The sequence below is a fragment of the Centruroides vittatus genome, unplaced genomic scaffold (assembly GCF_030686945.1).
Source record: "Centruroides vittatus isolate TY-2023 unplaced genomic scaffold, ASM3068694v2 contig_10, whole genome shotgun sequence".
Classification (NCBI taxonomy): domain Eukaryota; kingdom Metazoa; phylum Arthropoda; class Arachnida; order Scorpiones; family Buthidae; genus Centruroides; species Centruroides vittatus.
This window is the reverse complement of record NW_027120658.1, coordinates 4,171,396-4,315,574: the sequence shown is the minus strand read 5'-3', so window position 1 is coordinate 4,315,574 and position 144,179 is coordinate 4,171,396. Positions and strand designations below refer to the sequence as shown.

The following is a 144,179-nucleotide window of genomic DNA, read 5'->3' as shown; positions in this document are numbered from 1 at the left end:
CCTTTCACCTCCTTTTATACTTCACCTTCTTCCCTTAACAACTTTCCCTTCCACATTTCACCCCAGGCAATACCTGAGTGGCCCTGGTTTTCATCCCCTTAAGCTAGTGTCTCTCTCGCCACACCAACTGGAACCTGACTGAACCAGTGATGGATACTGGGATTACCTTGTTCGCAATCATTCATAAATTGAGGTACCAAGGTAGCTCAATTTCTACCACTCGTACTCAGAGTTTGGGAGAGCAACTTTAGGACTTTTTCATGAGCGATTTGTGATGAATATGTCGGGTTCCGTTCCTCACTATTGGACCTGGTCGAATCTGTGATGGACACGTATAAAAGGCCCTGTTGGTGCTCAAAGAGCAGAAAGTAATCATTTTAGCAGTTATCCCTTGTTTTAATCTTCTTCTCAGAGTTACTTGAGTAGGATCATAGGATGACTTGGTGGCACGAGAGAGGACTATCACAAAATATAGGACAAGTTTTTCTCATTAAATAAATCTAATAATTGTTAGCCTATACTGGTATAATTAACACCTTAGGTCAACCCAAGGTATACTGCACATTTTAATTTATGACTATTTTGGAAATCTTAGAAATTCTTAAAATGTAGGGCATGTCCAAAAAAGAAAGGCTGTCTAGTCACCCTATACTTAGTCAGTTTTTTAGTATAGTAAATATTGTACTAAATGTTCAGGACAGTCCTACCAAAGAAGAAAATTTCAAATTCAGGTCAAAACCCATAAGTTTTCATGAATAGTTTGAACTGGATGTAATATAAAGACCTTAGTTAGCATAGAACAAGAATTAAAATAAATAGTACAGTACATTTCAATAAAGGATCATTATGTATACTGTAAAATCACTAAAATGCCACCATATATATTTATATATACAAAATCTTTAAATTTAAAGTATTTAACATTTTTAAAACCTTTAATATTTCATTTAGAATGGTAGGAGTTATGTCAATCTTTGTTTATTCTTTTACAGATAAAGCAGTGTCGAATAAGGAGGAACAACTTCAGGTTATTTTGATGGTAGGGACCCACAATCAGTGTGACATCACCAGACAAACTACTCTAAAGGTTGCATCCACACACTACTAATCATAAACTTCAACAACTTTATTTTCACTGCAAATTCCCATCATCAAAATAATTAATACATTCCTCCTTTCCTAGTATCATATTTCATCTGTAAATGAATAAAGAATTATCAACATAACTCCTATGGTTCTACACTTATGGTCACTGTATATATCAAAACGCTCTCATTATTTTAACAGTTCAACACGCTCTCATTATTTTAACAGTTTCTTGCATTTACTTATGTCAGGATACAATATTTATGTGGCTTTTTCAGATGATTATTGAATTTAATAATGTTAAAGCCAATGTTAACATTAAATATGACCTGCAATATGAAATTTAAAAACTTCATAAGCCTATGAAATTTCAATTTAAAATAAGACCAACATATTCCAGAATAATACGTAAATTTGGCATCAAAATACTTAATGTTTGTATAAATTAATACTAGATAAAAATAAATCTTATTATTATTAGATGTTCCTCAAAATACTGTGTATCTACAGAAATTGTCTGAATATTTGGAATTGTTCTTATATCAGACTGTTCACATTTGTGAAGATGTTTTATATCTGCAAATGATTTACATGATTAAAATAAAACTATAAATATTAAATTAGCAGCTGTAATATGTATTACTTTTGTTGTGTTCTAGAAATTCAATTTTTCCATCATTTTGCATAGGAAATAAAAAGTTTACTTCTTGATATAATAAATTTTCTTTACTAAGTTATAGACATAATAATAAAATCATATTACTTGTGCAAATATTTATATAAGAAGTCAACCAAAGTTCAAAAAGTTCTTTCTAAAATAAATATTAAACTAAAGAACGTTGCAACAAACAGCATGGGCCAAAAGCCAGTCAACTGAGGAATAATTTAACAACTTGGAATAGTCGCACAGCATTATTGGTGATTTGGCCATTTCCAATGGTGCAACCAAACAAATGTGTGATTCCTCTAAAATATTTAATAATAATTAAAAGAAATTTAGAACAGTTGTATTTATTATTTTGTGTACTGATGTTAGTTATTTGATAATCATCAAATCACTAATGTCAGTGCAAAGCTGTTTCAAACTGGGTTTTTAACCATTCTTAAAATTAAAATATATCTCAGTTTATTGGATTTTGAGCAATCTTGTATATTTGTGACTAATTTTGCATTTAATATTCTTTTATATACAATTAAGGAAATCTACATATTTTGAAGAATATTTGAAGTGTTGATTTAGTCCTTTTCAGCAATCTTTATGCAAAATTTCATGAATAATCAAAATTAATTGAACTACTAAGATAAAGTTTAATATTGATCAAATTATCTAAGTGGTTTCAGTATTTCATAGAAATATGTTTAAAGTATATACAGTAGAGCGTCGATAAGTGGAATGGCCGGAAAGTGAAACGATTTTCAGTCGGACTGTGTCGTGCTGAATCGAATGTTTTTGATACTAAATTTACTTCTAAAGTATAATTTTCATGTTTTTTATATTCTTTAATATATTTATTTTGTTTGTACAAAATGCAGAAATAATTTTTAACGATACGATAGCCTCGATGATTATTATAAAAATTTTCGTTAGGCTTAAAATCGACGAAAATTCAACAGGAAGCGACACGCAACGGAGAAAAATTCAACAGGAAGCGATACGCAACGGAGAAAAATTTGAACATCGGACAGGTTAATGTATTTTTTCGTACAAAGTCGGAAACTGGAACAAATCATTAACTGGAAGGACCAGTCCCCAATTGGTTCCACTTATCGACGCTCTACTGTAATTGTATATGACTAACAAATTCAAAATATTGAAAATTTGAAAATAATATGAATAAATCACATAAAAGTTTTGTTATGGAATGTAATAGTTCAAGATTCATTTCAATGGAATTTTATATAAATCAAAACAAGTTCCATGTTCCAAATTTAGACTAAATTTTATTATATGTGGTTTCTGAGCATCAGCATACATTTATCATATTAACTTACTTGTATGTTTGTCATTATTACTATTATTGGTTAATGTTACCTTAGGATCCAAAATGGCGGCCAGGGAAATTTTTTCCCTACGTTGGAGACTGCAACGGGGAAAAAATTTTTCCCTCCATTTAAGATGGCCGCGATTCCGGCCGCCATCTTGAATTTCTCTGCAGACTCCGCGGATTTTTTCACCGAAATAAGCAATAAAAAACAAAAAGAGGAGTTTTTTACTCACTTTTCAATTGTTCGATATTCTGAGTATGATCTACTGTTTGGGGGTCGACGAAATTTTTCGAATCGTTGACAGTTCTATGTCCGACCACTACTCCTTCTATGTCGTCAATATGCATATATCCTTTCCATTCGTCCGTTATTATCGTACTGCCGGAATTCACGTATTTATAAACGATCCAATTCACAGTGTTTTCTGATCTGTCGTTCACCTGACATATGAAGCAATTCTTATCTTCATCGCAATGAATGTAAACGGACTCGGTCGGCTGTATGCCTAATTTTACAGCAAAATTTGTAAACGGCGTTATCGATACGAGGAGGCAAACCTAGCTCCGAAAAGTCGTCTTCCATCAACTTGTAGAAATCACGGGAAGTGTATCTCGACCAAAATTCGTCGTTGCTACTCAAATCGGCAAAACTAGTCATTATCGAACAATTGGCAATAAACAAAACGAGGGGAGGTAAGGATAGGGAAAAAACACGCTTTTTCCTTAATTTCTGATTACTTGGTTCTCTAACTTTTAAGATTAAATTGTTATAAAAGAAATAACAGTACTTAGTAATACTGGAGGAAATAATAATAATAAATATTCAACGATAGCAATTTGTGCGCGAATGAAATATCGTTACGAAAAAAAAACACAGCAATTAATCCAATACGCAATTCGTCGCAACACAGCAGTAAACGATTCCAACTGGAAACTAGTCGATTTGCATAAAACTGCCCAGAAAGGAACAGAAATCACGTCACAGATTATGTATTTGCATATTCGTTCGTAACACACCTACGAATTTCGCGCCGATTTTACTCTTGCACGACGTCACGAAAAGGCTCCCTCTACCTCGCAAATTTACACACTGCCGTCTCCGTTTCGAGGTTACAGGATACTCGGCAACATCCAACACAGGGTAGAAACCGAACGGGGAAAAATTCCCCACGTCGTCGACGTCGCGACTCTAGGGAAAAATTTTTTCCCGTCGCAGTCTCCGAAGTAGGGAAAAATTTCCCTGGCCGCCATTTTGGATCCTAAGGTAACATTAACTCTATTATTCATATATAAAACCTCATTCTCCTAATTACAGGGTAAGCTTGATATTAGACATTTGATACATGGTGTCTGCTTAATAATCTTTGCAGAGTCAATGATCTTTCTGCATTGGAGTATTGTGTGCGCATTGCTATGTGATATTTGAATTTAAGATACTCTTATGTACCAAGTATTTAAAACTGCTGTTTTTCAATTTACAATGTACTGTTCATTACTTTTATTGTAATACCAATTACTGTATTGTGTTTATATAAATGTCTTCATAAAATTCTTACAGAAATTTTCTGTTGTACTGTCATTAAATTTATTCTTTAAAGAATGTCATGACCTCAGCTTTCAGATATATAAATTCCTATTCACAACTGTAAATGTTTTTATCTTGACCATTTGAGTGTTTTAAGATTTCTTATCTAATGAATACAGTTAATGAACAAAAGCAAACAAAAATGAAAAATTTTCAGTTCTTTATTTCATTGCATATTTTAATACTAACTAGTATTTGACAAAGTCAACAACAGAAAAATGTTTGAAGTATGTGCCATTTGGAAAACTGGATCAATGTACATTCCAAAAATAATGAAAATATTGGAGAAATTTATAAATCATCATTCAAGATGTTTATGATTTGGAATAAATTTTTTAAAGTAGGAACTCAATGATTATAATATTAAAAGTGAAAGACAATGACCTGACTTAGTATAAAGATATGGCATTAAAAGAAACATATCACATATACAAGAAATTGTTGATGTTATTAGGACATTATAAACTGTACAAAGGCAGTAATCATATTACTTAAATAATTTTTTTGCTCTTGTATTGCAATAAAAAAATTAAATCATTAAATTAAATAATGCCTGAAAATATTAGAGTCTATTTATGTAAAAAGTAATGCATCTCTCTCTCTCTCTCTCTTTTTCTGTAGGTTTTCTCAGCTGTCTTGAATGATTAAAAGTTGAAACTTAAAAACTGTAAATATTTGCATAAGATAAAATTTTTGTTGAAGCCAAACTGGTAAATTTGTATTTTAGAAAGAAAATTCTGAAACTGTCTTGATTAAGAGAAATACAGTTTTCGATTCAAAATTGAATTTTATAATTTATAATTAACGTGACTATTTGAAGCTTTATCCGGAAAATAATTGAAATATTAAATGTCACAAATCTGTTTGATCAAACTGTTGACTAAAAAAGACTGCAAAATGTATCAATGCATTTCTTGGAAATGAATAATGTTAATAAACAATTATCTATGTTATCATAGGAATCAATTTCCAATGCCACATAATGTTGATGGAATGTTAACACTCCCTAGTAGCGGTGAATATTATCTTCACAAGGTTGATACCAACGGTAAAATGCGATATAATCTCACTACTAGTGATAAACAGTAATACCATAGACTTCGAGCTATCTGTGATTTTATCATAAGGAGTCTCCAGGCAATAACAATAAATAACAAATTAATCAATTGGGAAAATAAATAAGCCCTAGAAAGAAAAAAAATATTTTAATAAGATTATATTAAAAATATAAAATTTATTTATTTAAAATTGCATAAAACTGAAGAAAAAGTTACTCTCATTATAAATAACACAACAAATTACAAAATTTTGCCATACTAAACACATTACACAGAGTCAGAAAGTTCTTAAATACAGACACATACACAACTTTTTCTATAGCTAAGCCTTGACCTTGATCCGTCATAGCACTGAATACAGGTTTTAACTAAGAATACATTCTACCAACATTACAATAATAAATTTTAAATTATTATCATTATTATTAATTCTTTTCCTATCCCTGAAATAGATATGGGAAATTTAAAATAAAATTTCTCCTTTCTATTATTAAAAAATTTAATTCATTAACATATTATTGTACAGGGTAATTAGAAATAAACTGATGGTACTCAGACACATGGGGAACTGGTTCTACTGAATCCAACTGAATGAAAGTTGGTACACATGCAATGTAGATATGCAGGGAGAAAAGATTTATGGGGAAAAAATTAACAGAAATTTTTACCACCTGGGGAAAACGTGGTGCTGTTCATTTAAAAACATATGTTTCTGGTTGTGGGGTTATTTGAAAGATTGTGTGTATTGGGGCATTTGCACTCCATCTCAGAGCTGAAGGCCAGTATAATGGATGTCTCCCAGATTCATCCTGAAATGTTACATGCAACAGTTAACAATTTTACAATTGCAACATGTGGTTGACAGAAAAGGACCCTGCATTGAGTACACACTATAAATGTGTAAAATGTAATTTTATTATTCTAATAAAATTCTGTCCATTTATCTTATAATTTTCATCCTTACATTTCCCCTAGTGGTGAAAATCTTAACTAATCTCCCATGTAAATCTCTTCCTCGTGATCTGCATTGCATGTGTACAGTTTCATTCAATTCTACTCAGTAGAGCCAGCTCCATACATTCGAGTACCATCAGTTTAATTCTAACCACCCTGTATATTACTGAAAGACTACTTGGTTTGTAAATTTTTTCTGGAAGGAACCTTATTTTAGAAAATCTAATCTAAACAAAACACAACTTTTAACAGAAAATTATGATGCTCTCTCAAAAATTCATAATTTTCATCAGATAATTATTATAAATTCACTTCACCAATCAGTAGACAGCTTATTAAATCATCTTCAATAAAGAAAACTTAGTAATGGAAAAAACTAGTCCATCAATAATAGAATTTTCAAATACATTGGCTAGCACATTAGGGTTGATTTCCATTATATGTATTTGTCTATTAGACCATATTCCAGTAAAGTATTGCCATAGTAACAAGTTAAAAGGCAAATCCAAATACCAAATGCACACAGTAATCACATCCTATTTCTATTGCACTAAAAGAGTATTGTGATTCAGTTATCACTAGGATATTTGGAAAATGTCATTGACATAGAAATCAATATGAAATGTGTGCCAAATATATGCAATCAATCCAGTAGTAAATCAGACAGATACTTTGCATGAAGGAAAGCCTTTGAAAATGCTGCAGGCAGCAAGATGTTAATAAAAAACTTAAAAAAAAAGATTTTGAACTGAATTCAATCTTAGTTCCCAGACAACAGGCATTTTACCACATGGCTAGCCAACCAACAAATTTTAATTTTCTTAACACTTCTAGAGTAAAACTTAAGTTTATCATGCTAATTCTAAAATCAGCATCTTAATGATTATTAAAAGGAAAGAATAAATTAGTTCCAAATCATATTTGATGAAATACTGCTGTATTTGTTGAATCATTTACAGCATCCTATAAAAATGAAATGATTAATCAAATTATTGTTGAAATCAACTAAATACAGAGAAATAAACTGTTCTGTGACCTCTACAAGTCTTAGATATGGTAAAATCTAATCAATCAGTTTCTTTAGAAATAAATTAATAATCTTATAAAATTTGCAAATGAAGTTTTTTTATAATTATATCTAATATTAATTATATATTTTTTTGTAATATTAAAATAAAAATATTCTATTCTATTCTAATTTTTAGGTGATATGGTATCTTAATCTGAATTATATTTAAAAAACTAGATTTATTATATCTTTCTTTTCTCTGCAAATTTCAAGTAAATTTGAGAATTTCAATATAGCTCAAACTTACTTGAAATTTAGAGAAAACAAAGATAGAAATTCAGCATCCCTTATCCACATTGTAGTAGATTATTATATTTAATCATCATTCATACTTTCGAAGTTTCTTTCTGGCTATAGGAAGACTAGAGGTTTCTTCTTTTAAGATGAATTGTCGAGCACCAAGAACATAATCTTGCCAATAACTGGACCAGTTTAGCTGCTTTATATCAAAATTAAATATCTGAAACATAAAACATTTGTTTAGTTTTACATTCATATGGACAAATCTTTTGTTTACTACTTAAAAAAATTTCTTATGGCAGATACAAAATAAAATTAAGAATAAAAGAAACAACATTGTATAAAAATAATTACTTCAAAAACACAATTTTGTGTGTTCCCAAAAGGCATAAGAATATTCAATTTTAATATTAATAGTTAAAATGAAAATTAGGTTAGGGACATTGTACAACTTTGTCATATTGCAAAAAAAAATGAGGCAGAGACAGAAGGAGAGAGGCAATCTTTGCACTCTCCACTGCACTCTTATTAAGTGTAAAAATCTTTACACTTAATAAGAGGCAATTTTTACACCTTCCATCAGAGAGGTGATTCAAGAACAAAGCAATTGGTGTTGATTATGTTATTCTTGTGTTTTGTTCATTTTTCACACAAATTTCTGTTAGGCATGCAAAATGCTGTTTTTTTGTTTTCCCCCAAATTCTGTTAGGTGTGCTCAATTGCATCAGAGTACAGACACTGACACAATAACCCCACTATGTCTCATAAACAAGGTCATGGACTACTATTTTTGTAACATTTTGATTCTTCATTGCAATTAATGGAAAATGGCAAAGATTCATCAAAATCAGCCCATTAAATTTTGAGAATGAACTCAATTCTACAGGCCATATAGAAGACAGGCTAACAATCTTGGGACATTGTGCAACTTTGTCAGGTAATTTGTATGGTGTTGCTTTGTCACATGCACTCATACTAGCGACCTTATATCTCAAAGCAAAGTAACAGATCTCCATTTTTTATTAGATTTTTGGATTCTTCATCACGATTAATGGAAAATGGCAAAGTTTTATCAAAACTGATCAATCAAATTTTGAGAAAAAACACAATTCTGTAAGCCATATAGAAGAGGCTTCACTAACGCTCTGCCTCATTATAAGTACTAAATATAACTTTTCCTTCCAGAAATAAATGTACAGGGTAAATAAAAATAAAATACCTGTCTATCTTTTTCTGACATCCTCTCCATCAGCTTAAATTGATTATTACAGTGGAATTTCCATTCATGAGTTGTAAAATAATTCAAACTTTGAATGGCTCTATGCAACTTTTGATACAATTTCACCATCCTATATAATGAAATTATTTTTATAAATTTATTAAACTTGTTTAATAAAATGTTCAATAATGCATTTTATGTTGTACAAATGTATTTAAATAAAAATTTACAATCATATTTAAATTTTGTAATATTCACATTGCCATAATTTAAACAAAAAATGTTAACGATTTATTAGAAATATTTATAAATTTGACAAAACAATGAAAGATAAAAGTTTAAGTTATCAACATTATATAAATTGCAAATACACTTAACTAAAATTAAAGGTAATGAAAATGAGCCTACAGTGAATTAGCATTATACACGATTAATATACCTTATATAGAAAAAAAGTGCAGTTAAAACTTACTTTGGCTTTCGTCCAATAAGCAAGGCAACAATATCAGTTAAATAAGCAGGAACATGATGATAAAAGAAAACACAAATGTTATTTAGAAGACGGCTATTTTTGAATGTTGCTCCGGGATATTGGAAAACTTCTGCACTTGGATTTTGTATGATGTAAGGAAGAGCAATCCTGTCCAATTTTCCCCAAGTAATTTGATTTGTAGTACCAGAGGTACAGTGATAAATCAGATTATTATTTGTCCTGTAAATAAATAAAATATAAGCAATTTTTTAAATCAAAAACTTTGTTTAAGTAGTTATCATAAAATTAAAGTTCTATGTACAGAAGATTTAAAAAATATCATATTGAATTTAATTTTTATAGTAATACAATATCAGAAGTCAATGAGTCTATTCACATTAATGATGTCAATGCAGTAAGGACTATTCTAATGATCATAATTTTCAAAAGTTAAACAATTCCCAACAGTATAATCATTAGGATAATTTGAAAAAATTATAATTAGAAACTTGGTGTGAGAGTAGTTTTAATAAAGAAAATTTTCAGTACAAATTTAGACAAATAACTGTTAAAGAATGGCTATATTTTTACTTCTTCATTGTTTACTAGGCAAGATAACTGCTATATTAAAAAACACTGTTTCTAAGTGCTAAACATTCTAATTTCTATCTCAATTCAAATGTCATATAACAAGAACTTTGCAAAATAGAAAGAAACAATGGGATAACTACAAAATTTCTGTTTAAGTTTACATAATTGATAATTGTTGTCTTGTCTTGCAACAATAGCCTATTAGAATATTTTAATTGTAATACTTATTTTCATTCATCATACAATATACTTTCTACAAGAAAAACTATTTATTTATTAAACTTAAAAACAATGTGGTAAGCTGGAATCACAAGCTAAAAGTAATTTCTTGGCTATTTCCATGAATTTAAAATATTTTTGTTTAAAAAACAGAATAAAAGTAATCATAATCTAAATTTCATCATCTTCAGTGATTATTTTATCTTTGAAAATCAGAAAGGTCATAAGAATAGTCATTATAGATTTGATATACACAATTTACATTCTTATAGTTATTGTTAGATTAATAATAATCAATTTTGGTCACTATATAATAAGTTTCAAGAACACTTTTCATACTATATTATGTGAGAACCCGGAATTTGATGAAAAAAATACACAATGTTGTCAACCTATTTGGATGACTGTTGTCCTTTACTACCTGAGAACATCTCAATTTACATTTTCTTGACAGTGAAAGTGATACTTTCCCATGACCCTTTGACCTCCTGCCGTTCTCTACCATTTTAATATTATAATTAACAGCCAAAGGAGGCAGTCATAGCCAGTTCCTCCCTGATGCAACAAGTCACCACCCTGCCCTATAATGGAAGTCGCTGCCAATTCTTTGACCGATATCATTAACTATGTGTCTCCAAAACAGATATGTGATTGACTCTGACATGGAACATTATCCAGAACTCTTCTAACGTGCCAACCTCCTCGATTATTCAGCCTTCCTAACAGACAGGTTGAATCTCTCCTGCATCAAGTCTACAAACGGATCCTTCAACCTACAGGTATTTATCTTCATGCAAATCACATGTGAGCTCTCTCTTGCGAAAAGTGACAGTATCTATACCTAGTTTAGTTCATTACATTATAACCCATTAACGAAAATGTATACTATGTATTCTCCTTTACAAATAAAAGGTTTTAAGTTGTTAATCTGGTCTCAAAGTGATTCACTTCTGACATGCTGTCTCTCCGACCTCCATCCTGAACCCAAATCGCACATGCACACAGCTGCTCGTGTAACCTCACAACAACAACCCTGACATTAAACAAAAACAGTCCTAGTTGCTGTGAGGTGTCTTCTATCCTGATGTAATCATCGTCGAAGTGATGTTGACCCTTCTGTCAAGTGGTGCCAAAGCATAGGGGCACTTAGTTCAATTAATACAATTGTAACAATGCACGAACAATCTTGAAAAATTATATTATTGATCAACAATCTTTACATTTTTTATTGACAAGACTATGTCTTGTTTATAAAATCATACATCCTGTTGTCTTATCAGCTTAGAGGTATGAAGAAGTACATGTCAGGAGTTGAGATTCGGCACAGAGTATTAGGTGCCCAGATCATGCGCACATAAAAAAAAAACCAGACTTTACTTTATTAGCTATGCATTATATGAGTTTCCCAGAAAGTAATAACATATAATTTAGTTAAGAAAAAATAATATTTCCATTACAAATAACATTGTTTTGTTCATTTATGTTAAGTTTTCCATAGTTTATATCCATTTCTACAGTTTTGTAAGGTTATAGAAATGGAATTAAACTGTATTAAAAAAAAAAAAAAAAAATTGAATAGGCCTGAATGCTAGCAGTCTGCATATCTCTGAAAATAATTTCAAGCAATCTTACACAACACTTTTGCTTTTATAGTACATTTACATTACTTAATTTCTATATGGTTTTTATGGTTTTATATGGTTTTTATCCTGATTACAAATTTTCTGATGAAAGAATGAATGAAGATACTTATTAACAAACTTAAATCTCACACAAACAAACTAAAAAATGAAAAAAAAACTTTAAAGAAAAAATATATTATATTCCTGGTATGAATCTTCAGTGAATTTCATGATAATTTAAATTATAAGTCTTTAATGAATGAATTAATTCAAATAAAATTTCTATACTTGCTTCTAATCTGAAGACTTGTCACTTTTTAGCTTTCTTCTTTCATTAAAAGTAGAACAGCTAAAACAGTCTCTTGGTGTCCAATTGAAAACATTCCCAAAAGGTGTGAGAAGTCCTCAGATTAGAAGCAAATATAGAAGCTTGATAACATTAAAGAATAATTTAGATCAGGGCTTCTTAAACACTTTTCCATTGACAACCCTCTTTTACATCAGAAAATTTTATGCGATCCCCAATATACAGGTATATAAAATAGTTACATAAATAAAATCACTAATAATAAATTATAAAACAATTCTTTAATATATGTATTATCTCACCATTTATTAAAAGCAAAACAAATTTGCATACTACTGACATGGATATGCTTGTTTATTTCTACATAAAAAAGTAAATCTTGGCTGAATATTTGATATTACAAAATGGTAATGATGCTTACCAATTTGATTTTATAATCATTAATACTAAAAATGCTGCTTTACATAAATACATAGTACAAATTTTATAGTTGTCAAATTTTTGTCCTTTGGGATTGCAACCAACAGTTTAAGAAGCTTTGATTTACATTATATGAATAAAGTATTAAATACCTGTGTACTGCAGTGCTCCATGCAACTGTTATCATCAGATTGATAACAACATCAACTGGAATTAAATCTGCAACTCCATTGCAACGACAGTGTAAAGTCTGCAACATACCTTTAGTGGACTATCAAAAAAAATTTACATATTAAGTATCTATTAACACATTGAAAATTTTTATCTAATTTTATTCTGAAAATAATTAAAATCTTTCAAAATTACAATTCTTCAGGAAAAAGTTTTTGCTATAAATTTAATACTTTCTCTCTCTTCAAATAAAAAAAATTGTCAAATTTTTTAAAACCCTGTAGTTTCAATTCTGTTTTTTTTTTTAAATAATTTTACAAAGTTATTATTATTAAAATTATAATCTTTGTATATTTTTACATTAGTTTATCACATATTGCTACAATTTCATTGCAAAAATTCTATTTACCCAATTCTACATATTTTAATAAATTATTCATATCCTAATCATTAAAACTATGATTGTCTCAAATATTTTAAGATTAAAAGTATTCATTCATCTTCAAAGACTTAGTTGTACTTAACATCTTTTGCAGAAAACTAGAATTAAACTGTTCTTACATCACTTTATATAAACAGCCTGAAGTTTTATAAATAAGATAATTTTTATTATGGATATTAAAGAAAATGAATAAAGATCAAAGCAAATACCAAAATAAGTATATCAACATATATATATTGATATTCAGTAAAATCTCAATACTCAGATTGTTCTTGGCTATAAAGTCTGAATGTCAAATTGAGAATTTTGCTCCAAAATTAATAGTAAAATATTAAAATTTAAGTCAAAATAACTTGTTTTAATGTTAAAAAGAAAATATTTTTTTAAACATTGTAAAAAATTGTAAAATTAATAATAATAATTTAATATTCCTTAAATAATTTTAGAATAGTCTGAGAGAAAAGAATCATTCTGGAGTGGTATTTTATTAAAACTGAATATGACTTAATGATTTCTGGGGATTTTACTACTTTGGAGTATCTGAAAGAGGCTTTTGCCATGACATCCATTGACATGTGATGTATGTGATCAATACAACTATTTCATTAAAAAAAATCACAAATTTGTAATTTAGATAAGAGCAATAGAGTAGAAGAAAAAAACTCCAATAAAAAATTCAGAAATAAATTTTGAATAACATCAGAATTGCAGGTTTTATAAAAAACATTGTTATTTTTTATATTATGATTGCTAAACAATTATTTATTGTGACGACATTACAACGCCAGGCTGCAATTTTTAATTATATTTTTAATTTATTTAATTTAAAATATATGCTCTCCACCCCATTAGTAGTGGCTTGCCCCTGTACATCACACTTTTCTTTTAACAACAGAGTTGTACCAGTCATCTATCTAATATCCTTCACAGAAAAATTTTTGAATTGAAATAACACGACTCCTGGTTTGCATCAAAAGTTCTTATATGGTTAATCAGGGCCTCCTGCCCCTAAAGTTTTTATAGCTGACATTTTCTTTCATCTATGCAACTCCATTCTTAGGATTAAGAAAAAACAGATAGATGGATGGACAACAGTGGGAATTTATATGTCCACAATTTTTTCAACCTGCAGCCCAATAAATTTACATCATAAAAAAAGTAAAATGCATGAATATATAAATAGAAAACATATTTACTAATCAAATATGAAATTTAATTTGGATCCTAATTATCCAATAAAGATTCAACAAAGTATGAACTAATAAGGCATTAAAAAACTAGAGTATAATCAGATAATGAACAAAGAAAATTTTCAAGTTTAAAATATAAAACCTTTGAAATTAACTAAGTTTTTTTTACCAGTACATTATAAGAAACACCAAAAGAAAATTTTAATAAAGTATTTATTATAAAAGTAAAACAATTTTAATTATATACACTACAAAAAAAATTTCAATGCAAAACGAATTTAGAATATAAAATATTAAAAGATCAGAAATTTAAATTGTTAATTAGTAGTAGTAAGACTATTTAGCTATTTAATAATTTCAGTGAAGTAAAATAAAATACTTACAGCCACAAGCAAGCCTGTAGGACCATTTAAATTGTCAACCCATCCCTGAAATAAATTTGTATTTATATAAATATTCAGTAAATAATGCAAAATGTTTTAATAAAAATCAAAGGTTTTAAAATATATACAAAGGGTGTGTGTATCTTGTGTATTATATATATATATATATGTTAATCCGTGCCAACTTGTGCATCAATGTGTCAAAAACAAATCTGGACATGCCTGAATTGTCATTACACAAAGAGCACTGTCAGCTTGTGTTCGGATTCCAGCTGTATTAGATATATTTATGTGCACCTTTACACTAACATTATGTTGTACAAATTATGTAGTCCCAAAGATAGTGTGTTTTGATAGGGAATGCAAACCACCAAATAACCTGAGGCAAACTGCCATCAAATAGAAAGTGCCAGCTGTTTTATTTCACAACATACTAGAGGTTAAGCTAACTAGAAAGTGAATGGTTTTTTTAATTTCAGAAATAAAATTAAAATAAACACATTTTTATGATTAACAATAATTATTCCAATATTTTTTTTCCTGAATGTTTTATTGTACTCTCCATTCAAGAGAATTTTCTGAAAATATTTTGTTGTTTTCAAATATAAATTATTAAAACTTCAATGGATTAAATAATTTTAAACATTTTAATCCAACATTTTCTAAGTCTGTAGCAGATTATTATATAAAATTTAAAAACAAACTGGAATAGGCTCTCTCCACGCTGCGGTAACAATTGATGGTCGAACAATAGCGACTGGAAGATTTCCGCATTCTTCTACTAATAAATTTTCAGCTAAAGCTTTTGTAAACGTATATGTATTAGGCCGTCCTTTGATCAAGTGAGGAGTGAGAGCTGTCATTAATTCAGCATTCATCCATCTGTTTAAAATTTAAGAACACTTAATAAATTTAATTAAATTGATAGATTTTTATTAAGTTATTTTAATAAATTTCTTTACTGGAATGTAAAATAAAAGCAACTCACTCTGTGGCATCAATTATCTTTTGTGGTGTTACAGGTGCTGGATAAATTATTTCTTCAATGTCTTCTCTATCACAGTTACAATATGCTGTTGACACATGCACAAGAGCCTGTCGAAGTAAAAATGTTACTATATACAGATAAATATTTTTAGAATTTTAATTCTTAATGCATTTTTTTTATACATTAATATAGTTATCAATGGTTTTGATATAAAATAATCTTAAATATTACAAATAAGAAACTTAAATAAAAAAATACAAACAAATATTTTAAAATATTGATATACAGTGGAACCTTGCTTAACAAGCACCTCGCATAATGAGCAAAATAAATTGTGAAAAAATGACTTGCTTAACGAGCGAATTTTCGCATAACGAGTTGCCAGGAGAGGGGAAGTCCTGGATTGTGCGTATGCTCCATCTAGCATTCGTTCAGCTTGCATCTTAGTGTCGCCTGTGATCACACATTTTTCCAAATTTTTTCCAACACACATTACGTATAAACATCAACAACCATAGCCCATTACATAATAAACCCGCCAAATGATAATGCAAAATTCTAAGGCTACGTAAAGGCTATAATTAAATATTAAAAATTACTTAATTTGACTAGAAGTAGTCAGTTATGCTGCCATCTTGTATTGAATTTAATGACCGATTCCAAATTAAATTTTAGAAATGTCTAAGTTAAAAATTAATTATTCATAATTATTAAATTTAATACAAGATGGCAGCATAACTGTCTACCTCTAGTCAAATTAATTAATTTCTAATATTTAATTATAGCCTTTACATAGTCCAAGAATTCGGCTTGTTTATCAGACATTATCTGTGATTTGTTTTGTTTTCTGCAAATGAAATTTGCATTCCAGGTTGGTTCACTCTGTGCTAGAAGAAATGATGATGATTCATGTTCCTTAACAATGTATATTGTATAATTTTCTTTGAATAAATGTAATACATAAAATATTTGAGTATATTTTTCAGCATGGAACACATTATTGTATTTTACATTAATTTCTACGGGAAAAATTGTTTCGCTTAACGAGTGTTTTGCAATATGAGAAAGACTCTGGAACGAATTATGCTCATTAAGCAAGGTTCCACTGTATATCCCAGTAGCATAGCGAACATAACTGGCATCTGGGGCATGACACTTTATTGGTGCCCCCTCCCTTCTCCAGAAACACACATAGTTTGTCTTGGAGACCATTTGGGCACCCCTCTGCAAGTGGTGCCTGGGGCATGATACACCCCCTTGCACCGCCCACGCTATGCCACTGGTATATCCAAAATTATATTTACAGCTTAGCTTCTTACGAGACTAATTTAAAGGATTAAACTGGAATAAGGAATAAATCTGAAGTAATGCCAAACAATTGCTGCATTACACTGGGTTATAATAATGCTACTATTTAATAATTAAATGTCAAGTAATTTGGCCTAGAGTTACTTGACATTTAATTATTAAATAGTAGCATTATTATAGCCCAATATAATCTAGCAATTTTTGGAATTAATCTAAAAATCAAGTTAATATATTTATTTGTAAACCTAAAGTTTTCTTTAGCACTGGGGATATATAAAATTTGCATAAAGTAATTTTTTCCCTCTTTCTTTCAGATGGATATGCAGTTTATAATGTTCAATAATCTATACTCAGGATGACCAAAAAAATTTAAGTATGATATTACAGCTTCTCTTGCAGAAAATGGTAAAAATGTCCCCTCAGAGATCCCAAAATCTGAGAAACGAAGTCCAGAGATATAGTAGGCCAGATTCCACAAGAGATTATATAAGTAGCAAAAAAGTCTACCAAAAACTGCAGGCCAAGAACCAGAACATTTGTGAGCAAGCAGTCAACTACCACAAAGTGGAAACACAGGACACAACTTACATGTCTTGTAAGCAATGCTGTATAACTAATATCATTACAAATTTTTCAGTGCACAGTAACTTTTCAGACACCTTGTAAATTTGTTTATCGACATTTTTACTATTAAATTATTTTGTAAACAAATGTATCAAAATTTATTGCCAATATTTAATATTTAAAAGTTTATAGATAACTGGGAGACAAAGAAAAATAAAACCGAGTAAAAAAGGTTTAAAATTGATCTAAATCTAAAAAAAAAGTAGTCATATAGATTGATGTAAAATGACAGCAATTGGAAACTCAATTGGACATGTAGTGCACAATGATTTTACAACCAGCAATTGGCCCAAAGACTTTACATGGTGAACTATGACCTCAAATATCTTGCCACAGATTGAATTTCAAAATTCTGGCTTTGTAACAACATTGCCTTGACAATTTGTAATTATTTGTAGAAAAATCACATTCATTGGTCATGTGGTTGTTTCACAAACAAAACACTTTCTGACTTATGCAGAGTTCCATTTAATAAAGATATCTGTGTGTTCAATATTTTTTTATTTTTTATTAAAGAAATTTGTTTTTATCAAATTCAAAGGAAATGGCATAAACGTTAACAATTAAAAAGAATTCAATACAACTACTCAATTGGTATTTTATTTTAAGTATTTTCCAGTGTGTAGAAGATATTGAATTTATATTGAATATGAATTTCTGAACTCATTAGATTAATAACAAGTTCATAAATATCAAAAATAATGCTATTTCATTTATCTCATTTAATAATCTAATAGTAAAAAGTTATAAACTGTAGAATGTTTTTTTTCTTTGAATAAATATGAACAGGTAGGGGAGGATAGCATATTGTTTATATAACAGGAGACTTAACCCCTCATGTATCCAGAAATACATGGTGTTTTTTTTCTATGAATTTCTTAAATGAACTGTGGGCTTTGTATTAGTTCTCAATTGATATGTTCTGAAGTGATTCCTACAGTGGGTTTCAACTGTAGGAATCACTGTAGAAACATTCATTTTCTGTCAAATTGTTATAAAAAAACTGAAACTGCTAATAACAGATTTCAATGTAACTCCAAATATACATAAAATCACTATTAAAATTTAAGTGTACACTTTTATAAATCAAATTTTCAAGAAGAGTTCATTTTTGTTGCATTTTCAGATAACTAAATCACTCTTCCTATCAACTACAAAAGCTACCACCAATCAAAGCTGAAATTATCGAGCTCGAAACGGCTATATTAATTATCTTGTAATTTATAATTAATATAGCCGTTTCCAGCCAGATAATTTCGGCTTTGGTTGGTGGTAGCTTTATATGTTACGGGTCAGCTGTTGTTGATTATTTGCAACTACAAAAGTATGTATCTTGTCATGATGACAGAAAACAAAATTATTACACATCCAAAATCATAATAATAATAATAATAATAATAATAGAGTAGGATAGATAGAAGCTTCAATAAAGGATATTCACAATATTGAAAATTCTCTGAAAACCTATATAAAATCATCAATAAGATCTAATATGTATAATACAAAACTATTTATTCATATTGTACAATGTAATTCAACTCTTATTAGTTAAAAATACAAAGTTTTTGCTAATATATATATATATATATATGTTTGGGTGTTTATGCAGAACAAATAATTGAACTTTGTCCAGATCATAGTTTCAGAGACAAAAGTACTTGATATAAGTCACTTTAGTATATTCTTAGAATTTCTCTACCGTTAATTAAATGTACAGTACATCACAAATGTTTATCATCATATGTAGATATATTATTTCAGTACAAGAGAATAAAATAAAATGATTTATAATTAAAGTTATAAATTATAAAATAATCAAATATTGATTTCATACGAAGCTAGAGTATTTAATTTTTTCTTTTTTAAAAAATTATTATTATTATTATAAATTCAGATGCTTCAATTCCATGAAATTGAATCATATCATAACCATCCAGGAAAATCTAAATATTCAACTTTGTTGAGTATATATCTAACATTTCTGAGATGAAAGATGATATAATCTATCAAGAATGGTTAAAATTAGTATGTGTTTTTAATTTTTCAAATTAATTGGATAAAACGTAACAATCACATAAATAAAAAGTTAAAATAATTAAAATTTAATAAAAAGAAATTTTTATGATAAGTTTTAATTTTTCTGTACATTTTAAAATAAAAAAATACTTACTTCAAGATGAACCATTTTATGACAGAGATTTACAAGTCGTCTTGTTCCTAAAACATTCAGTTCTACTGAAAGTCTAGAAAGAATTTAATAAGATTTACATAAAATCAATAAATTAAATTTTCCATTTTACAGAATATCAAAACTTAATCGACAATGATTCTGGATAAATTTAATTAATGATTAACTTTTAAAATCTTTGTGGCCTTATACAGTACAGATCAGCTGTACTGTATCAGTACACCTTCCTACTCGTATTTATTTAATTATATGATGTAGATTTGATAGTAGAGATGATGGAATCTTAATAAGCAATCAAATCATCCATTTAATCCAATATATCAATGATATTGCAATCATTTCACCATCAAAATTACATCTACAAAAGAAAATTGATTTTTATTTTATTCAATTAAAAATGAAGGGAGAGAAAAATCTATGCATTTCCAGTATGGGGAGATTGGTTAAGATGCACTGAATTAATGAAAATGGTTTACATTAAAAAATTATTCTATCTGAATAATGTAGTATATGGTTATGGTATAAAACATGATGTAAACATATTGAAATTGAAGGCTTTTTTTGATAATTAGAATTATTACTTTTTTTAAAAGAATAAAAAATATCTTTCTCAAAGTTTACATTAATAGGTATAATTTTATCTCAATGTATTGACAAAATAAATTAGAAATAGCATTTTCTTAAATTATATCAATATTTAATGTTTATATAAATATGCTTCTATATCTATATGACCATACAGATCAGGGATCAATAGTCCTTTATGATTATTGTGTCAAACTTCCACTTAGTTGTGGAGACATTAAACAAACAAAAGAGTGCAGAAAACATTTTGTATAAATATACAAAAATGAACACGAAATGCACCATTTTTATTAATGCACTTCTTATGATTTTTACATGCAATATTAAATTTTGATACTAATTATAAACAATAACCCTTTTGTTAAAATGATATATATCTCTACAAAATTTGTACTACTAACAGATCCCAACAAATAAGAGTCCTTACTATAAACACAACAACCTTTTTCTTCCAGCAACTAAATTTTGAGCAGATTCACAACCCACCTTCAGGTCCAAGTTCCAAAAATTTATATACTCACTTATGATGCCAAATATAGCATAAGGAGAAAAAAATGTAGTCTTTCAGCATTAAATTTATTTACTTGATGTATTAAACACATGCAAGTACTTTTGACATTTCAAAATATCATCCTCAAACAAAGAAGGAATATAAAAAATTTGAATAACGATTTTTAAAAACTCTTTACATTATGAAAACTTATGAATCTTTTCTTTTTTTTAACCTAAATGTGTTAGAATTCGAACAAGTGCAATAAATGTTATTGCACACTTTCATTATCTTAGCTATCTATTGTATTTTATTTAATTTCTTTAATCACATTTTATATATCATGAACACACACTGTATTTGTTTTAAATTTAAATCAAAACTTTATTGCACACATTTGAATTTTAAAATATTTCGGTTAAAAAAAATTCTTAAATTTGTTTAATGTAAAGAGTTTCTTAAAAACAATCAGAGTTCAAATTGTGTGTATTCTTTCTTCACTTAAAGATGACATTTTGAAGATGAATGTTAAGTACTTGCATGTATTTCATTCATCAAGTAAATAAATTTAATGCTGAAAGACAGACATTTTCTTCTTTATATGTTCAGGTTCCATCACAACATATTGTAATGAACTTGGACCTAAAGCTGTGAATTTGTTCAAAAAATGTTTTTCTTACTATTAAATAAAGTTGTTGGAAGAAAAAAGTTGCCTTCTTGATAGTTTTGAGCATTTCCAGTTTGAATTTCTGTGTAAGAGTTTTTACAGTTAAAGTTTCTGACAAAATTAATAAATCATTTTATTAAAATTAAATTTTTTGCCAAAAATACAATTACTTTTAATCAATATTTCTTAAGATATATAAATTATATTAGTATTGAAAGAAATTTATAAATATTTTATAGTTAAATAAATTTATAATTATAAATTAACGATCAATACATAATTTATTTACCTTAAAGGTTCATCAAATTTTACTGTGGCTGCAGAATGGAAAACAATTGATACTGTATTGGTTAATAACGTAATGTCCGACTGGCTAATACCTAATTCGGCGGAAGTTAAATCACCATGAACTGGAACAAGTTTTGTGAGCACATGAGGTTGTTCTTTTTTAATTTTGTCGAAAATCTAATAAAGAAAATGTATTAAAAATAATATATAAATTATTCAATCAAATTATAACACATTAAAACATAATTATCTAGAATCATATATTTTATAATGCACTGATTATAAAATATGCAATTTTTTTTTTCATTGTAATGTCATCAAATAATATAAAAGATGTTAATTTTTACAATTTAAAAATTATGTATAATATAAAGAACTCTGAAAGTGAAATATTTATGCACAAAATGAGGACTATACTTTTTATAACTACAGTGTATATAATGTTTATTTTAACATTAATAAAAAAAATTACTCAATTTACAAATATTTGAGGTGAAAGAAAATTTAATTCCACTGGAAATCAATGTTAAAAAAATCCAAGTCAAGTAAATTTATTGATTCAAGAATTTAAATTATTCTAAATCTTGTAAAACAATGATTTCAAATGGAGTTCAAACCCACAATTGTCATCTAATATGTAATTTCATGCTAATTATATCTTATTGTTAGTCTTCCAGAAAATTATCTTTAGATTAAAAAATATCATAATAGCTATTTATCACACAATGCTAACTGGGGATGACATACTGTAATTTAAAAAAAAAGAAAATAAGTATATAAAAGTTCGAACAAATTGTTAATGCTTATTGATGATGACTTTTAAAATTTTTCTGAAATAAATTGCAAATATATATACAATGGAAATACCCTTTATACATTTCATATACTGTATGTCTTAATTATTTAGTCTATCTTAGTTAGTTCCAAAACATTTCTATTCCTACCAATTGCAAAATATTTCATACAGTATTCCATTTATACATTCTCTCTTCTAATAAAGATAATAGATCCTGCAATAAATGCTCTGTTAGGTACTCATCATTTTTAGAATGCTGAGTATCTTCATTCCCATACACATTTTTTCACATTCCCAAAATTAAATGACTTAAAACTGACCTTGGGTGATGTAGTATTTCTCAGAAAAAGAGGGATAATAAAATATTATTTACTAAAATGAATTGGAATCAATTGCAATATAGAAAAAATCTAGATGTTTGTAATATCTGTAACAGCAAGTGTTCATAATGAAAAAATGGTTTCCTTTTAACAAAACAAAGTTTATTTCAGAAACTATTTCAGTGATTCTGTCACAATCACTAACTGATATTCTAAAAAGAAAAGTGTGTAGAGGGAATTATACCATCCATTTGCAATGGCATTGGAGTCTTATATAGACACAAAATCACTTTGGAATTTATTGCTGTTTTTCTATTATAATAATAATAATATTGTGAGGAAATTCCTGAATACAAACACACACTGATACACTTCTTTAATTTTTGTTTCGGTCACTATGCCTTGACTTTGGTCTGGCATAGTACACAGCCACCGGTGTTAACCGAGTATATCTCACTTAACCCAACATAATAATAATAATAAATTTATTTGACATATAAATGAATACATCATCAAAGGGGAAGATAAAACAAAATTTTTTTTAGCTCAAAACATTAATTTCTTTAAAAACTTGTTAAATTTTAACAAATTTTTGGATTTGTTAAAATTTAACACAAATTTAAGTTTGAATATGAATTACCAGATGACATTCTTACGTACTCACCATACATGTTATTTCCACATTTACAGAACATGTGATAACACCAGTCACTATAGCTACATAACTGATTACAAATCATACACACCAAAGATCCACTTCTTGACATAACACAATTCAGCCTCAATGTTGCTATTTGTTTTTTTGCCACAAAAGAGAGTCCACCATCCCTTAGATAGTCTGCCATTCCAAAATCAGGCTTTACCTTACTATAATAGCATAACAACCCAGAATTGTTTAACACATTCCTCATCTCTTGTAGTTCCAATTCTATACATCTCAAAACTATAGACAGTATTCGTTCTTTCCATCTATCAATTTGTTTCTCAATAACCACATCACCAAATCCCAGTTGCTCCAGCCAGTGTTTGAAATTAACCACCATGAATTACTCTTCGCTGCTGTTTTTCTATTAAGATGTTTACATGGCTCTTTAAAAAGGCAATTACATAACTAAATCAGTACATGAATTATATTTATTCAACCATCAACTACTGTAACTCCAATAAAAAGTTGTTACTGTAGTTGGTGATGTAATGAAGTTGAAACATTCATTAAAAGCTGTAATATTGAAAGTTTGTAAAATTAATAGTTTTATGGAAATCTTCTGGTCATGTCATCTTTACTTAAATTTTAAATATATATCTTTCTGGTCCAATCTGTTGAGGAAAACACAAAATGTACACAAGCACACAGTTTTGATCAGTAGTCTAATTCATATTTTACTGTGTCATTAACTCCAAGTCAAACTATTTTAAATTATGATATTATGTGACTTTAGATCTGTTAATAAAAAATTAATTTTTAAAAATATTTAGTTAAAATGCTTTTAATTGCACTTAACATTGATGTAGATGCATTGAACATAGATATAGATCTATGAATAAAAAGTAACAAGAAATTTAAAAAAAAAATAAATCTGTAAGAATATCAAGAAATACTTTTTATATTTACATTACTTATTTCATATATTTGCATTTAATTTACATTTTCATTTCATCAAATTTAAACTAAAAGCAAATATATATTAAAAGATTTAATTGCTGATTAAAACATTACAACTTATACAGGGTGGGCCAACGAAAACGAAACGGCAGAGTGTTTGTGTTCATCCAAGCAAATCGCTCAGACAGGTCGATTTTATTCTCGAGGGGACATCTTACGCAATAAAGTTTTTGCGAATCTGAATATTAACTAAACAAACATTTTTTTCAAAATAAATGTTTGTTTAGTTAATACAAAATAAATGAGTTTTTAAAATTTTTTGTCGTCTGTTGTATTCAGAATCGCAAAAACTTTATTGCAAAAGATGTCCCCTCGAGAATAAAATCGACCTGTCCGAGCGATTTGCTTGGACGAACACGAACACTCTGCCGTTTCGTTTTCGTTGGCCCACCCTGTATACTGTATTTACTCGTGTATAAGATGATCTCGCATAAGGGCAAAGTGTGACTTTAAAGATCAAAATATAGAAAATTAGATTTATTAATACAATTCTAATTTTAGTTTGTTTAATCACAAATAACAAATGCACGTAAATGCACACATTGTCCTGCAAAAATTACTAACATTTTAAACTTCAAGGAAAACTCTTGTAAAACTGACAACAGGTCAGACCACCTAAGAAAAATTCCAGAAGTTGCTTGCCTGGATTTGGTCCCAGGACTCCTAGAGTGATAGACTGATGCTTTAAAACCTTAGTGTGTGGCCCACAGGCACTATTTTAAAATACTAATGAAATTTCAAATATAATTAATATATGAAATCAATATTTTTATGATGAAATGAATTACTTTTAATCAATAAATAAGAAAATTGACTAAAAAAATTACCTTTACATTTAATAATTCGTCAAGCCTCTGCCTTGGGTCTTGTCCTTCTTTTGACCGCAGTAGTAGATAGACAGTTTTAACATTTGGGCAACACCTTAATAGTTTTTCAACCAAGACCTTGAAGCAAAAGATTTATATTTTAAAGTGATGAAAATCTGAAGTAATAGACAGTTATCACAAATCAACATAAAAAATAATTATTAACATAGATTAATTTTGTGATTTCATTGATGAATTCATTAAAAAATCTGTACATCAAAACAAATTAAATCTCAATATATCAAATTAACCAACATAGTGAATAGTTAATAAAATGGCCTAATATTTAATAAAGATTTTCTCCTCAGTTTCTTGTCACTTTTGTGATTTGTTGAAGAGATTGCTGCATCATCTTTGTAAGCATGAAGCTCTTTGTTCTATAGACTTGTCATCTATCCTCAAAAAGGATGAACATCATTGATCATTTATATAAGAGTTTTATTCTTTTTGAGAGCTCAAACTTCTAAGTAATCTTTTATGAGGTACACAAAGGATCTTTTAGGGCAAGAAACACTAAGCTTCTGCTCTATTCACACCATTTATAATCTGCAATCAGTTTGAATAATGATCAAATCATGGCTCACAAGCCATACTTTGTTTCATTATATTTTTGAATCTCAGCCATTTTATTAACAGAAACAAGTGTAATTAATCCTTAAAGTTAAACAAATTTTAGTATTTACCTTTCCCATAAAACCCGTTGCTCCAGTTATAAAAACAGACCTGTCTTTATAGAATTCTGCTATTGCAGATGCATCTGACTGAGCCATTTTGGAAATAAAAATAGCTATTGGAAAAATATATATATATAATATATTAATATAAATTTGCTATTTTAATAAATAATAAATAGCATACATTTTTATCTTTATCTTATCTTATCATAAATTGACAATTATATATATATACAGTAGACCCCCCAATAACACGGGTTCATATAAAATGGATTCGTATAACATGGCGGAAAAATTGAGATCGTGTTCTGGCCAACTCGTGTCTCGACAGGATTGGTCAAATCTGGACCAATAGTGGACTAGCAGTGGACCTACTTGAGAGCTACCAGCATAGTGAGGACAGTGATTGGAAGACCACCATCCAGCAGCACATGTATACATGGACAGTTTAGGTGGGAAAGTTGTGTTTTCTTGTGGAAAAAAAAAAAAAACATTTATTATTCATCAGCTATAAGAATTGTTGTGCCTTAGTGCCTTAAGCCTGATTACTAAAGAAAGTTATTTTAAATATAACAACTAAGTTAATTGCTTTGGACTGTGAACGGCTCATGTATTTGTAAAATCTAAGTGACTCGTACAACATGGATTCATATAATACGGAACGTATCTACCGTGTTATACGGGGATATAATGTAATAACTTTTCCTTGATTAATGTTATTTTCAAGAATATAAAAAAATATAATCCTTAACAATAAAAGAATCCAGAATTTTCTTGAATTAAATACATCTGATGCAAATCAAAATCCAACAAACTGACACATAAATAGTCTAATAGTAAGATAATGTAAATCGGCAGTTCATATTGCAAAAGGATTCAAAGATACATCATGTTTCTGTTGACCTGATATTGGCCATTATCAGTCATATTGATCATCATCTAGCTGCAAGTAACATATCATTTAGTTTCAATTTCTAGGACAAACAAGTGAATAAATTTTTGCTCTGTAAAAATCAAAGAAGGACAAGATGGAGAGAGTAATAATTTGGACACTTTAACCAAGTTTCCTTGTCTCAAGTCTTTTTTTTTCATGTGTGCAGACATACATTTTTTTGTTGTTGTTTTAATTTATCACACAAACAAACAAACAACAAAACTGAATATTGAGAAGTGAAATTGTGCAAATTTTCTGTACAATGAACTGAATATATGCTTACTTCAGATAAACATTTGTTGCATAGAAGTGTAGTGATACCCTTTATCTTTTACTATAAAACAGCTTGTATTTATAAAATTTTGTATATACTTATGTATAAAACTGTTTCAATTATACAGACAAAATTAAATGAAGTTTCATTAGAATGTTTTGAGTGAACAACCCATTTGCCCAGACCCTCAATGCAACTACAATTTCTATATAGATGATAGTGTAGCTTCCAATTTTTCTATCTGGATAGTGTCAGCATTTTAAAAAAATATCAATGATGATGTTTGTGAAATATAATAATAATAAATCTTCATTATCTACTAAATAACTATTAAAACTAGTAGACAACCACTAGTACCTAAGCAAGGACCTAATCTTGCTTAATTCATTCAAATCTACTGAGATAACTAGAAGTTCAGCTAACAAAAATCTTAGTGTATTATTATTAATATTGATTATAGCAAAGAAATCAAATATTCTATCAATTATTAGTATACATTCAGTTTACATATTTATTACTTAAAAAGTTAATAAACCTTAAGATTATTATGTAAACATTTCCATCCTAAATGGAACTTCTCTACTAAATCTAAGTTATCATTTAATCACTATATTATGTATTGTTACTTCTGTTCATCCTTCTGAACAGCAGAGATTATTATTTATATATTTTCAGAAGAAATTAACAATAACAAAGTTTAGAGACACACATAAGTTATCATATAGAAAGAATTTCAACAGACACAAGAAATAAAAATTGAATGAACATTTTCATAATATTTTACTGAAGGTAACAGTTTATTTTATTAAATTACAATATGAAGAATTAATGTTTCTGTACTACTAGATGTATTTTTAGTTTTACATGAATAACAAAAGATATTTTATATTTTTCAATATCTACAAATGTTCTACAAAATTTTAAATCTTGTATTTGATTGATTAAAAATAAACTATGAAAATTCAAAAATATTTCAGGAATATAATTTTGAAACAAGTTTAATAGTAAAAAGTACGGATTCAATTACATTTTTAAATTGGCCTCTCTTAGTCATAAAGTTAAAAGGTCCCATAAATACAGTTATTACAATAAGAAAAGTAATTAGAAATACAAGAAATTATTTATTGTGGCATCATCACAATACTGGGCTGCAATTTATCATCATATTTTTAATTTATTTAATTTAAAATATATGCTCTTTGCCTCAAATTAGTACTATAGTGTCTTGCCTATGTACAGTACATCATACTTTTCCTGTAACAATAGAGTAATGCCAATTATCTATTAACTGCTTTCAGGGGAAAATTTTTGAAACAACATGGCTTCCGGTTTGCATCAGAAGTTCATGTATAGTTAATTGGAGCCTCCTGCCTCTAAGGTTTCCATATCTAATCTCAGATTTCATTTATCTAAGTCCATTCTCAAGATTAAGGAAAGATAGACAACAGTGGAAATTTATAAACCTACAGTTTTTCCAAATTGCAGCCTAATAAATTTTAGCTGCTGGATATTTCTCCAATCATGTGATTACATTTATTGTTCTTTTCAATATTTAGCAGTAACATGACTATTTATATAAATATTTTTTTATCATTATCTGTGCTAATTTATTTAATCAGTGTACATAACTAGATATTGTTAAGTTGATAATGGTGTCCAATTTACTTTTAATTATCTGCTTTGATGTCTATTTTTTATGTGATTATTATATATATGACTATTCAAATTGCTAATAACAAAAATTTGTAAGTCTGTTTTAATTTTGTAATGCACATTTAATATGGCTAATTTAATTTTATTCTTTCTTTTTATACTGTCTATATAAAAAGACATTATACTGGTGTAGTTTCTGATTAGCAAAGAGAGGAAATGACTTCTCTTTGTTAATATATTGGTATAGTTCCTGATTATGTCCTATTTATAAACAAGGACCAAGTGGAAAATATAAAACATTAAGGACATAGATGTAAAAAGAATTAATGGCTAATTTCAATTTTTCCTATTATGGGTTAGAGTCTATTCGTAATTTCAATGTATATGCATTGAAATTGGTCAAAACAGAAATGAATAAATAGGGAATGATGCCTCAATCAGAAATAACTCAAAAACTTATTAATATCTAGAATACTTAATTGATTTATTCATGTGGCACCACTCGTGTTAAGGTTGTCACACAGTACAAACTTGTTCAGCGAGACCGAACAAGTCATATTCAAATATATTCTTAGTTCTACAAGAATAAATTGATACTAAGCACTCAAATTGGAATTTGAATGCCTTATAGTAATACAATGATATCTTGAACCATCTGGCCAAGGGTGAAGGACCTTTTTTCAGTATATGTACCAAAATAGGCACACTTCATTGTAAAAGTGTCCCTGTGCCAAAACTTAAGAGTTAGAGTAACTATTTTAAAGAAATAAAGTAAATATATTTTAATTAGACTAAATTAAAAAGAATAATAAACCAAAGTTAAAATAAAGCCAGAATAAAAAGAACAAATACAGTAGAATCCACTTTTAATGTAACTACTTTGAACTCTTGTATTAATGTTGATATCCTGTTTGTTTTCGGTCAAGTAAATAAGACTACAATCAGTGGTAAACGTAGTTTTATTAACAAACATTGAAAAATCGTAAAACTTGAATTTTTATTAATTTTGTTCATTATTATTATTTGATTGTTTCCATCTTTTTTTGTAATTCGATCTTTAACAGGCAGAGTATAATGCTGACTATTTTAAACTGCAGATTGAGAATCCAGTAATCCCTTTTCCTCCAGTCTGAGAATCCAGTAATCTTCAATCCCTTTTTGTAGGGAGCTCTGTCCACATGATTTTTTCTGCCCTCTGTCGATCCCAATTTTTAATGTGTTTACCAAAATATTCAAAATTTAAACAAATATGCATTCCTTCCAAACAGACCAATTAACACCTCTACGTGATTTTGTCTAAAATTAACATGTCTATGTGAAAGCTTTTAACATTTAAAATTTTGGTGGCGCCATCTGTTATCATATTTTATTAAAAACGTTTTATATTTTTAACCATTACAAAACCGCAAAAAACTTAATTTTTGAGGGTATGGATGGGTTTTATAAAAAATTGTAAATGCTAATAACGAGTAAAATCGTAGTTTGCCGACCTCTTTTCTAGAACATTCGCTGGCTGAAATAAATCTCAATATGCCCAAAAAGTTAATTTTGAAAGAGATAAGTTTTAAATCTGACCTCGATTCGAGATATTGTGAATAAGCTTATGAAGGATAAGCATTTCTAAATCAGTTCTAATTATCATCATCAACGGAATTTAGAATAGGCGAAAACACAAACTTTCTGGCCTTTCTTCTCCAAAAATTACCCACAAAATCCGTAAGGGACGAAGTGATTCGAAAAATCAACGTTATGATCAAAAAAGAATCCTCCTGCCGAAAATCCAACGCCAAAACAGTTCTGGAAAAAGACTAAAGTTCACGTTCAAAAAGAGTCGCACATTGGAAACGTAGACGAACTGCAGCAGCAAGCTTTACGAAAGTCAACTAACAGGAAATAAGTCTGAATTTGCAGTGACCCTGAATAAAGCTTTCTTTTATTTACAAGATTGCAACGGAAGACCGAAAATTTATTATGAAAACGAGGACAAGAAACTCCAAATTTCTTCTGCGATACGTTCACGATCGTTGGTGCAATAAAAGTCGAGGTGTGCAACAATTAATCAACGTTCCGTTTAATGTTGATATTCTCATTATTATAAAGAAAACGTTTTAAAACGTTCTCTTTATAATAATGAGAATTAATCATAACATCACGGCAAGTGAGCCAACGTTTTAAAACGTTGGCTCACTTGCTTTATCCTGGAGAGTAGAATGATGTGTATGCCCGCCATAGTATACTTATAAAAAAGAGATTGGAATACAACTGATTTGAAGAGTAGAACCTGAATAACAGCGATTTCCAACTCTAAAACCGGGTACATGAGTACCGATATTCCTAAAGATATACCGGTACGTGACATTCCTGTAAAAGAGCCCAGCAAATTACGCACGGATTTCTTTGAGTCATTATGCTTAGTGTATTTATTACTTCGAATCAAAAATTATTTATTTATTTACTTGTTTGTTAATAAAGCAATTGAAAAGTCTTGAAAATCTTTTCTAATCCACGTAATAGGAAATTCATAATATTGTCTAAATACTGAACTCACTAAACTACTACACTTCTCTGAAAGACATCCTTATAAATCAACGACCTTTTTCTTGAATACGGTATTATCAGTATGTATCGTGATATCTTAATATTTGATTTGCTGGTTTACGTTTTAATATTATTTAACTTAAACAGCAGCATTTAACTTGAGCTGTACTTCTACAAAGACCTCTCCACCTCAAGATATTTTTTGATGATAAACGGTCAAAAATTCGAGTAATTTGATTATCACCTCTTATTTGCCTAAATAAAAACAATAAATGTTACTCACCTTTTAATTCACTACAAATTTAAAATATTCTATGATCATTAATTTTATTTTTGCCACTTGAACTTCGTTCTCTAGTACAAAGCCCAGTCTAGACAAATTTCAAAACGTAGGTGGAACCTTGAAATATCGTAATTTATCTAACATCGTACGATTGGTTAACACTGATACCAATTATCAGTAAAAATTGAAACTTGCTTTTAACACTAAATCAATCAAAATAATTAAAAAACTATTCTTTAAGTGTAATTTACATAAGTTTTACTCCAAAGTATTATAGTATCCTTTATTAAACAAAAATCTGATAGTATGGTGCATCTGTACTTAATATATTCAGTTTAAATATGGTAGCATCAGGGAGAGTATTGTATTTAAAGTTTAATTCTTCTAATCACTAACCTCTTATTAATAATTTTCGAATTTCGAAAAAGACCATCGTAGATTTGGCCAGGCTCCCATAGGTTGGCCGGATGGTAACGGATAGGGTCCGGACGTATCCGGCAAAAAAAATCCTGAGGATTCTCGATCGCCCAGATTAGATAGAATGGTAGTTCGACGCCTTAACTGCATCGGTCAGAGGTGGCAGCCTATTGTACTGGGGGAAAAAACCTCAGTAATTTTTTCGGGAGTGGTCCGTCCGGATATACACGGGACCCGTCCCTCGCTACCCGGTCGCCCCACTGTGGGCCTGGACGAGCCCATAATGGAAAGATCTTCTTAGTGCTTACAGGGCAAAGAATTAAAAAAACCATCTCGATCATCGGTTTGACAGTATCGACTACTATGTTTTTAAAACTCTTTCCGCCCTGTAGGCACTAAAAGGGCCTCTTTTAGCAAGCCCATTATGGGTTCGGCCAGGCCCACAATGGGGTAGCCGGGTGGTGAGGGGCGGGGCCCAACATATCCGAACGGGCCAACCCCCGAAAAACTCTTGGCGATTTTTCGACCCTTCCGGATTTGAACCTGGGTTCCCAGAGCAGTAGGCTGCCACCTTGACCGCTCGGTCATCCGACCGTAGCATCGACTACTAGTAAAGTTTATCGCAACAGATCATAAATGGCTGATAGATTTATAATGATATCCTAAAGATAAACCGTACAAAAATAACAGATGAAATGCTTTTTATAGGAGGATTAAAATAGAAACAATAGATAAAATTTCAAGAAATAATTACGTCATTGATAAAATTCATTACGAATTAATAAATATATTTTAATCTCCAAAAACATGTAAACCTTACAGGTACAGAAAATGCCGTCAAGCTTGCGTTGATCAGTAGTTTTCAAATTAATACCGTAATATCTTAATGCAAGTACACGAAACACAATAGAGTATGAATCCTTCATTCAATGATTACGTTTTACATTCGTAATTTCGCTATGGAAAGTCGCGATATCAGGGACATCAAGTAATCGTTCCGACGTCAGAAGCAGTAATAGTGATATCAAGAATTTTCATTATATAAAGCATTTGTATCGGTGCCAATGTCATTTGTAATAAAACAATATTTCGGTTTGCAAACACGCTTGGCGTAGATTACAGATTTATTTCATTAGAAATGATTCCAAAGTTTATTACAACATAAACAGCTTTAAGGAATTATCATCGCATTATATACACTTTAAAGCAACAGTGAAAGGCATTGTGATCTGTAATGATCACACCGCCAAGTACGCGTTTGCAAACCGAAATATTGTTTTGTTAAAAATGACATTGGCACCGATACAAAAACTGCATATAATGAAAATTCTTGACATAAATATCACAGCTTTTCACGTCCCCGACATCACGACTTTCCACGGCGAAATAATTATGAACGCAAAACGTAGCACTGAAGGAAAATTTCTTATTATGTTGTGTTTCGTGTATATCTAAAACTGCATTCATTTGAAAACTATTGATCGGTTGTTGCCGTATTCTCGAAAACTTCAAAGATGTTAGTATTAATATGAGGATACAATCTTCGTGAAAAGCTTCGTAGATATTTTACCGTAATTTATAAAATCGTGTATATACGAATAAGTTTTGTGTTGTAATAAAAAAAAAATCCAGTTATCATTGCTATACAGAATTTGTGTATGGTTGATATCGGATATGACAGGAAAAATAATCGCAGGATTCTGAATATAGCTTGGTAACATCGAATAATAAATACAATTTTGTAGAATATGTGCAAAGCAAGTCGTGTGCAAGTCTACTAGTTTTCCATTACGTATAACAGTTATTTTTATCATTAACCCGTTGAGTAGTTTCATCTCATTACTGATAAAGTTATAAATGAAATCAGATAAGTATTTTAAATCCACCACAAAAAAGGTCAATAAGATAAAAGACAAGTGACATTTGTGTGATTCATATAAATTATTTAAATCTTGTACTAAAGTAGAATAATATAAATCACTATTTCGAGATTTACAACTACAAGATGATCATTCTAATATTGACAATATGAAATCAATTCTCCATTTTTCTTCTACTAAAGTCCATAAATTAAGTATAACCCGTTCTTTTTGTAAAAACTTTGAAAATTTTAGTCCACAGATTAAAAAAGTCGAATTCGTGTTTTCTATGAAGGAGACTTTTTCTCAAAGTTTCCATTGTCTCAATTGCCAGCACAACCATTCGAGGCATTTGGCAGTGAAGCCGGCTTTTTTTAGACAAGATTCCCGATTGCTTCTTTGAACTGATTCTTTTTTTTAATAAGGTAACTGTTGGCTTATCCTGCTACTAATCTAAATTAAATGTTATAACTCCTAATTATTCGGGCGTTTTAATTTTAATTTTTAAAAATGGATGGATCTGATTAAGAATATTTAAAAAATATATATTTTTTAAACCTACTTGCAAACGAGTTGAATTTTGGTTAAGAAATGATTTAACACACTTAACACGCGAAAAAACTACATAATAGAAAAGTTATAAAATATTACCTGTGTAACACTTTAGTAATAAGTTCCAAGGTTATAAAAAGAAATAAGTATAGGGAGCCCAGTTTGCCACGGTGGGAACATAACATTGATGTCACGCATTAAATCATTAAATAGCAGAAAATGACCAGTACTTTGTAAGAGAAAATCTTTTTGAAACGACGTAGTACGAGTATATTTAATGCACTATCATCATATGAACTTTTCTACATATTTGAATAATTTGATACAAAGTAAAACAGTAATCAGAATTGACATTTCTTTCTGTCTTTTCCAATAGTCTAGATTAAACTTGGCTTTCTCACAATACAAAGAATCGAATCTTCAAATGAAGAATAAACAAAAATGGCACCAAAAATTGGCTCGTTATTAGCAACCGCGGCAAAAAATATATTGACGAATAGGTATATGCAGCAGAAATTTTAAATTTTATTTTATTAATAGCTTAGATGAGCGTAATTATTAATATTCATTTTATAAGATAATTGGATAATTAAATTACTTAACAATACGTGTACAAACAAACAATAAATAAGGAGTGTTGACTAATTATAAAAGTAAAGATATTTATAGAAAGATATCTTATCTAGCAAATCAATGTTCTGTGGGAAAATTACGACCGAAATTAAACGCTTTGTATTTGGAAAAGCCTCATTTATTTTTAGTGCCTTACTTATTAAGAAATCGCTACATATACGCTGATACTAAAATTCATTCCATAAACAATGTACTGTATAAAGTGATTACATTATTTATAACAACGCTACTTAAATATTGTATAATCATCGTTTAACGAAAAATAACAAGTGAACATTTAATAATCATTTACATTTTCAAATATTTATATTCTTAATAAACATGCGATCTTGCGAGGTTAACCTTGCACAAAAATAAGCAAAATTATATTTTACTATCATAACTGATTAAAAATTTTCTCCACAATTTGCTTTTATAATTCATGAGATAATTATGTTAAAACTTTGTTATTATTCCAGTACACTAAACGACGAAATCTATAACTCGGTAATAAAAACACGTATATTTTACATATCGTGATAGGTCGAGGTCAAACTTTGTAGCCAGAGAAAGATGAAAAAGTAGCAGTAAAAATTTAGAAAATAGCAAAATCTAGTAAATTCAGAAATAAATCTTTATTGTAATCACACATTACAAATTGTAAGAGAACCAACAAGTGAACTTCTATAATTCCTTCACATGTTACTACAGTATCGGGACAAATATCCTGCTTCCAGAAATCCGGTTATTTTTGAAAATGGCTAGTTTTTCATTTGGTGGGTTGTTGTACAGTACAGCTGTAGTTAGCCGCGAGGCCGCTTTGTTTTGGTTTGCGTGGTGCACGTTGCAAGTTTCAGGGATATGATGTGTTAAAAAAGGAAACCTTTTTTACTTTCTATTGTTTATCCTATATTTTAAGTAAATATATATATATATATATGGCCTAACTGATTTTTTTCTGATCACATTATGCCATTTTTTTATGCTCATCGGGTTCGAAATTCAACAGAACTTCTACCACATAAATGCATAAAGTCTAGGTTGCATAAATGGACCATATAAATCTAAGAAAAATAGAACAACCACTAAAATTATACACTTACTGTTTTTGTTCACTATCAGAAATAAAGACTGTTGTTTCTCAAATATTCGTTATTTGTTTTATATTTCAGTGATATTGTACTTAATCATGTTCATTGTGCAAAAAAAAAAACATTAGAAAAAACAAACTTTGCACATTTTTTAAATTTTTTTCCTATAAAATGTGAATTTCTATTAGCATTCGATCAAAAAAAAAATTTACTGGGCCAAATGCAATTTCCATTTCCACAGGGCATGCTCTATTTCCATTACGTTCACATATGGCTAGCGTGTTGTTACCCCGCGGATTTCAATTGTGCATTTGTTGTGCGCATAGCATGTGTTGGGTAATTTGCAAATTTGCAACACATGGCGCTTAATTTAATTAATTTACATTGAAGTTACTACTACAGTAGATCACCCATCTTTTCAGTAAATCTATTACGTTTTTCAGTATTCCAGTTTCTCATAATACAGTTAAAATGTTATCTTAATGTCAACTGGTGATAGAGGTGCATATTTAAATGCAGCAACAATGTTTGGATCAGTATCTAGTCTTACACATCATCTGCACACAGTAATGCATTGCGCTATAGTGCTGTTTTCTATACAAAAATTTTTCAATTCCTATATTTTTCAAGTAATAGCCTTCCTTCTGTTCGGGGAATCTGACAAGAGTTCTTTGCCGTCGTAATTTGTAACAAATTTCTGAACTGTTTTGATAAGTCCAATTTGTTCGATGAAACTTCTAAAATTTTAATGAAATAAGAAAAAAAAAATGCGAATTTATTAAAGGCAGATTACTTTTACAAGAATTCTAACAAAATCTCTTCGACATTTTAGTTATATTAAATAACAGTGATATTAATACATTATGAATTCCGCGGCGGGCGCGATGGTGTCGTCGAAACGGGAGAACCATTTTGAAAATTTTACTAGTTTAATTCATTTTAAAAATTTCTTTTTCTTTATTTCCTATTTCTAGGGAAATATTTGTAGACTTGGCAAATTTGCACTGAAGATTAGTGAAACTAGCGCCATCAAACGGTAAACTGTCATTAATCCTTTTCTTGGAAAGAGTACATTTAAAATACAAAAGTTTACTAATTTTATATAGAAAAATTAGATTAAATTGTCTAAAGGGTCAAAAGTAACAAACAGAAAAAAGTAGCCAGTAACAGCACAATAAGAGTTATTCAGAAGTGTTCTAGAATCATGTTCCATAAAAATATGTTATCAGAGAAGCGCCATTGTTAAGCAGGAAAAAAAGTAACAATTGCAACCAAATCTGATTTCAAATAATAAAATCTGATGATTAAAAGAAGAATTTTACTTACAGAAAAGCGTAAACAAACTCAATTTTGCAGAGAAAGTTCTTATTGCTTCATTTCGTTTCTGAATTTCTTCACTGAATGCTTTAATATTTTCAAAATTAAACTACTCTATTTTTGTATTATGGAAAAAGACTTGAAAATTTTAAACAAGCAATTTAGCTATTATTAAAGATGTTATATGTTTGCGACATTGAACTTTTTATATGATTTAATCACAGTTTGATTTATTATTTGCAATTTATTTATATTACACCATTCATTTAAAAAAAAATCATTAGTGATAGCAACAAAACTTTCGTATAAAAGTGCCAAGTATACTTTTGTAAAAAAATAAAATAAAATAAAAGAAATCGTTTATGATCCAGTGCCAAGAAGCTACTCGAAATGTTGATTTGAATCTCATGTTTATAAACTTTTCGAGATTTCAGACTACTGTCTGTGCCAGACAGTAGCTTTGAACTACTGATAAGAGACATTTGTAAATATTTAAATCACACGATGTAATTATACAAAATAAATATTATAGAATTAACACTGTGCTAGCTTCTCAACCAACAGTTAGACACTACTCTCTGTCCAACAGAGATATCATTGTAATCATTGAAATATTAAGTAAGAATATTTAACTGAAACAGAACAGTAACTTGGCATCTTATGCACATTATTCACTTCCTAACTTTTTCTTGTTAATGGGCGTTTTAAACGAATTATATGCATATCAAAATTCAAAAGTAAAATAATTTCACAATTTAATTATCACTTACTTATTACACATACTTCATAATCTTATGATTTTTAACAGAATACAAATAGTAGTATTACGAAAAAAATTAATCTTCTAAATTTCTGAAATATATATATTTTTTCTTTTTGGTGTTTCAATTAGCATTACTGCTCGTTAAATCAATTTTGAAACATGTTTTGAAGTATTTCCACATGAGGTAAATATTGATTTGTGTATATGATCGGCTTACTCGTTAAATTAAACAATGTAATTTTAAAAAAATATATCAACAAAAACTGCTTTATTGGATGGAACTCATTAAAATAACAGTTTAAGTTCTTTCGGGCAACTTGAAAGTATTTAAGAAACTTATTCTAATGGGTTCCAATTTAAAAAAAAATTTTTTTGCTGTACTTTAATTTGGAGTTTATTATTTTTATTATTTAAAAATATACATTTAAGAAAATAAATTAGAATGTAATTTATAATTAGTAAGTCAATGAAAAAGAAATTAATGTAATTGTCAGTTATTAGTTATTGCATTTGTTAATTTGTTATAAGAATTCAAGTGAAGGACTATGAAGAACAAAACCTGAGATGTAACTAAATTATAAATAAATTTTTATTAGCCTACATATTGATAATAGGACATGGTTGGAATGGTTGAACACCAACAAAACTCCATTGCATTTTAAACTTTGTTCTGTCCACTCCTCCTCAACTCTTAAAAAATTTATTTTTATAATAACAACAAAGTTTTTATTTATACTAGGGCTTGAAATTTGAAATATCTTAGCCTCCAAGAATTGTCACTGCTGACTTTTTTCTACAAATGTTGAACAGTTCAAAGTCACTCTTTTTTCAGATACAATAGACAAGCAAATACTTCATTTAAAGTCCTAACAATGTTACAAAATACAATTGTAGGAAATTAAAATCCATAAATACTGTACATAATCATATCTCTACTTCTAAAGTAATTTCACAATAAATTTTTTATCAAATTCACTTTAAAAACATTTCACATCCTTCCTAAACTTTGTTATGAGTAATTTTAAGTTAAATATATTATTTTTGATATAATTTACCATTTCAGGAAGCTTATTTTTTAAATTTTATTATCAGTTAATTAGAATAAATTAAACAAAATGAGAGGTGTACTTACTACATCATTCATTTCCCATATTTGACATTAGTTCCAGACAAAAATTAAGATTTTATTAAATCACAATTTTCAAAATAATTCATCATATTACAATCCTATTTGTTATGATATTCAAGCTAAATGGGGCATTTTTAAAAATTTTTTTTTTTAACAAGAATAAAATCCGAGTACCTTTGAATCAGAAAAATGATCATAAATCAAATTTTCAAGTAAATTGAAATAATGGGCAAAGGTTTTTTGCCTAACAGTTGACAGTTTGTTCTAACAGTTAACACAATCTCCATAGAAACCAGCAGATTGATACAATAGCAACAACATCAGCATCAACGAGAATGGGCTCATAAATTCCGTTGGTAAAATGAGAAGTGGAAGAGCCACAAGAACCCAAAGGGGGCTAACTCAAAAAATTAAAAAAATATTTAAATAATTGTACATACAGTACTTTCAGAAGCAAACAATAATTAGTTTTGTATATTGTAGTGATTATGCTCAATTACTATATGTATTAATTATGGCTTTTGAATGGCAAGTGTTTTGTTTTCGAAATTAGCACTTTTCTCCAAACCTCACAGTACTTTTTTCTAACTATGCAACTCATTTTAAAGAAAACAGTTTTAACTTATTTCTAAGAAAATAATAAATTCAGAATGCCTCATATAGATTTAAACTTCATTATTCTACACAAAAAAATACCAATATCTTATAAAGACAAGAGATCCAAATGACAAAAGATCCTTTTAAAAGAAAGAAGAAAAATTAAAAATCCAGCAACTAATTGCTTAACTTTCCCAGCAATATTTAAACTGCGTGTTGCCATTTGTTATGATATTTTATTATCAAAAACTTCTTATGTTTTTAATTGTTATAAAATGGCAAAAAACCTAATTCTGAGAAAGAGATGAGTTTTATAAAAAATTGTAAATGCTAATAATGAGTAAAATCATCATTAAGTCTGACTCTATTTGAGATATGACATGACTCCCTCTACCTCCCACTCTGTTGACCTTTAACTATCAAAATTTAATAGCATTAATCTACCTAATACACAAACCTCTCTGCAAAATTTCAGAAATTTTTGACAAAAAGTACAAAGGGTTAATAAGCTTCAAAGAAAGTGAACAAAATTATGCCCCTCACACACACAACATCTATACATATTGGAAAAAATGCCAAAAGTATTTTTGCATTTGTCGACTTTTCAAAGACCCCAAGTTCAAAAATGTAAAATTTTGGGGTCATTTTCTGAGCGATCGCCATACTTTCCCTCTGTTATAGATAACAGCTGGGAAAGTAAAAAAAAATATGCTTTACATTAAAATAACGCATATAGAAGTACATATAAAAATGGTGGAAAGTTATTAATACATATCATAAATAATATTTTTATGTAAAGTGCTTAAAACAAAATCTTTAAAAAATCTTCAGCTGGAAAGTGAGCATTTTATAAAAAACAGGAATTTAACATATTTATTCAAATAACTTCATTAATCAACACTTAAAAACTTCCATTAATTTCGTATTTGTAGATATTTGTTTATTCAACCTAATAAACAATTGAATTTATTTCATTTGAAATTACAAATTTAATTTTAACTAATAGTAAGTTTATAAAATCTCATTTACCAAAAAACTTTAGTAATTCTTTTACCACACCCAATTTACCCATAACACCCTTAATTTAAATGTAGATGTTAATGAACTATTATAAAAATAAGAGAATTTATCAGTGCAATTCTATCATTATTCAATTAAATTGTGTTGATAATTTTCTCATAATAAATTCACACCTTGGTCTTTAGATGATAACACACACACATATATATATATATAATCATTAATAAGTGATTAATTCAATTAACATATTTATTAATTTTGTTCTCTTATTGCTTTATGTTACATGTAAGTAATTTTTAGAGCATTACTGTAATGATTTTAAATGTGTATCTTGAGTATCCAATAAATGACTATCAGCCATTCAACACTAGTTATAGCTAATGATTAAATTTTTGTATATATTTATTAAAATCAGTGCTGATTTAACTGATTATATACTGTATTGTATATAATTACAGAATTTTTTCCATATATTAGACTAATATATCAGACCTTATACAGACACTTTGAAATTTAAATGAAGAAATAAAAATTCAAAACTACTTTATTCTGTTCTGTGACATAATTGATGATATGGTGATGCTGAAGATACATCAGTACCACCATTGTAAATGTGTTCAATTGAGACTGACTGACCATCTTCTGTTCTTTTCCATGGAAAAAGAACTTAATCTCAATCTAGGAACTAAACTGTTTAGTATTTATAGTAGTGGATTGACCTGATACATAATTATATGCAAATAGATTGCCTAAAACACCCAAGGCAAATTTGTAAATAACTTATGCTTTCTAAAAAATAATAGAGATCTAGGCTCAATAAAAATGTCTTCATTTATAGTAACTTAAATATTTTATTTTCCCCAAAACAATAACTAACTAACTCCCTGTAATAAATTTTTAATGTAATACTGTTGAAATTCGTTTCCTCTAACCAATTCAGTTAATATTTTATTCTTTTATCAAACAATATTGCTAAAGAATTCATATATCCAATTATGTTTATCAGATTATTACATTTGACAGAATATTTAAAATCTAAAGGCCACAAGCAGCACCAAAAAGGTTTGAGACTAATCCACATCTGCTGTGCAAAGGTATAAACACTCAAACTAACTTAAAATTAAGCAATAATTTAAGAACTAAAACATTTTTGGACATCTTCGTTATTAGATTATTGCAGCTTTTCAAGGTTGTTTGTTTGTGTATGTTTGTTAAGAAGTTTGAGGCTTTTCACTAGGAATCTTGAGGCCATATACTAAAAGATCTTTCAGTGTTGGAAGATTTGGAAATGTTAATGCATAGCATGACTGTTGCTAGCAGGAAAATATGATGTACAGGGAAAGACACTACTAATTTGGAGTAGAGAGCATATATTCTAAATTAAATAAATTAAAAATTGCAGCCAAGCATTGTGACAATGTCACAAATAATTGCTCATTAAAATGTTATGTTACTACAAGAGCTTAGGTTTTTGTAATGTAGTGTTACAGAACAGTCCCGTTTGCAGAGGACTTCTCTCTTTTTGAAATAATCTATTTATTGTATTAAATGACAAAAAGCATAATCTGAATAAGTTCTGTTACAAGATTGTTTTTCCCTTCATTATAAAGTTTGCAGCTATAATGATTTATTTTGTTTCTATTACACAATGAAGTGTAGTATAATTGACACAAGGCATTTCTTTACAGCTTGCTTTTAATCACAAATAAATCCTGTCTTGACAAATGAAAAAGTGGAGTAAAAGAAGGATGTAAAGAAAAGCCTTGTGTCAATTAAATTACACTTCATTGTGTAATAGAAACGAAATAGAAAAACAGACACGGTTTCAAAATAAGAATATAATGATTTATGTCAAATAAGTAAGGATTTCCTTTTTTTGTGTTCTAAATTATAAAACTTTTGAAGAACATTCATGCCACAATTTTTTGTTCTGTTAATTTCCTTATTACTCTCAATTTATTTTGTTAAAAATAACGTGATATAAATATCCATATAATTACATAATTTTTAAATATAAAAAATGACTGTTTAATTTTAATTTTAGATACTACTAAAAAATATCAGCATAATTTAATACAAGAAAGTTTTTTAAATCACTAATGTCAAAACTGGAGTTAACTCATTGTTAAAGAACAAACAAGACAGAATTCAAGTAATAAATAAAGTTATGTAATTGATATTTAAGTTAATCTAGACTTTGTATTTCATTTGAAGTCATAGCAGTGACTCTGTACCAAATGAAAAAGTCACTGACTGACTATAGAGACAAGAATCAAAGTTATCAAGTTTTGGGGATCAATTTCTCTTCCTCAGACACCTATAGTAAGTCTAAATATCTCATTTAAAAGATACCTGTTTTCTTAGGTAGTGTGCAAAATGTCAAGTTTTTCTATAAAGCAGTTGCTGAAATGTAAGCAATCAAAAAATGCAAAAATTGACAAAAAAGCTGCATTTTCTTCTTTTCTACATCTGGCACTGCAGACACTCAGAGAAAAAACTACTGGGTCTAGAAAGCTCAAATTTTAAACTTAAGCCTTTCTTGTTATCAGTGAGATGATGATGAAACTTCTGAGTCAATAGCTCAAAGTTTACAAGGGTTCCCCATAGAGCTATATTACTTTTATTGTTTAATTTTATGCTTGTAAGGATGAAATTGCATTGAAACAAATTCTTTCCATTCAAAATGTTATCCAGAATAACAAAAACCTAAATTTATGCCAATTAAAACTTTTTATAATAATTTTACTAATGGCATATTGAAAGCACTTGGTTAGTAGCTGTCATATAGTGAAGTGCCAACCAAATTATACAGTACACTGTTGTCTTAGGTCTTGAAAAGAATTGATATTGAAACAAAAACATATAAGAAGTGAAAAAATTACACCAAGTAAAAAATTATGACAATTTGGATGACAGTCAATTTTTTTCTTATGGGTTTTTCTTTGGTAAAGGTAAGCTTGGAATTTCAAGTGCTAACCACAAGATTTTTACCTGTATTTTGCTTTGAAGTATCAAGCTTATCTTTATCAAAGAGAACTCCTAAGAAAAAAAAATTTGATTGTCATAAGTTTTTACTCAGAACAATTTTTTTACATATCAGATGTTTTTGTTTGGATTATTATATTCTGTTAGCAATACTAAAAAATTTTTAAATCAAAATTACTACTTACTTGATATTGATCTAATGCACACTTCAAATCCAGTTAATGTAAAATGAATGGCCTGAAAAATTTCAGTAAATTTATGAAAACAGAAAATTACTTTTAATTAATTAAAAAATATAATTCCAATCCTAAAAATGTGTTAAAATTTACAAAGTGATTACTAATTATTTCAATTTGAAGTAATTTGAAGAATGTCGTCTTTATGTATCACTGATTATTTCAATTTACTAAGACATTTTTTATCATTTGTAAATAAAAATAAATTTTGTATTAATTCATCAATCCATAAGACCTGAGTGGTCCTGAATTAACAACATTTTTGAGTTCTCACAAAATTTGATAAGTTACCATATTTATATAAATAAACAACAACTAACCCGTTACATATAAAGATCAACAACTGCCGAATTATCGGGCTAGCAAATGGCTATAGTAATATTAATAATTAAAGTTAATTTGCTACTAGAGTTAGGCGTTAGGCGCCATCTCTTGCTAAATTTAATAATTAGAATTTTAATTAAATAATTTAAATAAATTTAGGCCTAACTGGAAGAAAAGAATCGGCCCGAAGCGGGATTCGAACCCGCAACTTCTGCTATCCGTGCAGACACGTTACCAGTTACGCTACCCGAACCTTCGCTCCGATCTTCCCTTCCAGTTGATATAAGATTACCATACCACCATCGACGATCATTACAACTTCTGCACGAATAGCAGAAGTTGCGGGTTCGAATCCCGCTTCGGGCCAATTCTTTTCTTCCAGTTAGGCCTAAATTTATTTAAATTATTTAATTAAAATTCTAATTATTAAATTTAGCAAGAGATGGCGCCTAACGCCTAACTTTAGTAGCAAATTAACTTTAATTATTAATATTACTATAGCCATTTGCTAGCCCGATAATTCGGCAGTTGTTGATCGTTACCATATTTACTTGCATATAAGACAAGGTTTTTATTCATTTATCACAGATTCAAATTCCTGGGTTGTCCTATATGCATGAGAGAAAAATTCTTTGTGTTTTTGCAAATAATTTTTGTGAATCGTGTATTCACATTTTTTACCAGATGCTTACACTCTTGTATTTAAAAACAAGTACTTTTTATCTGGGTCGTTTGAATTGTTCTTGTATATTGTCAGGAGTAAAGATCAATAGCAATAGGTAAAACAAAGCTGTTGAATTGAATTCCAGATTGAAATTCCAAAATCACACAGGAGCTCAATATAAGTTTTAATCCATTCCCATGTAAAAACAGATAATTGGCAGAAAAGGTTCCCGATTGTCCAGCTTTACATGAATAAATTATGTTGTCGATTTTACAAGATTTTTCCTTAAAGTTTAAAATTCCAGTAATTTTTGCTGAATGTGTTCATTTACGTTCATTTGATATTTTACTTGTGATTAAACAAAAAAAATTAGAATTGTATTAATAAATCTAATTTTCTTTATTTTGATCTTTAAAGTCACACCTCGTTCTATAGGCAAGGTTATCTTAAATGCGAGTAAATACGGTATATGCAATCTGAATGTTGCAGACATTACTGCACATTGTTCTCTTGCACAATGCTGTATGTCTCTGATTTGTTTATGCACCCTTTTTTTAATCAGTCTAAAGATACAATGCATGACTATACTGTGTCAGTTGATTGAAAACGTGCAAAAAATGTTAACGAACATGTTATTTTACAAAATTAACACAATTATTCATGTGCACATAATATTTAACTGTTTTACAATTAAACAGTTATTTAAGTTTTAAAATCTAACAGCTGTATAATTTGTTTATATATTTTACTTTGAACCTAAAAATTACACAGCTGAGCCATTGATTTTGAAAGTGGGGCAAGTCCATTTTGTGAAAAAAAAATAGTTAAAGCTAATTTTTATTACAAATTAACATAAAAATTTATGTTTTTAATCAATTCACAATAAATATCTTTTAATATCAGTATAAATTTGTTACTAGTAATTTATACTGTCAACAATATTTATTGTGTTGATTTTGAAAGTGAAGCAAGTCCAGTCTAAAGAAAAATATAAAGATATGATGGATTTATTACTCTATGTACTACCCATTCATTATGAATACTTTAAAAATCTGCACAATCTAAACTGAGAAATATAATTATATGCATGCAACTTATTACTGAATATTTTCTCTTATTTTATCCACATTTTCCTATAAAATTAAATTTATTTTTTGTTTTATTGTAGCTTTTCAAAAGAAGTATGAAATGCTGAAATAAAATAAATAAGTAAAAATAAAATATTCAACTTTTTATTATTATAATTACATTCCATTAAGAAAAAACATCAAAGTTTTTAACAAATCATTGCTTTTGAAGGTGAGGCAAGTCTATTGGCACATGCCAAAACAAAGACTTTTTTCACCTAACAAGGATAACTATTATTGCATATTAAATTTACATGAAATAAGACCAAAAAAATATAAAATAAGTCTATTACTGTTTATGAATATTTTTAAATCCATTCAAATGCAGACCATTAAATATCTAGCAATAACATAACATGGACTTGCCCCACTTTTGAAATCAACAGCTGTTTGTTTAAAGTTTAAACAAAATTTTAAAAATTAACTTTCAAGTTTGAATTTGTAATGATATAACCATCTGTATTTAAACTTAAGCAGCTGTTTTATTTGACTGTACAATAGTTAAACATTTAGATGTAATGGTGAACAGAATAATCCTGAGAAACACTTCATTGAATTAAAAAGTTGACTTTTTAAAATGATTTCGTAGTTATTTCTGTTTCATAAACTGTATAGGGTAGATGTACCAGTTTTGGCCAGTGTAGTACCAGTTCTGGCCAGAAAACAAATTTAACTTAAAAATATAATCACAAATGAAACAAACTTTTATTGTTAACTGTGAGAACAATTAACAATAAAAGTTTGTTTCATTGGACAGATTTGAATATGTGGTAATTATATTTTTAAGTTAAATTTGTTTTCTGGCCAGAACCGGTACACTGGCCAAAACTGGTACATCTACCCTACATACAATTCACAAAAGCTACAATTGTTCCACGTACTGTACATGTGTGAGGCTAAACTCCCACCTTCACTCTAATTTCTACCTGGGTCTTTTGTGCACTTGTCCAAGTAAATTTCAGTTTATGGAATAATAGCATGCAGGATTACTGAAAATTCTGGATTAAACTTCTACTGTAGTTAAATTTTATTAATGTTTTCTACTGTAAAGTTGTTCTTTCTGAAGATGACAAACAGTAATAGCAAGGTTGAGGCTGAAGTTTTAAACGGACATTCAGCGCCGCTTTTCCTGTAAACCTAGAAGTTTGACAATGGCGTTTAGAATGTCGAGCATGATTCCACTGACTTTCCAAACACCATTGTCAAACATCTAGGCTTACAGGAAAGCAGCACTGAACGTTCGACGTACACGTTTTCGCATTTAAAACTTTGGCCTCAACCTTGCTAATATCTAAAAGTGTTAGGAACACACCAATACCCCAAAAGTTAAACAAACACTAAAAAATATTAAATATAATAAACATTTTCATCCTTATCAATCAGACATCCTCAGATTACATAAGTCTACTATACAATAGAATACCAAATCAAATTACAGAACTCAAATTGAAATTTTAAATGGCCAAAGTTTGGACACACTCCAGAAGCAGAGAATGTATATCATAAAGAAAAAGTAAGTGAATAAACATTACAAAATTAATAAAATACAAATATTTTGATTAGTTCACATGAAGACATATATGAAATGATTTACTGTAGTTCAAACCATGCTCTCCATGCCACTGACAGATTGTCAAATTCCTTGAAGTTGATGACAGCCAAATTTTCTTTATGATATACATTCTCTGCGTAGCATGCAAGCCCAAACCTTGACCATTTAAAATTTCAATTTAAGTTCTGTATTCAATTTGGTTTTATGTTCTCTAGTAGACTTACACAATGATGTCTGATTGATAAGAATGAAAACGTTCATTATATTTAATATTTTCAGTGTTTAACTTGTTTAGTGTACTGGGGTGTTTTAAAAAATATTAAACACCTCAAATAGAAACACTGTTATAGGTGTTTCTGTGGGATTCTGCCTTGGAGTAAAACATCCATAATTTACTAATCAACAATTAACTCATTATATTCATGTTCTTTAAACAGATTTTTATTTATACTATTACATTTAACATTACATAAATAAATAATATACATAAAAAGCAAGCAAAAAATCCAACTAATCTAAAAACACATTCCAAACAATATAACTCCTATATATGATTTTAAGGAAAACTAGTCATTTCATCATGATTGGATTATGAGTGTAGTGACTTTTAAAATTTTATAAATAAAAGGTATGAGTAAGTAAATTTAGTAAAATAAACAAATATGATAAAATAGCTGGCAAGGGCTCTTTATCAACTTTCCTGACATCCAAACAGGAGGCAAACGAGTCAATTAGGAAGCTTGATAATTTTTCAATTATACTAGGATATAAAGTTAAGAATAAGTAATAACAAAAGCTTAAAAGGAATAATTTTGTTAAATTATGATAAAAAACATTTCCATTTAAAAAAATATTTAAGTTTAAAAAGCACTGACACTATCTGAAAGTTGAAACTGTGTATAGCACAATCTGTTATATACTGTTAAAAAACAAAAAGAATACCAAAAAAACATTAATATTGGAAATAGGGAAAATATTTGAAACAAATACAGTTATTTTTTTGGTAAACTAAAAAGTTATAGGAGTTGAAAAAATTTCAAAATTTGGAAGCTTTTTGAGATATGGCCACCATCCCTTAATATTGCCTAAACAATGCTCTAATTTTCCTGAAAATTCCTAAAAACATTACCCCTAATACATAAATCACCCTGCAAAATTCAGAAATTTTCAGCAAAAGACATAGAAGTTAAGCTTCAAACTAGGTGAAAAAATCATGTCCCCCACATACTAACATCGATACATAAAGAAAACAACTCCCACTTTTTATCCTTCTAAAACTTTCTAATTTCCTTCCTTATTCCTTCTTGGACGTGAAGGCCACTTCCTGGAATAACCAGTACAATGAGTATGAAATTATACATGGGAGAAGAAGGGTCACTTTTGAGTTGGTGCTTGAAGATATAGGACAATGAAAAGGCAGAGACTTGATATTGTCCAATATCAGAGTAGATTGGGGAAGTTAAGTTTGAGTTGGGAATCCTTGAAATTCCTGGCTTGAAGTTAGTGTGTTGGAGTTGGCATTCAACATGACCAGTTGCAAGTTTTGAATGAACCACCAATGATTTGGATATAAATAAAAACCAGGAGCCAAGGAGAAGACAGATTTGTGAATTTTGTACAAGAAGGTCTATGTGGCCCCTCATGACAATGAGAATTGAAAGACATTCACAAGACCCAGGACCCTTTGTTCTGTACTATTTGCCATCTTATACTTCTCACCCTTTATCTTGAATTTTCCATATTTATGTAAATTTAATATTTAGGATTTGTTTTAGGAAAATTATTACTGTAATAATTATTCTAGTTTATTGCATTGGATTAGTGTTATTGCAATTCAGTGTGTTGCGGCTATTTTTAATTCTGTAATTTCCTCTGATGATTGAGTTTGGGTTTCTGCTGGAAAAACTGTCCTAGAACCTACATCTTTGATTGAATTTGTAAATAATTATATCACACACAATTAAATTAATTTTCTCACATCTGTGTCTTTAGTTTATTGGGTGTTTGTCTTGTGAGTTAACAAAAACTCTATCACAGTGGTTGGCAACTAGTGATCTACTGATGTCTTGCGAGCCATCAGTGGTCCACGAACCACTGATGATCTGTGAGAAAATTTGGACATTGATCACTGTCCAAATAATCAATTACGAAAGAAATACAGAATGCTTAGTTGCTTTTTTTCGCTCATTGGGAGGCTTTTTATTTGAATCTAAAACCAAATACGAAGTGACTGTTATCAATAAATAATGAACAATAAACAATATTGTGAATGCGATTGTTGTCCTTCGTGGAAAAGCACTAAGAATCCATAAACTTATTTCAAATAAGCAGTAATAAACTTTAAGCTTGCATTAATTTATTATAATTAAACAAGTGAGTTTCATATCAATATAGTAAAATTGAACTTTTATGATCATTATTCTACAGATTTTGTATCGTTTAAAAAAATTTATGATAATGGTCCACAAAATTCAAAATTGCGAGTTTAGTGGTCGGTGAGGTCAGAAAAGTTGCAGACCACTGCTCAATCATATATCTCACAGTGTAAATATACATGGTCTAAATGTAAGTTCGACTCTTACAAAATCATTAGAAGAATCATTAGATTATTAGTTTGGATATATCCTGAAAATTTATAACTTTTTATGTTAATAGAGTTCTAGTTTTCTAATTAGGAAATGAAAGAATTAAAAATTATAACATAAGAAATTGAATATAAAAATTAACATTTAAAAATTAAAATTTTTGGCCAGATTTCATAAATCTCAAAAATGATAAATAATTCTAAATGAAATTTAAAACAGTAAATGTATCAGAGAACATTACTTGATATTTGTTTTAAAAAATTAACCACTTCAAAATATATTTTTTTCATACTGAAAGTAAATGTTTATGTAATATATGCTTATAATATTTAGATATGAAAATATAAAAGGCAGGTCACTTACAGAAATACTGATTTTTAATATCTAAATTGAAGAATCATGGAATTAATGCGTAATCCTAAATTTATTAAAACCAAAGATACTTAAAGCTAAGACAATTAAACTTTTGTTAAACTATTTATTTAAAATTTATGATGCTAATGCCATATCAATTAAATGTTTATGGCAATAATTTCAGAGAAAAATAATCATATTTTACTGAAGTTATCACATGTTACAAAATGTATGTATAACAAATAAAAGTTATTACAAAAATGTTTAGTTTTTCAATTTTATAATTTATTGATAAAACAAAATTTAGAATAAACACTGTTTTAGCTATTGAACAATGGCAATAAAAAAAACAAAAAACTAATGATTAGTTAGTAAGTTATTTATTCTATATAAAAATGTTATAATATTAACAACACAGATTTAAGTAAGGTTAAATTAAGATTAGCTTTCAGATTTTTTAACAGAATTTCTAAATTCTATTTATTAATTTTTTTTTGGCTTTTCGTGTTATCCTTTATTATACATTAAGTTATATTCATATCAGAATTCCACGTAGTTATATTACTTTCTCAGCTATGTCTTTATGACTGAAAGAAAATCCTATCTTTTTCTTATTGATCTGTATTTCTGAATAAAACCTGTAGATACATCTATAAACTCTCAGTTATCAAGAAGCTTTCTCTGAGACAATGTTTCTAAAAACTGTATAAATCTCAAAAGACATTTTTTTATGATGAATTCTTTGCTTGTATTAGACAAACAACACATGAAATCTATGTACTGTTTTAAATAAATAATTCAACAGATTCAATTTTTATCCCTTAAATTCAGATTGCAATAATTTCAAAAAAAATAAAATAAAATTCAAACATTTTAGCATTTTTCTAATCTGTAGGATTCTCAAAACAGAAAATTTGTGGAATCTTAATGTGAGAAGATGCAGCACTTGTAGTCAAGAAGGTATTTTTAAGTTTTACAGAAATAGTATTGATAATCTGTTCCCATTTGAATGAATGAACTTGTTCCTTCTAGAATTTTTATTCCTTTTATCAAGACTTGAGTTATAATTACAAAATAATAAGATAAAATCTATTTTTAAATTTACTGACCTGAAAGTAAATTGAAAGATATAAGACAAATATTTTTGTAAAAAATATCCCTTTTTGCTTGATATTTTGTTATTATTTAAGAATATCTTCTTTGATTGGTAGCTTTTTATTTAATTACTAAAACTGGGTAGAGCTAAACAGAATTTGAATAGTAACTCACTTGTCAGTTAATCAGATCTTTCTGATCTTTGAATTTAGATATTAAAAATGAAGTTTTTAAATCTTCTTTAAAAACTTCATTTTTAATATCTAAATTCAAAGATCAGAAAATTATTACATGATCCTAAAAATTTATTAACACCAAAGACTATCATTGAAGGAAAATTAAAGCAAATTAAAGAGGAATATAATTAAATGGACTGGTAAACTTGAAAGCTGATGCAATAGTAAGCAACAGATTTGCATTAGAAATAGCCGGGACGATTTCATATTTAGAAAATAAAAATATATTTCTTACTAGACTATACATATATGTATAGTCTAGTAAGAAATATATTTTTATTTTCACACGCTTTCATAGAGGTATTAACAAGTCTACAGCAGAACCGTCCTTTTATTTGAGGCTACTGTCCACCAACAAATGTAAAAAAGTTAAAAGTCCTCTAGCAGTGGCTTACATAATCTTTAAAAATAAATTATTACATCAGAAATAGCCAGGACGATTTCATATTTAGAAAATAAAAATATATTTCTTACTAGACTATACAGTATATTGTATAGTCTAGTAAGAAATATATTTTTATTTTCTAAACAGATTTGCATTTTTAAGCATTCAAATGGAACAACAGATGCTGTTCCATTTGAATGCTTGAAAATGCACGTCTGTTGCTTAAGAACATGATGATGACTGCTAGACATATAGTTGTAAACATTTGTTATTTATTAAAATTCTTGCTGGATTTTATTGTTGTTGAGTCTGTTCCTTAATTAAATGGACATTAATGTGTTACTGTAATAAAATAGTTAAATGGCATAAAAAAGAAATGCTGAAAAGATTTATTCCTATTAATATTTACATTGAATTTTTTTGCTTTATCAATCATATTTATTGGAAGAATATTTTAATAAAGTATACAATAATAGTTTATATTTTTGATATGAAAATTTTAATCATTCAGAATTTTTAATAAATTTTTAAAATAAAATTCCAAAATTACATATTAAAATGTTTTCAGTGAAATTCTGTATGTTAAAAAGAATCAAATACATTTTAAAATATATATTAATGTTATAAAATCTTAAAAGCATTTATATATAAGTTTCTTACTTATTAGCAGCTCTATGTTCTCTTCACATGTTATGCTATTCCTTTCAATATATTTATAAATTCATTTATAATGAAAAAATTGATATTTTCATAATTACAAAACAAGAGAACAAAAAAGCATTATTTTTTTAAACTAATTACTTCATTGATTAAATTTGTTATAAAGGAGGAACTACAAACAACATATCATATTATAAACAAACTTATTTGTAATACATTTAAAGAAAAACTGTTGGATTAACTTATCTTAATCTAGTTGTCTCGAAGATCTATAATCATGCATAAATCAACTGCATAATTAAATTTCACAAATGAGCCATTTTTAAAAAAAATTAAACTGTGAATACAAATGATATTGTCACATAAAAAATAAATGATATTCCTATATTTGATATTTATAATCATTTTTTAAACTATATATCTAAAGGAATACACATTGAAACTAAAATTTACACACACAGTATGTTCCTTATTTCTGTAATTGAAGCAACACTGATAAATTTTTCAACTTAACTTTGGGGCTTTTACTCATTTTTCAGATGTTTATTTATGAATTCTGATGATAAAAATATCTAAAATATTTATCTTTAAACCTTAACTCATCTCCACAAAAACTTCAAAAATTAACTAGCTACTTGTTTTGGAGACAAGCCTGTGAATTATTTTCTCACTTTATGGCCCATGTAATTTCAGGAGTATTAGACTCATCTTCAGGGATTTTTTTGCTGAAATCCTTATTTTTCAAACATACATTCAAGAGATTCTAATGTTTGCATTTTCCAATTTCTTTTTGAATATGTAAATTAAAAATATCCAAGAAGGGGCACTCACTATATCAGAGAATATGTCTTCTTTATGATTTGAAATTTTTTAAAAAGTTAATAATAGAACAGAAATGAAAGTTAATACAAGGTTATAAACTGTAAGTGCTAGCAATATTAAAAATTTAAAGTTTTATTATCTTTAAAACCAAAACAGCACCAATAAAAAATAAAAAGTATAATGAGGAATATGCTGAGGAATATGAAATATACTTTGAAAATGATATATTTGCTTCACATATCCATGTTTTAATTATCAATAAACAATGGTAATAATAGATTATTAATGAACATAGAAAGTAAAACTCATTACAAAAACTTGAGTAAGAGTTACATAGATTACTATATTATTTCACAAAAATTTTACTTTTTTATCTGCAGTAATTGATATTTACCTAATAATTCTAGATTCTTTTATTTATATTACATTTTCAACAAAGTTCAGTTAGAACTGGAAAAAGCAAAAAACAGCTATTAACGTTTGTAACTGTGCATAAATATTCATCGTGCATTCTGTACTTATTTGAATTCTGACAGCAGCTCTGTATGTAAACCATCTATTTTCCAAAAAGACACTTAAAACACAAACTCCTATCCTTCAAAATGTAAAGTAGAATTAGTTTCATCAATTGATATGGCCACTTTAACACTTATTATAATTTTAATTTGATTTATTTCTGCAACCCAAATATATAACTGCATTTTTTTAAGCTTATTCTCAACAGCTACTTAAATAAAATGTTGTCATCTTTCATTTTTCATCATCACTTCAAGACAGTTTATATTCATTAAACAGATACTACTCCTGGCTGTTCAATCTTAGATCAAGTGTATGTATGTTTTAAACTTGTCAAAACATGGCTAATATATATATATATATATATATATAGAACATAAGAACAGATGACAAAAGTGACTTTAGTAATAGTATCGTATGCTTAATATATTTATATATGCACTATCAGACGATGATTCATTATTGATTTGCATTGATCTTCTAAATGTGAATAAACTTAACTAAGTACATTGTTCAATTTTATATGAATTTAGTTTTACTAATTAAAGTGAATACAATACCAAGCACTGCTACCCTATTCTTTTTCTTATTTTAGATAATAGTAAATATTGCCTTTCCATTCAATTTAACATACAGAATAGTCTGAAAGTTACACTTCATTACATGAATACAAAAATTATAATAATAATATTGTAAAAGTGAATGTGACAAACATAAAAACTAATTGTTAAAGTATAAAATATAAATTTAGAACTGCTAAAATAATTAAACAAGCTATGATTAAATGCTATTGATATATTGCATTGAACAGAAGCAAGTACAGTACATATTAATAATTATTGCAAATTTAACAATTAAGTAATTTGAACATAATTGATATTTTATTTTTTCTTCTTTATACTTGATTTATACATCATCAATCTCCACCTAAATCTAATGTACTAAAATTAATAATGTCATATAACACCTTTGAAACAAATTTTTACTAGTTTCAAAATGAAATAAAATGTAAATATTTATTACAAAACTTGCTTATATTATGACAAGGATTTCTTCAAAATAGAAATAATTAGGTTTTAAGTGATAAACCTAATTATTCACAACAGTTGCAATTATCATTGTTTTAAATTCAATTAAACTGTTAGAAGTAGCTCAATTTTTTTTCTTTTTCAAGTTATTAATAAAATATCGTTTCTTCAAAATTCCTTTACATAATGGTATTAAAAACTTTTTAGTTGTGTACCTTCAGCTGAATTTATAGACAAGTATTAAATAAAAAAATATTTTAAATTTCATTAAGATTAAAATATCAATTTAAAGAAAATAAAATAAAATTCTAATTCACTATTTGAACTGAAAAATCCTTTCAAAGTTGTACTGTATATTCATTAACTAAAGTTCTCTTTTGATTTTTAGATCTGTTCAATGGATGTAAAAAAATAATAATCAAGACAAAAAGCAATTATGTTTTTTTAATTTTTAAAAATTGCATAGAAACTTGTATATTAAAGAAATGTGTGTACATTTCTTGTAGGATGAATTATCTATTTTAAAAATGATCCTTATTTTTATTTTACAGAACATTAACAACTTTTCTAAATATTTATATGATTTAAACAGAAATTTTAGAAACGTTGAGAAAATTCTAATCTAGCTAATTTTCTCATAAAAATTACACTTTAAATTAGTATAATACACAATTACAATTATCAGTAAATATTCTTTTATTAAGATCGATAATATGCAATTTCAGTTATTGAATTTTTTTAAATTGTATAAATTAATTTTTATCCACATTAATTTTTTAAAATATAATTTGACAAATATAGCCAAATAAATATTATTTTTATCTTCTGTAAAAAGATAAAAATTTGCTATAGATTAATGTTAAGAACCAGTGAACCAGACCAAGTTATAATGTATACAATTCACTGTATATATTTAGATAACATGGAATCTTATCTAAAATTATTTTAGCTTCACAAACACTAAATATGATACATTTTAAATATAATATGCAAAGTTAAATTCAAATCAATTTTTTGTCAACAAGTAAATTTATTCTCAATTTTGTAAAATCTCCAATTTATTTCTGTACAAAATACATCAAGAATAAACATTTATTGGCCAAAAAATCCAATGTATATCGATTATCAAGTATTAAATTTATATAAATCCTTAAAATGTTTTCTCAAAGTTTAATACATACCGATATAACAAGAACTGATGAAGTTAATAAGCACTTGATTCTAGTGTGTGGGAAAATAATTTATATAAATTAATGTACATGTTTTTCTACTTTAATGTATATAAAGTACATTGTAACTAATCAATCTATCGACTGTGAATTTGGTTCTTATGTTAATTTAATGAATCATTACAGTTTCAACCTTGATTTAAGAAAATAAAATAAATAAATAAAATATGTGAACCTTCGTTCTTAGAGCAAAATGATAGAATAATCAGTAGAAAATATTTGTTTATATATTTACAGTAAAACCTGTGTAAACCGGACTCGTGCGCTGTCCAATATTTTTTCCCGTTTTGAATAGGTTTTTGACGGAAAATCGCTCCGTTTTGAGGAATCTTTCCGTTTAGACGCGTTTCCGCCTTAGACAGGTTCCGTTTTACACAGGTTTTACCGTATATACATTATTATATAATGACTTAAGCCTAATACTTTAAACTCGCCGGTAAAGATAATTACATAAATACTCACACATATTGTAATAATTCTGCAACTATTCGCCTACAATTATTATAAAGATGATGCCTGATAATGAAAATAACTTATAAAGATTCAACTGCAATTATTTCATCTTTCTTTTTCAGACTACTGGTCGTTACATCCCATCAAACAGACATCCGGAATTCTACTACTATCTAGATCTTGTCCGCACCCCGATTATCGCCCTCTGACGGTAGAATGTAGCAAACGATGTTAACGTATTCTGATAATTGATAATGTGGAGACAATCCAAAGATTTATTACAAAATTTCCGATATAATGATTTTCTTTTTATGTTTTGTAATATTATTAATATTTTTATAACATTTATAAATTTTAAAATGTTATTAATATAAAAAAAATTTTATCGACGTCTAATCAGAACTGGCGTTACATGTTAATATAATTATATATTTAATTGTAATATTAAGTATGTAATTATATTATATAATTACAATAAATATCTTTTATTTCATTGCATATAATATATTGTTTTTCCTTGATATAATTTTAAAAAGAAAAAAACATTATAAATTAAAATACACTTGAAAGAAATCAATATGGCGTTTTTTTTTTTTTAATGAATAAATATTTCTAACGAATTCTTATGTACTTTTTGAGTTGTAGGCTACTATAAATTTATAATTAACTAAATTCAAAATTTTACATGAAAATAGTTTTGTGTTATAGTAGAAAACAAGAACACCCATAGACCCTGTTTACGGGTGTTCTTGTTTTCTAAGAAAGACATTTTCCCCTCCTAAAATTTGCTTTTTTTAATTCTTTCTTTCCTTGTTTGCTCTTTTTGTATAACAATTTTATAAAGTATAATTATTTTGTAAGAGTAAATTTATTATAACATAGTCGTTACTACACTAAGTAACTACGGGCCCTTTAATTTTTGTATACAGGTGCTGTACTTTTAGAAGACTCAAGGTTTTATAGGATAGAGATTTTACACGTATTTTATTCACTCTCATGAATATTGATGGAGATAATATCAATAAGAATGAATATGTTTAAGGAGCATGACTCTAATAAATCAACTGGTTGATTAGTTTGCTTCTGAGGCAAAATCCCGATCCCCTCCCTGATAGCAGGAATTTAAGAGCTGAGATAAAATTTTATACTATAAGTCAAATCTTAAATATATTTATTATAACTTTTTAGACTTTGATTGTTCTTGTATTGTGTTGCCTTATCCCAAAAAACAAAGCATAATTAAATATTTGGCTCTTCCAGGACCCGCTAAAACCGAAAATTTTCTTTACTTATGTTACTTTTTAGAAGTTAAATATCTTTTAAACTTTTAAACTTAGTAATTTAATATTAATTTTTAAAAATTTATTTCATTCATCCATTATTTAAATCTATTATTAGATTATATCATCGTTAATTTAGATAACATTTACACGAACCTACTCAGGAATTTAGATAGATAAACTCATTTAATTTATCAGTGAATTAATATTAGTATATTAATCGACGCACTTTAAATTCATAATTAGATATTATAATGACAAAAGTAAAACTTTTTAAAATGTTTCAGAGATCCGTATTTAATTTATTTGAATTGAAAATAATGTTAAAGAAAATAATTCTTAAATGTTTCTTTCCAACAATTATATAATTAACCTTGAATTAATTTAGTTCACTTTAAAAAAATTCTATAATATTCAGTTAGTAGTGTGTCGTATTCTCTCTCGTTTTACTTTTCGCACACGCCCTGCACTTATACATGTAATTTATATTTAAAAAATATATATATATATATATATATTTGTTCATTTCTTTGGCGTGGCGTGCTCGATATAATGGTTAGAAAATTTAATTTTGCTTAGAAAAAAAAAAATTTTATATATATAAATTGAACATTACTTAGCCTAAATACATTTTACGAGTATGTGAGCTACCTGATATAGACATAGATTTTAAACATGAAATGGCGCAGAAACTATTTTTATTTATTTATTTATATATTGACATACATTGTAGGTAGATAAAAATCAGCGGGGTCATTTGGTCTAGGCCACGGGCACGAAAAGTCCCGAATTTAAAAGGTTTCATGTGAGTGAAATAAATTAGTTTCTTTTGATAAGTTTCTTTTCTCGAAATGTTTTATTTTTTGATTTTATTCATACATGTTTGTGGCTTTTAGAGAAATAGGGACTTATATTTTACCCAGTATTTCGTCCCATCTTACATCTATCAGCCTTGTTAACACAGACACAAATGTATATACAGTATTTATGCACCGGCACCCATCTTCTGGGGGTTTTTCTCGAGTAAAGCTTGTTTCCTGTTTTATTTTCTGAAATGCAATTTAATAACAAAATATATTTTTTAAATGTAAAAAATTTTCTTAATTTATAAATTGTTATTTTTATAACTTTTTTTAAAGTCCTGTTTTATATTTTTCCTGAAAATTTCCGTTATTTAATTCCGGGTGATGTTAGCAGGAAAATAGATAAAGTACTGTACATCGAATTATTTTAACGTGACCGTAAAATCCAGGTCTATAACGTGACGTTGGTCAATAATTTCGTATTTTCCTCATTGGGCTGAAAAAACTGTAGACCTATGAATTCCTATTGTTGTCCGTCTGTCTGTCTTTTCTTAATCTCGAGAATGGTGTTAGATAAATGAAAGACATGAACAGATATGAAAAACTTTTCGCGGAAGGCCGTGATTAACTATATAAGAACTTCGGGTGGAAACCAGAAGTCATGTTATTTCAATTCAAGTTTTCTCCTGAAAGGTGTTAGATAAAAGACCGGCACGACTCTCTTGTTAAAGGAAAAGTATGATGTACAGAGGCATGACACTACTAATTTGAGGTGAGAGCATATAAATCAAATGAATTAAAAATACGATTAGAAATTGCAACCTGGCATTGTGACGATGTCACAATAAATAATTTTTAATATGCAATTTTTAATATGCATGAATACATATGTTATAGGTTTATTGTAAAGCGTGCAGGAAGTTAACCATGTGTATAGGATACGACTCTCATTACTGATTAAGGCTGACAGAACTCGTGAAGACCTTTGCATAAAAAGCCCTTTTAGTACTGTACCTACATGGCAGAAAAGTTACTTTACAATTGAAAATTATAATTTTTGTATTAGAAACGATGCCAAAAAACTAATAATAATTTTTTAAAACTCTTTTCTGCCTGAACACTAAAAGGGCCTTCTTCCGGCTCATCGTGGGTTCGGTTAGGCTTACAATAGGGCGGTAGAGTGGTAAGTGACAGTTCTATTATTCGTGGGACAGATCATTCCTAAATAATTCCAGGAATTTTTCGATTTCCCAGATTCGGTCTCGGGTCTTCCAGAACGGTAGGATGACGCCGTAACAGCTTCGGTCATCCGATCGTCACCATTGGAGAGTTAATAAATATTTTAATTAAAATATTCAGATTTGAATGTTTTTTTGATATGTGACAAAGGCGTACAATGAATTAATGTTTCGTCTGCATTAGATACACAGATCGCAATTTTATCCATTGCAAATGAAACCAAGATTATTTGGGCCCACCAAAAATGACCGAGTGGATAAAACCACTGAAAACTGGTATAGTTGGTTGTGAGTTCGAGTCTCACCGATGGCTTGGACACATGGATTTCTTCACGTTTGTAACACTTGAATAGGGGTCAGTTTTCCGTAAAAAGTTCTCTCGGGAGGCATATCGCCCACGTGTTACAGTGCCGTATTCTTGGTTTCTTTTAGAAACCAAGAATAAGAATACTAACAATTAAATATTTCGAAAAGATACTTTCGGAAAAATTGTCTTATTATCTTTTATTTTCATGAATTTTAAAGAAAAAGATTGTCTTATCAAAAGTCAATTTACCTTTACATTAAATTGTCCGTCGATTAAATACATTTGTACAGTACATACAGAATTAATTTTTTAAATTAGTATATCTTTATAAAATTAGATTGTTATGAGTTACATCTTTAGCTCCATAAATCCAATTTATGTTATTCTAAAAGGAATTAATGCTATATTAACGTATAATTTCTGTATTTAATAAATGTTTACGCAGCTAATTAGTTAATTAGGATATAAAGTATTTTGTTTCTTTTTAAATTAAAGATTTCTATTATACTTTTTTGCAGTAATTTATAAAGTGCTGATTATATAAAAACAAGTCTTATCTAGAAAATGTATTAGAATTACATTTAAGCTAGCATTGTAAGCTAAAATTTGTTATTGTTTGACGGTTTTTTGATAATGGCAATGCAATTTTATAATGACTACGGATCTCCAAATTGTTTATTTAATCAGTTAGTAAATCAGCATTTAAGATATCCGGAAAGGTCATCTTTTTTTAATGCATGAAATATATTATAAACACTGATATTAATATTCTTGAAATAAATATATTTTAAATAAACTTTAATGTAAACATATGACTTAGATAGTACTTCAAAATATTACTAGAGCCTACCAGAGGTCAAGTATATTTTTTCAATAAAATTTGACAATAATAAAATCCTTATTACGAAGAAGTGCACATTTGTAACAAGTGCTTTTGAGATGTCTGTAAAACACTTATATTTACAGGGACAATTGTATTCAATTCTTATTACCGTGACGTACTCATGGGGATGTTGATCCTTCCACAGAGGCTTCAGGGATAAAATTTAAACGAAAAAATTTTCTTAAACAACAAATCTAAAATGACATTTTATTAATTTATAATTCAATATCAATCAATTATGTTACAATAAAAAAATGAATACTCGGTTGTCAATCGCTTATTTATACTACGTGGCTGTGGATTCTTCTATAACAAAGATTATGGAAGTTTATAGTTAAATAAGTTACAAAAATTATAATTCAGGTATCGAGTTTGTTCTTGAAGTTTCCTTCCAGATGTATCGGGAATATTGTAGAACTTTTGTCTGGCGGGTCCATAAGGAACACTCATTTGTCGGAAGCGAGGAGTAAGGGACACTTAATTTTTCTTCATTCTGATTGTACTTTTTAGATTCTGAACCCAGATCATCAACAGAGCAGAATCTTAATTACGCCACTGCCTATTACGCCAGAATCTTAATTACGCCACAGAGGGGCCATGCCCCTCTAGCCCTCTGTGATACAAGTGAATATTACAATCCATAGAAAATACATTACGATTTTAGTTGCAACAGTTCTATATCTATTTTAACCAAATGTTGCGATTAAAATGAAGTATTAATATGTCCAAAGAAAAAAAAATTTGGCCTCTATTAAGTAGCAATAGGTTTACATAATCTTAATGAATACTGAAATTCACAAATTTGAGCCTTTAGCATTAAGCTTACAACCAATTTTGGATTTATCAGCATGTCACAGTGGAGATATTTGTTTATTAATTTCAGATTAATATGTTATTTTAACTAAGTTACAAGTAAATTCTATCATATAAGCCTCTCGACAGGAATAGAAGAGAGTCGTATGGTCCTACAGATCCGAATTACTATCACACAATATCAAATTACTACTTGTAGGATTTTTTAAAATTATTATCAAACAGATTAAAATAAATTTTTAAAATTATTTTATTGAAATAAAATACAGAAAGAGAATATTTCATGTTTAAAATACTGTACTTTGTTTAAATTTTGTTAATTGCATCTTTACTAAGCTTAAGTGTTATTAATCCTAATTAATATTAATTGTTCTCGTGTGAAAACAAGGTCTTTAAAGCATATTTGGCATTCTAGTTAACTAAACTGTGTAACGAGAACGGCAATTTATGCACGTTAAGGAGATACAAACTTAATTATAATATGATGTTACGTAAGTAGGATCATTTAATTCGATCAAGTTGATTATAGTAATCTTTGATAATTGTTTTGATAATTTGCTACAATTTTTTTTAAATTAATTTTTATTGGTATTTGACACAAATTTATTTAATTTTTCTTTCTTTCTCTCAAAATTTGGTAATTGTGGGTTATTCTCCGTTTTATGTCGCTTCGTCGTATTCCAATCTCGCGTCGAAATGACGTAAATGAGTTCGAATTTAAACTGAAATAATTAAATTCCGCATAAATAAAAAATTTATTTAAGATTAATTTGCTTCAATTACACTAAAGAATATTTATTTTCATTTATAAAGTCATAATATTTTAAGAAATTAAACATGATACTAACACGCTCTAAAATGCAAATTAGTCTTCGATTTGAGAATTTGTGTCGGTAGCTCGGTTTATGCAACATGGATTATTCGTTCAATATCTAGAATTTCTTTTACGTTTTGTGTTCATGTTCTACATAAATATAGTGAAAACCTTCACAAAAAAAGATGTTAAAAAGAACTTTTATTTAGAGTGAAAAAATCCAAAATGGAGGTGTGACAAAACAAGTATAAGTGTGTGTATACGGACAAATACGTGTAAAAGGCATATATTTAAAAAAACATTGAACTTGTTGGTTAATGTTACCTATGGTTTCAAAATGGCGGCTCGTCTCTGATTCCAGCAAATAGAAGAAAGGAAACAGTGGGGACGCACGTTCTAACCTAACTTATTCTAATAAATTACCATAATTATTACCAACAAAATTATTAGAATAAGTTAGGTTAGAACGTGCATCCCCACTGTTTCCTTTCTTCTATTTGCTGGAATCAGAGACAAGCCGCCATTTTGGAACCATACGTAACATTAACCAAATTGTTATATTACTGAATTCGTATGGGGAAGATCATTTCAAATGGAAAGCAAGTTTCATGAACTACTGGAAACTATTGGATGAAAAGTAGCCACCCCCATTAAACTAGTACTTAGACAAGTAATGTAAGTTGAATGTATTATATTTTAATGTTATTGTATGACATTGAGAATTAAAACAATTTATGTACAGTACAGTACGTTACGGTGATGAATATCATTCTTTTTATAATTTTAATATTTTAGTAAATAAAGTATATGAATGATTACTCGATTAACATAAGAAAAAAGCAACTCGTAAATTTTACAACTGTAATTTCTATTTGGGGTTTCGCATTGTTTCCACTGCAACATGGCGCCACACGCGAAGACACCCATCAAGCACGGAACGGGTCCATTTCAAAACTGTAAGTCGACCCTCGTTTTGTGAAGAAAATATACTGTGATAATCCAAGCAGCAACTGAAATATATTTTAAATAATTTACTGTATATTTTGATAGTTATCAGTATTTTACTGTATTTGTGCCTTGTACAGTATATGCTGTAAATTATGTCTAAAGCATGTTTCACGAGTATAAGACCAGAGATCCAACATCTTAACCCATGTATAGTCTTTTTAGCCATCCATCTTCAGACATTCTCGATGAGATTTAGGACTGGGGATTTTGACAACCGTGAAGAATAGTTATTCCTTCCTTGAGAAACCACTCTCCTGTCAAATAAGATGCGTGATAAGAGTTTAATCTTTTGGAATTTTCAGTTTTAGTCTTTTCTTCGGCCAAATGGAATTAATGAAATGCACAGCCTCTTCTAACACATATCAGTTCAATAGATCAATTGTCTATATACAATTGATCTATTTTTCCATAGCTGTAGTTTCCCATGTTCATGCTGATACAACCATTCAACTGAAATTTAGAGTCTTGGGATCTTGACTCATGATAGCACGAATAAAGCCACCAGTGCTTAACAGAATCAAGCCCGACAAGAGTAATTTTTCTTCCAATACGAAATTAGTATGAAATTCCAATCTTCTCTTATGACAACTCGTGTTTTTTGACCCTGTGTATGTTTTTGTGGTGATCCTGAAGATGATGATTTTTTTTTTGTTTATTTACGGAACTTCAAAATATTTATTACAAATTACTCATTCAATTAAATTTCTTATAAAATCTTTATTTTAAAAACAGTTATTGGGCTGTAATTTTCAAATTGCAGACCTATATGTTTCCCACTATTGTTTGTCTGTTGTGTGAGACATTCGTAAATCTCAATAACGAAGTTAGGTCGATAGAAATCGAGACCAGATATGGAAAGCTTAGGAACAAGAGACCCTGGTTAACTTACTGTCTAGACCAGAAGTCATGTAATTTTCTTAAGACTAAGAAATTGCAGCAGGCATTGTAACTAGGGATTGCAATCCAGCAGTGTTTTGAATCCAGCTGGATTTTTGCTGGATTGAAATCATTCCAGCTGGATCCAGCGTGGATGTATTTTTGGTGCAATAAAGTGTTATCTGTCTATCCTGCAATTTATGTTTTTTTAATGAAATAAAACATTTTTTAAAAATACTTAAAAAGCTTTTATTATTTAGACTGGTCACTATAAATCAGTAAAACTTCTTACACATTTTTTTTTTTTTTTTTGTAACTCTTTCCGCCCTGTGGGCACTAAGAGGGCCTCTTATAGCAAGCCCATTATGGGTTCGGCCAGGCCCACAATGGGGCGGCTGGGTGGTGAGGGACGGGGACCGACATATCCGGACGGACCACCCCCGAAAAATTCCTGGGAATTTCTCGACCCGTCCGGATTCGATCCCGGGTCCCCCAGGGCGGTAGGCTGCTAACCTTGACCGCTCGGCCATCCGGCCGCTTCTTACACATTTAGGTAGTAAACTTAACTTTGGTTCGGTTTAACACTTGAGATAGAGATAATTAACTTTAAATGTTTAGTTAGATTATAATTATAATGTAATCTTTAAGTTAAATAATAGCAAAGGTAATTCTACTGATTAATTTATATTAATATATTATAATAATGTAAGGACGGATAATCAGTGGCTAAATGGCTATCAGTCTTACCAGTTTTCATATATAGGCTCTACATATTAGTCTGTCGCTATTTATAAGTATATAAAACTATGTACTGGAAGTAGAATAAGTTAAATAAACTACACCTTTATCAATCCAGCAAAATTTAATAAAATAATAACGTTTTCAATCGTTTTTAACGATCTTCCTCGGTTACAAAAAAAATAAAACACTAAATATAGAACATAAAATGTGTTCGGAATAAATATGAAAATTAACGGAAAACGCCCAAACGGACAAAATATAGATAAATAAACAAAATAAATAGCGGAAAAAATATATACAGGGTGTTTTTTTAAACTGACGGTACTCAGAAACATCTGTAGAGCAATCTAGCAGCCGGACTGTCGCCAAATTTGGGAGAGTGACTAAGGACGACATGGAAAAGTGATTCCGCGAAGAAAAAAGTAGTACCTAAATTCGCCGGTAGAGAAGGATTTGGCGCTGTTGTAGCGAGAAAGCTACCAGCACTTCACTGAAGAAAGGGTCATCAGTCGCTTTTTTCCACTTGCATGGCCGCCTCGCTCCCCGGATCTAACCCCATGTTACTTTTTCCTGTGGGGTTACTTAAAGTCCAAGGTCTATCTTGGTAGTGTCCCAAACTTGATGACTTTGAAGGACAACATTTCTCGAACTGTGATGAACATTCCTGCGGACATGTTACGTTCGGCCATAGAGAACACGGTGTTCAGGATGCAATGAGTTGTCCAGCAGGACGGTGATCACATTGAAGAAGGGAGAAGGTTATTTGCTGATTAATTAAACTTTCGTTATTACACTGAAGCCTCTGTCTGATTATTCATTCGTGTGTTTGTTAATTGCAGCTGGATTTTATGCAGATTCTTAGCTGTTTTGCTACAACAGCGCCAAATCCACCTCTACCGGAAAATTTGGGTACTACTTTTTTCTTCGCGGAATCTCTTTCCCATGTCGTCCTTAGTCACTCTTCGAAATTTGGCGACAGTCCGGCTGTTAGATTGCTCTACAGATGTCTCTGAGTACCGTCAGTTAAAGAAAAAAAACACCCTGTATGTAAGATCCAATGAAACCAGCATTGTCCGTTAATAACATTAATTAATGTAAAAGGATCTCCACATGGTAGACAACGAGTCTGCATCTCTATGGTTTATACAACCAGTTGTCATGTGCGCCTTGCAGATGTCCAATCTCTCAAGATGTCTGACCGTTTGCCTATTCGTCGTCGTTTATATAATTGCCTCTTGATCCCATTGGACGTTAACATCCTTCTCTCTTGCGTATGATGGCAGCGCAGTGTTGTTAAGGTTCTTACCGATTGTATATTTGTGCTCTTGAGCCTTTGTTCTAAACTGCGCATCGTTGCACCCACATAAACAAGCTTGGAGTTGAAACGTTGGTTGTGTAAAGGCACCGAATATATACCCGTTGTTGAATTCTGATCCTCTTTTTTTTATCGTTTCTTAAAAGTTTGAAAACAGTGGGATTACGTCGGTATACAATACGAAAATTATTAGACCTGCAGTACATCTATGTATCTCGTTTAAAAAAAATGGGATGTAATTAAGCACTATTCTTTTTATATTTATTCGAAACACATTTTATGTTCTGTAGTTAATGTATTTTTTTGTAACTGAGGAAGATCGTTAAAAGCGATTGAATACGTTATTATCTTATTAAATTTTGTTGGATTGATTAAGGTATAGTTTATTTATAAGTAATTTAATTATTAGTGTTAGTAAAGTAGTGAGTAAGTAATTAGTAGCAGTCTAGTAGTTAGCAAAGCGGCAACGCAACGACTTAGACTTTTGCTCAATTATTTAGAAAGTTAATTGAGTATTTGCGGATCCGCAGCGCTGGATCCAGCACTTGGTGCTGGATCCAGCAGGCCGAAGAATGCGCTGGATCCAGCTGGATTGCTGGATGAGGGATCCAGCAATTGCAATCCCTAATTGTGACTTTGCCATAATAAATAATTACTCGTTTTTTTTAATTTGTCCATTATATTTTACTATGTTAAAATATAATACAAATTTTTAACGCCGTAATATTTCAGGGGCCCGAAATTTTTGAATATCAATGAATTTAAAAACCTTTTGCTTTTTGATCATTAATAAAATGAGAACTTTAAGGATTTCAATAAAATATTATCTTAAGCAGTTTATAGAAATTTTGAACCATTCGGTTGCTCTTTTAATAATAATTGTCTTTTTGGTTTTCTATTTCCATTTCCTTTCACCCAATTACCTTTACAAATAAGCAAACAAAGAAAAAAAATTATACTGTAAGTGCAGGAAGAAAATTTGAATGTGACGACTCACTTATACACCTGTGTAGTGTATATAATATCTGAGAGTTTAATCTTTATTCACTGCTCTAGTGACTACATCCAGAGTGGACAGAGGTGATGCATGTTCTGTTTTGAGCCTTCTCCAGTATCAGTTCTAGTCATGCTCCTGCCTATAACTTCTTGGGGCCCAAGCAAATTTGAATTAGGGAGCCCCATGTGTTGACTTCATACATTTTTTGGAGGAATTCCTCCGTTTCCTCGTTCATTTTTTAACCCGACCCCTGGAGGCTTAAGTTCTGTGCCGCGTGCCACGTTTGTTTTATTTTATTATGTTACCTCCTATGCCATGGAGGACTTTGTCTGTTTTCCCCCAAGGGGCTGTTCATACGCGCTTTGTGTGTTGAGCACCAAGGCAAGTTAGCCGTTATGGGGCTCCTAATGCCTGAAGTTGTAGAGGCAGTCATTCTGTACACAACTATATGTTTGTAATTTGTATTCATTGATGTTATACAATTGGCTCTCAAGTGGCACATTGTAGTCTCATATTTCACACTTTACTGTCATTCTTTTCTTTTCTTTATTCTTCTAACTTCTATAACTCTTCATATTTCTCTTTCCAAGGCTATACCTATTGGTGGAGGCCTTCTAATTCTTTGGTAAATGTAAAATGTAAAATGTGCCGCGCCACACCGGCAATATAGGGTCTTCAGATATGGCTCCAAATTTAAATTTCGGTATTCCTACTAGAGTAATGAGTTTATAAAAAATTTGTTTGGTGCCCCTTGTTGCTGGGGCCCCAGACAATTGACTTTTTTTGCCCGTAGGATAACGCGCCATTGCTCTGACATTGCCTAATGAATGAAGCTTTAGCTTTTAGGCCGCGACTTTTACTAGCCGTAAAAGGGCCGTAAAACCCCTCACCGTAAAAGCTTTTAATCCCATGACCATGATATTTTACGACCTGCTCAGGCGTAAAATATCATGGTCATGGGATTAAAAGCTTTTACGGTGAGGGGTTTTACGGCCCTTTTACGGCTAGTGGAGTCGCGGCCTTACATTTTACCTTCTTCTAGGTTCAAAAGTTTAAATCTGTTTTCATTTTATTTGAAATTGTGTATAATTTTTTTATAAATGTATTCTTAAATGCTTGTTTTTTAGTAGGAATTCGTTTTTTTTTTGTTTTTTTCCTGGTTATAAAATGTAAATTTCAGTGCATTTATGAATTTGTCGTCTGTAAAATAAATTTATTTTCTGTAGGAAGAAAAATGATTCATCTCAAGTAATTAAAACAATTACTGTAATTCAAGTTAATAAATCGTTTTAATTTATGTAATTTCTTCCTTATTAAAATAATTTATATAAACGGATGATGATAATTTCTCTGGCATATTTTGAAATTATAAACAGAATGGTAAATAACATTGTTTAAGTAGTTTCATTTCGTAGATTAGGAATTGTCATTTGTTTTTAGCATTAACAGAAATAATTATTTCGGTAATAAATAAATAAATTTAATTTCTGAAGATTTAATTTTTCGGGCTATTTTTTGGATGTTCTTTACGTGTCTATTGCCCAAATAGGGCCAGTTTCCTACAGGAAGTCCTCTCGAGAGACATTCTCATCAAATCCAATCTCTAGAAACCAAAAAAGGTCGCAGGGTACCAAATACTCAACTATATTTTATGCATTTTTTAAAATCAATAACTGCTGTTTTTAATTTAGAAACTTCAAGAAATCTGTGACCATTTTCTTGTTAGTCATACATTTTATGAGTAAGCATTCTGATGGCAACAGCTGTCGTCAAAACATTGTTTTCATTTACAATTTCCTTTTTTATAAAACTTATCTCTTCCCTAAAAATTTTATGGTGGCATTTCAAATTATACAAAATCATTTTTTTTACACTGGCACCTATTTATAGTACACAAATCAGTTCGGCCTAGGACAAACTAGTTTCGCCTGAAATCGGGTTTGGCCGGTAACATATACATCTTATGACCCACTACCATCAATAGATACTAAGGATCCTATTACGACACGCATTCCCATAATTTTACGTTTCCACTACTGTGTTTTATAGTAGTTGTAAATTAACATGTTTCATTTATTCTTTTGCTTTCTTCATAATCAATACAGAGTAATAACAATATGTAGAGAAAGTGCATAATCAGTGAGGCAGGGGTAAAGTGGTCATAGTTTTTTCCAGAATCCCACAATTAGGTCATGACAACTTTTACGCGAATTACGCAAAGGGCAAGCAGTTACTATAAATCCGGTGTTAATATTTTTTGAAGTACTGTCCGGTGAAATATTTTTTGAAGTGTAATTTTTTGAAGGTGTGTGAAAGAAGTGGTCACGTCCTTACTTCTTTCACACACCTTCCTGTCCAGTTTCTGATGTTTCATATTCAAGTTGTTTGGGTTCTCCTCTAGTGTATTTAATTTTTTCTCTCTCAGTTAGCCTTTAAGTTTTCCAGGTTATCTCTCTTAAGACAGTTTCCCTCTTCATTATATTGTGTGATAACTTTCTTTTCCTTTCTATTCTTTTTAGAACTTTTTTTTATTTGTGAGTCTTTCCGTCTTCCTGAAAGACCACGTATTTATCAGGGAACTTATATACTATGTATATATTACATACAATTTATAATGTATCAGTTAATTTATTAAAATTCTCAACAGATGGCGACACGCATATATACTGTATATGTTACCGGCAAAACCCGATTTTACGCCAAACTAGTTTGGCGTAAGCGTGTCAGGCCAAACTAGTTTAGAATTATTATTGAAGTATATTAATGGTTAAATATATTAATGGTTAATTTAAGTTCATCATAAAACACAAATAAGTTCATTTTTAATTTTAGTTTGATTATAAAACTTATTTTTATTAATTCGTTTGAATTTTTGAAAATATTTTCGAAAGTTAATTACCTTTAAAAGTGTATGGCTTAATAAAAAAATACAAATTGATAAGTACTGATTAGCTTATTTTTATTTTATAGTTTTGTACAAGTGTTGTGTCATTTCTAATCAATACCGTTTTTGGTTGATGTTACCCTAGATATCGAAGATGGCGGCTCGTCTCCGATTCCTGCGATCAGAAGACAGGGAACAGTGGGGACGCACGTTCTAACCTATTTTAATAATTTGGTTGCTAATAACTATGGTAATTTATTATAATAGGTTAGGTTATGTTAGAACGCGTGTCCCCACTGCTCCCTTCTTCTGAATTGCTGAAATCAGAGACAAGCCGCCACCTTCGATATCTAGGGTAACATCAACCCCGTTTTTTATAATTAAGTAGACTATGTTTGAATAAATATTGTTCATCTAATTGATTGCCTTTTAATTCTATTTTAACTATTAATATATTTGACCATTAATATACTTGAATAACAGTGGCGTGCCGTGACATTTGAGATAGGGAAGCTGTGTTTCTGTAAGAAGCCGACTTACAGGGACAATCAATTAATTGCGCGTCAGGGCCCGTTCGTATTCGTTTGTTCGATAAGCCAGTAAAAACCGTATACTTCTTTAAATGTATTTTCAATAGATTATCTGATGTACTTAATAAATAACAGAAATAATTATATTTAACTTTCTTATTAGATTCAATAAATTCCCTGTGCCCTCTAAATTCCAATTCTTGCTTTGAGAAAAAACATATAACATCTATTAATCGTAATTATCGCGTTATAATTTTCAATATTTATTTTATATTGTCTACCAATGTTAAATTCTATTCTATTTTGATTTCCAAATTGCTTCAATTTTACGAAAGAATCGTCATTCGTCATAAATTTTATCGTCAAAATGTCGAAATTTTTTTGTTGACGTATTTATATTTAATTTAGGCATTGGTCTTTCTCTTTTAATAATGTTTTTTTTTTCATTATATGGTCTTGAACCAAAACTTTTTTAAAATAAATTTTTGAATCACTAGCCACGATATAAGGGCTAAAATTAAAATTATAAAAAAAAACTTACTTGGTAAAACAAAATGTGTGATGAATATACATGCCTAGTACAAAAAATTTTTCAATTGTATAATATACTTTTAAAGAAACTTATAATTAAATATAACTTTGTGAAGAAACGTACATAAAAATAACAAAATATTCTTTATTTTTTAAATCTTAAAACAATCCACTTACAAGTTAGTGAAATAGCTCCCTACGAGTGGCTGATGAATGGAATCAGAGACGATCCAGGTAGGTGTGTGCCAGTGGCGTAGCGTAGGTGTCAGCCGCCCGGGGCGGAGGAAATTTTCGCCCCCCTCTTAAATAAAATACGGGGAATCCCTACAAGTCAGTACAGTCTGTACTGTACAGATGGTGTTGTCAGTCGCTACAATGAACAAGATGTCATTATTATACATTCATTTAAAGAAGGGGGATTCCCCAGTTTCGTCACAGAATAAGTAATGAAAAATTCCGTGCTCATTTCAATCGGTCCGAATCTTAGGTGCGATAAAAATATGAAATGAAATGGTTCAAATTTTTACAAGATATTATTATTATTTATTGTGAAAAAATGCCGCCCCGTAAAAGTGCCGCCCGGGGCGGGCTGCCCCTGCCGCCCCCACTACACTACGCCACTGGTGTGTGCATGCCAAATCCCGAGGGTGCCGATACCGGTCAACGTCAAATGCCTCTTTTGTCGCATCACTAGTATACTGTATATCAAAGAACGCGACAGGGTTGTTGTACATTTTAAACGTTTCTCACCATAGCTGTAAAAATCTAAATATGTTAAACTTAACAGATTGTCCGTCGTTCGTTTTCTAACTAATTCGTTTTAGGACCAAGTGTTCACGGAAATTTCCAAAATTTACAACTTTTCGGTCACTCTCATTGAACTGGAAAAATTTCTGTCTTTATTACATCTAATATTACGAAGAGATCAGACCCCACTGCACTCGGCAAGAGATTGATTCGGTTAAGCTTCTGTTTAAGTAAAATTTCGGGTCTTTCATCAGGATTTTATATATGTTTCTAATTCCCTAATCGCTTAATTATTTAACTTCTTCTCAAGTAGAAATAAGTCGAAACCGGTTACTTTGTACTTGAATATCTGTAGTCTTGGGAAAGAAGTGGAAAGAAATTTTTATGACAACCGATACATAAATCGTAAATTTAAGGTAAATAAATTCTAAAGCTTTTTTTGTACCATTGTACTGTACGTCTCATTCATTAAATTTGGTTGTAAATGATGCTGCCAAAGTAACAGTTAATTTTTTAACACTGTACTAGAATTGTACGCGTTTTTTCTCCATCCCCTTACAGATGGGACATACTAAATCGCAATATCACCGGTTTAACATTGAAATCCGTAAGTAATATAAGATGGGAGAGCGGAATAAACGCAGAATAAATATATCAAATATTTTAATGGATTTTTTTTAAAACTCCTGTCAACTATACAGAACTATCATAAAAACATACCAGTAAATTCCTATCGGTTGGGTTAAGTTATAAATCTAGTCTAGGGTGAGCAACCTTTTTTATAACATGGGCCAGAATAAATTTTACGTTATTTCCGCGGGCCGTAGTAGTTAATTGACGCCTTCTTGTGACTTGTAATTTTTTTAGTCTGCAAATATGAAATAAATAAATAAAAAGTTAATTACTACATTTATTTCTCTTATCGTTTTCGAAAATTACAAAGAATTGGAAAAATAACTACTAATTAGTTATTTTTCCAATTTAATAATCTATCAAAGATCTCGCGGGCGGATAGAAACTTTTCGCGAGCCGTAGCTGGCCCGCGGGCCGGGGATTGCCCGCCGTTGATCTAGTCTACTCATGATTCACATAATCGGGCAAGGGTGGCCGAATATCTAGCAGGCAGGCGGCTAACAGCCCACAACCGGTCCGGGATATAAAATTAGAAGCTTTATGTGTGAAGCATCCACCAGCTAAACCGGGTGACGTTGGTGCTCTGTATAGCGCATGCGCCAATGCCTATATAATCTGGCTGGTTGGAAACTGACCCGTTTTTGACATTCCTTCGCCACCGAATTATTCGAATATACAATAGCAATCTTATCGTTTTTTTTTTTTTTGTAGTATAGAAATTTGTAAAAGATACATAATGCAGTTATAATAAAATATTAATTTTAATTAATGCTGTACGTTAAAATATGAAAATTTATATTTTATAAAATACAAGGGAAGGTCATTGGAAGGTGGAATCGGCGCTTCCATCGCTTCCATCGCTTCCAATGACGGCACGCCACTGTTGAATAATAATTCTAAACTAGTTTGGCCTGACACGCTTACGCCAAACTAGTTTGGCGTAAAATCGGATTTTGCCGGTAACGTATATACTGACGAAATACAATAATGTGTTTTTAAATTTAGTGCAAAAACATTTAAGTATTATTTATAAAATTATATGATTTATCGGTATTTGAAACCGTGCCTATGTTCTTTGTATCTCTTAAAAAAACACGAGTGTTGATTGAAAACATTTAGAATATTTATCAAGTGGTAAGTAGGCTATTATCAGCACGGAGACGAAACGAGAAAAAATTAGTTTATAAAATCGCCAACAGGTGACGTTGACATACAAAATAAATACAAACGACAAAGAGCAATTATTTATTGTGACATCTTTACAATGCAGGGCTGCAGTTTTTAATTTATTTAATTTAAAGTACGAGGGCGGTTTATTTTTTTGTCAAGCTCCGATGGTCCATAAACAAAGACAAGTGTAAATAAGAAAATGAATTTATTTCCAAAAGTTAGGTACAAACATGGTTACTTTTCGACATAATCACCGTGAAGATTGAGGCATTTGTCATATCTGTGGACGAGCTTTTCCATAGAATGTTGCTGCCAGTGAATTAAGATGGCCTTAACAATGTTGTTTTGAAGATCGTCATTAGTCTCGAATCTCTGCTCTAATAGCCACGTTTTCAGTTCAAGAAAGAGGTGGAAGTATTCACACATTAAAAAGTTTTAAGCTGAGTGGAAGTCTTCACCAACTTTAAACACCCAGCGTATAGCCTCGATTTAACGCCGAGCGACTTCCACCTTTTCCCTGAACAGGAAAAGTGGCTAGGAGGACAGAGGTTCGAGACTAATGACGATCTTCAAAACAACGTTAGGGTCCATCTCAAGTGATTGGCGGCAACATTCTATGACAAGGGGATGGAAATGCTCGTCCACAGATATGACAAATGCCTCAATCTTCACGGTAATTATGTCGTAAAGTAACCATATTTGTACCTAACTTTTGATAAGTGTAAATAACAAAATGAATTTATTGTCTTTTTTTTATGGACCATCGGAGTTTGAAAAAAACCAGCCTACGTATATTCTTTCCACTTTAAATTAGTATTGGGTTGCTCCTGTACATCATACTTTTTCTTTAATAATAGAGTCGTGCCGGTCATCTATGTAACACCCTTCGGGAGAAAACTTTAAATTAAAATAACGTGACTTCCGATTTTCGAACTCCTGATATACGATTTCTGATAAGGTTTCCATATCTGGTCTCGTCTTTCATCTGTCTAACTCAGTTATCGAGATTAAGGATGGACGGACGACAGTGGGAATTTATAGGTCTACAATTTTTTCAAATTGCAATCCAATGAAAGTGGCTTTCAATGTGTTTGTTAGAGAAGTATTGGATAGGGTCTCTACCACAGGTTGTAACACAATTTAGCCGAGTAACATCGCCCGCAGCTGCGGGCGGAATGTTATTTCCCAGCGAATAGCAATATTTCTCATTTTCAATAACGCGATTTCTGATTGTGGGGCAAGTCATTCTTGTTGTTCGCATTATTTTTGTATGCCGATGCCATCTGTCGGTGATTTTTGGAACTAATTTTTACCACGTCAACGGAAACCCCTTCGTGCTGACAACACTTACCACGCAAACCTCATTTCATTCTGATAATTCTTCCAATTTTTATGAATGTTCAGCTTTTTACGGATTTTTTTGTTTACCCTGCATTAAAATTTACAATGTATCCTCTTGGTTTACATATTATATAATCAAGGAATATGTATATACAGTATATTATTTTACGTATATTCTATTTTTATAGCTATAAATACAGGTTTTTTCTTTTTATTATAGTTATATATTATTTCTTACAATTTTATCACTTTTATAGTAATTTAAGCCAATTATCATTTTTTTTTAAACTCAGGAAATATTTAAAAATCCAAAAATAAGATTAATAAGAACATGAGTGTAAAAATAAAAGATAATTGGCTCATAACTTTATCATTTTTATAGTAATTTTACGAAATAAAAAAGATAACTAAAATAATGGAAATTTTAAAAAGTGTATTTATAGTATTAAGTAGATTATACGTAAAATAATAAATAACATACAATCAAGGAAATTTGCAAATTTATGGAAGAATGCGCCACTATGTTTGTTTTGAAACAACGGTTTTAATCTAATTTAAGGGAGTTTTAAGGGTTTGATAAAATTAAAAATACTGTATATGGTAAAAATTGTCAGTCTTTGGAATAGGTAAACTAGGTGAAAATGATCGTATCAAAACGTTTTTTGTTTAACAAGAAAATGGGAATAGAGTTCAGTATTACGATTATATGCCGATAGTATTAGTATGTCGATTGGCTTAAAAAGTAAATGATTTACCGTTTAAATTTTTAACTGAAGCGGGAGTCCTTTCAAGCCCAAAACATGGTTTTCACTAATGTATTGAACAGATTAAAGGATAATAGAGAGGTCGCGGCCTACGTTTTAAACGCGAAAACGTGTATGTCGGACGTTCAGCGCCGCCTTCCTGTAAGCCTAGAAGTTTGACAATGGCGTTTGGAACGTCAGCTCGACGTTCCAACGCCATTGTCAAACCTTCCGAACGTCCGACGTACACGTTTTCGCGTTGGAAACGTCGGCCGCGACCTCTCTATAGAATAGTCATATCTCGGAGAGGTCGGATTTAATGAAGATTTTATTCGTTATTAGTATTTATTTTTTTTTTTCGTTTTATAAAACTCTTTTGTATCCTCAAACTTAAGCTTTTTGTCATTTTATAATTAATAATATAAGTTTTTATAACAATGTCATAACGGATGGCGTCCACACAGTTTCATTCATTATGATTAATAATATAAAAGTTATTTTTTAAATAAAATCTTATAACAGCCGGGAAATTTACGCAAATTGTTGCCAGATTTTTCTAAAGTGTATAAAACATATATGATTAAAATTAGATACTTTAGTACAGAATATATTAATTAATGTTCATATACTTACTCATTATTCTAGATCATAAACAGTAAAAACCGTAAAACGAAAGCTTGCCTAAACGGAAATCAAATTTTGGAACGGATTTATTTGCTAACAAGTAAAGGCCCAGCAGGGGTCAAGCAGTTCCGTTCCCTAAACACTGGGAGTTCGTCGTGGGTTCGCGCCTCGCCAGAACGGACTGGCCACGTGGACTTTTCTGGGTTTTCTCTACATCTGTAACGCCTGAATAGAGGCCAGTTACCCTTAAAAAGACCTCCCAGAAGGCATCCCCTCCTAGGCAGATCGCTCAAGTGTTGAGTTGCCATAACTTAACAAAAACAAGCTAATAGGTAAAATACTGTTGCAAGCCAAAATTTTGCAAAAGGAGGAAATGCGAATTGAGTGCCAATTGCAAAAGATTGGATTTTTATTGTCTGGAACCACTGGCTCAATGTTCATGGGGCTGGTCTCCAAAGATGCGCAAAAGTTAAATCCATGACGTTATTTCTCAAATTTTGAATTAATTGACCTCTCCGGATAACCGGATAGAGGTCATTCTAACTTCATTGAAGAGTTTTTCAAAAGAATATTTACTGAAACTCTTCGGTTTTGTGGTTGCAAAGCTGTAAGCATTTAAATGTTTCAGACTCCAATTTTTGGCCAAATATCTCACATGTATGAAACTCTAATAAGTATTAGTCTTCGTTTCTTAGTTGAAGGCGTCAATGTGAATATTTGGATAAATGTTTATAATGAAAAGCTCATTGTTGAGTAGTAAAAATACCCGAACAGTGAAATATAGCCAATTTAATAGATCACAAAATTCCGTGATAGAATCATTATCTATAAAATCGCATTACCTGATTGAAAGAAAAAATTCAGCCATTTTTCAAATTTGTAGGGCATTAAGTTTGAATTTGCATTTCCTACAAATGAAAAAAGGAGTATGACTAAGTTATTGAAAAAATGCTCTCAAACAATTTTCATGGAAAAAGTATCTAAAGATGTAAAAGTTTGGGAATGGTAATTTTTAATCAAAAAACAGTACCTAGGAGTTGTAAAAAATGCAGAGTAGAAGACGCTGACACTTTCAAAAAAGTGCCCGATGTCTTACCTTCTTTAGGTCTGGCTTTAGGTCTTTAGCTTTAGGTCTGGCTTACAATGAGGAACCTTAGCTATGAAGAAACCTAAATATGGATATACAACTGATTTGGAAAAAAACATTTTGTGCCTTCTACACAGTCAACATTAAAGACCTTACATACCTATCCCATGCCCTCTTGGTACCCACAGGGCAGAAAGAAATAAATCACACACACCCACACCCCTACCTACCTGTACTTAGAGAAAAGATACGCGAAAATATGCATTTTTCTTGGGTACGATTAGGCCAAAAGGATATTATTGCATTGACCTGCTTTATCTGAAAAATGACTGGGCTCATGACTACATGTACAGTACGTCTACACCTGCAAGATATAGATACTCAACAGCAAGAAGCAACACAGTTACAGAAGCTTTGGGTTTTGGGAATGTACCCGCTTCTGATTTATAGTATTTCTGAAAAAATGGAGGCGCAGGATATGGTTGTATAAAGCTGCATTAAAGTTGTATAGCAAATTGTGAAGTTAATCAAGTTACTTTCTGACTATCCCGGAATAACTTCTATAAAAATTTAAATGAAAATATATTCATATTATTTATAGGTGATAGGTTTGCACCCTCGATCGACTTGAACTCTTGGACGTTCAGTTTCCTTGAATGGAGGGAGAGATCATTCTCCCGCTAACGGAGGAGGGCCACTCCATTTTATGGCGTCAATGGTCCTAGGTGTAGATTCTCACGTTGGCGAAATTTCCGAAGTGTACCGTGGCAATGTTATAGTTTTCACAAAACAGCTTCACAAGAATTCGCGTTTCGGCGGAGTAATGACCATCTTAGCTGATATGGATGATATTCGACCCTTTCATACCAAGAGCTTGTCTGCAACACGTGTGCTTAGGCAAATGAAACTATTTTTTTTGTAAATTTCTAGATACAGATGTACTCGAGACTCAACATTTCATTGTTTGGAATATCTCTGTATGAAATGAGGAGCACGAAACACGAATGGAACGCTTCTTTATTTCGTGACTAATCAGTAGACCATGGTATCTTTTACATTATATATTATTCAGATGTGACTGTGCAATCGTGAGATATTGAACAATATAAGTATTCGGTCCCGAATAAATCACCCCGTTTAAAGGTAACGACACGCTTTTCACGACGTTGACATTATGACAGTTGTTGTGTGGTTAGTCGAGAGAGTTTTGTTTGAGTTCTTAAATGTATTACATATTACGTTTACATTTTAATTGTAACAAGTGAAATTTTAAATTGAAACTACGAAGTGAAATTAAAATTTGCATTTGAATATTGCATTTTACAAGCGTTGAGTAAAATGTTTCGTGACCATAAAAATGTCTTTTCCATCGCTTATAGCGCTAAAAGTGCTATAACGACAAGTTTCGATATTAATGTTACTTTTTAGAATGTCTTTCGCTTGTCCCGATTTCGAATTACCGGGCTCTGTTCGGAATTTTAACTTATAATGTAAAATTATAAGTGTTTGTGTGTCTAATTATTTGATTTTTAGATAAATTTGTGGGTGGGTCTGACATCGGGGCAACAGTGTGCCAAATTTATAAAAGCGGCTTTTATTTATTACGGTCTATTTATTTTAATACATAGTATAAATTCACTATTAGAATACATACCGTATGTCAGTTATGTACAGTTACAGCTCCTTTATTATAATTTCTAGAAGCAAAGTCATTTTTATTCCCGGATAAAGCAGAAGAAAGTTTAATCTTTCATTTGTGTCGCTATATATCGTGTATACCGGAAGTGAGATAGCTTATCTTAATTATATGATTAAAATTATCCTGTCTGCAATTCTCACTCAGGGTCAAATGTATTTTCTTTTCATTCCCCTCTGTCTGGGCTTTAATTTCTACCGATTTTGCGTTAATTTACTATAATTAATTTACGCATTAATGTTTATACATTCGAAGTTATTATTCGTATTGAAATTATTAAACTTTTTGAGTAAAAATCATTTTTTAATTAATAGACTGCTCGTATTCAGTTTTTGAAATGATGTACTGTACGTCTCTAGTATGTCCGTCTGTAGGACTATTAATGGACAGACACTTCCATAGGCATACATGGTAAACTAGAGACGTCTCTTGTTATATGTATACCTAAGGACGTCTCTACCCATATTTATCAGTGGCGTGCCGTCATTGGAAGCGATGGAAGCGCCGATTCCACCTTCCAATGACCTTCCCTTGTATTTTATAAAATATAAATTTTCATATTTTAACGTACTTTGAATTAATTAAAATGAATATTTTATTATAACTGCATTATGTATCTTTTACAAATTTCTATACTACATGTGAGAAAAAACGATAAGATTGCTATTGTATATTCGAATAATTCGGTGGCGGAAGGAATGTCGAAACCGGGTCAGTTTCTAATCAGACAGATTATATAGGCATTAGCACATGCGGTTTACAGTGCACCAACCTCACCCGGTTTAGCTGGTAGAAGCGACACACGCGTACGGAGTCCAACTTTATAACCCGGACCGGTTCTGAGCTGTTAGCCGCCTGCCTGTCAACTTCCAAGCAGCCAGATTATAGGCATTGGCGCATGCGCTTTACAGAGCACCAACGTCACGGTTTAGCTGGTAGAAGCGACACACGCGTAAAGAGTACGCGACTTTATATCCCGGAGCGGTTGTGGGCTGTTAGCCGCCTGCTAGATATTCGACCACCCTTGCCCGATTATGTGAATCACGAGCAGACTAGATCAACGGCGGGCAACCCGCGGGCCAGCTACGGCTGACGAAAAGTTTCTATCCGGCCCGCGAGATCTTTAATAGATTATTAAATTGGAAAAATAACTAGTTAATAGTTATTTTTCCAATTCTTTGTAATTTTCGAAAACGATAAGAGAAATAAATGTAGTAATTAACTTTTTATTTATTTATTTCATATTTGCAGACTAAAAAAATTACGAGTCACAAGCATCATTTACAACCAAATTTAATGAATGAGACGTACAGTACATACAATGGTACAAAAAAAAGCTCTAGAATTTATTTTCCTTAAATTTACGATTTATATATCCGTTGTCATAAAAATTTGTCTTTCCACCGTTTTCCCAAGACTACAGATATTCAGGTACAAAGTAACTGGTTTCGACTTATTTCTACTTAAGAAGTGACTAAATAATTAAGAGATTAGGGAATGGGGACATAAATAAAATCCTGTTGAAAGAGCCAGAATTTTACTTCAACAAAAGCTTAACAGAACCAATCACTCGCTCAGTACAGTGGGAAATTGATTTCCGTGTACACCTGGTATTAAAACGAATTAGTTAGAAAACGAATGACTATTAAGTTTAACATAGTTAGATTTTTACAGCTACGGTGAGAAACGTTTAAAATTTACAACAGCCCTGTGGCGTCCTTTGAGATATACTAGTGATGCGACAAAAGAGGCATTTGACATTGACCGGTATCGGCACCCTCGGGATTTGGCACGCACACACTCACTACACACCTACCTGGACCGTCACTAGTTCCATCCATTAGCTACTCGTATCGAGATATTTGACTAAGTGGATTGTTTTAAGATTTAAAAAGTAAAGAATATTTTATGTTATTTTTATGTACGTTTCTTTACAAGGCTATATTTTAATTATAATTTTCTTTAAAAGTATATTAAGTATTCTTTAAAAGTATTCTTTAAAAGTATATTACTAATCGAACAATACATTGTACCAGGTATGTATATCCATCGCACATTTTATTTCACTGAGTAAGTTTTTATAATTTATTTTTAATTTTAGCCCTTATATCGTGGCTAGCGATTCAGAATGTAATTGTGATATTAAAAATACATTTAGAGAAGTCTACAGTTTTTACTGGCTTATCGAACAAATGAATACGAATGGACCCTAGACCAGTAATTCTTAACAGGGGGGCCGCGGCCCCTGGGGGTCCATAAGAAGTTTGCCGGGGGCCGCCAAATTATGCAAAATTTCCTTCAGAATATAATAAAAAGAAAATTGATGTATAATCCGAATATCGTATTGAAAAGTGAAATAAGAAAGATAAAGTTTTCCTATTTAGTTTTTATTTATTTATTTTGTATTTCTTCCTACATACAACTTTGTTAGTACAGAAGAAATAAATGTAAATATGCTACTTACACCGCAGTATTTACTTCTTTTATTCCAAAGCAATTTTAAGAAACTATTAATGCTTGGAATTTTAAAAATAATTAGGAAAAATAGTAGGCTTTGAAAATTTAAATATTTTTGCAAAAGATATGCAAAATCCTTACGACAAGTGGGCGTTTTAGTTTTAGTTTAGTTTTAGCATCGACATTGGATCGATTTATCGACATGTTTCTTATTTTATTTTCTGTTAAAAATTAATGAGTTTTCGTGTTTAATTGTGAAGTTTGAATGTTATTTAAATAGATAATGAAATAATAAAGTTATGATTTACATTTATTATATAAAAAATAAAGCAATAATAAAAAAATCAATTTATTATAGATAAATTATCAAATTATCAAATATAAATTATTATTAAAAAATGGGGGTCACAAAAAAATTATGAAATATTTGATGGGCGGCGAGTTTAAAAAAATTAAGAACCACTGCCCTAGACCATCACTGACGCGCAATTAACTGATTGCCCCTGGAAGTCGGCTTCTTACAGAAACACAGCTTCCCTGTCATCAAATGTCACGGCACGCCACTGTATTTATATACGTCTTTGGTATGTTCTAGTAATTGTTTACGTGAAAACTGTATTGTATTGATTTAAAACAAGAAGCGGATATTAACAGCACTTTTACGATAGCGTAACCCTTACCTTTATAAATAAATAAATGAACAAATCGAATAAGTGCAGCGAAAATTTGAATGTGACAAAATCACATGCACACGTGTGTACTGTATACACTATCTAAGAGTTTACTCTTCGCCCATAGAGCTAGTGGCTAAATCCACGCTGGTTCAGGGATGAATGCGTGTTCTAACGTTCCTATCGGATCTCCCTGTAGTATCTGTTGTAGTTACGCCACTCTCTTCTGATTTGTGTAAACGTTATCGAGTTGAATAGATGTGTATCATATTATCAGATGATAATACTCTTCTCTGTTATTATACTTCTACTTTATATCGCTCGAGTATATAATGTACGACAATACCTCGACGTACCATACCTCGTAATACCATTCTCGTAAAGCGCCAGAATGTTATCTGACGTAAAATATCACGTGATTTCTTCTATTATTGCTCTATTATTATTTTATTCTGTTTCTAACAAGTAAGATACGACTCGGAGTCATGCTATGTAATCTTGTATAATGTGTCAATTCTGGATAATTCGTCAACCGGAACCTGAACTAAACAATAGGACAATATGTAGTGTGAAAAGTTTTTCTAAAATTGCATTTTAATAATGTCAGATATCAAGATATGTATATAACAAATGTTTTTAAAATAACAAAAATAAAGTTTTGTCTGTTTATTAGGCCTATTTTATGATTTCGCTAGATTTAAAACTAACTTGTATTTTTAAATAGGTGGAAAGTAATGTTTTTGTTTTTTTTTTAATCAGAACCGGATTATAATTGCAGAATAAAAAAGTTTATAAATTTCCTGATTAGATATGCAGATATATTGAATTTATGTGTAGTCAGAAAATATATTCTTTTACTTGTATGTATTCCACAGTGTGACTTGATTCGTCAGAGTGCTTCCCCTATTTTATAGGCTCATCGGTGATCCAGTGGATAAAATTACTAGACACTGGTAGTGGGTTCGCTTGTCGTCAACAGGCTAGTCGCGTGAAGTTTACAGAATTTTCTTCGTCTAAATAGGGACAAGTTTCTCAAAAAGTTTCTCTCGGAGGCAGATTGTTCGTGTGTTGCGTTGCCTTATCCCTCAATCCATTCATACGTCGCATATTTTATTTAGGGATCAGTATGGTGGACCTATAAGTATACGAAAAAAGAGAAATTCCTAATTACGTTTTATGTTCGTGACCCCTAATTTGCTTTAGGGTATTAGGGACCCGAAAACAATTATCAAAGGCTGATTTAACGACATACCTCTGTCGACATTTTGGGGATGATATCCGCCATCCTTACGGACATTATCTTCCACGAAGGAAAATTCTCTGTATAAATTTTATTTAATGCACGGCCACGAAGTCCGATGCAGCTATCTATACACTGTATATTATAGTGTAAATTTATAATATATATATATATATATATATATATATATAAATTTACACTATAATATATATATATATATATATATATCTATATATATATCTATATATATATATATATATATATAATATAAATTATATATTAATAGAGTTTAAATGTAAAAAATGTTAAGGAATATAACTGGTTTGCACCTTTACAGAATTTTATACTGATTACTCATTCATAGAATAATTTATTGAGGTTTAAAAATATTTCTTTATTAAACTATTCAGATTAAAGTGACAACGAGTATAAACGACTACAATTTGTTTTTTAAAGAAGACAAATAAAAGATAACGGCGCGTTGTTAACTAGACCAAAACCTAAAATACAATTGAAGGATTTATAATTGCAACGTGTGTGTGTGTGTGTGTGAGGGCCATATCTATCTACGCACAATCTGTAATGTTTTAGTTATAGCACAGCACAGATCGATGTCATAACTAAAATATGTTCGATTGAGCGTAAACAAATATGTACTAAAACAAATACAAGAGAAACTATGCCCTACCAGTGCCCGGGTGGATAAAACCACTGAACACTGGTAGGTCGTGGGTTCGCGCCTGGCCAACGGGCTAGCCACGTGTTGTTTTCTTCACGTAAGTACAGGGTCGGTTCTAGGGTTTTGAGCGCCCCGGGAAAAACAAAATTTGGCGCCCTTTCATACAAGAATATACAAATTTACTGCCAATTTTAAAAAAAGTAAAAAAAGGTAAAAATTCAAAATTACGCAATAAAGAACTGTGTAAAAAATTTATTTATTTAAAGCACGGCAATGTTGCACGGCATTTATTTAAAGCACGGCAAAGCATGGTGTTGTTAATGCAAAGTTTACAGAAAGACAAAGTTATTTAACCATTAAGGCGTATGACAGGCGCCAGTATCACTTTGACTATTCGTAATTTTGTTGATATTTGTAATTTATAAATTTGATTTCGTCCATTTTTTGAGTAGAATGTTGTGATACGTGATACTGATTACAAATTATCTTTTCAAAATAAATAAAAATAAACTTTTTAGAGATTAAAAAGCATTTGTCTGCATCAATGTTGTGTGATAAAAGCCATAAAAATTCTTAGGTTTCATTATTTTAATTAGTAAATTTTTGTTTTTGTCTATTAATCTTTTTTTTTGAGTTATTATGAATTCTGACTATACAAATAGTTTTCTTTGAATAATTGTAATATTATTTATATTTGTTGACAATAATAAAATAATTAGCGTTGTGACCTTTATTTGGTATTATTAAAGAGAAAACAATTTATTGCTTGCTAAAAAAAATCGATGTCTCATGAAAAAATGATCAATTTTAATTTATAAAATCTAAAAAAATAATGAATGTAAAAAATATTTTATTTTTATATCGGCGCCCCTCAAAATTTGGCGCCCCGGGCAGTCGCCCGGCTTGCCGCCCCTTTATCCGGCGCTGCGTAAGTATCACCTAAATAGGAGCAGAAAATCCCTCCTGGAAAGCCCATAGAAAGTCCTTCCTGGAGGCATTCCTCTTGGCAGATTACCCACGTGTTGCGTTGCCTGCTTTAAATATTAGCATTATTTTTAAAACGTTATTTTCAAAAGCTTAAAAAAAATAAATACTTAATTTCTTTAGCGAGTCGACAATATTTATCTTAAAATGTGAATTTCCTCGAAGATCATCTGTACGCTTAGATGTGGATCTACGGAACCAATGAATGATCAATATCTTAAATTGAGGCCGAAATATCGAGTTTTCATTTGATTTAGAAGAATTTAAGCGTTGTAAAATATAATAAATTAGTTACTTAAATAAATTTGTATTTTCTTTAGGTCTTAAGTTAAACTCTATTACAAATTTTCGTTTAGTCACATTATTGGAATGCGTGTGAATTCATATTTTTATCCAAAAATATTCTTCCAAAAATAATTTTCTATAAATGACTTGTCAAATAAATAATGGGGCAATATATAATTCCCAATTATATAATCCAGAGGTGAGAAACCTTATTTTAAATCTCATTTCAGAAGGATCTCCTTAAGGTAGTGCCTTTTAAAAGAGATCCTTTCCTCTGAGAGAGATTTTCTCACCTTTCAGGGGAAGACCTTGTAATAATTCTCCGAAATGCCGACCCTTCTGATACCTTCAAGTGGTTGATCGGAGGAACCCACAACTCGAATTACAAGTGATCTCTTTTCTATTGTAAGTTGCATACCTTCAGCAAACGGGCGCAAAAAGTCTGAATTTTTATATGAACGAATCATATATTTAATCTAACATATAATTACAATATAACACAATATAATTTAATTCGTTGTAATAGTCTATTCTACCCTTTTTAATTATTTAAATCTTGTTAATTTATTATTAGGATCCAGTAGCATTTGTAATATCTTCACAGTGGATATGCCCTAATGCAGAGAAAATTTACTTGTAATTTTAAAAATACATTTGAAATATTTTAATGAAGAAACCAAATGAAATAAGACTGCATAAATAAATAGAAACGAATGTGGATAAATTAGAGTTTAAAAATGTTTTTATGCAAATCATTTTTCCATTGTTTTTATTACAGAACCGTAGCAACAGCGTAATCAGGAGGAGGCCAGGGGGTCCGGGCCACACCTTACCTTTGTAAATAAATAAGCGAATAAAAAAAAATAAGTACAAGAGAAAGATTTGAATGTGACAAACGTAACGCACATACAGTATCTAAGAATTAGTAAACTCAGATTCACGGCGCTAGTCGCTACATCCACAACAGTACAGGGGTGAATGCAAGTTGCACGTTCTAATTCGTTCCCCCAATATCGGTTTTAGTTCGCTATTTATTATTTCTTCTACTGTGACCACTATTATCTTATTCTACGCCATAGTACTGTAATTACCTGGGATTGGCTCCGTGATGATGAAGCTGTAATAGAACTACTGCATTTATTCATGTCATAGCAGTTCTATTGTACGCTATGGAAACTAACCCATAATTAATTCTATCAAAATATTCAAAAACATGGAAAAATAATATAAGAATAATATTTATATATTATCATCTCGCTGTATCCTACTTGGGAAAAACAAATTTGAGAACGTGTGTTATTGTTTTTGCGGGGGAGGAAGCGACATTTCTGTTGAAATGTTATTTTAATTATTTAATATAAATGAATAAAATTACTTTAAAAGCTTACGCCAATTTACCAATTAAGATATAAATAATTCATCAATAATTTATAAATACGCGAATTAATAGTTACGTAATTAGGGTGGCCTTTAGAAATAAGAAAAATTAGAAAAATACGTAAATTAATTATTTTAAACATGATATTTTTAATAGCCGTAGTATAAATTACAAAATAACTTAGAGAATATTTAATAAATAGCGCATAAATATACGTAAACGATTGATAAACTCGATATCAATCGCCTATCGAGTTGTCAGTCCTGTGTGTCTGACAGGCTCTAGTAATTATTATTATTATTAAGAATCCGGAAAAGTTTCTTTAAATTCGTATCAGTTAGGATTGCAAATGAATAAATCCTGTCGATATTCGTTCTGGTTTTAATGAGAAAAATAAAATGAATCGTTACTGTCAATGGGAATCGAGGCCGAAGTTGTTACGAAATAAAGGAGAAAACATGTTTTTTTGAGGTTAACGAAATTGGAACAGAGATTTAATATATATTTTAGATTGTCTGTTTGTTATTACTAAACACTTCTGATCCGAAAGATGTAAGTGGTAACGTTATATATAGTCACAGTATATCAAGGTAAGTGAGTCTTTATAATTACAATAATCATTTTACGTGTGATCAATTGTAAACAATGCGTACTTATATTAATAATATATTGTATTATAGTAGTAATATATAGGTTTTTAAAGTGTTTTCTTTAATGTAATATGGTTCAATTTTATTATTACTTTTTTTTCTTATAATAATGTAAATTTGATTTTTGAAACAAAAATTGATAAGCGTAAATATTAGGAAAATATTGAAATTACTGTATGAAGGTTAAAATAAAAATAGAATTAATGATAATTTTGATTTAAGAATAGATAAAGGTTAGAACGATTATACGCCTATTAGTAAAAATTAAAAATTAATGACGTAATATTGACGACGTTAAATGGAATATAAATATGTAAATTATTATACTGTGACGACTATTTCCCTGGCAATTGATTGTAAAAGTGCATACCATAGCAAGAGACCTCAATTGTGAGTATTATGTCCATTGCCTTTATCGTTTAATGCTTAATTATTGTTAATTGTGTGAAGAACTGTCCACACAGAGAACAATAGATGGAATTTATTGTGAGATAACATCAATGTCTTCATATTTATTTAAAACTTTTAATATAATTTTTATGAATTTTTACCTTGTTATCTTTATTGAAACACCAACTGAAGAAGGACTTTAAGAGTCCGAAATGCATTTTAGGTGTATTGTATACATATTAGATTTAATCATTGTAAAATTTCTTTATTCTTTTGTAAACTTAAGTATAAAATAAATTTAAGAAATTTTTTGTTCGTATTCACTGGTGTGATAAGCCCTAAAATATAAATAACTGGTTAGGTTGTAAGAAACATTTAAATGAAATTAAGGGCAAAAAGCAAAAAACAGTGTTGCTGACTTACTCGGTATTCTTTGTTTTCATCTATAATAATTGCTATCTTTACCTTTTAAGTCTTCAAATAGGTTCGGCAGATGTGACCCCCGCCTTATCTTCCGAACCAGCGATCCGATTTTCCTGAAAATTTCTAGAAACATTTTTCCCTAAAACACAAACCTCCGTGAAAAATTTCAGAAATTTCCACAAAAGGCACTGGAGGCATTAAGCTTCAAAGTGGTATATAAAAACATAAACATCCATATATGCAGTAAAAAATTCTCCCAAATGTTTTTGCACTTCTCGACGTTTCAAGGTCCTCAGAGTACAAACAGTGCTGAAAATCTTGTGAGGATCACTTTATTTCTGACCGATCACAATACTTTCCCTCTGTTACATAAACAGCTGAGAGGAATATTTATCTGAGAAATGTTATGAATAAAAATCGATTAAACTGGCTGGCTGTTTTGTTTTTTATTTTATTACAGAATATACACGGCTGTCCAATGAGCAGAGTAACAAACCCCACGTTAACAATGTAAAGCACCCAATTAAATATAGATAAAAATAGCGATAAAAATAAAAATGAGAATTATAGGTAAGTTATATATTTAAAAAAGGATAGATGGCATTTAGAAATTTCTTTAATGACTTTGTTTATGAGAGTATTAGAAGCAGTAGCCCGTATAAGTAGACAATAATCAATGATCGTTTGAAAATTGCTGAAATAAATGGTGCGTAGCGCAAGTTTGGACGAAATGTGTTTACAGTTTCTCCACAGTATTCCTCTACGTGTTACCAAACCTTTTATTATTTTGTCAGTATGAGGCTTACGTGTGATTTTTATCATCATATATAATACCTAAAAGTAAGATTATGGTTGTCGATCTTGAACGTAAAATCAGGATGGGATCTTATCGAGGCGGAATAGATGATTACAGTTTTGTTTTAGATTAAGGCCAGGAACACACATGCGTAAAATTCGGCGTAAAATCTAGCGTAAAACAGAAAGCGTAAAAATTTTTCTGAAATTTTGGCTGAAACAGAACTGAAAATAGAGTAGAGCATGTCTCTACTTTTTACGCCGTAAAATTTTTACGCCAAAATTCCTCCAATAAAGAGAAGTCTTTTCTGTGACGTCAAAGTAGACACGTGCTTTTTATTCTAACAATGGCGGCAATGAGGGTTAACCCTACAATTGTGACGGTCTCGAAAAAACAAAAAATAAATGAAATAGAGGAGTTTATTGAATCCATTCGACCACATCAGTGTCATGTATAAAGCCACTATATTTAAACAACGTTTATGGATGGCTATAGGTGCAAAATTTCAAACAACAGGTAGGTCTAGTAGAATTGATTTATAGGCTTAGTATTTAGATTACACGCACGTTCTTTATTTGAATTCGGAATACAAGTGTATTAATTTAAATTTTTCTATATTATAGCAGAGGAAGCGGAAAAAATGGAAGGTACAAAGGAATAGATATATGACAAGAAAAAATTAATAAAATTAGCACTGTTGGTGGCAGTGGTGTTTCCTATTCGGTCAGAATTTTTACGTATGTGTGTTCTGGCATAAAAGCGTAAAACAGAAACTGAACTGAAAGCTGATTTCTGATTCAGTTTTCTGCCACACAATTTTATGCATGTGTGTTCGTGGCCTAACGATGAGATTTTTCGATTATGTTCAAAATACTAGATGGTGGGAAGGAAAGTCACTTATTATCTCTGCTATGGAATATAGAATGTACTCAAAGAATGTACACTGAGCACATCATGTAATGTGCATAACTCAATAAAATCTTTCAGCAATCAAATCCTTGTGAAATTCTGACCCTAAATGATACGTCACATGACCCCTTTTCCATTTACAGTTTGAGTTGTATTCAAGATGGCGGCCGTGCGTGTAACACACATCAATCTGTTCTCCCTTGGTCTAATGTTTTCCTGACATGAGCTAATTAACTTTGGGTACATTCTATATTCTGTAGCAGGAGTGAACTGACTTTCTTTACTTCTCTGTATTAAGTTTAAGATGTTCGAGTTAGGCCACGAACACACATGCGTAAAATTGTGTGGCAGAAAACTGAATCAGAAATCAGCTTTCAGTTCAGTTTCTGTTTTACGCTTTTATGCCAGAACACACATACGTAAAAATTCTGACCGAATAGGAAACACCACTGCCACCAACAGTGCTAATTTTATTAATTTTTTCTTGTCATATATCTATTCCTTTGTACCTTCCATTTTTTTCCGCTTCCTCTGCTATAATATAGAAAATTTAAATTAATACACTTGTATTCCGAATTCAAATAAAGAACGTGCGTGTAATCTAAATACTAAGCCTATAAATCAATTCTACTAGACCTACCTGTTGTTTGAAATTTTGCACCTATAGCCATCCATAAACGTTGTTTAAATATAGTGGCTTTATACATGACACTGATGTGGTCGAATGGATTCAATAAACTCCTCTATTTCATTTATTTTTTGTTTTTTCGAGACCGTCACAATTGTAGGGTTAACCCTCATTGCCGCCATTGTTAGAATAAAAAGCACGTGTCTACTTTGACGTCACAGAAAAGACTTCTCTTTATTGGAGGAATTTTGGCGTAAAAATTTTACGGCGTAAAAAGTAGAGACATGCTCTACTCTATTTTCAGTTCTGTTTCAGCCAAAATTTCAGAAAAATTTTTACGCTTTCTGTTTTACGCTAGATTTTACGCCGAATTTTACACATGTGTGTTCCTGGCTTTATCCCTATGATCATCATCGCTTTCAATCCACTGCTGGATGAAGGTCGTCTCTAATTTTTACCATTTTTTCCTTAGTTTCCTGAGTTGTAGAGAATATTAATATAAGTAATGAATATTGATGTTTTAAAAATTTGTTTAACTTATAGGTTGAAATATGGTAAATGAAGTCTATTTTTTTTTTTTTTTTTTTTGCTATTGAAAATTTTGCATCTGTTAAAAATGACCAATTCTATAGAACAAAGATAGAAGGATACAACACTGTTATTAAATTTAATAGAAATTTAATGTATTGATTGAGAAGCCAGCTGAAATCGCTTGAACTTCTAGCAGGCAATCATCCTCCAACAAATGGCAGCTCTCTTGTTGAAACTCACAAGAATCTTGAAGTGTGTAGCCTCAAAAGTTGCCTGGCGACAAGCTCCAGGCGAAGTTGCAGACTGCATAATTATTATGCCTTTGTGTCTTTTCTTTCTTAATTTAAAATTTATTCTGTATACTAGTACTTTTTATATATTAACAGGACTTATCTGCATCCATATTTTTCAGTATAATAATTAGTCTTACATATCAAAAATAATGTTTTTTATTTAGTTCACCTGAACACATACACTTTAAACTTGTGTTTCGGACTTGTTCGTCCCTCCTCAGCAGGCCTTTAAACGACACTTTCTACAGTTAACAATAAAACATTTCTTGGTACAACTATAACTAAAATTAGCCTAATTAAAACACAATAATTTTCTGACAATAAATTTAAAATTCTCACGTAAGAATTTTGAAATTTATTGTTTAAAAGGCCAGCAGCCTTATCAAACACTTTTCTGATTTATACGAAAATTAGTTAGTGTGCCATGTAAAACACAATAATTTCCTGACAATAAATTTAAAATCCTCACGTAAGAATTTTAAAATTTATTTGTCGGAACAATAAATTTCGTCCAATTGGACAAAAAATTCGTCCAATTGTAATTTCCTAGAAACAGTTGATTTGATTGGTCTTGACAAGAAAATTATTTCTCTTAGCAATGCTAATGGGAATGATTACATTTTCAGAAGCTATTGTGTGGTCATTTAAAATTTCATCAGCAAGAAACTGTTGATTGATATCTTTGACTTCTTTATCTGGAATGTCACTTGTTTCTTTTGTAGCAACTAAGTCATTTGGATTTGATAACAAATTTTGTTTGTTACTTGATTCAATTTTTCTTCTGTTACGAGATACAGATTTAATATTTACTGTTAACAGAACTTTTTTCGGCTTCTGTGACTTTTTCGACTTTGCATTTGTTTTCTTATTTGCATTCTTTTTAACAGTTCCCCACTTAAATTCTAAATGGAATCGTCCCTTGTTAACGGGCATTATCATTTTTCCTTCTAAGCTAGATGAAGATTTTTTCGACAGAAAAAATCTTTTACCGGTGTCATCGGGTTCATTGCAGGTGTTGCTTGAAAGATTTTTTGATAAGCTTGGTGACGTTATCACTTCACTACTTATTTCAACACTACTAGATTCAAATTCAAATTTACAACGCTTCTTAGGTACCGGTACCTGTTCTTCAGTTTCTTTGGATTTATGTTTATTATTATTGTTATTCTTTTTATTAATATTCTTAGTATTTTTTTGCTTTACATTTCTTTTATTATTTTCAGTTTTCTTCTGAACTTTGGACTCTTGTAATAATTTAATTGATCTTCTCAGTCTTTCTTTCTTTATATTAGATAACTCAATATCATTATTAGGGCCATAAAACTTTGTAGTACCAAAACCATCCTGTTTCAAATTTGAAACATTTTCTTTTTCACCAACTTGAACAGAGTGACTTGTAGATTTCTTTAAAATTTTACTATTAACTCTTTTTCTAAGAACTCTGGAAGTCATCTTTCTGTTATGCTTCCAATTAATTCAATTTGTTTTTTGAATGTTTAAATCTGATTACAGAGTCTTTTTCTCAGTTACATTCATTAAATTAATCATTAATTTAAGATACTTTTGTCCACAGTTCTTAACTTGTTTCGACTTCAGACTACCACGAGAATATATCCAGCTTAACCTTGGCGCCAAAATTACGTAATAAATTTTTGAAATATATTGTCGGGAAATTATTGTGTTTTACATGACACACTAAATAATTGTCGTATAAATCAGAAAGGTGTTTGATAAGGCTGCTGGCCTTTTTGCTTTATGTGGTTATTTACTACTACTTAATAGATTTACAGACTGAAAGCTTATATTCAATCAAATGTTAAAATTTCAACGCACTAATTCAACAACAAAATCGGTTATCGGCAAAAACACAAATTGCAATTATTAAAAATCTCAAACGCATTTTCTTAATCAGATTAATGACAATCAGCACCAATAACTTACAATTTAACAGCTGTACACTGATTAACAGAAGTGAATAGTAAATTACTGTCTGTAAATTTTTCGTCCGATGGAGAATTATTTTTATTAAAGTTAAAAACGAAGTCTGCCAAAAAGGGACCACCATTTATTTTTCTTGCATTCCAGACAAAACACACATTAGGTTTGTCTGGAATGCAAGAAAAATAAATGGTTCTTGGCCTAAATAAATTTGGGCCAAATAAATGGCCCAAAAAAGCTCTCTTTTGGGCAGACTGTTTTTAACTTTTATTAAAGTAAATTACTGTGTCAAACCTAAATAACTCTCTACGTATAAATATAAGCCAGATTCTGACTTGCCACTTCACAAGGTGGTGATCTAAGCAGTTGCGCGTTGTAGCTTCATAGGGTCCAGGAGAATTTGAATCAGGTGGCCCCATGTGCGGTGTTGACTTTTTTCTTCGAAGAAGTTTTTCTTCAAGGAAATATTTTCTTATAAAAGGTTGGTTCGGAGACATTCTGTTAGTGGTGGCCTCGGACAATTGCCTTTTTTTTGCTCGTTGGATAACGCGACACCGAGTTGAAGGTTTGTACAAAGATCAACTTTGTGATGAACAGATTCTGAATTTTTCACTGAAAAAACAATGGTTTCACTTATAGTAGATAAAATATAGTTTTAGACAAAACAAGGCATTTAGAGGGTAGGAGTTTAAAGTTTTCTTTCGAGAGCAACACTCCTAAATTTGTAGATTTCTGTGTGTTGAAGTCAGAAATTTATGGATAAAATTGGAGTTAACTTATACAATTTCTAGAATTTGACGTACGAAACACCAATTTTTAAAATAGTAATTAATAATATAATAAATTAATAAACGGAAGCACACTCATAGAAAGTTAGGTCACTGTTACGTGACTGAATATTACTGAATAAAATTGGAATATCAACTCAAAATGAAAAGAAATTCGAAAAGAATCAAAAACAAAATTAACTCGGGGATTACTTGTTTGTTTAGGGGCATCCCCGAAAATCTCGGACGAATGATTAATTTTTTATGCAGAACTTTTTCTCATTTCTCCAATAAGGTAGGAGGGTGGTCCATTACGATCCACTCAAGAATTTTTCCAAGAAATGACTAAGCCATCACTTAGATTCTAGGTCAGTTCTCGGGGGAAAAGAATTGCAGTTGGTCAAAATAACAGTCCAAACATTTATTAAGGTAGGAAGCCGTAATGGAGCCCCTATCTTAATAAAAATTTGGAGTGTAGGACCTCGTGACATTAGAGAAGCTGAGCATACCTAGCTTGTCTCTTAAAATTTCTTTCCTGAGAGATTTAGAAGTTTGTAGACAGACGGGGCAAGAGTATTTATTTACAAGAATTACTTATAATTTTGACACTGGAAAGATCAAGAGAAAACACTTAAAAGTTTTCCTAGTATATAAACTTACAATACTTCCATAAAGTTTACATTATGTACAGCATACAAGTGTCGTGATGTTGAAAATGAACTTGGTTTTAGAAAACAATGTAAACAGCTCGTTGAATAGTTCCTGACGTCACTGTACACAAACTTTAATCCTAAGAAGGAAAGGAGTGTTAATTGTTTTTTTATTACTGTTACGCATCTTTGTATAAATATTTGAATTGGTTATTATAAAAATGACAGGAAAATGTATGAATAAACATCTTTATTTATTTATTTTTTTAATCGGCGAATTTTAAATAGGAAGAAGAAGAAAATAATAATAATAATAAAGTGAAACCTCCAACAACGGCCAATATTTATGTTCCAGTAAGTAGCCATTGTTCAGAGTCATATCTTATGCATATAACTATGTGCTATATACATAAGATGAGAATTAATTTAAAATATATACAGGGTGGGCCAGCGAAAACGAAACGGCAGAGTGTTCGTGTTCGTCCAAGCAAAGCGCTCGAACAGGTCGATTTTACTCTCGAGGGGACATCTTTTGCAATAAAGTTTTTGCGATTCTGAATACAACAGACAACAAAAAATTTTAAAAACTCATTTATTTTGTATTAACTAAACAAGCATTTATTTCGAAAAAATGTTTGTTTAGTTAATATTCAGAATGGCAAAAACTTTATTGCAAAAGATGTCCCCTCGAGAGTAAAATCGACCTGTCCGAGCGCTTTGCTTGGACGAACACGAACACTCTGCCGTTTCGTTTTCGCTGGCCCACCCTGTATATATATATATATATATATACTGATTTAAAAAATAGATTTTATGTAAAAATTTAGAAATAATTTGTTCCAAATCGATCTGATGTGTTCAAATATTAATGGTTATAATCGTAATGCTGATAAGAGAAATTTTGCTATATTGTTTCGCGAATATTTTTGAAAATTTTATGTAAATAAGCTTAATTGAACATAATAGTTATTAGACTTCCGTAATAAGTTAACTATAAGAGCGTCCACTACTAAATGAGTGGATAAAACTACTGAATTTTGGTAGTTGGTTGTGGGTTTGCGCCTGGCCAAGTCTGGCCACGTGGAATTTTCCGGGGTTTCTTAATGTTTTAACACCTGAGTCGGGGCCAGTTTCCTGTAGAAAATCTCCCAGGAGGTATCACTATCTTTGGCAGATTGCCCACGTGTTGCATTGCCTTATCTCATTAATCCATCCGAATGATCGGGGTTTGAATTCCAGTCGCGGCGGAGAATATTGTGGACCTGCCGAGTCTATAATAATCGTAATTAAAAAGCCAATGTAAAAAGAGCAAGCGAGCGCTTATCTCCTGCTCACACTAAGAAGAAGCATAAAGGATAAAAAATCAAATTTTTATTTTCTTAAAGTAGAAATCTTAATGAAATTTCAAACATTAAACTATATTTATTTTAAAATTTATTTTCCAATTGAAATTTCTGTTTCGAAATTTTGTAATTAATACATGACAAGTGTCTTGACATAATAATATGATGATGATTCATTGAAAAGTATTCTTCCGCATTTAATTAAAAAAAATAATTAGTTCAAAATTATGCTTTAGGAATATTAATTTTTAAATAAATTACAGAATTTATAGCAAAATTTATTATAGAATTTAATAAAAAAAATAATAATAAAACTTATATTTAATTACATTTATCGACTAATTTACTAAATATTAACATTTTCTTAAATATTTGTTTTAATTTTTACGAATTTTTTGTTGATTCAATCATTTTAAGCCTTTTTTCCTTAATTGAAACTTGGTGTTTCTTTTTCCTTTTTCTACTTTATTATTTTGAAATGAGCAAACAGGAAAAGATTAACGAATTAAACAAAGAATATTTCGTAACTTACAGTCGATTGCTATCCTCGCTATATTAATTTTTTAGTCAGTCAAAGATAAGACATTGACAATTCCTTTCCTGCAGTGAGTATTACATATTTATATTACATATTTATTTTCAATTATTTCAAAATCTGGCGGTGTTTTTTAGGTAGGTTGCACTCACCTATCTCTGGCCTTAGTAGATATAAAAATATAAAGCTTTGAAAATACTGATAGATGTAAATACTAATTTTACAATATGGAAAGTGCAGAAGTGGCAGTTTTTACATCTATTAATAGTCCCAAACTTTAAAATTCTGTACTTAGAGGCTTATATCGCGTGTCTTTATAAGTCTTTAATACGCTGTATATATATATATATATTAATAATTTGCATACGAACTGTAAGCCTGCACGAATTTATGCACTACTTATATACAAGTTCGTTTATTTCTTTATTCATTTATCACTAGCGAATTTAATTGTTTTGACATGATTTTAAACTATTATCCAAAAAATACTATAAAATTTTTTATTATTAAGGAACACATTTTGTAATGGTGTCATTGACCTCTAAACAAAGTTTTCCCCTCAAACCTATCTGAAATTTGGAAATTTCTAGAGGTAAAAGGACCTACCAAACTTTTTTTTTTAAATAAATTAAAGACGTTTTTGTTCCGAGAAGAACGTTTGTTTATTATTTTCAACGTAAATGCTTATATAAAATATTTGTTTCTCCGTATATGGCAAATTAATTTATTTTAAAAAAGAAGATTAAGCCATATTTTTAGGCCATATTCAAATAGGAGGTTAAGCCATATTTTGGTAGTAGTAGTAGTAGTTTTATTTTAAAAATGGTAAAAGTCAATAATTGTGTTTTAATGAGTTAATCAAATTTTATTCGTAGTAGTTAATGTGATCCCACTCGAGGTATCTCCCCCTACCTGCTCTATCTCCCCCTTGCTTGTAATGTCCAAATTGCAAGAACATCAATGCCCCATATATAGAAGTATTCCTGCCAAATTCCAAAAGTTTTCGGCCATGACGTTTTGAGATATAAAGCAAAATACAGCTTCCCCACGCATACCATACAGAATTTTGTTCCCGTTACTTTCTCGGTTGTTACATATAACACAGGGAAAGTATGGCAATCGGTCAAAAAATGACCCCCAAGATTTTTACATTTTTGGATTCGGAACCTTGAAACGTCGATAACACCCGAAGTTTTTTGCGTTTTTTCTTTTTTTTGTGTATGGATGTTCGTGTATTTGCGGGGTCAATTTTTTCCGCACACTTTGAAGCTTAATAACTATCACTTTTAACAATAAACAGTTAATATTGGGTGTGGGGAATGATAATTCGGGGATTTTTTCTGTATGTGTGGATGGGTTTGTGTGGGGGGCACGATTTTGTTTACCCCATTTTGAAGCTTAATAACTCCTGTGCTTTTCGTCGAAAATTTCTAAAATTTTGTAGGGAAGTTTGTTTATCAGAGAGATTAATGCTGTTAAATTTTGGTGATTAAAGGTCGAGTGGATGGGGAGATAATGAGGGTCTTGTGTATCTCCAGTTGGGTCGGACTTAATGACGATTTTACTCGTTATCAGCATTTACAATTTTTTAAATAAAACTCATCTCTACTCTCAAAATTAAGCTTTTTGCCATTTTATAATAGTTAAAAATATAAAAACCTTTTAAATAAACTATGGCGACAGATGGCTCCACTAAAATTTTAATTTGCCAGGAAAGTTGAACAACTCGTTGCTGGTTTATTTATTTTTTTTCTGATACAACACGAATGTAACATGAATGTTGAACATAAATAAATGCAAAGGCTGCTTAGCTTTAATCTACAGATGAGCAGCTTTTGCATTTATTATTATTATTTATTAATTAATAAATGAATAACAGTTTTTATGTACGCATTGGTGTAAGTGGAGGTTATCTGTAGCCAACTTTTTGGAATTCACTATCCTATGAGAGATCGCAACTTCTTCCATCAATCGTCTTTCCGCTAGTTGTGACGTGGTTCTTGTTGTTTTCAAGATGGCCACAGAAACTTTCTCACGCAATAGAGTAGATGCAATTCACGGATTTTTAATATTCCTTCCACTTAGCATCGTTTTATTTATTTATTTTTTCTCAATAAACAAACGTAGGTAACGGCTGAGTATCGGAAGCAGCCATTATGTTTTTCCGAAATGACGTTTTCTCTTGCTTGCAAATGATTGGCTGTTTAAAATTTGCAATGGCTTTTCGCTTTTCTCATTCGCTCAGTGTGAGCTAACCTTAACTCGCGATTTTTAGAACATATTCAATCGATTTAAAAACGTTGGCTTCCACTTCCAGAAGTCGCGATTATCCAAGTTAATTCCTGGAAATCGAAATCCGGTAATGCCGAAAGTTTGTCTACATTAATGATAATTAAGTTAAGATGATAAAAAAAAGAATTGTGTGCAGATTGACTTATTTGTTTTTAAAACGTACAGACTTCTTACAACGAAACCTGTCTAAAACGAAGCCAGAATAAAAGGGGAAAAATATTTGGTACCGTGCGATTTCGGTTTATACAAGTTTCAGTGTATTTCCTGGCAACAGATTAAAATCTTTTGGATCACGCAGGCCGATTTTCTTATTTAGTAAATAAAAATTAATTCAAATATCAGCGGAAATATCAGCTTTGTGAGGGAATTTTTTTAAGTTGCGTTTTTAAATATTTTGTCAAATGCCGTATTTTAAACTTACTTCGTTAAATTTATATTTTAAAAAAAGATAGCCGCATCGTGTCGCTTCTACAACAATTTTAAAAACTTTTTATTGTGATCATGTGATGTTCTATTATCCAATCGGAACTAACGATCTAACGAGCCTGTTGTTTAAAATGTGTTATCGCGCATTAACTATACTTCCACGGGCAGTATAAGCTACTTAATTTGTAGAAACATTAGCGAGGTTGAGGCCGAAGTTTTAAACGCGAAAACGTGTATGTCGGACGTTCAGCGCCGCTTTCCTGTAAGTCTATAAGTTTGACTATGGCGTTTGGAAAGTCAGTGGAATCATGCTCGACATTCCAAACGCCATTGTCAAATTTCTAGGCTTACAGGAAAGCGGCGCTGAACGTCCGACGTACACGTTTTCGCGTTTAAAACTTTGACCTCAACCTCGCTTTCAGTATACGGGATGCCAGCCGATACATATACAGGTATTTTTATTTTATTGCTTTGCTGTTTATAAACGCGTTGCTTATAGGATAAACAGGGCTCAACTCCGGAGACCCCAAATAGAAATAATTATACACCGTTAAACCTCTAAACGATAACCGCTGTCGGAAATGTAAAAAATTGACTACCCGTTTGAGGTGGCGATTGTTGGAGGTACGACTGTATTAAATTGTATTTATAAATATTTGGTTTCTTCAAGTGAATCCTAGACTTAGTGGCAACATTGAGGGAGAATCGGGCACTGGTGGAGAGGGTAAGTTGTTTAGTTTCGAGTACAATGTGTGTGAATCTATACAATAAATCACATACTTGCATTGTTTGTCTGAGTTCCTTTCATTTAAAGGAAACAAATATTAAATGGAATATTCAAGAAACCCACAGGTTATTACTTAATCCACTTCAAATATCATCGATCTTTAATTACCTTAAATTAGTTAATAAAGAATCTGTATGTTCGTTTGATATTTAAATTGATCATTGGATTGGTTGTATATTATCTTTAAATATCGTGTGTAATATCAATTTCTGCTATGAGCGATTTTCATTATCACTTCAATCTTTCTTCGATTGAAAATTCATGTTTAAAATGTATTTACTGCAGAGCAGCTACGTTTTAAGGCTAACCTAGCCTTAATTGTGCCTATTATGGATATGGCTGCTCTGCAATAAATGCATTATGGATATGGCGTTTTAAACATGAAAAGTAATGAATTAATGGCCGTTAAGATATAACAATTCGTGAAAAATGATCTTTTCGATATAAAAATAAATTTGTGTGGTTTATAGGAAGAAAAGTGAATTTTTCGACTCTTTGAAATTCATCCTGGGTTTATTATAGTGATAGGCTGCCATCTTATCCGCTTGGCCATTCGGCCAGGCGAAACTATGGGTGTTTATACTTTTGGAATCAAACTTATCCAAGATTACTCTGATTGTTCAAATAGTGTTTACAAATGAACTATACAGATCTGATCAATCGCTGTCCGCGTATACAAATGCCATCTAAAATCAACTGGATCACGATCAAACTTATCCGAGCGAAGGATAGGATCGTTTGAATCGGATTAAAAAAAAACCATTAAAGATTGCGACCTCCGTGGTTAAAATCAAGCTTATAATCGACAGCAAAGTGTGTATTTAACTGTCGACAATAGAAAGTATTTAAAACTCATAAATGGTAAGTAAATGAAAAAATAAGTATTAAGAGAGAATTATGCGGGATTATACGGCAAGAATGTGTGGCTTGCGCACACTCATTTTGCCGTTTTGTGAGAATTTTTTTTCGGAGTAGATCTAAATACGATTCGATCCTACTTGTATACTCGATTCGCCCACTAAAACACACGACAGAAGCTATCTGTATCACGTGAGACTATCCGATCTTGCAGATCAATCCAACTAAGACAAAAAGTTTATGAACCCAATGATTTTCCGTTCTAATCACCAAGTGAGAAGTCTGTCTTTTTCGACCACTTGCTTTTCGGGGTGGAAGCAACGATTCCATCTACAATTTTTCTTAGTTACAGAGCAGCCACGAACAACCCTTTTTGGATGCGTGCCGCAAGTGATCTTCGCAGGCTTTCGACGGGCCTCATACATTTTCTTTCTCAAGGTATTGCAAGTTTATAGCCTGCTGAGTATCAACGTACTCCATAACCTCCGGTACAATAAGTTCTAAAATAATACACGCTAATCAGCGGCGCCCATAGATTATAAAAAGAGAGGGGACATAAGCTATAGAAAAGGGCATAATACATTATGCAAGAAGCTTCAAACTGATTCAACGTCGGATCAGCGTTCCCACAGTAGCAAAACTAGACTTTGAAAACAAGGAATGTTCCTTGTTTTCAAAGCCTAGTTTTGAATCATCATTAATAACATAATTTGGAGCTCCCTGGGATTAGGAAAAGGAGAAGGCCCGTACATTGGGGCACGTGCGTTAATGTTAATGCATAGTAGTAATATCGGGTTGTTCTCATCTTTTCATTGATCGACTTGTTAATATGGGGTCATTTCAGGTTGCGTAGTGGCACAAGGCAGAAAACAAAAATAAAATTACGTTGCCGAATTCACAAGGCCACATAGGAGCACCCCGCGGTCCGCAGAGTTCTGATAACTGTTGTAAGAACGTCACTAATATTAATTAAAGCAGGGAGAGGATAAGTCTATTATATTAATTACAAATTATAATGCCAAATACAGAATATTTACATATATAATAAACGTACAATTGTAAAAAAATTAGCATTTAATAAATATGCCAACGTAACCCGTGTCCTGATGACTGATCCTGACATAATTACGCCCTCTAGCGGTCGGTTGTGGTTCGATTTGATCGGTTTCGGTACAGGCTTGCGCGTCGCCAGACTTAAATTAACTTGCCAAATTTAAATGCGATCGATTAAGTTCGAACAGTTGCTTAAATCCGACTGAAAAAATAGAAAATGTTATCAGTGAAGTTTCACTTTCAATTGATTGGTGAGTACCAAAAGTTGTTCAAATCGAGGCACTAACGAAATTTTAAGTCAGTGCGTGTAGTACAATGGACTCTCACAAATCCGGACTGATCAAAGGCAATCAAAAATTTTCGAAAATATTGTACCTTTCCTGAACTTACCTTTTCATATGTAATGTATAGTTTTAAAAATTTGTTTGTGTATTAAGGTTGCATTAAAATTGGTAGAAGAGCACAATGCATCAACCACCGCTGACATGATAATGATGAGGCATTTGGTGTGATGTAGCAGGTCGTCGGCCAATAGCGAAGAGCAAAACAAACAACTTTAACACAATATTTTGAAAATTAATTATAAATGTCAAAAATAAGCGTCAAAGTCAAAGTTAACATTTATATATATATAGTGGACATGTATGTTGGTCTCATCTACAAATTTTCGCTCTCTCTCATCCGGATCGCTCCCGCCCACGTTAGTTCGGATATGGACAAGGGCGTCGCCAGAGGGGGGCAGAGGGGCAGTTGCCCCTCCCTAGACATGCGAAAAAAATTATTTAAATGCTAAGTCATTTATTGCCCGATTTATAATTCCCTCGCGAAAAACCCAAGAAGATAATGTTTTAATTAAAATAATCTTCTTAAGCTTCTTAAAATTTATGAATCGTTTTTATTTTACCTACATACAATTCATATCTTCTATCAATTTATATCATCTTGCCCCCCCTGGCCCATTGGCTGGCGACGCCCTTGGATATGGAAGGATCTATGAAAACGTATTGCAAGAACAGAATTTGATATTAGAAATCGTCTCTGAGCCTTTTTTTAAAATCAATAATGTAATATAACATTATTGATTTAAAACGGTGTATAGTAAACGGTGTATTGATAAAACGGTGTACAGCCAGCGGCCATACACCGTTTTCAATACCTGTTCTCATTAGAACATTGATAAAAAGATTACCCCCGTTAATACCTGAAAGGGTGACCATTTGGAGAAAATATAAGTAGTGCTACCCGTATTTAAATCATTGTTTTGTGTTCTGAATGAGAAGTACAGCATCTGGATTGTTAGTTCGTAATTAAACACAATACTTTTAAATTTTTCTAATCAGGTATACCCTAATAATTTATTTTTAATTAAAAGGTACGATCAACAGGAGCAGCTGAACTTATCTTTCCTGCAAACGTTACTCCATAAAGTTAAACGTCTCCCTATTGCTAAACTAGAAGTAAACGTAAGTACAAATAGAGCATTTTCAGAATTAAAATTGACGTGTACGAGTGTAGAATTATATTTACATTGACGACGACAAAATGCATTTTTTAACAATGTGTTAACAGTCTAAAATAGGCAAAAACTGTAACTTACCGTGGGCACTATGACGTAACTCAGAGTGCCCACGATAAGTTACAGGTTTTTGTCTATTTTGGGCTATTATAAGTTACGTCATCGTTTTCCATTCTTCACCATGTTCGACCCCATTGCGAGTCAGACCACATATTGAGCGTGATCGTAGCCGATTATATACAGAGTATTTCGCGATGTAGTAACAAATTTTACAGTGTGTTCTAAAGATTTAGGGGGATTCAAAAATGTCTCACAAACCTACGTTCGTGGGACATTTTTGAATGTCTAGAATGTTATCTTTTGAATGTCTTTGAATGTCCCCTTTAAACACTAGAAAGGGTTAAAGTTCAGACTATCTGCCGCTTAGGATGCTGGTTTGCATCGTCCATAAGTGCTGCGGGAAAGCCTCGATCTTGCTGCTCTCAGCATCTCTCATTCAGAAGCTTATGTTTTTGCAAAATTTGTGAGGTTCTCTCGCATTTCGTAACTCTTTAGTGCAGCACGGAAGCTGAAGAGCAGCAGATTGAAACATTTCCAGCATCTTAAGCAGTGCTGCAGAGCAGCATCTTAAGGGTAACTAGTCTGAACTTTAACCCCTTCTAGCGTTGAAACAAGCGTTTGAAGAGCTAGAAGGGATTGAATGTCAGATTAGTTACCCCTTAAAATGCTGGAAGAGTTTTGTTCCGAACTAGTTACCGCTTAAGATGTTTTAGATTCTTAGAACACGCTGTAAAAACGTTGCTACCGCCCTAAAACACCCTGTATCACTTAATTTTGAATTTCTGCATTCACCAAACTCCACTAAACGCTAGTCGTGGGTTCGTGAAGAAAACGGAACATGCCGAAAGAAAACTCCATGTGTTAATAACGTGAAGTTTTCTTCGTGTTATTAACACCTAAATAGGGACCTATTTCCTATAGAAATACTATGGGAGGCATCCCTTCCATGTAGATCGTCAACGTATCGCGTTGGTATAAAAACCGACGTATTCAATACGTATATAAACTGAAAGCTGTGTTATAGATGATACTTCACTAGTGTCGGGACTTTCGGAATATATTATCTTCTAAGAAGAAATATCGTTTTTAGTTCTAAATTTAACATATCTTAATGTAAAATTGGGGAGTGGAGATCTGTATTAAAATCAATCTCGTACATCATTGTTGTCGATGAATTCAACTGATACGGGTTATTATGGAAGACATAATTAGTCTGGTGACATATTTATCATCTCCCGCCGTTTTTATTGGTGATAGGTCGTGCAGTATTTGTTCTAGATATTGTGTTTGGCACGTGTAATATTCCCTCCCCATTGATGTAAATTTGGCTTTGCCGACGGTAATTCCAAAATCTTTGTAATAGTGAAAGGCTTCGTATAAGCGAATAAAATGCAAGAAATAACAAATAAATTCGCTTTATATATAGTATTTTGGATATGATTGATGAAGAATACGAGACTAAGAATAGACAAAGTACAGTAGATTCTCGTTACCCGTATAATTCGAATTTCCTCCTAATTCGAACTGGATGCTATTCCCATTTAAATCAATGTAAGTTTCTTTCGGTAATTCGAACTCGATTGCGCTGCTGCTCCTCCTCTTCCTGTTTCATCTTCCCATATATGAAATTTGAAGATCAAATTCAAAATCAATAAATTAATTTAAAAAATAATTTTAATTTTATTAATTTAAAATTTAAAATAATTTTTCTTCTGTTATCATCCAGAAATGGTATCCTTTTAATTCGAACCGTTTTAAGGCCGTTCGAATTAACGAGAGTCTGCTGAGTAGTAACTTATCTATTGCAGACTTTTTTGATTTGATTTTAATAAAAGGATCTAATAAAAATATAAGACTGTATTTATCTAATTTAGGATTATTTTGAACAAAATTTTATTAAATTTAACTCGGTAGAAACCATTTAGTGCATGGAATGCATCTATCGATTACTCATTTATCGAATGATTTACACACACACACAAAATATATCGACAATTGTGGTTTGGAATACTTAAATTTAAATATTTTTCTCATTATTACTTGGTTTCATCCAGTTTTTTTCGCAGTTTCCCTCTCTCGAAAGGTCAAGAAATGCATCATTGAGTGCACTCTCAGGCAAGGGATGAGAACGTCTGCTTACATCACCCGACGTATGAATTAATTTATTTTTGTAGAAATTAAAACGAGTTCTACTACAAATTTTTAATCTCAATTGTCACTTATTTTATACGTCCGTAATTTTTTTTTTTTTTTTTTTTTTTTGTGTGTAATGGCATCATCATGTATTTCAGTTATTGGGTAAATAGTTATTTGGAACACGAGGTTTCGAGGTCATTCGATGGAAGGGATATGAATATTTAGAAGAATAAAAGGAATAAAAAATCGATATTTAAGTTTAATTTTTATCAAAATGCAATACTGAATTAAATAATCGTTTCGGTTAATGGTATTAATAATAGTTAATAAGGTTAATGGAACTTCAACTTCCGTTTTTTCAAGTTTTCAGTTGAAAAATGAAGTGGAATTAAGTTAATTAAGTGTTGTTATCTGTTCAGATATTAATTCTTATAATTTAGGTATTCTTGAAACCGTGTTTTCTTATATGTTGAGCATCAAACACAAGACCGTGTTATTTATTAAACACTTGGCACTTTTCCACTTCTATTAGTTGAGACGAGATTTTATTTCACTCGTTTCGGGCATTTCGCCCCTCTTCAGTCAACGTTAGTTCCTCGAACTCAAGGGTGCGCGTGCATAGCACAATTTGGACCTCAAAGTTACAGCAACAAATGTAAATGTTCTACGTACGGCTAATTAAATTGTAAAATTTCTTTTAAAATATATAAACATACAGGCTTATTTTATACATATTGGTATATTAAACATATTCGGTATCTTACTTTTTTAAAATCGAACGCAATAGATCTTTAATCTTCTTTTTACTAACTTTTTTCTTTTCTTCATTGTTGTTTTATCTTGACATAAAGCAATAAACGTTTGGACCTGGTGTTAACTAAAAAACTCACTTTTCGTCTAGTACTGGCTCATTATTACGCAGTTGTTTGTTGACCATTTGCATATTCTGCTGGTTATGACGATCTGAATTTACATAATTAACTGTATAGCCAAAAGTAGCCAAGTTAGGCTGGATCTGTTGCTTATTTTTTATATGATTATAATATTCTTAACCAATTCTTGTTTATATTTATGCTTAAATTTTTATTTATAGAATTACTGGACTTTATGATGGCCACGCTCTCTTTAAATTCTTGCTTTAGAAATTTTTCAAGGTTATATAACGTTGAATATTTGAAATCCACTATGGGTCGAACCTGTTCGCCATCTTTGTGAGTCTTAAGTTGAATATTAATTTTTGGTGTGCGATCATTCTGATCGTTTAGGATAAATTCTTTTTCAGCTTTTGTTAATTTATTCATTTTATGTAATCTTGTGACTCTACTTTTTAGCTCTTTATATATAATATCTTTTGGGTCTATCGGGAGTTGCCTAAACTGTTTACCTTCGACTAATTCACATTTCTTATTTTTTACCCAATCAGCATATACAATAATAACTTGTTTCGATTTATCTGCTTTAATTATCTCTAGTCCATTATCAACCAGGAATGTTTGTACTTTGCTAATGTTATTTTTATATTTATAATAATTTTTGTCTTTTATAACAGTTTTGCTTTTTTCTTTTGTTATGTATTTCTTAATTTTGCTACTAAGACTTGATTTAATAAGTTGCGATTCCTGAGCTCAGGAATCGCAACTTATTAAATCAAGTCTTAGTAGCAAAATTAAGAAATACATAACAAAAGAAAAAAGCAAAACTGTTATAAAAGACAAAAATTATTATAAATATAAAAATAACATTAGCAAAGTACAAACATTCCTGGTTGATAATGGACTAGAGATAATTAAAGCAGATAAATCGAAACAAGTTATTATTGTATATGCTGATTGGGTAAAAAATAAGAAATGTGAATTAGTCGAAGGTAAACAGTTTAGGCAACTCCCGATAGACCCAAAAGATATTATATATAAAGAGCTAAAAAGTAGAGTCACAAGATTACATAAAATGAATAAATTAACAAAAGCTGAAAAAGAATTTATCCTAAACGATCAGAATGATCGCACACCAAAAATTAATATTCAACTTAAGACTCACAAAGATGGCGAACAGGTTCGACCCATAGTGGATTTCAAATATTCAACGTTATATAACCTTGAAAAATTTCTAAAGCAAGAACTTAAGTTTAAAGAGAGCGTGGCCATCATAAAGTCCAGTAATTCTATAAATAAAAATTTAAGCATAAATATAAACAAGAATTGGTTAAGAATATTATAATCATATAAAAAATAAGCAACAGATCCAGCCTAACTTGGCTACTTTTGGCTATACAGTTAATTATGTAAATTCAGATCGTCATAACCAGCAGAATATGCAAATGGTCAACAAACAACTGCGTAATAATGAGCCAGTACTAGACGAAAAGTGAGTTTTTTAGTTAACACCAGGTCCAAACGTTTATTGCTTTATGTCAAGATAAAACACCAATGAAGAAAAGAAAAAAGTTAGTAAAAAGAAGATTAAAGATCTATTGCGTTCGATTTTAAAAAAGTAAGATACCGAATATGTTTAATATACCAATATGTATAAAATAAGCCTGTATGTTTATATATTTTAAAAGAAATTTTACAATTTAATTAGCCGTACGTAGAACATTTACATTTGTTGCTGTAACTTTGAGGTCCAAATTGTGCTATGCACGCGCACCCTTGAGTTCGAGGAACTAACGTTGACTGAAGAGGGGCGAAATGCCCGAAACGAGTGAAATAAAATCTCGTCTCAACTAATAGAAGTGGAAAAGTGCCAAGTGTTTAATAAATAACACGGTCTTGTGTTTGATGCTCAATATTAATTCTTATTAGGAATCTAGACCCATAATTAGAAATATGACTTATTTGGTCAAGGATTAGGGACAGGACACTACAAAAAAAATGTATGGTAAATTTTGGGTGTTACTTGTCACATACTGGTTTGGTGGGGTGATTTTTATTGGCACAGGAATCCAAACTGCTCCAAGTAACTTGTCACATTATTTAATAATCATAATTAATATAATTCTGTTTTATAAATAAGAAAAAGTGCAAGAAAACAATTATAAAAGTATACTAAACGTGAAAGTGTTATCTATACACGTGATTTTATTAAATATTTAAAAAAAAAAAGACGTCGTACTTGAGATATATTTTACTAAATTGTTCATTTGTTATAAAAACTTATAATTTAATAATTAATATATTATTTAATATAATAACAACAATTAAATTTAATAAATTAATGTGTGTAATTTTTTAGTTATTAAAAACAATTGATACATATATACTGTGGGTGTGTAAAGCAAAACATTCTTTAAATTAAATAATTTTAAAAATGTTTATATATTTTTTTATTAATTTATGAAAAAATTAAAAAAACTAATAATTAAAATAATAAAATCAGTGGAAAGATTAGTCCTTTCGTGTCAGATCGCTTTTAGTGGAAGGAAACGTGTGATATCAGGTCATCCTTTACTTTTTTCATGTGGATAAAACGATTACGTAACAAATAGGAAAAAAAAAATTTTAACACACAGGATAATTTCATAGCAGATGAACATTGTGATGCACTTATTTCAGCTTGACCTTCGACTGGAAAGTAAATGAATTTTCAGCACTTCTAATTCTTCTACATAAATAAAATAAATAAATAAAACTTTAAGATATTATACATTTTCTTTTAATAATAATTAATTCAATCAGAATTTATTTGTAATTCAAAAAAAAATATTTGTTCACACTAATTTTTTAAAATGACATTTAATAATTTACTAAAATTACATTTTAGTAAATTAACTTAAAAAATTGTAATTAAAATTAATTTTAATTTAAGTACATTTTAAAGCAATAAATTAGAAAGTGGAAATTAATTTTAAATAAATAAAAAAAGCAATGAAATTTCCACACATTTTAAATTGGTTATTGATAAAAAGTATTTGTATAATAATAAAGGAGACCTTTCGAGTTTACATCAGCATGAATGCTTACATTTTTCTATATTTATACAGTGACCATGCACGATTTTTTACAGATCAGTGCTTTAACTAAACATCAGCATTCCTTAGCAATGTTAATATATATATATATATATATATATATATATACTGTATAAGCCCTGTCGAAGCGAGAAGAATGATTTCGACTCGCCTTCTTTCTTCTATAAAGTATTATGTAATATAGGATAATATGTCATTGATCTTTATAATACTCTTGTGTTTATAAGGAGCCTTTTTTACATAAATTTAAAAAAAATTAATAAAAACGGGATATAGTAATTACGATTAATTAATTTCTGTCTCTCTAAATCTTCAAATTTTTAATTGCAATTTTTTTTCCTGTAAATTAATTAATTAACTCGACTGTAAAGTGGTTTAATAATAAATTTTCTGTGTTGTCTATACGTCCCCTGTAAAGCTGTGAATTATTATATTATTATATAGTAAGTTGGGTGGAAGAAAGAAGGGTGGAAAAACCTCTAAGGGGATTTGAAATCGAGGACGGGATTTTAGTTTTAATTATGATCTAAATCTACTTTTGACATTTAAAGTTTTTATTTAAATATATTAAAAAAATCTGTCACATTTAATTAACATAAAATTCTAATGATGTCGTCTAATTAAGTGTAGGGAAAATGCATTTTTTAAATTCGAAACCTAATTAGTGGCAGATTTTACTGGATTTTTCCCAGTTTCTGCTGTAGAGAAACCTGTTAAAAACGAATAAAAAGGAGGGAGATGATGACACGTAGGAAAGAATCAGGAAAGATTGGGAATAAAATAGGTTTACCTCCAAGTTCGGTATGTACTAGCAAACATATGAACTCGAGTAGGTCAGCATAGTTGACGTTTTCAAGGCAGGGTACGTCGCTCCAGGCAGTTTTCACAAATCAGGTCAACAACTCTGCTCAACGTTAAACACACGCTCACATACACATACGGACAGACATACGCACGTAACTGCCAGCGAAAGAAGCAGTACATTTCTAGTTGGTTGGATTAATTGTGAATGCGCGCTCTTTAAGGACACATTTTCGACGAGAACAATTAAAAATTAATAATAGTATATCAAGTAACGTTCATAATTACTAAGGACACAATGATTTGGACGTGTTTAGTCGACAAAATTAACATTTTTAAGTTGTTGTATCTACAAATGTGTGATATATGATTATAAAGGATAACAGGAACTGTATCAGGAATTCAGGTATGACCTTTATAAATAATTGTTTTAGTTAATTTAACGAGAGAATGAATGAATAATTAAGTTTATTTATTGTCGTGTTTAATTTCTTTATTTTTACTCGAATCAAATTAAATTAATTCTTTTAAAAATAATTTTGCGCGGAAGATAAGAATTAATTACGTAATATCCCAGTTGGTATAATGTATAATAATGATGTAAATTAATCCGTTATATATTACGCAAGACGAAGAAAAAGAAAAAAAAATAATGGGGGAGAATCCGGTTCTAATAATTTACATTCGAGCATTTAACACGAAGCAATTTGTCTACCTCCATTTCTCCTCAATTAGAACGCTATTCAAGTGTTTTTAACTATTTGTTCGTTCAATACGTATATTAGTTAATAAAATATGGAAAATTATCCTTTATATATGCTGAAAAAAAGAAGAAAATTCCTTCGTTTATTTTCATTCATCGAGGTATATCTCTTGACATGTGAAACGAAGTCACCCATCCACACAACAATGAGGACAGTCTGTATGCAATCGTACAACCACGTAATGAAATTGTAACCGGTGCTTCATCTTTTACACACACGAAAAGTTCATTAATTCTCAATACATTCTCATATGCGATGTGTTTAATATTATATAAACGATGCATTACTTTATTTCCTCACCTCCTATAACTGCATGCTTCACGTTCTTCCAGTATAAACTCATTTCGTCGTCGTCATGTAATCTTGCTTTGCCTTCCTTTTAAAAGTTTACAGAATTTCTTATCTGTTGAATGTTTTTTTTCAGCTTAAAAAACAAATATTTAGGGGGAAGAGCGCTTTTTTACCCTTTTATTTTAATTTGACTTTCAAAATTCATCAATTAAGAGTAGGAAAAAAGAATGGGGAAGGAACTTTGAATTCATTAACTAACTTTCGAAACTCAAACTCGATTTTACGTTTCAGTTCGTGAACAATTCTTGATTTTTGTAATTAAAATAAATTCTTGGTGGGTTTTTTTTTCCATTATTTTATTTATTTAATTATATACTTAACCTCAATATTTCAACCCAATTTCGATATTTAAACGTTCTAATTATTAGTAGACGAGATAGATTATTGCACGTCGACCGTAAAAAAAATAATCGATCTAGATAAATACATTTACAGAAATGATTAATTTAGAAAAGGTAAATAAATTAAGTGGGGTGCTTCATGATTCTCTTGCAATAAAACAGATTAAGTTCATATAAAAACGCTTCATACACCCTATTTAGAAGAATATTTCCGTACTTTTTAATACGTCCAGATGTAATTTACTGACAGACACACGCACAGATTATTTCACTTGCTAATTTCTGGTACAGTAATACAAATAAATATTTTGTAAAATATTAAGCATAAATTTTGAAATAAACCTCCCTCAAAAGAATAGATTTTATAGAGGAAGGTGATTTATTTCAAAATTTGTGCGTTTGAAAAAGTGTTCTTTAACACGCGAAGGAATTAATTAACCGATTTATTTATTTATTCTAATACGAAACAGGACAGGAAATAAAAACAAATAAGAAAACAAGGCGTGGATATTTAAATCACATCATTGATCGATTGTGCACGACACGATTCATAAAATCGGCGCATCGCTAATTACTAAAGAAGCGATTAATTAAGTCGATAGGTGGAAAAATCGTAGACGGAGAGATTTATTTTAGAAACAAACACCTATATATAACCTATTTGTGCGGGGAATTTAAATGGTTACAACAGGAAATACCTCACGAAAAAATAAAATAATGTTTAACACGATTCGGTAACCAAGACTTCTGAAACGTTTTATAAGTTTAATAGAGGAAAAATACGTGAAGATACTTAGTAAATGGAGTTTAGATGCGGATCTAATGGATATTCGTTTATGGAGTAACTTCACGTGTTTTTTTTTTTTAAATAGATGAATGAAATACGGATGCGGATGTACGAGTATGCTTCATTCATATGCACGTGTTGTTCTTATTTTTAGCCATTGTCTAAAGCGAAATAATTTAATTATAATTTATTATCGAAATAATTGAAAATTACGAAGGAGTGGGTAGATTTTTGCGTGGTAAACTTGAAGCAGTTGAATGGGAAGTACGTTACGTTTGTCTGGCCGTAAGCTTAATGTGTCTTCTTTGCGTTAATGATTTTAACGTTAAGTCAATTAAACAATTCATAAACAGAATAAATGTATATAATTTACTTATATATATAATGAGAATAAATGAAAGATAAATGAAAATGAAAAGCCTTTTCTAACTGGCCACAGTTCTGTTGTGCTGAAAATAACTATAAAATTATGATTTTTTTTTTTTTTCCATAAACTCTGAAAATAGTTAAGTGAAGTAAAGGATGCGAAATGACATAAAATTTAAATAACTGCTTTAAGTATCGATTCCATCTTGGAATTAATCGAAAATCTCGACATGAAAATTCAGTTCGGTCTCGAATATTCCTAATATATAATCTAGGACAATTTATTCGATAATTTTATTTTTCTCAACATTTAAGGAGGTTATATCTCATAAAACACTATTTTTAAATGAGTATTTTACCATTAAACTAACGTTATTTTTTTCCTCGTTTACCTCGAAAACACGGAATTTCTCAGATTAATCGAGCAATTGGCATGCTAATTAGCCAGATAGAAATTAATTCCTTATTTAATCTACGTATTTTATGAGTAAATAGTATTTAAAGCATAATATTAGTAAAATCTACTAATAATTAAATAATGCGAATACGTTCTAAAATTCTGTAAATGGCATCGTTGTATACAGGTCGAACCTCCAATAACTGCTATTTTTTTTATGTTCCAGTCAATGGTCGTCGTTTACAGGTTTGGCTGCACGAATGTAAACACGGCCTGTACTGTACTTTCGTATATTGTTGTCGTTTAAGCCGGAAGTTTTAAACTTTCGAGCAAAATTCAGGAAACTGGGCTAGAAATTCAGGAAACTAGAATGATAAAATCTGCAGAAATCTGAATCGTAATTATAGATCTGTCCAAAACACTTCCCCTTCCATTCTTATCTTTAATATATTCTAAATTTACATATTAATGATTGAAGTAGAAGGTTTAGAAGACATTTATCGTTTAATTTCTGAATTTTTATAAGAAGAGTGGGCGATATTTTAATTAATTTCTCTTATTACAATTTTCCTATTTAGATAAGTTCTAATTAGTCATTAACATTCTGTAACAGTTTCGTCGCCTATGTTTTTTTTTTCCTTTTTTAAATTTAAAATTTAAATAAATTTATCGTATTTTTAATCTATATTTCCCGTTTAAACACGCTTATCTTCAATATATAATATGGTAATTTATATAACCTGAATCTATTACGTAAGTCCAGGCCATGATGCAACTTATAACCCGCACCAACTCTCGTGAGGGCATCATTTATCATGGGTCCTGTAGTTATATGTAGTATGTATATACTGTATAATAGTGTATTTTTAATGGGGGATACAAAATCTCTGGGGGGGAAGATATTGAGAATATCACACCAGCAGCACTAACAAACGAAAGCTTGTGTATAACAACAAAGTGAATTATTTTAAATTGTTAGGGGGGTAATTTTTGAGGGGAGATTGGAAAACACTTCTGTAGACTTAGAAATGTTCTATACAAAGGGATTAAGATAAATATTTATAATAATTTGAGTTTCTTTTGTGTATAATTAAACTCAAATTATTCGATCAAGGTTAGAGATCAAGAAAGATAAGTATATAAATATAGATTTATCTTGATTTGTATCCTTGTATTGTACTTCTTAATCATTAAACCCGAATTTTACGCTGTATGGTAGACGTTAGGATTATTGTTTCTATTTTATATTTTTAAGTAACCTTTAGAGAAAACATAAAGAATTTAAGGAGCTAAGTAGTAAGTAAAGTATTCAGGATATCTTCTGTGTTTAATATTACTGTACGCAGATATTGTGTCTTATGTAGGATACGAATCCCATTGATTTCCATGTTAAATTTTAAATATATTTATAATTTAACACCATATAAGAAAGATATTATAAGGTAACCGGATATCATCGGGTCAATTTCCCCCCAGAACTTGCGAGTTTCCTTGTCGACGTATTTGGGTCATCGATCTATTTCGATAAGATCTTAACATTATAAATTTCTAGTCAACGGTGAAGTTATGTAACAAGAGACTTTTTTTTCATTTTTTAATTTTACATCCCCTAAATGTTCATTGAAAGCTCATCCTGCAAGTAAATTACAGTTCCGTCGCCATAAATTTACTTGAAAATTCGCAAGATTGTTTTGAAATTTGCAAATTTTATGCAAATTTTTAAGATAGAGGGCATTTTTTACGTTTGATCCGACTTAATTATTAAATTTACATTGATTAGTCGTTTACTCTAAATATTTAAAAAGTGTTAATAGTGATCTCCAGTTAATTCTTACAAAATTTAGAGTATTTACTGCTTCTTCAACGTAAGAACCTTCGTATTTTTTAAAGTGATTTTTCAGGTAATTATTAATAAATTCAATGAGAATTTCACACGAAATTCCATCCAGAAGTTTTAAATTTCGCGAATTCAAAATTATGTAATATTAGGAGAAATAAAATTTTACACGAAATTTAGATTTTCCGAATATTTAATGAATTTACAGTTATATTCTTGTTTGTTTGCTGCTCTACTTGAATGAAATCCAAGTAAATTTCTTTTAAATAAGTATTTTAAAATGATTTTTAACGTATTGGAAAATTCTTATAACCTGATTTAATCAGAAAAGTATTCAGGAACCAGGTTACTGACCTACTTCTTTGCGCTCAGCACCGGTGACGATGCATATCATGCAATTAGCACAATTAGTTAAAGTGGATGGGGGAATTTTTACAGATGATTTCACCACATTTTAATCATTTTTTACCCTTGTTTTTTTTAATTGAAATTATTTTTTTAAATAATGATAATTAAATCAATTCTTTAAAAATATTTTTAAGTGGGGACGGGTAGTTTTCAAATTCGCTTTCAAATTCGGCATTGGCATATTTAAGAAGTGATGAGGGGAAACGGGTTGTCTAGTCGATAATTCGCGGTAATTTTGGACAATATTGACTCACTGTTGTTAAAATTAAAGTATAAATTATGTAAATAATATTGATGTTATAAAATAGCCGTAAGTGGAACGACAATACAAATTTTTTCAGAACATTTTTAAGGGCATTCCTACGAATATCCTGAAAAACTTGGCACCTATTTTCGTCTTATTTCGCAACCAAATTCTTCCATATTCAATCTTCCTTACAAATGTAATCGTCATCATCATCTAGTCTCTAAATTGCTGTTAACCTTAATTATCTGTGTTATTTTTCTTAATGGATCAACAGTGAGAATACCATTATTAACTCTTACACTGTTTTATCTATCATTATAAGTTGTATTCACTAATTGTGAGAATTTAAGTATAGTCAAACCTCGATGTAGCGCCCTTCTAAATAGCACCACACAGATAAAGCTCGAACCAATACGTGTGAACGGATCTTCATAAATATTAGAGTGTATCTGCGAATTACTAAACGTAGGAAACCGCATTATAGCCAAATTTGAAAGCTCTCAAACTCTGTGCAGTTTACTGTATACAGAGATTTCCAAGGTACAGGAGAAGCTTGTAGACAAAGAATCGGGAGGAAGTGTTTAGTGTACAGGTTGTATGATGAGTCATTTCGGGTGTGCGATACTGCCAAACGGGAATTAATTGCACGAAATTCATACGCCTGGTCAAATCACTTGACCTAGCGCATAGTTCTGTAACTAACCGGTACGTTGCGAGGATTAAACTTGTATTTTTTAATACTCGATAGTAAGAACCACACATTATTGTTTCAGTTTTATTTAAATAAAATTAAATATAACAGTAATAAAAATCTGATATGTTTTTGCATTAAACAGAACAAGTTCAATCCTCACAACATGCCTAATTGTGAGTTACAGAACTTTGCATTAGTTGAAAGTGATTCGATCACGCGTATAAATTTTTTGAAATTAAGTTTTGTTTGGCAATATTGCAAATCCTAAATGATGCATCATATAATTAGTAAACTGTAAACTTGCCTCTGATGCTCTGTCTGCAAACTTCTCAGTACAATCAATTATGGCGCGTAGAAAAACCCCGTGTAATTTTTATTGTTTGGGGTGTTTCAGTTTAGCACTATATTCAGTTTAGTGCTAGTTTCAATACGAATGGTAACACTAAACTCGTATGCCATTCAGTCAAATAAACTATTTCCATTTACAGATTTGTCTCGTGCTAATGTTTACTTTGACATTTATACATGCATCCGACATTACGCACCGAGGAGGAGGCATTGGAATCGAATGAAATTTTCATTAGTATGAACGTAATGCTGATGGTAATAAGCGATTAAAATATCATAGCAATCAGACAATCTGCTGTGCAACAACGCAGTAATTTAAAGAAGCTTTTAGTACCCACATAGATCTCCTCTTGCCTGTTTACATTGCGTTACTCTTGCGGATACTGGATGGAATTGAAAACATACAAGGCACCGCATACTATCACAGTTGCCTCTCCGGATCCCTCACACTCGTACGTAACCGCAGTTGGGGTTTCGTCTGGTCCACAAATGCTCGATGGGCACCGAATGTACCGTTTGCATTCTGCCACGAACGGCAACACAGGATTTCTTGAACGTACCACTGTGCCGTTACGAGATAACTTCTATGGCCAGAGCTAGCAACGAGGACAGTGTGCCACTCGACACTAAAGGCGAAATTGTGAAGCCCTCGCAGTGGCAAGCTCCAATTATTTCAAGGATATTCCTGTTTCTTCTTAAATTTCAGGTTTCTAAATGGAACGACGAAGAAATTTTTGAACTTTATCTTAATTGGCTGTCATAAGATAATTTATGCAAAATTAGAAAAACCTCCACTGCAGTAATTTTTTTGAATTCGAGTATTGCTGGATGCATTCAATTTACTTTTTTTGTTGCTTTTGAATTGTTGTATTTGCATATTATGTTTAATATAATTTGGAAATATTTAAAATTACAGTATCTAATTTCATGTTTTATTGATGGATTTAGAATTTTTGAAGAAAAATATTATAAAAACATTTTTATTTATTTTTCTATATCCGTGTAGTAAAACATCTTTGTCTGATCTTGAGGGATGGAATTCAGTCCCGATCCACGTGATTTTTTTATAAGCAGTTTGGATCAAAGCATCATTCTTCATCCCTTATCTAACGTACGAGAATGTTATATGAGTTGGATCCATTTTGTATCGGTGCCAATTCATACGCTCAATAGTGTTATCCGTATTGCTGATGAAGTTGCCCCGATTATGGTACCATTATTAGCAATATGGACGATTGTATCATCATTACGAGAGTATCATTATGGATTTAAGTGAGTGAATTTATTGATGCATTAGTAAATTCTTACTATTATTACTACTAAAAGTTAGAATATGTATTAATTGAAAGAGAGTTTCAGCTTTTCCGACTTAGTTTGGGTAAACGACTGAGAGTGCAGACATGGTTCAGGTATCAAATTAAAGTTTTTGCCCTGAGATTATGCCGCCGTAGAGAATTTGTGAAAGGTGCAATGGACTCTGTAAAAATAAACTCGCTCCACCTATAATAAATTTAAATTGTAGTATAAATAATATACGTTCAAATTATTTTCTATGAAAAAAATTTTATCTAACCAATTTTTTTTTTTAGCTTATAATTTATATGAGAGGACTTTCTATGGGAAAGTTTCCCATAGAAAAAGCCCTTTTGGGAGGCGCACTTCTTGGCAGGTGGGTCAACGTGTTGCGTTGCCTCATCCCGCCAATTCTACAATCCCCGTTATGTCTTTCACTTCGGATCCTCCAGCTTTATTTAAATTTTTAAAATTTCTTTAAGCTTAAAGTTACCGAATGCTTTGTAATTTTTTAAATTAATAAACAAAGAAAAAGTGGCTTAGCTGTACCTTTAGACTCAAATTTAACAGGTTATGGTTCTAAGAAGTAGTCTGGTGATTCACGTTGACAGGTGATGAAATACCTTGCGTGTTTTCAGTCGTTATAAAAAGTATATAATTAATGTATTTTTATTATTAAACTAAGTTAATTTACATACGGATCTTTACGCAACGAAAATTTATATCTTTTTTAAGATTAACACGATTAGAAATGACAAAAGTTGGGCAGGACGTGGTAATAAATATTAATGAAAAAATGATTTATAATAAATATAACTGTAGGAAACGATAATTTTATTATGCTATAATTTAGTTGCTGCTTTCTTACGCATGATGAAATTTTTCAACGTTACGTTATAACTACTGTATTTTGTTTATAGTTAAATGCGTGTACAGAATAAATCAATGGAAAAAGATGCATTTATCATAAGTGCATCCTTCTCATTCATGCTTCAAATATTTACTTCCTTGAGCTGTTTTACCTTCAGATTTCAATTTTTGAAATGTATATACTGTATGTATGTGTTTGTACATAAGTATGTGTGTGTATAGCACAGGTGACTTTAGTACATCCAGCAGAAAGCAAACGGGAATTTAGAAAAGAAATTTTACCCGCAGCAGAGGATCGTTCAATAGTTCAAACGAATTCGAACCTAAAATATTCTTTACTCTAACAAGTTGGTCGTGACTTTGTAGAAAACAGAATGCGTCATCACTGGCCGATTGGGTAAAATCACTGGCAGAGTGGTCGTGGGTTCGCGCTTGACCAACGGACTATCCGAGTGCAGTATTTTGGGTTTTACTGGTTTTAGCTGTTTAGGTTTAAAACAGGCGAAGTTTCTTCGCCTGTTTTAAACCTAAACAGGGACCAGTATCCCAAAGAAAGGGTTCAGGCGAAGGTACCCCTTATAGATTTCCCAAGTGTTGCGTTTCTGCACCCGTAAACTAAACCGGAACTCGTCGTCAAAGACTATACGCTGCTAGTCAGTAAGTCCACGTTTCTCTTCACGGTCGAATGATTAAATGCCTACTGCTTCGGAGGACCCGAGATCGAATCCTGGATAGCAACTCCCCAAGAACTTTCCACGAGCGGTAAGTCCTGGATATATCTGGCCCTCTCCGTCAAGAAAAAGACCGTCTTAGTGTTACAGAGCAGAGAGTTAAAATAAAGGTTCTTAACTTTCCTGTCAGGCCACCGCTGCAAACGAAGCCAAGTATGTTGGGCCGCTAATGACAAGCGATCGGACACCGTGCATGCAAATTTACTTCTGCTAGTCGCTTACCAATGATTAGAGAAGGAACAGGGTTCTGTAATAAAGTTTCCGCCTATTTCTAGATGCTGGACAAAGATGTCGTTGCAGCTTTTCGTGCTTGTCTTGCGATCAGACCATCATCTGCCGATTGTCTGGGCATTCAGAACCTGCTGACCGTATATGTGCGCGTTTCACGTATTTATTGCTCAAACAGCTCCTCACAGTCATGTCAGAACGGCCCAGATGGCACAATTCAGCGAAACAGCCATCTTAATTTCTTCAGATGATGCGGATTTCCTCAGGTTTGCAAAATATCTTTGGCTGCATGGTAGAGGCATGCCTGACTGCGAAGTGAACTTGTGCAAGTCTTTATACAACAATAAGGTAGCAATTTTAAGGTACTTCTCTGGCATTACTTTGCATGCAATCAAACCATACTTGTAATCATTTACATACTGCTTCGAGACAGTTGTATGCCGAGTTTTGCAGAAATCTGATGATGATATTCTGTAACAGTATCCTCACCGTCATCTTGGATGTGTTTTGTTTTACTCGCGGTTTAATTTAACTTGTTCTACATTTTTTGATTTAATAGCAAGTTTAATTTTTTAAAATTTCCTCATTGTTTTTGTTTATATTTATAATTTATAATTTTTGACCTCGGTATCTCTACATCTTTGAACAAATTTATCATACTCTTGAACAACACTCTAAGCACAATTATTTAACATGTTGCTATTTTCAAAGATTTTGAGTAATCGTACCCTTTCAAGATAATGTTGAAGCTTTTCTACAACTAGCTAATTTTTGACTGATACCCCAAGACTTTTTCAGCTAAGCAATTATCCTACTAGAATAATTAGTATACATTTGAACTAGTTTTCTATATTATCATCTCGGAGATCCGAGGATTTATGATAAATAAACGGTCTACTATTAGATAATTAGAAAAAAAACTGGAAACTGAATTACACAGATATTGGTTAAGGTGTATTTTTTGAAGCTTGGATGGGAAGGGTGCATTCAAACGCACATTTAAACGCTCGTTACAGCTCGAATGATTTACTGGTTAAATGTGTGTTCTGATTTTACACCAAATGGGCGTAAAGTTACATTTTGGCTTCTTACTTTTGATAGTTATTTACGAATATTTGTTTAGTAATAAATTATAGCCGAATTTCTAATGCGTTACACCTCGATTTAGGGTGATTGCGCGTGTTATATTTTTGTGATGTGCAGTAAAAATAATCTTATGTAAAGATTTTTATAGAAATCATTTTGCAACTAGTGAAACTAAGTAAGAATTTACTAATACATCAGTAATTTCACACATTCATAATGGCGATAAAATCGTATATATTGGTCTAAAGGTGCCATAATTGTGATAACGTTACCAGCAATACGGATAATAAGAATGGGGAATGATGCTCTGATCCAAATCGCTTATAAAAAGTCACATGGATGGGGACCGAATTCAAAGCCTGATCTCTGAAGATGAGACAAAGATGCCTTACTACACTGAAACAGTAATTATTAAAAAAGAAATTGAAAAAATTATATGCGGTCTATAAAATAGTCATATTATTATATTACGCGATATTACCCCGGTATAATACGGTAAATAAATATGCAATTTTCAAAACACATGCTCGAATAACGTGTAATTATAGAATTAAGGAAAGTAATTTTGTTTCTGCTGTGAAGTTAAACAAATTTTTAAAAGTTTTCGTGTTTTTTATAATGAGGAACTTGTCTCCACATTGTTGGCTACGAGTCTCGTATGACGTGAAACTTATTCCAAACGTTATATCGAGGAAAAATTTATAGTGTGATTATTATATTACGACTCTGTGTATCAAACATAATTATATAGTGTATATAACACAGTTTAGATAAAAGAATTTATTTAACAGCTTTTATCGTCGTTCAGGAGTATAAGAGGCTCTTATAGTCAGAATCTTGTTGACACTTCGAATCAATGCGTACCAGTGGTCGGGTGAATAAAACCTCCAAACGCTAGAATCATTCGCGGTTCGCACCCTACATGTGAAGAAAACCCGGAAAACTTTACGAGAAGTTTTCCGGGTGTTCTTCACCTGTCTAACACCTGTATAAGGGGAAGTCTCCTTTGGCAGATCGCTCGTGTGTTGCGTTGTCCTATTCCACCGAAGCAAACGTTTGAATTGTACGTATTTAAAAAAAAAACACTAATCGTGTGAATCAATAAATCACACTAAACAAGACATTATTATGCAACAACATTATCGAAGTTCACATCAATGTGTTGCACCACAAAAACTGATTCCATTAGAAAAAGTGGAAGACTTTACCATCAAATTATCATTAAAGTGTATTCATTTAACCGAAATCTTTGTCAAAAAAAGAATAGAAAAATAACAGGGTCAATCCTGATGGTTCTTTATGGGTTCGTCGAAGCGATTGGCACCATAATGAAAACTGATTGATGGATTCTTCCGGGTTGTGATTCACCAATTTTCCGTATTTTTTTTTTTTTTTTTTAATGTTTCTAAGAAAATGCAATTAAATTTTGAATTCTTTTTCCTAATTTCTCACGCAATGGAGTGGTAAATATCTCGATTTCTAATCGAATCAATACGAGTTGCGAAGCATTTACGTCGAATTTTTCATTACAAAACAAACAAACAAACAAAAAAAACCAAAAAAAAAAAAAAATCAGAATTTCCACCGAAACGCTTTTAGATGACATGGATTATTGGTTCCTTATTTCTGAATTCCTAAAAATAGATAAATTTAAGTTCCGGTTGGGAAGCCTTTACCATTTTCGTAACCACCGAATAGAGCAGTAAACCGCTAAGACGTAACTGTTGAGAGATTTTTATATATACTTTTTATTTTTATTTTTTTCTGGAAAATCGTTACTGAATATTTTTTTCAGATTAAAATGAAATTTTATTTATTATTCCATTGACAACCAGCTTATCTATGAAGTACAGTGAAACCTGTTGAAAGGGGAACTATAGTAATAAAAACCTGCCTAAAATTCTTAGGAAAGTGGCGATTATTGCGTTAAAAACCTGTTTAAAACGGAAACCGGAAAAAATATTCGGTACCGTGCTAGTCCGGTTTACACAGGTTTCACTGTACTAATTCTGTTGATTAATCATTATTTGTTAATAGAACAAGTACAGAACTGTGAAACCTGTGTAAACCGGACTCGCACGGTATACATAAGTTTCATGTATATAATACAGTTTTATATATACAGTTACTTGATTTATTATTAATTGAGATATCCTCTGACTTCAATCTTTCTGATAAATAGAATTGTTTCGATCATAGAACCGGTTAAATCTGTAAAAAAATGTAGGTGGGGCAGGTGAGCACTTTAAGGTTTGAAAAATCATAAGATGGCAACCACTTTGAAGAGAACGATAGTTTTTTATTCTCAGCAACTACAACATTTGATAATATATAATATATAATTTAATTTTTGAAAAACGTTTTTAAAAACAAGAAAATTTAATACTTTAAAATTACATGTAAATGCACCATCTTGCCTCACCCATGGGGTAAGATGGGGGATATTATTTTTATTTACAAGACGGACAAATTAAATGGTTAAACTGAAGTTTTCTTTAATATTGGCACAAGAACATGAGCCCATTTATCACAACGAGTACATTTAGCTTAACTCTCTGCAGATGCAGATTATAACCATCCACAATAGAGGCATTCTGTGTCATTTGTCTTTTGTTTCTTGTTAGGCCTACCCTTGCTGATCCCTGTAACTGTTGATTTTACGGAATTTCTTTCGGTAAACAAAAACCGTTTTCCTAGGGGTGCCGAAACTGTTGTTGATTGTTTTTGTTGTTCTATCAGCTGCTGCTTGTACGGTGTATCTGTTGGGATTGCTGTGTTTCCCTGTCCTTCTGTTATTTTCTATTTTTTTCAATTCCAACATGTGGAATTGGCATTATTTCTACGGGAGAGACTTGAGTAAAAACTAAATGAGTAGGCCTACTTGTAGTGGTGTAATCAGTGACCATTTCTGCACCCAGATTAAACATATCTCCGTTTTCATGGTTTTGGTTGTCCCAAAACGCGCATCCTGGTGTGTCTTGGGCCTGATTGTCGTCTCTGTAGCAATAATGTCTGCCTCCGAAAATACTTTTGGATTCATTAGCCATATTCATGGTCAACCTGGGACAAGACGGGGTACCCCATCTTGCTCCCACCATCTAGCCCCAACGTGCACTTTTCATACTGACTGCAAACACAGGTCAAGTTTATTTGAAAACTAAACAATTACAGTCTTAAAGATTACTACGAATACCATAATTTCGTCATCTAAAAGATAATGTAAAAGTTCTCAATGATACTTACTTTGTAGAAACTTTGTAGCGGGCGTAAAATTAGATGAAGTATTGCTAAAACATAAAAAACGTGTTATACTTCCAAACAAAGAGAGAGATTCGGACATTCTCTCGTCTCGTGATCTCTTTTGAGACTGACATTTAGTTTCCCAAATAACAGCTAGATGAAAGCACGCTAACTGCGAATAAACAAACGTCCCTGTCTTACCCCATGGCCCCATTTTGCACCACCTTCCCCTATTCATCCATGATACCCAGTTTATAAATAATCCCGAGGTATGTTCTAAAATATCTTTACCACTTATATGTATTTTTTAACCTTTTACGTACTATATGTATTTTTTGTTATATTTTTAGTTGGCCGAAGAGGGGCATGTTACGCCCGAAACGTGTATTTTAAACACGTATCAACTGAACTAAATAAAGATGATAGAACGCCAAGTGTTTGAATTTATTACACTACATTGTGTTTAAGAACCAAAAAAAATAGTAATTTTATATTAAAAGTGAACGAATAAAGAAATTAGAGCCATTAAAATTGCCTTTCACGTCTTCACAATGCCGGGCTGCAATTTTTAATTAATTAAATTTAAAATACATGCTCTCCATCTCAAATTAGTAGTGGCTTGCCCCGTACATTATACTTTTCCTTTAACAAAATAGAGTCGTGCCGGTCATCTAACATCTTTCGGAGGGATTTTTGAATTGAAATAACGTGACTTCAGGAGTTTATAGGGGATTGAAATTTGAAAAAGTTGTAGACAATTATATTTAATTTCCATTTTATTTGCAGGTAGTCGGTTATAATGGCAGAAAGTAATCATAAAGTCTTGGATACCGAATGTATTCCATCGTTGGAAGACTTCTCACCTATAATTGAATACTACAAAGACAAAAGTATATTTATTACCGGAGCGACTGGATTTGTTGGAAAGGTAATGCTCTAGATATTATCTGGGGAAAAAAAATAATAATTTTCTCAGAAAAGATTTTCGAATTCTAATTTCCAGAATTGGAAGTAAATTTAAAACTTACCTTTTTCGCGATTTTCTAAAAGTAACTTTTATCTAAAAATAATAATAATAATAAAAATATCCAATGAAAGTTCGTGCAAAAATAAATTTTTGAGAAATTTTATAACACGCAAACTACCTTTTTTTAAATATAATTAATATTTAGAACGAGAAAACGTCAGAATTTATCAAAGATTTGTGAAGTACAAATCGATTTTTTAAACGAGATCACGTGAGAGCCAGTAATTTCTCTCGTTACGGACCCATAATAGGGTTAGGGTCAGTTAACACGAGCGAAGAAATAGGAGACACTTAAAGTGAGGTTTCGGCTCATTCAGGTTACATGAAAGGCCATAATTTCGCTAATTATGGACGGGCCGCCCCACATTGGGGTCAGTTAACAACGGTTAAAGCAATGCTTGGTATCTGTTACGAGCATGGGTTTCGTCTGTTATGGGTAGACCCGTGTTTCGGCATAAGCAAGTTTCTCTCATCGTCACGTTAATTGACTCGCAATGGGGTCAAGTTAACTCCAATGGGAGGTAGGCTCGTAATAATAGGATCGAATTCGAATCCGGAACCTTCCGAGGTGGAAATAACACACGGGGTCAACTGTAAATGTTAATAACTTCTTGTTTTAATGGTTGAATAGTTTTAAGAGTTTTTAAAAATATATTTAAATACTTAAATTGAAAAATGATAATTAAACAATAATACTGGTACAATACAACAACAAATTATTTGGTGATTTAAAAACAATGACAATAAAGAAATTTGTACTTTATTAAAAGGAAAAATATAAAGTAATAAAGAGTGACGAAACATTATTGTTCGAAATTCCTTCATCATTTTAATTATTGTTACACAATTCTTCCATAATTCCCTTCCTGGAGTAATGACTATTCTATCAAAATAACAATTGGGCGTTTTCTGTGTTTTCAGTTTTCTCCCCCTCGCGATATTTTAATGATAATTAGTGTACATATATTAATTAACTGTAATACAGTGAAACCCCTGTAAAGCGACCACCCTTCGTAAAGACCACCGCAATTGCTCGGAGCCGTCGCTGGCCGCGAAGCAGAGGTTTTACTGTATTTATTCACTCGTTTATTTATCAAAATTAAATAAATTCTGTGAGAAATTCCCTCTCCTCAATACCAGTCGGGTTGCAAAAACGCCGATCTAGTTTATATCCAAATGTAGGCCTTACGAGACTTAAATAGTAAACAATGAATAGTGTTTTATTGTTCTGTGCATAACGATTATTTAAAAATTAGCTGCAACAATGCGTTAAGAGTAATGGCTGTAAAATTAAAAAATAAATAGATAAAAGACAATTAAATTGTTAAAGTCGGATTTAGTAAAAGTCATAAGGTATTTTTTCATCAAAATACCTCCTGTAAGACACAGAAAAATAGTTTTTATGCTTAAAAATTACATTGAGATGAAGTATTTAAAACGCCATTTAACGAAAAATAAGACATTAAAATTAAATAATGTCTTTCTTTCAAAAGGGGGGAGAGACGAGGAAAAAACTAACGTTTTGCAGTTTTTTTTACTGCTTTTATCAAAATGTCACCTACGTAAAAATTTTAGTGACATTTTAAAAAATTTAATTACAGATATTAGAAACATTTTCTGGTGTTTATGATTTAAAAATATAAGAAAATATATTATTAAGAACTAGTTTTAGGTCTTAATATTTTAGATAATGGAACTTCTTGATCGCAGATCAAAGAAAGCGATCAGAAAGGATCGAAAAAAGGGAATCAAATGACTAAAAAAGTGACAAATTAAACACTGAAGTCGTTTTAGTATGTTATATAAATACTAAATAATGTTACGTAACTAATTTATATATATATATATATATATACAAGGAATCAAACACGTGACAAAAAAGAAATAATGAGTCTTATATAAAAGCTTTGTCTTCAGTTCAAGAGCTATTAGTCGTGTCGTTATATCACATCCTGTTTACCATTATCGAGTCGTAAATTATACGAAATGTCTTTCAATTATTGTCACAAATAATTACCTATCACAAAATAAAAATATCAAAGAATAAATACAAAAGGAGGAGGAAAAAAAACTATAATAGGTAAGGAGAATTTGTAATTGCGATCAATTTAGTAATTTGAAGAGCATAGAGATATTTGAATTGTTTACGGGATCGCTAGAGGTATTGTGTGAAGAGAATTTTTGTGTAGTACCATTTATTCTTCACACATAAATGCATATTTAGACTAAAAGTGTGTCACTGGCTCAAAGGTTGAGACACTTTCTGAGCAGGTGGCACACTGACATGCCGGTGACAGGTGCCCAAAGTGCCCTTATCGAGAAGTGACGTTAAAGATAACAGGCTCAGAGGGTCTCCTCACTTTTTCAAATTTCTAAGAAAATTTGACGAAAACGACTCCGTTGTGCAAATATTTTTGGGACTCAGTAATAACTTTTCCGAGGCCCCACAAAACCTCCAGCCGGCCCTGAAAGATGCAAAATTGTATGAACAGTTACAATAGTATTTTAAAATTTTGTGGCATATTCTTTTTTATGGCGCACGGGTTCGAGAATCTGTTGTATGCATTAAAAGAAATATAGATATTCCTAGAAATGTAATACCAATTTACTTGACCTTATTAAAGAAAATTGTACAGTACTGTACATCTCGTTTTACGACGGATTACGCCTGAAAATACTCACATTAATAATCAAAGTAATGAATAGTTTGTTCCGAAAGGTATCATATATCACATTTCATTTCCTTCATTGTTCACAGAATATAAATTGTTCTTTCCAATCTGCGACGGAGAGGACATACAAAAACGTTAACCTGTGTTTTATTGTGGGCGACATTTTGTTGTTAATCATAAAAATATGAAATATCAGGAGATAAAACAAGAGAAGACAAGTAATAATCCACAGTGAAAATTATAATTGCTTTAAGTCAGCTTATGCAAAATTTGAATTTAAGGCTCTAGTGATTTAGATTTAAGTTTTAATAATTTAGAATAATCTGGAATTTAAAAGTTGAAATTGGGACGTCTGGTTTACATATTAATAGTTACCCACTGATTTTTTGAACCACGGAATTATTTCATTAGTTTAAATTTACTTTTATTAAATTTTATTCCTTTCCTCGAGAAATTTCTAGAGATTTTTTCTTTTTCTGCAAAATTTCTGGTTTCGAATTTTTATTCAGATACAGGAAAAAGTAATTATTACAAGTTAAATTGATAACCTAGATTATCACAATACTAGTTGTCGATATTTTAATATATTTGTATGTATTTTGGAGTCAGACTTATTGACCTATATATAGATCCAAAGTGTATAATTGTACTTAATTTATTAAATTTCTAGATATATATTATAAATTTCACAATAATCTACATACACAGTCCAAAAATTAAACAGATACAGAATTACTATTGTTATATACGCCTATAAACCCTTTTATTTATAAAGAGGATTACATGTTATATAGTGTTTATGTACATACGTAGAAAATAATTAAATAAAAATAAATATATATTATTTTAATTATATTTAAAATAAACAATTGATTATTTATTTATTTATTTTTTATATTTTAGATTTTATTGGAGAAATTGTTAAGATCGTGTAACGGTTTAAAGAAGGTTTATATTTTGTTACGTTCTAAAGATGGGGAAGACATCAAGCAAAGATTAGAAAATTTATTAAATATTATGGTAAAGTACATTTATATATGATGATATTCTGTATTATTTACATTAAATTGAAATTTATTTAAATATAAATGAATTAAAAAATGAATTTTGAGAGTATCAAAATGAAATGTTTTTTGTAGCAAAATATTTCATTATATAATAGCAAATTGGATACGAGGCCTTTGCATCGTACAATCCTATTCAATTCGTACAGCAAATTGTCAATATGCAAATTAAATTTCAATATGCCAAAAGTGAAATCTGAGTCAAGAAATAAATTGGCACAGTGCATATTGATGAAAATTGCACACTGTTAGTTATGTAATGTCTTTATCATTTGAGACAAAATACCATTCCATGGATAGTCTCTTATCACCCGATCATCCCATTATGGGTCTGGCCGAATTCACGATGGGTACGGAGGAAAGATCCTCTTAGTGCTAGAGGGCGAAAATACCCAAAAATGAAAAAAAAAAAAAAAATATCCGTAGATTGCATCACACAAGCCCACTTGTAGACTGTTATATGAAATTTCATTTCTGGTGTTAATTTATGGTAATTGTAAACATGTTTCGAAGTATTTTCTGTGACGAGTTCAACAGAGTTGATTTGCATATTCTATAATATAATCACATTTAATTTTTATGAAATACATTTATATTTTCTTTAATATTTGCAGATTTTTGACAAAATTAAGAAACAAAATCCCGAAATCTTAAATAAAGTCGTACCCATTAATGGAGACATCACCTTACCAAATTTGGGTATCAGCAACCACGATATGTCGACATTATTGGCAAATGTATCCATTGTATTTCATTGCGCTGCAACAGTGAGATTTGACGAACCGTTAAAGTAAGTCAAATTTTTCACAATAATTAAATAATTCGATTTCGAATAAATGTATTCAATTAATGACCTTTTCGTACAAATTTCGCGGAAATCGGAAATATAAAATATTTCATGCTGCATCGAGCGTAGCGCAAAATAAAGTAGCTCGTGTGTAAAATTAAGATCAGAAAGAAACAAGAAAAATAAGTGTTATGTAAAAATTGAGTTAAAGTTTCGTATAAAATAAACAGTGCGGAAAATGCTTCAATTTAAATTTAAATATTTTCTCCAATTTCAAAGGATTTAAAATTTAAATCCTTTGCTCTGACCACCACGTTTAGGTCATTGCATAAAGCGTTAATATTGTTTGTTAGCATAATGATCGACCAGCGACATTGCAACAAATACAGGGTGATCCACTGGTGGACATTGGTAACCAGGCGCCCACTAGTGGCCGAGTAGATGAAACCTCCGAACACGTGGGTCCGCACCTGTCCGATCGGATAGCCAGGTGAAGTTTTTCGGATTTCTTCACGTGTAACACCTAAATAGGAGCCAGTTTCACGAAACTTCTCCATGGAAACACCACCACTTCGGCAGATTGCCCATGTGTTGCGTTGCCTTTTCTTAACAATCTAAAACGCCTGCAAAACTTTTTAGCTACGTGAGAATTGTGCATGAATACTCAAATAGCAAGGCAACCTCGCGGCCGAAGTTTTCATTTCTAAAACGTGAACGTCGAACGTCGGGCGCCGCTAAGCGACGTTCGACGTTCACTTTTTAGAGACGAAAACTTCGGTCGCAACCTCGCTAATGTTTTGAAGTACAAGCATTTTACCCAAGTTTTACACAGTTTTTTGACATTGGTGGTGCTCATGTGTAATAAAACGCTAACCTCTAGATACAGAAAATAGCGTGATCTTTTTCCTCCTGCTTTACCGATACAATTGTGAAATACGATTGGACAAGAACCGAAATTAGCCATTTTGGATCAAAATTTCTTTATAACTGGTATACACGGTGCCCACTTTACAGGAAAAATCTTTACAGCATTGGTTGGGTTGTGGATCGCAGTGGACACAAATACAACGGACAAATATTACGTCGCCACGACATGCGCCCATCCCTCTGCTATCTGCAACCACCACGTGCAGAAAATGCCACACGGCAATTTGAGTGGTGCAACACGATGTTAAATTTCCAGCGCGACGAACCACAACTCTTTTAGCACATTTATGGACCGACGAAGCACCGTTTTTCCGAAATGGAGTGTGTAACCACCACAATGTGCACCACTGAGGAGGGCGGTCCTCCACTATGCACGCGACACCAAGTGCATTTTACCTCAAACGGCCAGCCGAATGACCGAACGGTCAAGGTGGCAGCCTACCACTCTGGAGGACCCGGGATCGAATTCGGACGGATCGAAAAATCCCCAGGAATTTTTCGGGGGATGGTCCGTCCGGATAAGTCTGGCCCCGTCCCTCACCACCCGGCCGCCCCATTGTGGGCCTGGCCGAGCCCATAATGGGCTCGTTTTAGCAAGCCCTCTTAGTGCCCACAGGGCGAAGAGTTAAAAAAAACCCTCAAAATTCCGGTAAGGAATTTGGGGTGAACAGCTTCTTGGTCCCATATTAATTGAAGGAGTGTTGGTATATGATGCGTATCAGCAGCACCATGTGTTCTAACTTGGCAATATCAGAGACCGGCGAAACAGTGACACTGAATGCCCTGTGCCATTCGATCGTTTACATCTTTGTATTGTAACACGGACATTCTGTATACAGTAAAATCATATCTCGTATTCTTACGAGGTATTCGGTAGTACTGTGCCTTTGGATACTTTAGCGAAGAGATAAGGGCAAATTGATTCATCAAATTCTCGAGGTAGCAGAATTGAGCAGAGAAGGAAAAATTGTGAACACTTTCGTCCAAAATGGCGGTTTTTCTAGCAGACGTCGTTGATTTTGCCATACTTTCTATATCTAGGGATTTAATGAAATAAGCTTAAGAAGTTCCCTTTACGACTCTCTTTGCCTCTACACAACACAATTTTTATTAGTTTCTATGACATCGGAACGGCCTCACATTTTGTAAGGGCGCCACCATTGGCAGAAATTTTAACTAAAAAGTTGCATTTGACTTAAAGAAAATCCGTACCATTCACTGAGTATCTTCGTGAAAACCCACGTGTTTAGAATTGCGAATTTTAAGTTGTCTCTGACTTTTGAATCATTTTGAAGATACATATGAATAATTTTGAACTACGAATCCTCATGTACAGTACTTATACCATTTAAAATGATATAAAACAGTTTTGTGAATTGGTAAAATTAGAGCCTACCTGTGATATAAAATTTTATGACTACTTGATTTGAATACTGAAGTGTAAGTAAAGTTAAAATATTAAATGTTTGTACTGACTTACACAGATTTGGAATTATTGTAAATATTTTCAAGATTACGTTCGTTCCGCGGATTCACGCAGAGTAACGAGCTCTTAAATTATTAATGACATCACTTGAAAAACGTATAGAATGCTGGTGGAATTTTTAAATATTTCTGTGAGATGTGATGTGAAATTTTTAAATTTCTTTGTCACTTCAGTTATCTAGTGCATCTTTCTTTCGCAGCTTCTTGTTTTCAATCTCGAAAACTTGCACTGCAAAGTCAGAACTGCAAATTAACATTTCAGAACTTCCCACGCGTGGAATAATTTCATCGAATTCATTGTTCTATTATTTGTGAATTTCATCGGAATTTTATAATGGTTTTAAAAGATTTGTGATGTTTTGTAATTTTACTCGCGATTGGATAGAATTTCATAAAATTTGCAATTTTTGCTTTTTAATACATTTTATGTTATAAAAATATATTTTATTATATAAACACTATTTTTCAGACGAGCTGTTAATATCAATATAATAGGAACGAAAAAAGTAATGGAAATTTGTAAAAACATGAAGGAGTTGAAGGTATGTAGTTGCCATAAAAATATACTTTATGGATAGAAAGTAACTCTTAAAAATTATTTAAATTATTACATAATATTACATTATAAATGGTTTATCATACAAGAGGCATAGGCAAATGTGTATGAACTGATGTATTTTGTAAAATTAATAATTTGCGTTTCTGTATTGAGGATAGAATATTTCACACGTTATAATAGGAACTAATTAATGGAAGTCTAAATTACTGTTGTTATATTTGATAAATGTGTGTTTTCTTCACGTGTGTAACACCTAAATAAGGACCAGTTTCCCACAGAAAGTCCTCTTCCTTTGCCTTATCCCATCAGTCTCATTAACAAATGCCTAGAGCTCACAAACTGGATAGATCACAAATGAGTGTTGAAACAATTATATTAATCGTATATATTTTCATTATTAGGCATTAATACACGTTTCGACGGCCTACAGCTTTTGTAATCGCAAAGAAATCGACGAAATTGTTTACTCGGAGCAACTAACTGCTCAACAAGTCATCGAAGCTTCTCAGTAAGTATTCTTTAAAACGTCAATTGAATTTTTAATTAAGCCAGTTCTCTATTGTCTCTCTATTTTCAAGTCTTACTATTGTAATCATGTTTCCATGTGTGTTGAATTATGTGTGTCTAGTTTTTTATAAAGAATAGTGTATATGCTTATCGATTTTGTGTACTGTAGTCACGTACAAGTCAAATCTAAATTGAAAGCAATTTAGAGATGCAGAACAAAAAATAATGGATAGATTCGCTTATGTTGAATTTGGCAACTCTCGTGTATGGTAGGAGAGACTGAGAACAATTGTAAACAATTTTTATAAGCACCAACACACGAAATCAAATGAGACACATACACGTTTAAAAAGTAAGCCTTCCAGTTTCGTGCATTTCAAAATTTCCACGTAAAACTAATTTTTTATTTACGGAATTTTTGTTGAAATGCGATGCAGTGAAGTGTTACAATCGACCACAGTATACGATCAGCTGTAACATGCCTATCTGAGCCTTGCCTGCTTTGTAACAGCCGGAATTAAATACTTAAAATATATCCAAAACTCTTCGTAGTTCTGAGTCATCGTAACCATAATTTTGCGCCAATCTGCATGCCCTTTGTGATGATAACCGTACTTGGTGCCCGGAGTGTTATACTAGTCTCAACTGTTGCATGGCTCCATCACTTTGGCAAGATTATCCTTTACATTAAGTCCATTGAAACCCATAGCTCTCGAAGATGGTCGACTCCAGCTTTCTAATGGATTGTCAAAGCCATTTATTGTGCCTATTATTGGTCAATGAAACCTTGTAAGGAGAACTATGAATCGATCCATAAATTCAAAAAATGAGAGCAATTTGAATGGGTTTATATGAATCACGAGATGGACCAATTTGACTTTTTGTTTCTGAACGATTCTATTTGAATGCAATTGTGTTTAATGTATTTTGTATTTATTTAGATGGATGGATGAAGATTTATTAGACTGTATAGTGCCGAAATTACTGAACGGTAGACCAACAACATATCATTACACTAAAGCTCTGGCAGAAAACCTTTTACTAGAACAAGGAGAAAATCTACCCATAGCAATTGTTCGACCTTCTATCGTTTCGGCAACGTGGCAAGAGCCAATTCCTGTATGTATTATTATTATTATCATTATTTATTAGAATGTAGACAACTAAAATTGGCAGGGCTTTACCATAAGATATTTGTGTTAATGTTTGGAATTAAAACCCAAATTTCCTTTACGTATAGATTTTTTGTAAATGTATATTAATATATTTTATCAAAAAAATTACCTTTGAAGAAGAATTTGTTAAATAGTGTATATTATTAATTTAAATTCAAAATACGAAATGATATAAAAGCCATTACTGCAGATCATTAAATATCACTAACTGATAAGTGGATGAATATAAATAATTAAAAACAGTGTCTTTCTTTGTTAATGTAGTATGACTCCGATCAATGTATAGAGAGAGAGATTTGTCTGAAACAAGAAATGAAAATAACGTAAAAAGTAATGTAAACATGTGTTAAACGTAGGTAGATGTATGTACATAAATACTGCACATACTGTAACTATGTGCAGTTATAATAAAGAAGTTTTAATTTCTTCACTTTTCAGATTGAAAAACTTTTTCTTAAGGAAGATTTATGATATTAACTTTTGAGATTTTTCTCTCTGTTGCATGAAATTATTATGTAAACTTTTCTTGATATTTGGAGCACTCAAAATAAAAAAAATTTAGAAACAAAGTGTGTCCCTGTTTTTGATCCTTTCAAGAAAATCAGGTTATCTGATAGTTCTAATCTAAATTGTTTCTCACTACAAATTTTTCATTGTTCTTTTTTAATTGTGCAACTTTTCGTTGTGATAAAAATAATGCATCTTTGAATAAAATTTCATAATACCATGGATATGATCAATTTGTTAGACAGGAAATTGAAGCATGCATTATACTTCAGTTTTCTATCTAGCAAATTACGATCCTGTTGTCAGAAATATGAAACACTATTCAAAGTAATCGTCCTTGCCATCATCTTCCTGTTCCAACATTTTGCTGGGTTCACTTATTCAAATCCTTCCACCCTTTTCAGCCTTTTTCTAATTTGACCTCTTCATCTCTTTCTGCCTACTACCCTTGTTTTAATGTCCTCTGTTTTTTCCAAATCATCTTTTTATTATTCTTTCCAAATCATTTCAAAGTTGTACACATTAAACTGGTCACTCTTAAATTGTACTTTATTCTGTATCTTCTAGTTTTGTTTTTCATTTATGTTGCTTGTATTCTACTTACATATTAGTAGTAATCTACTGGTAAGAGCCAAATTATTTAATATTTCAATTAGTACTCTTCCATCTAGCATTTGTTGTATATTTATTTTGAGAAATGTATTGCTTCTTATTGGACCTATTACAGAATGGCATAAACCTTCTCTTTACATCAATTTGATTTAAATTTAATTTAAGTATATTGTAATATAAATAAAACCTCTATTATTTGAAAGTTTTTCGGCTAAATAAGTCTCGTAAACTACTGTAAAAAATTAAATATTAAATTAAACAATACTTTATTGCATTATCAACATTTTAATTTTTAATAATATAAATGTTGTTATTATAAAAGTAAGTAAATAAATGAATTATTTACTAGGGTTGGATAGACAATCTTAATGGACCTTCTGCTTTTATTGTTGCTGTAAGTATTGAATATATAATTAAAAATTATTCATTATACATAATTATTTAGCAACTGTTGCATATACATTTAATATTTACATGCTTTAGACAGGAAAAGGATTTTTAAGGACGATGCTGGTTTATCGAGATACCACGGTGGATATCGTGCCAGTCGACATAGTGTCTAATGCGATGATCACGGTGTCCTGGCGGACAGGAACAAAGAAGTGAGTGGTCGATGTTTTGGTTATGTGATTTCAAATCAGACTACACAGCAGTTTGCAAATCACCATATTTTTTTTAAAGCTTCTTCTTTAACAAAATTAGAATACTGAAAGTCAATTTAATTAATTTTTCTGTATATTTTTAATTCATACCACCTGATTATTTTCTTCATTCTGTTTTGAGAAACAGAAACAAAATGAATGTATATCATATATTATTAGTTATTGACATTAACTATTTTGACAATTGTTTGTTTACAGCTTATTGATACTGAAATTAATATATAATTTTAAATTAATGTTTATAGATGTAAACTGTTACAAACAGTAAAAATCTATAACAAATCCTTCAATGCTCTAATGGTATGGCTCTAGTGGTATGGTAACAATGCTCTAGTGGTGTGGCACTGGACTATTAAGCAAATAACCCTGGATTTAATCTCAGTGGCAGCTTTCTCTGCCTGTCAAGATCCAGGCAGGTCTGATGTTTATCCAGCTAGTTTTACAATGATTAACTGGAGGATGACCATTAAGGGGTATAGTTGGAATTGTCCCAGAAATGATGATCTCATCTGCTTCTCTGCTCATATCACGAATAGGAAATGTCATACACCTTTCCCAAACACAAAATTTATTGTTTAAAGCAAATCTATGTTTTACAGTCACATCATTTTACAATTTGTGGTCATAAAGCTTCTTGGTTTTCAATGCAATATGCAAACCTCTGATAGTACTTGGAAATATAGCAGGAAGTACACAATACACTGTTATTTGGTTATATTCTACATCTTAAGCAAGCAATTTTAAAGTTTAAGAACAATACACTTCTCGTTAGCTTTTCAATCTAATCTGGATTAGGTAAGCATGTTGTCACAACAGTTTGAGAAATTGTACACAAATTAAACATTTTTACCATGTTACTTTAACTGTAATTTTACTTGTGAATAACCCTGTTGATAAATGCTTTTTTGAGATCTACTGACATTCGAATGATTAATCTGGCATGTTGGTAGTTTGGTTTCAAAAAGCTTTAAAAATAAATCCCACTTTAAAAGACTCCATTACTTCAGTTCTGTCATATTTTTTATTATTATAATGCATATTAGAAACAGTGTGTGGACTTTATTAGGCAGATTCTATTATCTTTAATTATATTTGAATAAATCATCTTGCTGCGACACCTATGAGATCACAACTTAGGGCCTGTATTTTGTAAAGTTTGGCAATTTTTCTTCTTAAAAAAATTATGTAAATAAGACAGAGGTTAACTAACATAAATATGTTATTTAATAACCAGGATTTTTATTTTAAAAAATGCCTATAAAATTATTACGATATTAGTCTCTGTAATCCAAAAATTATTGGTAGACCAATCTCACAGCAATATCATTGGCAAATTGATCATTGGCCTATAAAATTAATGTTGTATGGGATCAATAAGCTATGATGCCCCTGAATATGCCATAAAACCTCACTAAATCAAGTTAAATGAAGTTGTCTACAAGTCCTATGCACAGAACATAGAGTTTTCCATACAATATAGTCTTGTTAAGTCAAAACTGTTCGTACGTTTAACTTGGACCTATTTTCCCATGTATCCTCTGCCCTTTGATGTGTTTGTGATCTTTGTTTTCTCTTATTCTGTATGAGTACAGATGATTAAGATAAACATAGTATGTTGAACACACTATGCCATTACAACCACCTCACAACAACATCCTTTTACTGATACAGTATGTTACTGGCATTTTGATTGGGACACAAGTGGGCACCTTAACAATGCCCTCAAAAGCACTGTTAACTGTATAAAGTAGGGTAGCCTATTATTTAACCAATTCCAAATTATTTTCCAAGAAATGATAAGCTTTTGCCTGGTCTAGTTGACAGCTTAATATGCTCTTCTATCTTAAAATTTTGTAATCATGCTGTGAACAGATTCTTGAGAAATGGCTTGATAACAGGAAATTTACAGCCACAGAAAAATTTGAGAAGATTGGGCATTAAACTTTATAACTTTAAACTCTGACTTGAAGTCAGGACTATTTTTTACCCCTAAACAAGGTTTTACTGTAATAATGTGAATACCTTCATCAATGCCATTTCTACTTCACTTCAAAATATAAAATTAAGGATTTTCATTCATATTAAGCCATTATTCAATAATATAAAAATTCTTTTGTTAATGTAGATCAGCAAATATTCAAGAGATTTTAGCATATTATTTTATCTAACTTTATATTTATTTCATTGTAAACAGAAAATTTCACTATAACTTTATAATTGCATGGAAAAAATCTGAAAATATTTATAATTATTTTATAGTTTTAATTATTGGTATAGATTAAAATAAATATTTATCATTATTCTAACTCAAATTAATGTGTAAATAATCCATAATTAATTACCTGTAATTTTATTATCAATATTTAATCTAATATTTCAAAAGAATTTGCTTTAGGCAAATGATTTATAATTTTAAATTTTTTATAAGCATTAAATATTTATAAAACTCAAATTCTTTTAGATCGAGAAGTACAATGGTGTACAATTGTACTTCTGACAATCACATAAAATTCACTTGGGGAATGCTGGAGCAGCATATTTATCCATTAGTTCTGAAGTATCCAAGCATGGAAGTCTATCGTTATCCGGGAGGAAGCTTCAAGTCGAATCATTTCGTAAATCAGATATGCCTGAAAGTCGAGCATGGCCTACCCGCGGTTATATTGGATTTAGTAGCAAAACTCACTGGTAACAAGCCAAGGTATAAAAATAGAAATAGTATAGAAGTTATTTGGAATAAAAACATATTTTTGAATATTCTTTCATTTAATTAGACCAGTGGTTCTCATCTTTTCTGAGGTTGTGGAACACCATCCGTATATATACTTTTCATTACATAGAGCATTAGTCTCAATATATTCAAAGATCCATAAATAGTTCCATGTTTATTGTTCTTGCAAAACAATGAAGCAAATAAACTTTATTGTTTCAAATAGAATAGTAAACACAGAATTGTTTATGAATAAAGTAATATGTTGGAGTACATTGGAATAAATTTGCAATAAAAACTTAATTTTGTGTATGTGTAACACCAGCAGCAAGTTTACGTGTTCCATGGAATATGGATTGAGAAAACACAACACTGAATTAGACAAAATATAATATAATTTCCTAATATAAAATCTTGATTTAAATGAAATGAACTATATCAATGCAGTTCTGTTAAATATACTATTTACCATTCTAGGATGATTAATAATTATTTAATCTTTAAAGATATGTTAAAATAACATTGTGTAACTCTAGCATAATATATAATGACATATTAGTAGTATGCTAAAACTTAATTTATAAAAAATTTGCAAATTATATTTTAAATTTTATCAATTTTATTTTAGGTTTGTCGAGTTATACAAAAGAATGCTAAGAGCTATGAGCATTCTTCAGTATTTTACAACAAATGAATGGACATTTTATAACGATAATCTATCAGAACTTAGGGATGAACTTCAGGGAAATGATAAGAAAGTAAGAAAATTCACTTAAAATTCCTTCCACAAAGTCAGTAGAATTATAAAGTAAATTTTAAATATATTTGTATTGATATGGAATGTGTCTTAATATATATTAAGACACATTCTGTTTAGTATCTTATGATCTTAATAACAAAACTTTAGTATCAACATACATTGATATTCAAGTCTTTTTAAATTTTACATTTTGTCATTAATCATATTCAGAAGTGGATCCAAGGAGAAACTACAAGAGCTTATGCTCTCCCATTAATCAACCCAGAAATTAAAATTTGCTTGTTTGAATTTCAAAACATTGTTTTTAAAACATCTATGGTGGCAAATATGGTTTATTGGACTGTCCCCAATACAATTGTCATACACGTATAAATAAAAGGTTCTTACTAATTAACCAAATATTTTCAAATTTTGAGTTAGATCCTCATTTTTGGTTTTTATGAATCTACTACAGACCATATACCATACAAAATCAACTTTTAATAGTATATTTAACTAAATTATATGCTTTCTTATAGAATTAAATTATAAGAGACCTGCATGGCATTTATCAGACTTCAATTAATTCTGACATTTATTTTATGGTATTTTATTTTTATTAAAAATAAAAATGTTTAATCTTTTCAATAAGACAAACATGATAGTTATTATTGTAATAAATTAAATTCAAATCTAATTTCTTCTATAAGCACATAATTACACAAAGTAGATGCTCACTTTACACTCTCTGCTTTTGTGACTGTATAATAAATTATGTAAGAAAGAATAATAAATTACTTCAATTTTATTATCTTTCTTTAATCTGCTGATTCATTTGCTTGTCTTCAAAGAATGAATGAATGGAAAATTCTCTACAGCAATGATCCAATTTGATTGCTAATTAATTGATTTCTGCATCTGATAAATTGTAATAAGAGTGAAAGTGACATATGACAATTTGTCATAAGAGAATTCATAATGTCACATGTCCTATGTATTACTCTTATCTTAATTGCTTAATTAATATCAGTTTTTGAATTAACTGTAATTTTATTTTTAATTTTAATGAAAACTCTATTTATTTTCCTACAGACATTCAATTTTGATTTACGCAACATTAACATGTCAGTCTATTTAGAAAATTACGTCAGAGGACTTAGAAGATTTATTTTACGTGAGGATGATGCAACATTACCTGCTGCCAGAAAAAAGCTTACAAGGTAATGTGAAATTCATTAATACATATTCTTAATAACCGAATGTCTTAAATGAAAATTAATTTTTACGATTCAAAAGTATATAAAGATCAATATTAAAGAAATGAAAAATACCCATTTTATCAACTAAATTAAATTTTCAATTATCTAGCAATAGAGTTTAATGATATTATTACATTATGAAGTAATTTTCAGTCAATTTAAAACGATATGCTTTTAGTAATAGAATTAAATTTGACTATTCATAGTAGTTAAAAAATATTTACATGCAAATAAACTACAAATAATCTAAAAACTAGATTAACAAAAGTATAAGAATTAGGCTAATATAATAAGTTGCACTATGATAGATTGATAGAACATATTGTATATTGTTTTATTTTCTTAATAAAGAAGACTTAGTAACCTACTCTTAGTAATCTACTCTCTGCTATAAAATAAAAATATTTAGATAAATATAAGAAAAGGTAAGTTTTTCTATAGATATTATCACACACTTGAATACAATATTTTAAATTTATCTTCATTATTAGTTTATTATTTCAAACAATTTCCATATTGTCCTATCAATCTTAAATTGTTGTTTAATGGATGGCTTAATAAGTGATTAAACTTTAATACAAAATTCTTCTAAACTTAAGATTCAGAAAATTATATTCATTTAATTAAATTACATTTGTGATATTAGTAAAGTATGATGATGATAAAAATCATTATTTACAACATACATAAATTACTTTCTTGAAACTTTTATAGATTATACTATTTGGGAAAAGTTCTCAGGTTGAGTATAGCAATATCATTACTCAGAATAGTAATGACTCAATCACATTACATGCATCATATATGGTGGTCTCTAATCTCATTATGTGCAAGATTTTATGGAGAACTATTACAAAAATTCACACCCAGCTAACACCACTGAAGATTGAAAAGCTTGTATCATCATTCATCTCTCTACAAAAAACTTAATACCTGTGTGAAGTTATGTATATTTTTGTATATATTTATATATATATATATAAAACTAAGCTGACAAGACAAAACAAAAGTCTACTTCATCATTACTTATAAATATTTTCAGTAATTAGTTGTAAAAAACTGAAATAAAACTTAATTCTTATCTTTGTTAAATACTATGAAAAGCCTGGACTTCATGAGTGTGCCACAAATTTTAAAATTTATTGCCAAAATAAATATCAATTGAAAAAGATTAATGATAGATGATACAAAGAACAAACTGCAAAAAAAAATTCTGAATATTTAAAATATTTATG

At 30.5% G+C, this 144,179-nt stretch overlaps 2 protein-coding genes across 3 annotated transcripts; one reads left to right on the top strand and one right to left on the bottom strand.

Annotated features, from left to right (window-relative positions):
- Positions 1–4,799: 4,799 nt before the first annotated feature.
- LOC136975900 (putative fatty acyl-CoA reductase CG5065) lies at positions 4,800–57,965 on the bottom strand. Of its 2 annotated transcripts, none has more exons than XM_067271096.1 (14): positions 57,770–57,965; positions 44,680–44,731; positions 26,480–26,583; positions 25,758–25,874; positions 22,153–22,328; positions 20,104–20,176; positions 16,002–16,108; positions 15,718–15,895; positions 15,014–15,058; positions 12,980–13,098; positions 9,669–9,908; positions 9,197–9,326; positions 8,070–8,197; positions 4,800–5,841 (listed from the first exon to the last, which is right to left on the bottom strand). In XM_067271096.1, the coding sequence occupies exons 3-14, from the start codon at positions 26,564–26,566 to the stop codon at positions 5,685–5,687; spliced, it is 1,557 nt and encodes a 518-aa protein (XP_067127197.1). In that variant the 5' UTR covers positions 26,567–26,583; positions 44,680–44,731; positions 57,770–57,965; the 3' UTR covers positions 4,800–5,684. The 2 variants fall into 2 exon arrangements, with proteins under 2 accessions (XP_067127197.1, XP_067127275.1); XM_067271174.1 differs by having other exon boundaries at positions 25,764–25,874.
- Positions 57,966–105,160: 47,195 nt separating this feature from the next.
- On the top strand, positions 105,161–143,933 carry LOC136976425 (fatty acyl-CoA reductase 1-like). Its single transcript, XM_067271729.1, has 13 exons — positions 105,161–105,247; positions 127,039–127,180; positions 130,855–130,971; positions 131,630–131,805; positions 134,684–134,756; positions 135,175–135,281; positions 136,222–136,399; positions 137,924–137,968; positions 138,058–138,176; positions 140,698–140,937; positions 141,575–141,704; positions 142,778–142,905; positions 143,659–143,933. The coding sequence occupies exons 2-13, from the start codon at positions 127,052–127,054 to the stop codon at positions 143,816–143,818; spliced, it is 1,602 nt and encodes a 533-aa protein (XP_067127830.1). The 5' UTR covers positions 105,161–105,247; positions 127,039–127,051; the 3' UTR covers positions 143,819–143,933.
- The last annotated feature ends 246 nt before the right edge of the window (positions 143,934–144,179 follow it).

Excerpts from the sequence above, each read along its gene's own strand:
- LOC136975900 (XM_067271096.1), bottom strand. The coding sequence starts at position 26,566 with ATGGCTCAGTCAGATGCATCTGCAATAGCAGAATTCTATAAAGACAGG. Across the intron at positions 20,177-22,152 it reads AAATTTGATGAACCTTTAAG|ACTTTCAGTAGAACTGAATG; the intron begins GTAAATAAATTA and ends AATTCTTTCTAG. Across the intron at positions 5,842-8,069 it reads GCCAGAAAGAAACTTCGAAA|GGCTTATTTATTTTCCCAAT; the intron begins GTATGAATGATG and ends TTTTCTTTCTAG.
- LOC136976425 (XM_067271729.1), top strand. The coding sequence starts at position 127,052 with ATGGCAGAAAGTAATCATAAAGTCTTGGATACCGAATGTATTCCATCG. Across the intron at positions 131,806-134,683 it reads AGATTTGACGAACCGTTAAA|ACGAGCTGTTAATATCAATA; the intron begins GTAAGTCAAATT and ends ACTATTTTTCAG. Across the intron at positions 134,757-135,174 it reads AAAACATGAAGGAGTTGAAG|GCATTAATACACGTTTCGAC; the intron begins GTATGTAGTTGC and ends TTTCATTATTAG.